The 144,179-nt window shown below is 39.9% G+C and overlaps 2 protein-coding genes, 1 non-coding gene and 1 pseudogene across 3 annotated transcripts; 1 reads left to right on the forward strand and 3 right to left on the reverse strand.

The window, feature by feature from the left end:
* Nucleotides 1–9,114: 9,114 nt before the first annotated feature.
* Nucleotides 9,115–112,908, forward strand: Nhsl1 (NHS like 1). The gene is made up of 7 exons (XM_076859686.2): nt 9,115–9,194; nt 49,866–50,018; nt 75,386–75,513; nt 94,630–94,819; nt 103,461–106,733; nt 107,274–107,409; nt 111,602–112,908. Exons 1-7 carry the CDS (start codon nt 9,179–9,181, stop codon nt 112,335–112,337), a joined length of 4,632 nt encoding a protein of 1,543 aa, XP_076715801.2. The 5' UTR covers nt 9,115–9,178; the 3' UTR covers nt 112,338–112,908.
* On the reverse strand, nt 71,444–71,546 carry LOC143402665 (small nucleolar RNA SNORD46). Its single transcript, XR_013091740.1, has one exon. It is a non-coding gene; the product is annotated as a small nucleolar RNA SNORD46 (small nucleolar RNA).
* A 9,446-nt stretch (nt 112,909–122,354) lies between the features above and the next one.
* On the reverse strand, nt 122,355–129,613 carry Hebp2 (heme binding protein 2). Its single transcript, XM_076859687.1, has 4 exons — nt 129,431–129,613; nt 128,777–128,912; nt 127,881–128,061; nt 122,355–122,956 (listed from the first exon to the last, which is right to left on the reverse strand). Exons 1-4 carry the CDS (start codon nt 129,530–129,532, stop codon nt 122,758–122,760), a joined length of 618 nt encoding a protein of 205 aa, XP_076715802.1. The 5' UTR covers nt 129,533–129,613; the 3' UTR covers nt 122,355–122,757.
* Nucleotides 129,614–136,434: 6,821 nt separating this feature from the next.
* Nucleotides 136,435–136,687, reverse strand: LOC143401811 (ATP synthase F(0) complex subunit k, mitochondrial pseudogene; annotated as a pseudogene).
* Between the last annotated feature and the right edge of the window lie 7,492 nt (nt 136,688–144,179).

The raw sequence follows: 144,179 nt of genomic DNA on the forward strand, positions 1-144,179 counted from the left end.
TTTGGTCTTCATTAATACAAATGGGAATTATAAAAAAACATGACAGAGAAATCTGAACTGAGCCTCCGGTTTTCCATGAATTTCTTAATAAACCGCTAATATCCCCATATGCAAAATTCATGTGACCTTTTAATAGTCTGTCTCAGAATGCTGTGATCCCCATTTTGCATCGTGGGCCCACAGTAGTTGCTCAATGAGTACTTTGATTTATGCATCAGAGAGCTGCAAAAATGTTTGAATGCAATTTAAATTAATTGAAAGCAGAAATTAAAATCTCTGTGACTCAAGAAATGAAGCTCAGAGAAAAATAACAACTTCTAAAATCATTGTCATCCTTTCTCACATTGCCCCAAAACTGGAGAATTGATCCAAGGTGCTCACTCCTAATAGGAAAAGCTTTTGGTGCCCGACAAAATTACTCTATTTTGGTTATAAAATCTCAGAGGCTACAGCAATTTCAGAGATGTCTTTCTTTTCTGATGAAATGAATATTCAAAAAATTCCAGTTTTTTTTATATATATAATTAGAGAAATCAACTTAAATAATTATTTAGAGAGATCTTATTGAAGCAATGACCATATATTTTCCTCTGTCAGTGCGATTGAGAGCATTTTAGTAGATATTTGTGTATAGTCTCTAAATTGATGTGCAAAGGAATCCCAATAGAGTCACCTTAGTACAAGGCCAAAATGTTAGGGCTGGAAGAAGCCTCAGAGAAAACCTGGCCAGATCCCTCATTGGACAGATCAGAAGTGAGGATCTGGACAGATGAGGTAGGCTGCTCAGACCTCAGGACCAGGGGCGCCCACTAAGGCTCTGTCCTTACATTCCTCCCTCCCCTCCTACGTGGCATTGAAAGTATGTTCTTTTCTATTAGTTTCTTTAATTTTGACATTCCTGACTGCTCTATGAAGGTCAAGTGACAGATTCCTTGGCTGACCTGACAGCAGATTTCAGAAGCATTTGCTTACTTTGAATCACACCAAGGGTTTCCTAAGCAGATGCATAGGAGACGGGCGACTTACTAATAACTGACATTGGAAGCCAGAATTCATTCTGCTTTCAAATAATGAAAGGAACCAGGAGAAGGAGCTGCTGGGCCCCAGGCTGCACTTTTTTTTTTTTTTTTTTAATGAATTGAATGAAGTCCCTAGAGATAGTCTAAGACTTAATAGAGCTGTCAGAAGCACACCTGCCTCAAAAGAAGAAATAAATGCATCTTTAAACTTCAAAATCAGTATTTTGTTTTTGACTTATGACCCCCCCCCCCCCACACACACACCCAGTGGCTTCTAGATTTATTGTAGTTAATAGCTGACTTTGCAGAGATACACTGGATAAAAATAGAACACAAGTAAATCTCAGCCATTACCATAAGCACATTTTTAGGTTACTTTTATTGGAATTTAAGTTCACTGCCAGTAGGTTAGAGAGAGAGGAAAGAGGTAAAACAGAAATTAAAAGGGCAAGGGCTCAGATCATGCTTAGCATAATCAAAGAGCAGGATCAGGAGGAACTGTGTTTGTGGCAGATGTGGTTCTCTGTGGACCTTGTGACTCTGTGATTATCATGCGCTGCGGCATGCACTCCACCCCCTGAAATTGGTCTACCAATTTAAAGAATGATTTTCTTGCTTATTTTTAAACTCCTAAGGACAGGGGAAAAGACTGGAAGGACCTAACTGCTGTGGTTTCCTCAGACCAGTATCATCATAAATCCTATGGGTCCTGAAATAACTTCCCTATGTCTGAAGTTTCAAGCTGCCTGACTGCTCAGGAGATTTGGCAGTTGAAAGGGAAATGATTAGCTCTTCCTTGACGTGTTGGCATCACAGTTAAAGTGGGTCAAACGTCGGTGAACGTGGTGATTTCAGTAATAAACCACCTCTTCACAGAAATTCTATAGTTCTTTTCAGAGCTTTTAGTTTTTCAAATATAAGTTGGCTTCAAAACAAGATATTTTAAATTTATAAGTCTTAAGTAATTTAAATGTTAGAGTACTCAGTTATCTATGCAGACATCATCAGGAGTCTGGACATTCTAATTGGGACAGTGTATCTTCCTATTCATATATTAATGTATCTTTCTTTTTACCTTTTTGCTTGATGATTAAAAATAGTTATATTCCAGAGCTTGAGGGTCCTCCTGCTCGACTGGTACATGAACTTGAATAATTCTGATCTGGAGAATGATTTCTCTTAAGGATGATTTAGGATGGATGGTGATTTTATGAGCGGAAGAGTTGCACCTGTTTCTGCAGTTCAAGGTTAGTTTCCTCAGGTTATTCAGATGCATAGGAGAAAATGATACAAATTACCTCTTTTTTTTAGTTTTGTTTGTTTGTTTGTTTGTTTGTTGGTGGAGAGTGCTGCCTTTGATCTGTGTTTATGGGAGTCAGTCCTTCAAGGAGCACACGAAAGCATGAAAGTGCTGTTGAGGTTATTTTAATGTTCTTTAACGTAGATCCTCCAAAATAGACATGTATATATTAGGCACAGTGGCAATTGCAAAGCTTGTAAGAATGATACCTAGACCAATGATTTTGTTTTTTCTCTCCTCTAATGCTTTTCATTATAAGTTCACTAAGAAAGGGGACTTGAGGTCATGATTATGACATCTTTTGGTATCCTCCCTCCAGCTGGACATACCAACATCAATATTCTTGTAATAGATATTTCCAGAAAAATTTTTTCTTTCTTTTCCACTTCCATCATCCTTCAAATATTTAATTCAGGCAGAATGAGCAAAACTGTTTTCTGAGCTTACTCTAGTCAGCTTGCCTGGTGAGAGAATGCCATCTGTGTTTATATTTAAAAAATGAGACCTCCTTAGACTTTTAATCTTTAAAGAAATGATTTATAAAACTCCCACCATGGAGTTTAGCTATTAATGATCAGCGACTTGTTTATTTGTGTTTTTATTTATTTATTTGCAATAGTGGGAATTGAACCCAGGGATATTTTACCACTGAGCTACATCTCCAGTACCCTACCCACCCATCCTCCACATTAAACAAGATTTTTTTTGAGACAGGTTCTTAGCTAAAGTTGCCCAGGCTGATCTCAAATTTGCTATCCTCCTGCCTCACCCTCCTAAGTAACTGGGATTACCAGTGTTCACCACTGTACCTAGCCTTATTTTTATTCTTTATTAATTATTTTAAAATTGTACAAATTTATGAAGTACATTGTGATAATTTGAAACATGAAAATACTGTCAGTGACTTACTGGGTTTTAGTATAGATTTATGTGTGTGTATGGAAAATAGTGATTTTAATTTATATAATATGTTAACTACTAATAATCAATATGCTATTATAATCAATAGGTTTTGGGATGCAATAGTGAAATAATAATAATAATTGTATGTGTTTATGCTACAGACATTAATCCGGTATATGTTCCAGGTACCCCTCAAAGCATCAACAGTGAAGTGTAATAAGAAAGCCCTGTGCTGAGGGACTCTCAATCTGGGTGGGCAGCTGTGTCACTGTGACCGCCATGTGGATAGAGCACTGTGCAATGTCATGCAAGGTTGAGATTGATTATACTGCTCTAGAGGGGCCTGGTCCCTGGAGACTTTGGAGGAATAATGTGGGGGTGGGAGGACTGCATTTCAGACAGAGGGAATCAGAGCCTGATCCAAGACAGCAGGGCCTGAGACCATGTGGAATATGGCACAGGTCCTGCCACAGGGGCTGCTAGGTGCAAAATTTGGTATTTATATTTTTCTTGTGTCTTTTACACAGGCAACTTCCCCCCAATGGAGGGAAGGTGCAATCAGAGTTATGCAAAAGATGTAGTAGGTGTGAAAATGGATCAGGAGGTCAGATTTAGAAAGGAAAGAAAACAAATGGCTACCGAGGTAGCAACTTTCCAGCCTGAAGAAACATCTCATCTTAAAGCACTAGGTGTGGAAGCTGCTCAGGGCTGGGTGAAGGGTACAAGTGGCAAAAACTCTTTGTGCCTCTGCTGCCTGTGAGTGTTCCCTGCTTCTGCCTGAAGGTGATGGAGGTGGTGGGTGGGGGATTGCAGACCAGGTAGCCTGCTCCAGGTAAGAGTGCTCAGAAGATGCTGAAAGATCACCTCAACTGGGAAGCCAGCTCAACTTGGAAATTCATAGTCACTTTCCCTGGGAAGATGGAACCAGAAAACCCCAATGGTTATTTAAGGAAAAACAAGAAAAAAGTAAAAGTAAAGAAAACAAATCAAAACAAAACAAAAACTAATTTTGGGGTGTTCGGAGAGCTAGGATTCCATGAATGAAATTAGACAAAAATTTCACAGAAAGGAATCAAATGAGGATTACTTTGTTGGTCGTGGTGTCAAGAAATCCAGACTTGGTTGTGAAGGGAAAAAAAAAAAGTCAAAATTACTTTAAGAGCCTGTTCAGGAGGGCAGAACTCTCAGGACTCAGGGAGGAAATGCAGTGACATGAGTGAGTCCACCTGAGGCCAGATACCATAGAAGAATCTCAGTGAAGTATTTACTGGTCTCCTTGGAGCTCCATAGTTGGCTTGTGTCCAGCACAATATAACCCAGGTTCCAGGTATTTGCTGAGAGAAAGGAGAGAGCAAAGAGTATGTATGTTGCCCTTGGGTTTAAATAGGTCAGGCCTGACTCCAAAGTGCAGAAAAATCAAAGAGGACCCAGCTTTAGGTCATTTTAGGAGGAGGAAGTAAAACAAAGAACTGATTTCCAGACTTTTCTGCCTAAAACTGGCCAGAATGGGGAGAGAAGTGAGGCAGCTAGATTTAAACTTACCTGAGGGGCCAGAGGTGTAGCTCAGTGGTAGAGTATGTGCTTAGCATGCATGAGGCCCTGGGTTCATTTCCTAGCACCAGTAAATAAATAAACTAACCAACCAGCCTGGGCAAAAGTAGTTAACCAATTTAAAGTTACAGTGTGCAATTCTTTCCCTTCTTTTTCTTGGGCCTGTGATGGTAGTTATAAATATTAGAAAAACAAACTGAGTCCTCTTTTCTCTGAGAAATTCAGAGTTTGGATACAGCCAGAGGTATTGTCGAACAGTAGAGGACTGGAAATAACTAAAAGTTGGGAAAGATAATATTAGTTTAAAAGGTCAGAAGTTCTCCAGAGTGGATCCATTCTCAGAGAACTGGCTAAACTTGGTCATTTTCTTTTTTTCCCTTCTTGGTACTAGGGATTGAACTCAGGGGTGTTTTGCATCTACATCTCCAGTCTTTTTTATTTTTAATTTTGAGACAGTGTCTTGCTATCAGTGGTTTTGCAGCATCTTCAGTCTCTGGCCATACAGAGGAAAATGAAGGCACTGGTGACTGGAAACATGACTCTTAGCCTCAAAGCCTTCTTGTGCTTCAAAAACCTGCCTAGAGATACAGGCCTACTTTCCTTGATGTGTACAAACCTGTGGATGGGCATGGAGAAGACTTTTCTCTTTTTGTCTGGCTTTTTCGGTAAGAGGAAGAGCAAAGATACTTGGGGAGAAGATAGGGTTTGCCTATTTTTTTCTTAAATAATTTTGTTTTATGTTTTGCCAGAATCAATGTAGAATTTTGAGCTGATTTACACTAATTTACTAATTCCATGTGTATGCAAATTAATTCCTAATTTATCCTCATCTCTATTGTTTTACAGAAATCAAAATAAATAAAATTCTAGTACACTAGTGAAATAGCACTGGCGTGGTTTAGGAGACATAATTCTCTGGAAATTTTTGGCTGTGTGCATGGGTGACACTCCCTCTTGTAGAGATAATAATGTTAAACTTTAACATGATGCTGGATGTTGTAATCTCACAAGGGGGGAAAAGTGGTTGCCGCCCTCGGATCTTGGTTGGCAAAGGCAAGACCTTTGTCCTGTGCAATGAGCTATAAATTCTGTGCCTATCCATCATCCCTGTCCTGCTCCCTCTATGCCAATGTCCATGTATTTATTTTCTAATCTCAATAGCAATGACAGTGATGGATAAAATCTTAATGGATAGTTCTTTTTTCCCCAGAATTTGAACACGGCGACATTTCATGTTTTGTTTCTCAGATGTATTCACAGTTGTTCACTGGACAAAGATGAGGGATTTTTAAACATGCTAGTCTTCAGTGTGACACTAATAAAACCCATTCTATTTCTGTTGGTTGAGGTGAATACTATTAAACTTTACAGTTGGTGATACCTATAATTTTACTAATTTAATGGAAAATGGTGTTTGTGTTGCTTAGAAGTGCTACATTATAGGAAGTTTGTTTCCTCTCAAATAAAAAAATTTAGAACAGAAAGTACAGGGTTATGGAAAAAATATTTTAAACCATGTAAACATAAATTGAATGTAATTTAAAAAGAAAAAAGTTATTCCCCTTGTCTCATAATTCTTGTCTTGCTAAACGTAAATGCCTGGTTTCTAGGGCTATTGTAACAAATGACCCAAAGCATGGTGCCTTAAAACAAGAGATGTTTATCTCTCGGCCCAGTCTCATTCCTCCCATGGTCTAGAGGAGACACTTGGTTGCCTGCCCAGCTTGCAGTGGCTCCATGTGTTCCTTGCCTGTGGCAGCATCAGTGCAGTCTCTGCCCATTTTCCCAGGATCTGTCTGTGTTTCTGTGTGTCCTTTGCCCTCTTATTAGGAAACTAGATTTAGGGCCTACCCTAATTAGTATCATCTCATCTTGACCCTTACCTTAATTATATCTGCAAAAACCTGTTTCCAAATAAGGTCACATTCTGAGGGTAGACATGAATTTTGGGTGAACACTGTTCAGTTCACTACATTAAATTATAGATGCTTTAACCTGGTTAACAAGAGGAACTTAATGAGATGGTAATAAGCAAGAAGTCATCATTGACCATTATTAGTTTTGTGCTTTCTTCCTTTGTATCACATTGAATTATGATGATTATTCCACTCATCTTTTTCTTTTCCTTCTGGTGCTGGGGATAGAACCCAGGACCTCATGCATGCTAGGCAAGTTCTCTGCCACTGAGCTCTCTCACCCAGCTCTTTCACTAAACCATGAAAAGGCAGACTCTCTCTTTTTTTCCTTTTCTTTCTTGTCTTTTTTGGTACAGGTGATTGCTTAACTACTGAGCCACATCTCCAGTCTTTTTGTTTTGTAAATTTTGAGACAGGATCTCCAAGTTGCTGAGGCTGGATTGAACTTTCCATCCTCCTGCCTCCACCTCCCGAATCTCCCTGGTGTTACAGGGTGTACCACTGTGCCCAGCCAGACTCTGTCTTTTCTTGAGATCTGAGTGTAGTGTGTATATAGTGTGTTTATGTCTGTTCACACCAAAAAAAAAAAAAAAAAAAAAAAAATGGAGCAGAATGGAATCTAGGTCAGTCCTTACATTTAATTTTCACATTTACTATAATGAGTTGCTATAGAGACCAGCTAGATGTGATATGCATGTGACTAAAATCAGATTCTCTTTATTTCCCAGTCTAGTGTTCTTTCCAGCATATAGTTACTTTACTAGAAAAGGTTTAAACTATGAGTATTAATAGAGTCCTATTAAACACATACAGCCACCCCAGACTCTGTATATAAGCCTGTGTTGAAAATATTATCCCTAAGGTAGTTTCTTTTTTCTCTGTGTGCAATTAAAAAAGTTGAGCATAACTCACAAGAATATTTTCAGGAATATCTTTGCAGTTTATACATTACATGGAAGGTCACTCAAGGTAGGAGAGGACAGAGAATGGCCATGGAGAGAAGGTCACATAGTGAGATGGAAGCAGGCCAGTCAGGTACCTGGGTTTTGATCTTGATGCCCCCCTACTTAGGTGGGTAAATCACCTCATGGTGACATGAGCTGTGAAGTTCTTCCCAATTCTGTCCTAAGAGTTACTATCACAGTTGATGAATGCACATTTTAACTTGCTTTCATCCTTACTTGCTTCTAGCCAGGGACTTCTTATGTTTCCTTGTGGTCAGAGCAACTAGTGCAATGACTTCCTCATGGTGGGCAACTTATTAACCAACTGCTGTTGGTGATGCAGGATGATGGGGAGCAGAGACCCAGATAGGATAGGCTGAACCAGATGTCGAAAGCCAAAAGAGCATAGAGCATCTGTACTGTGGAAGCAAGGATGACAGCCACACCCCAGCACACAGACAGACAGGTTGGTTCTGAGTCAGTTTCCTGCATCCTGTGGAGTCCAGAGGAAGACCTGCAGCAGCAATGGGTCTTGTGAACAATGGCCACTTCCTGCAGCCAAGAGACTTTCAAGTCTGTGTGGGGAAGGACCACAGGCCCTTCTGGGTTCAGATGGCACTTTCAAACCTGGTACCCCTGAAATAATATTGGCAGACTCTCTTCTTTCACATTTAACCCATGTGAAAGAGTTTACAGTCTAGTAGCCTTGAGTGAATTTAGCTCTCCAGAGGTAGAGAGGATGGAGGGGAGATTTAATTGTCTATTATGGCTACAATAGAGTTAGAAATTCATATATTCTAACACTGATTCTTTTTCCTCATTTGTAAAAATGGCAATGCCCTAGATATGACATGCCTCACTTTTATATCCTAACCCTCTAGTTTATAAACTGTAGTAATAGCCATAATGATGAAAGCACTTATTATATAGCTCTTACTGTTTGCCTAAAACTATGTGAGTATTGCACATATATTCACTCATTTGGGTACACTCAGATAAGTTTGCAGTTTCATATTCTGATGTTTAGTATTCGCTATGTACCAGTATCTGGGTGGTTGTATATAAGAAAAAGAGAGCCAGCATGCCACAGAAAAAGAATAATGGGGTCAAAGAATAATAAGCCCTAATTAACAGCAAACAGTTGAACTGCATCGAGTGATTTCTTTTTTGTATTGTTGATCACATGAAGAGCTACATCTGCTGCAATGGAAAATGCTGAGAGATAAGCACAAACAAATGGGCTTGTCCTGGTGCTGGACTGGGTTGGACAGTATGAAGAGTGACTGCGGATGCCCAGCTCCCCTCCCATTCCAAGAGGCTCCCAGGCTGATTCCATGGTGTGAAATAACGGAGGAGAGATAGGGAGGTGTCAGCAGCCCAGCCCAGAAAGCTGGGGATTGGGCAGTGGCTTCCTGTAGTAACAGGCGCTGGCCGGCCGCCCGCTCTCTGGCGGTGACTGCGGAGGTGGGCTGCGAGACAGCTGTGCCTAGCCCTGCAGGCTCCATCGACTGCAGAGCACCAGCCCCTCCATGGAACTGCTGCAGAATGTTCTGCCTGAAAGGTGAGGGGGCTTTGGGTCCATTGGGGAAAATTGTCACAGACCATCAGAGTCTAAATCTCAGCGCTCCTCCCAGTACAAAGTTTGAGGGACTTTTTTTTTTGTAAGTATGGAAGTAAAAAAGTCATTGTTCTTTTTTGTTGTTGTTGCAAACAGGAAGAAAGACCTCCTGCTGGGGAGATGGAATTTTCTTTTAGAAAGGATATTTCTCTGTTTGAGTGTGGTGTGTGTGTGTGTTCTGTCATAGACAACAGTTGTTAAAAGTTTAGGATAACAGAGGGCTTTTACGTAAGACTGATAAATGTAGAAATAGTTTACAGCTGTAGGATGAGCCCTATTAGAGAAGTTTTCATGTCATGAGTTGTTCGTGTACAAAGTTTGAATGAGTAGAAGGGAATGAAGGAGTCCATCGCTTTAAGCTTTAATATGTGAATTCAGAAATTAAAGTAATTTTACTGTAGAATATGCTTCTTGTTCTAGCTACATATGAATTGTAGTACTTCCTGAGTACAGTAAGATGATGTATAATGAGTATGTTTAGTGATTCCCTGATGTGTATGCTCTCCTTTTAGGGGATTATTTTTTCTTCCAACTTTATTTTTTTTTTAACTTTTGTCACAATGTGTTTAATTTAGGCATGTGAGAGTGGTTTTCTATGAGATCGTTGAAGTGAGGGACTTAGGATGAATTTCCCAGGAACTTAAGTAGATTATTTTGCTCATATCTTTCAGTGTATGTCATTGTGTTGAAGGGAAGCTCTTGACCGAGTTGCAATTTTTGGAGATAAAGTGGTCTTGGCATATTTGCACTGTCGATTGCTCCTTTGTTCTCAAAGTTTGTTAATGAGGAATCGACATGGATTCTGTTGTCTTAGCCTTTATGGTTTTAACCCTAATTTGATATCTTAATACTCTCCTGAGTCATTAATGTTATACTTTGAGCTGGGGATATTTATTTACAGAGTAGGTACAAGTTGATAAAATCAAGGGTTAAGAACAAAAAGGAAATCACATTTTTTTTTCTCCCTAAACATTAAATTAATTCTTACTCTAGGGAAATGACCTTGGATATATCTGAAATTTAATTTGAGATGAAGGGAGTTATGAGCTCTCTTCAAATGTTCTCAAATTTTTTTTTAACCCCTCAACAACAATGATAAATTTTAACTATGAAGAGTTAACAGTATTATTGGATAGAAGTGAATGGTAACAGTGTAATTTCCACAGTGCAGTTGAAATCATTATGATCCAATGATAGTTCAAGGTTTTGGACTTTTAATTGAATGCAGGTGTGGAGTGGTTATTGGGTATGACTTCTGTAGCATCCACATATTTTCCCCACCCGTTCCCTTAACAGCAATTTCACTTTATGAAAGAATCTATCAATTTCGTGGACTCTTGGTTACCATAGTAACTTAGGAAATTTTGGAAAATTAAGTGCATGGCATGTGATGACAACAGAGTACTTCCATGCTGATGTGTTTTCTAACCTGGAATCTACATACTGCTCAAAGCCCACTTTTTGATCTCCCAGCAGTTAGGACAGACTGTGGATATTTTATTGTCTACCTATTGTATTACAATTATAATTTTTAGGTCATCCTTTGTACTATCTACTGAGGCAAACCCTAATAATTGAACACAGATATTAAGAGTTAACACTTGTTGATGGCTGGTGTTCTTACTTTGGAAAAGAGGATTTCAGTTGTTGGCCTGTTTCTATTGCTACCCCAGGTCCTGGGGGATATTGAGCTTGTGATTGTGTTAGCATTGGCCTTAAAGGAAACAGGTTGCCCTTCTTTTGGCTTAAATCATGTTCCTGCATGTTTCTTGTGGTTCGGAAACAAAACATTCTAATCAAGATAGCTTCTTACATTGATTCAGGTTTTCCTTTTCTTCATGAGACAATTTTTTCTCAAGTCAGCATTTTGCCAGTTTGGTGCTTAGTGAAGTGTCTTTATAGATGACACTGGACATGGTGGCGCACACCTGGAATCCCAGCAGCTTGGGAGTCTGGGGCAGAAGGACTGAAATTTCAAAGCTAGCCCAGCAATTTAGCGAAGCTCTAAGCAACTTATTTATACCCTGTCTCCAAAAAAAATGGTAGGTGGGGGTGGCGCTGGGGATGTGGCTTAGTGGTTGGGTGCCCTGGGGTTCAATCCCTCATTCATTAAAAAAAAGAAGAAGAAGAAGAGGGAGGAAGTCATCTTTGTCTTTACTGTTGCTCTAATATCTGCTACAGCTGCAGTCACTCTTTGCTGTTGCCATTGAAGTATCTCAGAAACATTTTCTCCATCCAAACGTATTTTGTTGGAGCAACATCTGAGCCCCCCGTCCCTGGGAAGATGTTCTCTAAAGTTCTGCCAAGGTCCCTATGGTTAACAGAGGCATGGTGTACTGTCCCTTCAAAGTATAACCAATGATCCATTGTGGTCTGAGAAAAGGGTTTTTGGCTAATCAAGTAATCTGATTAATAACAAACTACCATGTGTATATAGTTAATACATATCCTCAGATTATTCAGGCATTAATATACAATGTTTTTACCACAAAAAATACATGGAACATAATTATTTCTAAGATGGTTCAGAATGTAAGTTTCATTTTTGTTTCTTTTTCTTGTTTTTCTTTTCTTGGTGAGGGCAGAAGTCTCACTATGTCACTGAAGCTGAATTTGAACTTGTAGACCCAAGTGATCCATTCACCTCCTGAATAGCTGAGACTCCAGACAGCTGTTGCCAGAGCCAGCTGAATATAAATTCCTTAATTATAGTACATCATCTTCGTCTTTATAAATATTACCTTTGCAGTGCTTTTCTAACTATGGTAAAGACATTTTAAAAAATTTCTAATCCATCACAGACTTATACTTCATAAAACTTAAAATCATGTGCTTGAGTGATATCACCACAATGTCATAAAGCTTAGAGAGACCTTATATATTAATCTCATTTTCCACTAATTTTCTTGTAGAATGGTAGCCCAGATTACTGGTTCTGGTTAGTAGACAAATCTGTAGTAATTTTCTAGAGCTGTCATAACAGCTGTCATTAGTATGTCAAATCCATACTAAGTGAGTTGCTGATGATGGAAATTTCTTTCCTCACAATTCTAGAGGCTAGAAGTCTGAAATCAAGGTGTGGGCTCTAGGGGAGTCTTTACCTGGCTCTTCCAGTTTCTGGTGGCTCCAGGTATTCCAAGGCTTGGGGCAACATCACACCAATCTCTACCTCTGTCTTCACATGACCTTCTTTCTTGTGTTTCACTATGTCCCTGGGTCTGTGAGTCAAATGGCTTTTTTATAAGTATACTGGTTATTGAATTTAGGGCCCACCCTAATCCAGTGTCTCACCTCACTTTGCCTGATTATATTTACAAAGACCTATTTCCATGTACGGTCCTATTCTGAAGTGCCAGGTGGACATGGATTCTGGGGGGACACCTTACATACAACTCAGTATGCACAAAGTAACATGGACCAAGGGTCATTTTATAGGAGGTATGTCTAGTGGGGAACTGAAAGAATGACCTTCCACCATGCTGCTTTATAATATATTTGGAACCAATAGCAATACAAGCTTAAGACAAGTTTGTATGGAGATGGGTTGAAATCTACCCCTTATGACCCATCATGCAAAAGAAAATGTTGCCTCTTATTTCCTTTAAATGATCCAGTTTCCTTCATGAACTCTTATCCTGCTGAGAGGGAGGAAAACAAAAACAAAATTGAACTCAGCTCACTGCAGTCAACTCAGTATGAGCCAAAACTTTCAATGGTTGCATTAGACAACTCAGGCTGTTGGATGACTCAGGCTTTCAGAATTCTCCTGCTTATTCTCCTTCTGAGTTTTAAAAAATAAGGTAGTATTTTTAAAAATGATGCTCCTATTAATATGGAAAGGATTAATACATACATATTTTTGTGCTCTATGTTTTATGAGCTTCATGGACCTTAAGTTGAATTTAATATTGACTTTTCCCTGCCCTGCTTCTGCATTTTCTCTGGGTTTCCCCCCGCCCCCTTTTTTCTTTTTTGATGCTGGGGTTGCACCCAGAGCCCCCACAGATGCTAGGCAAGTGCTCTACCACTGAACCACATCTTCAACCCTTCATTTTAAAACTGGTTTGGTGTTTTAAAGGTTCTTTCCCTTTCTCAGCTTCAGTGTGTCTTCTAAGATCTAGAAATATAGTTTCATGGAGCAGGAACGTGTTGAATTCTGTGGAGTTGGGTGTGTCGCAGCTGCCTGCGTGCTTTGCATGATAGGGTCCTGTCTATACCCTTTTCTGCTTCACAAGTTACAGATTTAGGAAAGCCTTTGGGTTGTCTAATAATAGCAAAGAGTTATGTTGGAGATTACAGCTAGGAACAATCTCAGGCATGTGCTTCTGCTCCCACAAGGGCAGTTCATGGTGGACACTCTGCCCCCCTTCCTCGGTGTGCACCATGCAGACAGTGCAGGCCTCTTTCCAGTTGTCTCGTGTATGTTGTGTATGTAAAAGAATTCCTTAGATTCTTTTCTTGGCAGCATTTGGGAAATAATGTCAGGAATCAGAAACAGATTTGTTATTTCTGTGCTGAAACAAGTGTATTTTTCAAGTGAGCTAGAAAGCCACATTTGTTCTGGAGGGTCCCTGGCTCCTTCTTAAAGCTGCTAATAACCTGTCAAGTAAGCACTGAGCAAAGCATGTGCTATTTTACTCTTTGATTCTGAACCTCATTTTGAAGCAGACTTTTAAAAACCAAAATGCAAAGGGACCCTGTGAATATCACATCTATGTGACTCTGGATATTTTATTATCATACATTCAGAATTTGAGTTTTTTTTTTTAATAAATTAGCATATTTTGGAACCATCATTCCGCAAGTTCTATTCTTGCAACCTGTACTCATTTAAAAATTGCATGTAATTATTAGCCAGTGATCTATAACTACCAACAGGAATTCACATTTGCTCAATCTGCAATTTAAAGTAGTGCTTTTAGTAAACACTGATGATAACTTGCATTTCTCAAACTGGAGGGGAGAGACATTGAAATGTAATAACCCAAGCAAAGCTAGCCCTTTCTTTAGTCTTTCTTTTGAAAACTTTACCATACTTTCTAGCTCCCATTCTTTCACAAATAGTAAAATTCTGGTATTAAAATATGAATGTTGAAGTAGAAAACAAATCAGCATGCTGAATAGATCATGTAATAATTATAAACTAGGAGATGCTGTTCTTAAGGGCTGAAAGAGCAAAGAGTATTTGACACACGTTTTTCTGTCTAGTGCATTAAACTTGGGACTCCCTGTTTCTGGGGCTGCTCTGAGTAACTTGGTGGAACTGAATCAGATGACTTGGATTAGTGAAGGCACTGGCCCCGTTTTTGATCCTCTGGTCCCATTCTTATTTTTCTTTCCTCTGTTTGCTGATTTTCATGCCTGTCTTTGTTAGTTTTTTCTTCCCCCCTCTTAGCTGTCTTCCTCAGTGATTGCTGTTTGGAAAGTTGTATTGTACCCGAGCCATATTGAATTCCCTCAGGACGAAGATGTGATAATAGCCCAATGCATTAGTAAAGGTGATAGTTAATAGGCTGAGGCACACGGATCAGTATAAAGGCACTTTAAATTACCACTCAGGACATCATGTTGCCACCAACATCCAGGCACAAAACAATACAGGACATAGAATTCTCTATTTTAAACATCAGAAGAAAATACTGCTGAAAACCATCAAAGGATGTTTTTTTTTTTTTTGCATGATTAAACAGCTTGGTAAGATGTGGTATGGGGAGGTGGTGCTGGTAGAGAATGGCTATTCTTAAATTAGAAAATAAATTACTTTATAAAATCACACCTAGCAATTAAATTTAAAATCAAGAGGTTTTAATTCGGCAGGCAGTATGGCAACAGTCTCTGGTATAATGCCACCAGTGTTCATCTTTTGTCTGGTGATTATGTGACATTTATCAGTTTTTGTTAACTTAGGTTGGATTTAGCTAGGGGGGCAGAGTGTCCACCATGAACTGCCCACCACCACCTCCAGGTACCATTCAATTGTGGTCAATCTTGAGAGCCATTGAACAACAGGCCATGCTGACTTGACTGTGTTTTAATTTAGGGAGAATGCAGAAGAGAAGCACTTGTTCCCACTTTTTCTTTGGAATGCCTTTTTATAACAAATAGATATAAATAGCATAAAAGCGAGCTTTAGGAACCATGAGTTGAAACATGATTTACATGAATTTATATTTACACGGATAACAGTTTTCAAAAGGTTGGATTATGTATTACATGTTTGTTCTCAGGAAATTTTGCAAGACAGCATTTGAAAACAAGACAGGCTCTCCTTTGATGACCGCAGGAGGTCATTTATGTTCTTTATTGCTTTGTTTCACTGAGTGAAGGGCACATACTTCATTGCTACTGAAGCCTTCAGAATAAAAGTTGTCACAAATGCTGTGCCTTCCTGAGGGAACAGATGTTGGGGACACAAATGATGGAAGGGTAAACTGGGATTTGGTGAGCGGTCATTCTGGGTAGGGAAGGCGGAGGATTCAGAGAATCCCACCCAGTGAGCCAGGCGGGTGCCCAGGAGATTCCTGTGAAGATAGAAGACCGAATAGCAAACTGGGCTCTACCTGTTGACAGGGCTGACTTTTCTATCATCCTGTCATTCTCAGAAAATGGAAAAGGAACCTTAGAAAATGCCTAAAAAATTAGCTTGATAAGAAGGCATGACAGAAGAAAAAGAAGTGTGTGGAGCCGTGCAAGGTGGTGTGCATGCCTGTAATCCCAGTGGCTGGGGAGGCTGAGGCAGGAGGATCGCAAGTTCAAAGCCAGCCTCAGCAATTTAGCGAGGCCCTAAGCAACTCTGTGAGACCTTGTCTCTAAATAAAACATAAAAAAGGTCTGGGGATGTGGTTTAATGGTTAAGTGTTCCTAGGTTCAATCAGTACCTGGTACCAAAAAAAAAAAAAAGTATGTAGAGGCACCTGGTACCCAGGGGAGGGGTGCAGGTACTCACTCTCCTTCCTAAGCCAGCTCTTACAAATTTGCAGTTCTGCTTCATCCAGACCCTTTCCTAATTTTAACAGGACTGAGAAAGCTCTGGTCCAGTATTTTATACTCCCCCTCAGCCAATATTATCCTGAAGGCTAATTTATATTTTTAAATTTATCCAGAATTTGCTGATATTTCTAAATGCTCCTGAAATTAATCAGATCTGACCAAAATATATTAATGAGATTTTGAGTGTACATGTTAACTCACAGGATCTTGATGGGCACTTACTTTGTGGCGGGCACAACCCTACCACCAGGAGAGCCTCCATCTCATTCCTGATGTTCTGAAGTTCTCTCCCTGGCCCTAGTCTCTTTGCTTCCCAAGACTTCTGGTGGCTTTCCTGTCCACTCTAAAGGTGTTGCTTGTACCAGCTTTGGGGGTTCTTCTTCCTTCAAGATTGACTTTGGGAAGAAAGCAAAGGCAGAGACTTTTTTTTTTTTTTTTTTTTTTTTTTTTTTTTTGGTACTGGGGATTGAACCCAGGGGCACTGGACCACTGAGGCACATCTCTGGCCCTTTTTATTTTGAGACAGGGTCTTGCTAAATTGCTGAGGCTGCTCTTGAACTTGTAATCCTCCTGCCTCAGCCTCCCCAGTCACTGAGATTACAGGTGTGTGCCACCATGCCTGAATGCCAGAGACTTTATAAGGATTTTTCTGCTAATCGTGACCTAAATATCAAAAATAGTTAACTTAGGTGAGTGAGGAAGATTCACAAATTCCAGCTCTATCCATAAACCAAATAAGCTCATCCTTTGAATAAAGATACTCTTAACTATGAGAATAGAATCTACCTAACAAAATTCTGAAGTTTCAGTAATTTACATAAGATGCTAGGTATTTTCTCAGAAGCATATAATAATGTTATTTAAATTTGACCTAGTGTTTTAAAAAAAGTTGCTGATTAGGTTACTTGGACTTTTGAAAGACTGGTTTGTGCCATAAGTTGCAATTATGGTATTTCTACATAGTGAGAAAGGCAGATGTATTTCTCATCACAGCATAGTTACATCAACCTTTGAAAAGTTTTCTGAACTTGGAGTTGTAGAAATACATCCAGATGAATACAAGGTATTGTAAGTCTGATATAATGGCAAATGGGCATTGTAGCAACAAATATTTTCAAAGGTGCGTGAACCAGAAAGAGTGTCCCAACACTGTTCTGACTGCCTCAATGGAAGTGTTTGCTGCCACTGTGATCAAGGTAAAACCTTTACATTTTAGAAATGTTTCCTGGCAGAATAAATATTTGATAAAAATTTAAAGCAACATTTGGATTGCTCAGTTGGTGGTTTTTATAAAAGTACTTCATTTTTATAAAATATTTCCTGAGCTAAAAGAGAAAAATATATAGGTGAACAGTTTCATCTGTACATAAGTGAAGTGTCTTCTTCTTCTTCTTCTTTTTTTTTTTTTGTATTGGTGAATGAACCCAGGGGCACTCTACCACTGAGCTACGTCTCTGGCCTTTTAAAAAGTTTTTAAAAATTTTGAGCCAGCGTCTTGTTAAGTTGCCCAGGCTTTTCTTGAACGTGGGATCCTCTTTCCTCAGCCTCCCAAATAACTGGGATTGCTGGTGTGAGCCACCATGCCTGCCTCAGTTTGATTATTTGTCGTTATTGTCAGAGTTGGATCTGCAACTCCTACAGAGACTGCTGCTTTTCAGCCACCTACTAGAGAACATCTCATGCTGCACATCCAATGCCTTTTCTGCTTCCCACAGAATGTTCTGTTGACAGGACAAATATTATAAATGGTTATCTGTGCATTTTCACTTATGATAACCAATTTGGCTGAAAATGAGTCTGTCTTAGTTGTTCCCTGGCCCTCACTCACCTTCATGAAACTGCAAAATGGATCCATTGTTGGTGTGTTATCTGCAAAACATGGTGTCTGTGAGCTGGGAGCAGACTGGAGCTCTTAAAATAGATGGGACTCCTTTGGCACATGACATCAGGAAGGGTTCTTCCAGACAGCTCTTTTGGACTGGGTTTGATGAGGTTTCCCTTCATTTTCTCTTTCCCTCTTTTCACCTTTGGAAAGTGAGCATCCAGCCCTGTGCCTGAAGAGCAACTGACTTTCTGTACTTCGGGTTTGACACTGACCTCTAGCAACTCAGTGTGATGTCTAAAATTGGGTCAAACTCTGGATGCCCTGTAGAGAAACGAGAAACACACTGCCTACCAGAGCAGAGTTGTCCTCACTGCATGAGAATCTAACTTTAAGATAATTCTCCAGCCAGGGTCAAGAGTCCTTTGCTGTTTTCCTGTAAGGAAATCTAGTATTTGGTATATATTGGTAACTCCAAATTTTTTATCCCTGACCTAGACCCCTCCCCTAAACTTGAAATATATTCAGCTGACCACTCCACATTGTAGCCTGGATATTGACATGAACACATCAAGACTTGTGATCAACCTCCCCACCACACCCAAACACTTCTCTTCCATTGTAACTTTCCTCATTGCAGCAGTAAACCCATCTTGCCATTTGTTTAGGCCCCAAACCTTGAAGTCATGTTTGGCTCCCTTTTCTGATTACGCTACATTCAATTGTCAGAAAGTCCTGTTCATGCAGTCTTTAAAATTTTTCCTGTAATCTCACTGCCTCTTATCTTTTTCACTGCTGCCTGCCTGGCCTGAGTCTCACCTGAGTCTATGATAATCGTTTCCTTGACACCCATTTTCAACCTAGTGGCCAGAGTAAATCTCTTAAGACAAGTGAGATCGTGCCGCTCTGTTGCTTAAAACCTCATTTCTCTCAGAGTAAAAGCTCATGTTGGCAATTTCTCTTAGAAAGTATCAATCATAGACCTGAACTAAAGCACAAGTGCTTTTCTAAGCTACAGAACTTGCATCTGATCCTTTAGTCTGGCAGAGAATGAACAGTTTTCCTTGCTACAACACAGTCCCCGTGAGCTGAGTTCTTGTTTGGTGTTGGTAGAAGGTATCCTCTTTATCAAGATTCCATGTTTTTTCACGGTGTGAGCGAAGATCATTCCACCCATCTCATTAAAAGTAGCAATCTGTGTACTAAATGCAGTTATGGAGATTTACCTTTGGGCTTTATTTTAGTACATTTGATAGAGTGTCTTTTGGAATTTTGAAAAATGGATTCCTATGGCTTTATTGATAGAGATCGAGTTAGAACTAGACAGGGCGCCAGTCCAAGCTAGAGAGCTAATCTCAGTGTCTCAAAAGCAAGTTCAATTTTATCTGTGTCTGTTGTGCTGAGGTTGGTGTGAGACAGCATACCAAAAAGTCCTCTGATGAGAAGTGTAGGGTATCACCCTTTTAAAGCACCCTGGTTTTTCCTTTCATTGCATTATTTAAGCTCAATGAGCATGATTTGCATGTTCTTCGGAACACAAACCACTTGTTGAGTGATAGGGATGTACTAGGGTGTTTTGGCTTCCTACTAGATTCTAAGGCCCTTGAGGGATCCTAATAGGTAATTTGTCAATTAAATGAGTGACACATTAGTGTAGTTTGGGTGAAAAGGGCTTTTTATGAAAACAAATTTTTTTTTTGTTTGTTTGTTTTGCACAGCTTGAGATAGAAAATGGATTTTACTACTTTCAGTGATACTGAAACATGCAAGCAATAAGTAAAGCACAGCAAGGAAGATTTTAACTTTCTGACTCTTATTTTCTAGAGCAACCCAATAGAAAGAGCTAGTGGAACATTTTAATCACTAATGGCTTATAAGAAGGGAACTGGCCATAAGGAGAAAAGAATGTATTTCTAGAAATTGAAACATTCAGAACAAATGAATTTGGGCTCTGCGGTGATTGGGAGGAGGCGGCATGGCCCAGGTACCTTCATGGTCCTTGAGGTGGGAGGTCATCCTCTGGAAAATGACCAGTTTCCTGCTGGCTTCTCTCAAGTACAGCTCTGAGGTGCTCCCACTTCTCCAGTGAAGGTTTGAGGATTTTCCCACTCAGGGGAGACACGCCCTTTGTCCATGCCCTATCCTTCCCCCCTGGGTTTTCAGTATTTGAAAAAATACTCCAATTTATAGTCTCATCAGTGGGCAATCTACCAAAAGAAAAAAACAAATACTTTTTAGAACCATGGAAGAATACTTTTCTCTTAGAACTATTTAGTATGTGATTTTTTTTTCATATAATATATATTTGACTAGTCATTGTACTTTTATTTCATTTGGTTTTCCTACCCCTGTTCTAAATTTTTAGATCTGCTGGATTGTTTTGTAGAGTTCTACTGGACCACTCTCTTTTTTCATTAGAACATTTGTTCTCCATTTTCTCTATAATATGTTTACAGTCTGGTAAGTGTCCTCCTAGAAGTGCTTTGGTAACGTCTGTGGGGTGACTACGTGCTTTACTGCATTAGGGGCTTTTTTCCTTGCCCTTTATCTTTGAATTGTTAGTAAATATTAAAAGTTGTAGGAACTTCTGACCTCCCTTAGCTTCTCCTTTCAGCTGCTGTCTTCTAAAGAAGACCCAACATTTCAATGCCCATCAGAAATCTTAGTAAATGACACACTCAGGATGAGCCTGAACGCATCTAAGATGTTTTTAACTGTGAGTAAAACTTTTGCATGTGAAGTAGAAGACCCTTCAGCTAGGAATAGGGTGTTTCAGACACTGGAGTCGTCAGTTACTGACTCTGAGGAAGCCACTCAGAGCCACTTCTACCATCTAATAAGTGGAAGTGACTGCCCTGCATATTGGAAGGGGTGATCTTGTGGGGGATCAAGCATAATACAGTGCCTAGAATGATGGGAAAACTGGGAATCCGCTTTGTCTTCTCTAATACTTACTATCAATTCCACCTCGTTAACTTGTTACGTCCATCATCCTATATGTAGGACATGTCATAATGGGTGTGTTCCAGAACAAATCTCTCTTCTCCTTTCCTGTGTCACCACTGACATAGGGGAGTGACTGGTAGCAGCTGGTATCATTATTAGCAGAGACTCCTATCTTTTGAGTCTTGGTTAATTGTCTAGGCTCCCTTCTCTAAAATCTATCCAGAATGGGACTAGCAGACCACTGTGTATTTCTCCGCTGGTTAAAAATTACTCAGTCCCCAGCCACCACCATCCCCTTGCCCTCAGGATACAGCATAATTTCCTTAACATGACATAGAGGGGCTCTTCATGAGAGCTGCAACCCTATTTCCTCTTCAGCCTCTGTTTTCTCTAACTGGTTTTTTCCACTCCTTTCCCCTATTTTTGTTCACCTTCATTTGAACATTTCAGGACTCTGCCTGGAAGGACTCAATGTCATGACTCACATGAATATTGGATGAATCAATCCATTAATTGAAAATCTTTAAAAGTAGGAAGGAAAGTTCTGTTGTATCGTCTGGTAGGTATTAGAAGCAAAATAGAACATGATAACATGATATAACTCTCCCTTGTAGAGAGTTATAAAGGACTTACACCAGGAATGCCACTGATCAGCTATTCTCTGTAAATAATTAATAGGGAATTGAAATGCATACAGAATTTCAAGTAAGATTATTTATTTAGGAAAGAGAAATATCCATTCTAAGACATCCTGTAACAATTAGGGGTTTACCTGTAAAACGGTCATTGGGATACATGCAACACCACAATGTTCTATGAGAAAATTGACATAGATCTTGTCAATGAAAGCCAGGTGCTCAAGTTCAGGTCTGTAACATTTATTACTTGGAATGATGGTGCAACCTGAAAATATGAGCTCATTAAAGAAAAGTACAGATGAATAATTTAACAATTCATTTATAACAGTTCAGGCTGTGGTAACAAAGTTTCATAGAATGGGTAGTTTTTAAACAATAAAAAGTTTACTCTACATTTCTGGAGGCTGGAAGTCTGAAATCAGGGTGCCAGTTTGGGTTCAGTGAGGTTCCTCGTTTGGAATGTGAACTACCACCTGCTATCTGTATTGTCTCACAAAAAAAGAGAAGGAAAGAACTCTCTGGAGTCCCATTTATAAACACACAAGTCCCATTTATAAAGGCTCCACCCTCATGAATTCCAAAAACCTTACATCCTAATATGATCCCATTCAAGGCTAGGATTTCAACCCGTGAATTTAGAGGGAGACACTAACATTCAGTTCATTGCGACCCATAATTGATTATTAAAATAAAATGGTCTATTTGAGTCTTCCGGAATGGAGAAATCTAAATAATGAGAAATTCCTTCCCCACTGTACTAACTACAGTGGGCAGAAATTGGGGCCACCACATCCTTTGTCCTGGGTGCCACACCTGTAGGTTAAGAAGAGACTTTGCAGATGTAATCAAGGTTCTCATGACCTTCAAAGGGGTGATGAGTCAGGATTAACAAGGTGTGGGTCTCATGTTGTCATAGGAGCCTTTATAACAGGGCTGTCTCCCAGCTGATGGCAGAAGGGGATGTCCAGAGATTTTGAGCTGGGAGGGAGTCAGCAGCTGGTGATGGAGAAGGGCATTAGGGAGCCAGTCCTACAAAGCACCCGAATTGTGCCGACGGCCTGAATCAAACTGGAATCGGATTCTACCTCACAGAGTCCAGGTCAAAGTGTAGGATAGCCCACACCTTGATTTAGGCCTTGTGGGCCCCTGTGCTAAGGTCCTAGCTAAGCCCACCGGACCATCAACCTACAGAACTGCAAGATAATAAGTGGGTATTATTTTACAGTGTTAAATTCATGGTTATTTGCTACAATAGCATTTGACATGGCTCTCATAAAGGCAAAATTAATTGAGAATGAGCTTTTAGAAAGAATGTTGCTAACTAATATACCAATAAAACAAAAAAAAAGTGGGGTTGAGGGATGGTAATAAATTGGTTTGGGAAACTTTATATTAAAAAGGCTTGACTTCATTAGAAATAGAAGTTAAAGTTTTAATATTGAATTATACATCTATATAGGGCCTTTATTTCTGGCTGATCCAAGATCTTTCTCTGAACTCTGGATATTATAGTAGATCCAAGGTGTGCTCCTGAGTGTCTCAGACTTCTAAGGGTTTCAGTGGAAAAATCAACTAAAAGGATCTTACGCTATTATATGTTGACTTTGCACAGAAAAAGTTAACAATAATAAATCAAAGGATTGAAGATTGTTTTTGGTAGTAGAATATCAAAGGCTCATTCTCAATTTTTCCAAGTGTTTTGTTGAAGCAGGACATTTGAGATGTTTACTTCTTCTTCACAATGTTTTTCTAATGTTTCCATATGAGAGCCAGGCTCTTTAGTCAAAGGCCTCCTCAAACTCAAATACTTGAAACATACTAATCTTTTGTTAATCAAAAGAGAGGATTTGATTTTGACTTCACTTTAAAAATTCTGAATCCCTTTGGTTGATACCCCACCTCACCCTATCCCAAACCCTCAGAAGTCTGAAACATATTCATGAGCACACCTTGGGCTGACTATGATGTCCAGAGTTCAGAAAATTTTTTGTTGTTGTTGTTTGGTGGCGGGGATTGAATTCAGGGATTGAGCTACATACCCAACCCTTTTTTATATTTTATTTAGAGACAGGGTCATGCTGACTTGCTTAAGGGCAGTGCTAAGTTGCTAAGGCTGGCTTTGAACTCACGATCCTCCTGCCTTGGTCTCCAGAGCCACTGGGATTTCAGTTTGTGCCACTGTGCCTGGCTCAGAGATAGATCTTGATCAGCCAGAAATAAAGACCCCATACAGGTGTACGAAAGGGCATTCAGTTTAAGTGTTGGTCATACAATTCAACATTAAAAGGCATTCATTTTAGTTGTCATGTGCAGGACAGGCAAAGACTTAAGTCTGGTCTTTGTCAGTGTGGTGAATTTGCCCATATTAAATATCAAAACAGTTGACTTAGTATCAAAAGTATTAAATCACTCACCTTTGGAAACTTTGTTCACCTTAAGTGACTCCTACCTGCATTTGCCTACCAAACAAATCATGAATTATATATCTTAAATACCAGCTCATGATCACAGATAATTCTGTGAATGACTAGTCAAAAAGGAGAATTTAAAAGACTGCTGACTTGTTGGGCCGTCACAGCCTAGAGATTACAAAAACTTGCAAGTATTTTTTTGCTTGCTTTGATTATTTTATATATTTAATAAATTTGAGAGATAATCTTTACTTTGGAAATAAATGTTAAGCGTTTCTTTTCTTTTAAGCTGGAGATTGAACCCAGGGCCTTGTACACGATAAGCATGTGGTCCACCCCATCCCAGCCCCCTGCCCTAAATGAGAGTTTTAGTTGATGTGGTACACATTAATTTCACCAATTAGAAGTGATTTACATTTTTGTGCTTTTTAAAGCCCATCTTCTTCTATATCTCAGCGTGTTTATTTTTTTCTCAAGAAAACATTTATTTAGTATGAGAGCACACCTGCTGCACAGGGTTTTCGGAGGTCCTTGACCCTGAGTTGGCACAGTTGGTAACACAGATCTGCTTCCTTTATTTTCTCCTAAAACCCATCTCATACCTTCCTTTCAAATGGAAACTTGGCTCTTTCTCTCTATTCTACCATCCTTCTTTACTTCTCTATTAATCACTACAACTGTTCTCTATGAGGAATGTATTTTAAAAAGTAGTACAAGACATAAAATCTCAGTGTTTTAGGCTTATCATGTAATCATCTGGAATTACTCATACGGACTTACAGTTATGGCATACTTGCCTTCTCTACATAGTCATCCCTTCTGAGTCCTATATGTGTAACTTACCAGTTTCTAGTAGATTATAAAACAGATTGGAATTTGGCCCATGTGCTATAGAGGAGGCACGTAGGAGGCAATGAGCGAGTAAGGAGTGAGGCCTGGCGTCCAGTTCACAGGCTCTTGTCTGAAGCTTTCTAATCACTAATGACTTTGGCTTAGCCAGGGAAATACATGACAGTGAGGCAAGTCACTTAACTTCCCCAGTTGCAGTTCTTTCATCTATAAAACAGGGCATTCTGTAACTCCTAAGAGCTTTATGAACTTTAAATGGGATAATGCATGCAAAGCTTGCCTGGAGCTTGGCAAGACCCAATACTGTTAACTACTACTTTTCTTGCTGTCATATGTGTGTGTTAAATGCTATGTGGCCTCTGAAAATCAGACTGGTGTTTGTCACAGTGCAGTGCCAAAGAGGATCTTTTCACTTGGGGTTTTCATTTGCCTAAGTGGATTGGTAAAGGTCATAGTGTATACCCACTTCTTTCTACTGTTCATATGTAAATGCTTCCAGCAAATGCCTGGACACTGGTAATCCTGCCACTCTCTGACTTGCCATTTATCTTGAGCTATAAATTCAGCTGCTATTCACAGATGCAAATGAGGGGATTTGTTTTCTTGGTGCTGCAAGCCTTAGAAGTCTTATTACTCTTTTGTCACTTCAGATTAAAAAAGAAAAGAAATTTTCCCTCCCCAGTTCCCAACTTTTTCTTCCCCTCTGTCAGATTCCCAGGCTGCTATTCTGAACACACTCAGAACTATCATTTAAATGTCTTACAAATTTTGGTGTTTAATAGTCATTTTGCCCCCCCCCCCCCCCCCCGTATTTAATCTCAGTTTCCAATGTATGTAACCACAAAGGAAATCCTTATCCGTACAGAATCCAGCGCAGCCTCACAGTGCTGGTCTTCACCTCCTATGTCAACAGGTTAAGGAGGAGGAGGCTGGAGAGCCAGGACAGGGATTTGTCTGCTGCTTATACAGCTGGCTGGATTTGCTTTCTTGTTTAAACACTGCAAAGCAAAGACAAAGAAAGCTAATGTGAGACACATGATAGGGTGTAGTCCCCTTTGCAAGCGTATCTTCAAGTATAAAGAAGCAGGATAGATGCTGGTGGAATTTCAAAAACTACCAAGAATGGCAAACATTTTGTCAATACTATCAAGATGGATTTTGTTCATCATAAGATCATATGTCAGTTTATTTTAAAATCCATTAGTATTGCAGTTAAAAATGGAAGGAAAGGGGGCTACTTAAATACAAAAGCAGACACTTCAGAAAATGATGTGACCTAGAGAAAGTTAAATTTCAAAAAAAATTTTCAACTATATGCAGAGGAAAATTAGTAAACTTATGTGGTTTTATTTTCAAGCAAAATGGATAAAAAAATAAACTTTCAAATTGAGGGAATATAAAGGAACAGTTATTGAAAAAATTCTTATAGTAAAAATAGAAAAACATGGAATTTTCCCCTATATTTTTAACTGTTCTGGATGAAAGAAAGGGCAAGGAAATGATGAAACAGAAAGAAGAAAAGTAGGGGTGTATAAATGCGCTGTCAGCATAATAATTTGAACTTGAGAGCACATTTAAAATTTTATTTTTATTCTAATCATTTTGGCCAGATATTTTCAAATCACTTTTCCTCTAAAAACTTTCTTATCAGATCCCCAAATATTTTACACTTAATTGGTTTTAAAACTTCCCTCTATTCCCTGGTGTATCAGCCTAGCTAATCTTCCTTTCTATTTTTTTTTTTTTTTTTTGTGTGTGTGTGTGTGTGTGTGTGTGTGGCAGAGTACACCTCTGGTTTTATGTATTCTTGCTTTGAGTATGTTGCATATCGAAGGTATAGAACAGAATAGCTATTTCTGACAGGCCAGAAGCATTCTCCATTTTATCTATATCACACAATATGGTGCTCAAAATAGGAACTTAGAGCTCAGTTAGTGGAAACCTGTCATTGCAGAGGTGAAAAGCCATGGCCCAGAGGCATTAAGATTCCAGGTCTCACAAAGCTAGGTGAGGTCTAGAAATTTCCATCTTAGCTAAAGATTGTTCTCTTTCTACCAAAGTTAATAGCCAGCCCAATTTATTTTCCACAAGCCCTTTCCATGCCCATCTGACTAGATTCCTCCTTAGTTTCTGTTACATGACAAGCAGGACTTCCATCCTTCAGATGTCTTTTTAGTGTTTTTTGTTTGTTTTTCTTTTTGCTTTTTCTTTTAAATTAATTTTTGATATTGAAGAATGATCCTCTGATGATTTTTACATTCTCCTTCAATATTTTAAAATTCTGTTTTCATGTGTGTGCCTATTTACTAGGAATCAAAACTTTACATTATACTACTAGTGTTTGTTTCCTCTTTGGAAAACTATGTGGCAGCATTTCTTAAAGCTGAATATGAGCATACTCTGTGAGCTAGCAAATTCTCCTTCTTGGCATGTGTCCATCATAGGGTATCCCTATGTTCACCAAAGTATGTGCATGGGAATGTTCATAGATGAATTATTTCCCAGTACTCAAAGTTAGCAAAACACAAATTTACACTAATAATACAATGGATAAGTAATTCTCTTACCACACATCTAAACATCATCCTGCTCCATGCGGCCACGTAGATGAATGTCACAAACCCAGAAGAGTATGAGTCAGTCAGTCACAAAAAGTTCAAAACCAGGCCAGGCTCATCTGTGATGACTCTGTCAGGGTAGTGGTTATGTTCCAGGTCGGGACTGCAAGAGCCTGAGCAGAGTGTCCTGGGCTGGTATTGACCTTTGTCTTGATGTGTGCATTGGCATTCACTTTGTAGCAATTCGTGGAGCTGTAGACATAATCTGACTAATTTTCTGTACCCAATAAAAAGTTTACTTAAAATCCAGGCTTCATTTCAGCTTTCACTGCTCCTGCTTTGTATAAGTGAGGTACTCAAGGTGAGTGCTCATTCTGCCCTGCAACCTCCAGGGTCTCAGACCTGGTTTGAATTCTCATCCTCTTGGCAAATTTAGAAACTTTGAACATTACTTGGTATCCTACTTAGTCTCCATTTCCTCAACTCAAAAAAATGAGAGTAATAACAGCTCACACATCGCAGAGCTGTGATGTGAGTTAAATGAAATGATGCACATTTATTTTGTTTCCCTGAAGGACTATTCAGATCTTTTAAAATATGAAGCAATCTTGCCATTTGGCTGCAGGACTGATCTACAGCATAGACCCATAAGGTTTGGGCTTTCCCATTCTTAAATCCTCAGAGGAGGTTTCACACCCTATGTTACTCATTTGCTCTAAATTTCGAATTCTTGGTGATTTTATATCAGTAAAACCCATCATTTAAAATTTCCCCCTTCAATTCCTGGAGCCATGGGAGGAATGGAGGAACTTTAGATAGGGCAAAGGGGAGAGAGGGGAAGGGAGGAAGCAAGAGGGTAGGAATGATGGTGGAATGAGTCAGACATCATTACCCTAAGTACATGTATGAATACTTTGTGAAAATACTTTGTGTACAATCAGTGATTGAGAAATTGTGCTCTACATGTGTGATATGAAATGAATTGCATTCTGCCATTGTGTATAACAAATTACAATAAATAAATAATTTAATTTAAAAAATCCTAAAATTTTCCCTTCAGTTTGCCCCCCCTACGCGCGCGCACACACACACACACACACACACACACACACACAGAGAGAGAGAGAGAGAGAGAGAGAGAGAGAAAGTGTTAATTTTTTCTCCATTAATAAAGAAAATGCTGGGAAAGCTACAAACTTTGTGGGCCTGATACACTAATTGCTTTGGCAGGTACTTTCTACCCTAATGAGTGATCCAAACTCAACCAGTTAGTGAGACAACAGAGACTGCAGGATGTTGTAAAAGGATCATGATAAGATGGAGGGGAAGGAATGGGGACTTTTTTTATTGATATTAATCAAGACTCAATAATTCAGAAAACAATTCTCAGTTTCTCTGCCTAAAGATTACCATCTTTCATTAACCCTGATTTTGGAATCCTTTTTGTTATATGAATCTAAAAAGGGTTTTCAGTGGCCTATGGGCTCAGAAACAAATTAAGAAAGCTTGAAGGGAAACAAACCAAAGTTCTTTGAACCAGGAAGTTATAATGAAATTCCTTTTGAAATGACTTTCATTTCCTGCGTATCCATCAGTACCCTCCATTTTTCTGTCTGTAGAGAGCTAGTATGCATCCCATCTCCTCACTTTCTCACCTCCTCTTTACTTTTCAGTGTACCAGAGGCTGGGTTTGGGGGTTTCTACTGCATGTGTGATTCTCTTCTAAGATACTAGCAGCTTCCACAAGGCCAGACACAGGGCTCCCTTTCCTGAGTCCTGCCCCAGCCTGTCTTGAGTGCATGTTGTGCCCATGTGAGAATTATCAAAGACACGTCCAGTTTGAGGGCAGCGGATGCTGAGCATTGCACCCAGGGCCTTGCACATGCTAGGCAAGTGTTCTACTATTGAGCCATCTTGCAAGCCTGATTCCCCTTGCCTTTCTGTCCCACATCTAGTCTTTTCTAATGTGCCTCCAAAATAAATCTTCAGTCCACCCATTTGTCTCATTTTCATCACTTGTCCAAGTCACTATTGTTTCTCCTCTAGTTTATGACAGTAGCTTCCTACTCTACTTGCTGGTATACAGTCTATTCTCTATTCAGTGTACAAAGAGATCCGGTTGAAGCCTGTGTATTGTTGCAAAAAGTAGAGGTCAAGGTGGAAATGGCCAACTGTTCATTCAGCCTGTTTTGGACATGACAGACAATATACAAATTGGGGAAAACTTTTCCAGTATTATCATCCTCGTTTTTACCAGCAGGAAGAGATTAAGTAAATTGAGCAAGGCTACATATAGGTGCAGAGCTGGAATTAAACTAAGGAGCCTTCTCCAGCACTCAATGTTGGTAGAGCAATGCCTAATTTTGAAATTTTATTGGTTAATTCTTAAGATTTTTGTTTATTTATGTGGCATGGTTTTATATGACAAGATTCTGCAGGTTTATATTTTATTTATTTTCTTCTTTTAAAACAAGTTATTATGCTTTGTTATTATTTTCGTTATGCTTTGTTGTTAACCTTAATACAACATAATTGGATTTGGGACTATAATTAATTGTATACCAAGTGTCAAAAATTTTAGAAAAAAAATCTTTAGGTATTCCTCTTGTTCTAGAGGGGATTTAGGACCCCAGGAAAAATTAAATGTGACAACTTTGAGATGTAGTAGGGTAGAGTTTGATTGACTGACTGGTTTTCCTCCTCATTAATTTTTTTGGGGGGGTAAGTAGGGTACTGAGGAATGAATCCAGGGGTGCTTTACTGCTAAGCTACATTCCCAGTCATTTTTTGTTTTTTTATTTTGAGACAGGGTTTCACTAACTTGCTGAAGATACCACTGATGCTGAGATTGGTCTCAAACTTGTGATCCTCCTGCCTCCCCTCCCCTCCACCAGTCTCTGGGATTAAAGGCATGTGCCACTGAACCCAGCTCCCTACTAACTTTTTAAGTGATGAAGTACTGCAGTAATATAAATATGAAGCAGATAATTGCCACCAACTATATGAATACTAAAATAGAGGGTATAAAAATACTACCAGTACAGGTATTCTGGATCTTTCTCCAGCTATCCTGCTAGAGAGGCTCCTCACTGGGTGTGGAGAAGTGTCTTTTGAAGTGCAAGAAGAAACTAGTACTAGACAACCCTACCTTGTGCTTGTTTGCAAAGGTTGTTTACTAGATTTTCCTGGTTCCCCTGCTGATCTTCGGATGAGTCTATGTATCATGGACAATTGAAGCGGCATCTTGTGTAAATGTCATTCTAGCCTTGCAAAATTAAATTATTCATGGTTGCAATGGCAGCAAATTACTTTCTTTGCCAAGATCGTATTTCTCTAATTAAAAAAAAAAACCTGGAAAGGAATATTAATATTTAATGCTTTTATTATAAGAAGAAATTAATATTTAGAATTAAGAAATTAATATTTTGAATTATGAAATACATAAAATTTTCTTTAGTTTTTTGATAATACTCCTTTTAGGGCCTAACTTTACTGAAGGGAAAATTGGGGAGTAGATTAAGGTTGTTTTTTTTGTTTTTTTTTTTTTGAAGATTCACTTTCCATTAAATTGCTACTAAATTATGTTTTGAAAAAATACTGTTGAAGGTGTTAACTACATACATGGTAAAACATTTTAACCTTATTTGGAAAAGAGTTGTTTATGCAGATTTGTTTCTGGTACCCAGAAAAATTATATTCTCTCTAGATGCTTAGCTATAGAGTATTTTGTTTTTCAGTGGCATTTTTAGGATATGTGAGGTTTAAAGTTACTGAGTCATTGCTTAGATTGTTGATTCTTTTCTACATGAGTGGGGAATTAACTTTTCTAGTTTTGTTTTTCCAACTTTAATTATATGGGGTGGCTGTAAACATGAGTTTACAGAACTTGCCATTTTTGTTATGAAGTGATGTAACAATCCATGAAGTGATCTGGTTTTCTGGAAATCATTCCTGTGAATATTCTATGGTTCTATTGCCATTGTTTTTCTTACATAATGTGAATTGGAGCGTGTCTTTTAAAAAGAATCTGCTGTAATGTTTTTTTTTTAGTTCTCTAGAAAGGGAGTCCTTGGAAAGAGACCAATCAGCACTGTGGAGTTGATATAGTCAGCAGACAGTGGTAGGCACTACTTGGTGAATTCTGCAGGCCATTGATACAATCTGAGTAAAAGATTTCTCTGACTTTCTCAGCTTCTGATTCAGTAATTTCTGATGTAAATAACTCTATTTCAGAATCTGAATCAAAGTTGAGGTAAGAAAATGCAAGTCCGGATTGACTTTGGAGCTTATTAGTAATTACTCTTCATGAAGAACTTGGTCTGCAGCAGGCTCCATAATTGTATCACTCAACACTAATCCCGTCCTATCTGGCTTGACTTCCTCTCCTACCTAGACTAACCTGTCAGTTCCCCAAACTCCCTTGCAACCAGAATGTCGGTTTGTGACCTAAGCTCTGCTAACAGACTCATTCTTTGAATTTAGATGCCACCCTGAGGAATGTTGAGCAGTAGCTGAGGGAGTTATTTGGATTTATTTGCAAACCCTACAGCACTAGGTTTCTTCTCTTCCTGAAAGGTCTCCCGGAGACCCATGGCATCCTGTCATGTGCATGGTCTATAATGGCCAGTAGGTGGCAGCAGTGGCAGCATTTGTAACAGTTCTGGCTGGGTGGCAAGTAAACTTTTAACCTCTGGCCCTCATGGAGATTGTGCAAGCTCTTTAATATCCTTTAACGAATCTTTTAAAAAATATTAATATTACTAGAGTGGATTTTGTTGTTTGCCTCTAAGTACTCTGGCATTTGCCTTCATGTCTATTTCAAAAAGGCACTGCCTGCCTGAGTTCAGTATTCTGATGTTCTTTCCTAAAATACTGGTAGTGTTTAGATTTTTTATGTTCTCCATCAGAATTTATGTAGTACTTGAGAGTCATATATAGTTAAGGTGGGGATAAATCAGCATTTTACAAATGGATACAGAGAAAACCTTTTGTGCTCTTGTTATTTTTCATTTATGGGTTTTGATTGTGAGTGTATAGTTTCAGCAAAACCCTCCTAAAAATATCACATAAAGCAGGAACAAAATAATCATTCAAAATTTCCCAACAATATGAAATGGAAAGAGACACTGGTGAGGCCAGAGTTGATGGGAGTCACTGACTGCTGGTGTCCTGTCTGAAACAGAGAAAGCATTCAGAGAGGAAGGGAACATTATGATACAAGTGGAGATTGTGCCTGCCGAAGGTAGTGGGTGGGAGGGTCACTAGTGTGGTGGGCAGATGTTTTACCTCCGTTCCTTTTCCATCAACATTCATTTATCTTGGTGTTACACAATTGGTCTGTTTTTTCCATTCGCTTTTCCATAGCTCTAACATTTTTCTACGACATAGATCCCTATCTCGCACAGAAACTGTGATGTTCAACTGCTGCCAACTGAATGAAGTTTAACATCTCTGGCTTGATAGGCAAAGCTCTGCACTGCTGATTTAACTTTAATAGCCTTGTCTCTGATGGCCATCCCCACACGCCCTGCTTTACCACCCCATCAGGCCAGCAGATTGATTCAGGCAGGTTCAGATGCAGACAATAGTGTAAGCAGAAGGGTGTAAATAGGCTATAACAGGTCGATGGAAAAGCTGGGAGAGCAGGCCAAGCCAGACTCCCAGGAATGGCTCCCTGAGAACTGATTGGCCAAGGGAGTCATTATCTTGGCTGCAGTCAAACCCAGTACTCAGCATTCGACTCCAAGACTCCAGTGCCTCAGCTGTGTATGTTACCAGCTAAATGAGTGCTCCATGCCCTGTCTCTCACCTCCTTGAAAGTAGAGACTAGAAACAGACTTCAGTTATCTCAACAGTCAGTCTTATCAGCAGAAAAATCTGGAGCAGGAGGAGTATGGAAGTGAGGACTCAAGTCCTCAGCCAGCTCCACCCTGTGAGCCTCCTTTGCAAATGCTAAGCCAGGGACTGAGGCCCAGGTAGGTGCAAGAGAGTCTGGGAATGGCAGTGTGCTCTACAGGCAGCTGCCACCATCCTTGTACCTGGGATATTCCCAGCACTCCGATGGATGACTCGCTTTCTTCTTTATGCCTTTGCTTCTGCTCTTTTTGTCTACTCAGAATGTCTTTCATACCCTAGCAAATTCTATTAACCCATCAGGGTCTAGTTCACAGGTCACTTGTCATATCATGTGTTCCTTGACAGTCTTTCCTCCTATCCTCTATTCAAGGGAAGCACTCTCCAATTTGAAATGTGCCTTAATACCATTCCATTGTGTCCATCTTCTTCCATCCAGTAAAATGCCTCACAGATAGAGTAGATGGCTCCTTAGATTCCTCATTTGTTCGTTATGTTATTTGATCAACAAACTTTACTGACATTTCCAAAGGCTGTGTAGGCCCAGTTCCAGTCTTCCAGAAACACAGGTTGTAATAGAGGAGTCAGATGGACACAGATATGGAGTAGATAGACCACAAAGGAGTGGACAGCCCACACTCCTGGGAAGAAGGCCTGGAGATGGAAAAGTTAGGAAAGGCTTCATAGCCAAGGGTTGTCTTCATCTTGTTATCTGCAGAGCCTAGGGACCTAGCGGGTGGTACTTGGCTTGGTGAGTCTTTAATGTATGAAACAAGGCTGCAAACAAATGAAATGCATCCTTCAAGAGACTTTGCAGTTCCAAGCTCTACCAATCTGAGAGGGCATGGGTACTTTTTTTTTTTTTAATACTATAAGAATGAATCCTCTGGAGTCGATTATTTTGTTTCAACTGTTTATTTTCTTGCTGCAATTTATTCACTTAATGAAATCATGTTAATTACAAGCCTAGTGTGTAGTAGACCTGGTTTAGTGCCCTGGACTCTGCAGATTCAGCAAGCTGGCCTTTGGGGTATGGTCCAGATCCTGTGTCTACTGAGAGATTTAGTCACTGAACAAATCACTACACAAAATAAATGTAGCTCTATGAAAAAAAAAGTACAAATTTCCATGAACGAGTACCACAGGAGGTCTGAGCAGAGTCGGAGATCAGGAGAGATTTGCTGTCCTGAAGAAATGGCAAATTCATCTGATCAAAGAACTGGAGAGAGAGTTGGTGAAAAGTCTTAAGTCCTCTGCTTCCTCTCTCCGTAGCAACAGGAAACATCTTACCATTAACTCTCACTTCCCCCCTTTCCCTCCAGCCCTGTAATCATTTGATTGCCAATATACCTGTTATTTAAGAAAATAAACTCCAGTTTCAGCACAGGGGAAAGCTTTTCAAAAAGTTACCTACATCAGTTTTGCCTCTCACCAAAGGTTGCACAAGTTGGCACTTCAAAACACTGGGGCATGGGTTTGGCCCTCATCCTCCAGGAGTTTACAGAAATATCCACAGGGGAACTGCCCTGGGGTGGAGTGCACAGCATATGAAAATAAAGTTCTTAAAAAATGTTTCCATTTAAGAATGGGTAATTGATGCTACAGCATGAATAGATTGAGGGCAAGCACATTTCCTTAGGAAAGCTGGAGGGACACACATTTGTGGTGGAGAATGGAGGCCACGTTAGAAAAAACCCATCCAGACAGCCTGCTCAGGGGAATTCTCAAGTCCTCCTTTGATCGCTGTGGGAATCTTCTGAAACCTCTCTCTCGTCATTTGCATAGACCTGAGAAGAATTTGCAGGCAACTGCTGAAAGCAATCTTCTGCCCCAAGACTTCCTAATGATCCCCTTTGCCTCTGTGATGTTTTCAGGACATTCTACACGTTTGAGTTCTCTCTGAATGAAGCATTCACATTGCCATTCAACATGTCTAGTTTGGGGTGCATTCTAAGTCAGATTATACAAGAAGCTATTTGTGACATTCAGCAGCTGCAAAAAGAAGAGGCCGTGTTTTTTGCAGGGAGGGGCTGGGGTGGGTGCTGTTAGACACAATTTAAGTAAAGCTCGAAAAGTTCAGAATATAGAATTATCCTGTCAGTGGGGAGTTGTGATTGTATTGACAAAGAGGAAGAGGGAAGCTACTGAGCGAGGAAGTGAATTTATTCTGTTTCCATATGGGGCATCCTGACGGAGTGAACTCTGCAGAGATGCTTGGAGATTTATTCTGATAATGAATATAATATATTGTCTGGAGTCTGTGGCTGATTCCTCTATCCAGTGGGGTGCAATTGGTGAGTATTTCTTCTCAGAAAGCAGCTAGAATAATTAAATTCCAATCAGATTACAGATGATTGTGCATAGACATCAAGTAAGTATGGGAAAGTGCGGGTATTTTAAATCACCTTCAATAGCTAAATGGATGCTTGATTAAATATGGTTTGCAAATGAGAATTGATCATGGTAACCTTGTATAAATTTTTGTTTGTTTGTTTTTTGTTTTGTTGGCATCAAACCCAGGACTTTGTACATGATAGGCAAGAGCTCTTCCACTGAGTTATATCCTTGCAGCCCCCAAAATTGTTTTATCATGTAACGATTTATATGGATGGCTACATATAAAGAAATAAGTGTTTCAGATAAGCTGATAAAACCGGATGTATCTGACTCTTCTGGGAGCTGTTATACAGTATCAGAAAGGTTTGGAAGAACTGCTTGGCATTATAAGATCCTCTTTTATTTTCTCCCCAAGTACCTCACTTTTATTTTTATTCTGGTTCAAGGAAATACTGATTGCTTGTGTCTTCAGTGTTGGTCAAATCGTTAGATTTTTTTACACCACTCCCATCCTTTTTCATTATCATTTCACAAAACAGAGGCCCAAATTATAAAATATCTACACCTGTCTTTCCAATTCCAAGCTTCATATTTTTGGCTATAAGTTAAAAATATTGCTAGGTGCATGAGGAATACTGCTGATCTTAATCTTTCATAATATTACTTTATTTGCTAAGATGAAAAAAAAATCAATTTTTTTCCCCTGCTTTCCATTTTGTGCCTGTGTGATGCTGGTGGGGCGGGTCCAGGCATGTCATTTTCCTAAAGTCAGAGGCATTATTGCAGTATTAGCATTATTAGCATTATTGTTTTGATTGCCATTTGATTTTCCTCAGATTCTATGAAGATCTAATTATATGCCCCTGCAATCAACACGCCTCCTTTCCCTTCCAGCTGTGCCCTAATTGTGTCGCCATCTAGTAACAGGGAACACCAGCAAGTGTGGAGATCCTTCCATGCTGTCGGTTCAGAAATCTATGTTGTGAAATAGTTGCTTTGGAAATATTAGGTTCCTGGGACAATAATTGGCGTTTTTATTCTTGTCCACTGCTCTCATTTGTTATTTACATATTAAAAATAGTCTTTCTGAGTTGCAAAGAAGAGTCAGCAAAATAATATGAAGAACTGAATTTAGAGGAAGACTTTCTTACCTAGAAAATCTTTGTCAGGCTGATGTTGATGAAAGTTCTGTATTGTCCAGATGAATTCCAAATATCTATCACTTTATATCAGCCTGATTGCCTTTGCCCCGCCGCCTCAGCTCCAGAGTCATTGCAAAGCCTTCATAATTCTCAGGCTTCATAAGGAATTAAGGCTTTGCTGTCTGAAGAATTCTACTGCTGTTATTTACTAATTTCAAAATATATTTTTAAAAAGTTTTTTAAACCCAGAGCTAATCAGATAAACATAAAAAATTGGCTAGATTTACCCTTCATCCTTACTAGAACACCAAACATAGTTGGATATTTTTAATTATAAATACTGTTTTCAGTTCATCAGCAAAGCAAAATAGTCTATTGTAATTTATTTCATTATCATTTTTATATGTGAACCAGCTGTCCTCTTAACAGAAGCAGTTGATCACACCAGCTTATTAATTGCAGCATTCATCTTAACCAAATATAAAGCAATATAAAAAATTATAAGAAATAAAGAGAACATCAAGAACTATTGAAATCTTCAGAACCAAAGTTCACAAAGATTGTTCCTTTGCTTACTAAATAATTAGCTCTAGTTATTTTGTGCTCTAAATCATTAATACTTACTGATCTTTAATTGCGAAGAAATTAGTCAAGGACAAAACCGATATTCTTTGGTTCATTTTAAATTGATTTTTTTTTCCTATTCTTGGACAGTGTGATTTCAGAATTATCTTCTCTCCAAGTGAAATTTCTCTCCTTTAGGATTCTGTTATTGAAAAGTTTTATTTTTTGGTTTTAAATTGATGTGGACCTCTTTTATTTCTTGGTCCTTGTTATGAAATGTAGCTGCTCCCTATTGATTCAGAAAATGTTTCTTATAGGTCAGGGGTGCTACCGTCATCAGAACTTGGTTGCAGATACTAGGTAGTTTATGAATATTTACAAATCTTTCTGGAGAAGCTGAAATGGACACAAAGATCATAGAATCTGAGCTGCACCCAGTGGAAGATGAGGATATTGTTTTGAGACATGAGTATGAATGAGAATGTGTGAAACTACAGGCCTTTTTTTTTTTTTTTTTCTTTTGGTGGTGGGGGTAGTACTGGGGATTGAACTCAGGGGCACTTAACCACTTAGCCACATCCCCAGCCCTATTTTACATTTTATTTAGAGACAGGGTCTCCTTGAGTTGCTTAGTGCCCCGCTGAGGCTGAGGCTGAGGCTGGCTTTGAAGTTGCTGTTCTCCCATCTCAGCCACCTGTGCCACTGGGATTATAGGTGTGTGCCACCTTGCCCAGTTTAGAGGACTTTTTTATAAGACTTGTGACAGCTTTAGATATCATTTTCCTGTACCAGTACTCCATTGAGTGTCATGGTGTCTCCCGTAGGTGACAACTCTGTTTTATTTTATCAATTTCCATGTTAGTATTTATTAGGAAGTTCTTACTCCCAATTTTTTTCTACGTAGAAAATTCTCCTCAAGTATAGATTCTTTGTAAGTTTGTACCACTGTCAATCAAGCAGGCCTTAAATATTATCCAGTTTTTAAAATATGAGAGAGCTCTGAGCACTTTAACTAATCACGTGACTCTTTTAAACTACTCTCTAAGATCATCACATTATATTTTGTCTTTTCATTCCACAGTGAAATTTTGCCCCCACCCAAAGGTTCTGGAAGAAAAGTTGCATCAATTTTTTCCTTTCAAATTTTAAAATTAATTTCCCTTGTTACTTTTACTTTCAGAATATATAATTATGTTAGATTTAAATAGCAAAGAAGACATAGTGCAATTGAAAATTATTCTCTTATCTAAGCTGTACCAGACCCTTACTAATATGTAGTCTGAAAGTAAGAAGAGTGAACTTTCTAAGTGAAATAATTGGTCTGTAGTTCTATTCACATACATTATTTCTCTCCTGGAATGAGGCAAGTGTAGGCTTTGTAGAATGAATTAGGTGAATCAGAACTACTTGGGTGGATGGATCAGAGCTATACAACCTCATGAAGAATGATTGATTCAAGTATAAGAGGCGTGTAGTTAATGAAATTATTCATTCTTTCTGCGAGAGAGACACAGTTCACTTTTGAGGAAGTTATCCTTGAAATGAAATGACATATTTAAAAATAGTTACTAAGACTTATTTAAGGAATGCTTCTTAAAGAAGGTTAATATTTGAAATATTACTTGAAAAATGAACAGAGGCATGCCAAACAAGTGAGTCAGAAATCTAGCATGCAGGTTTATGGATAGCATGTGGAAGGACATTGAGGCGGAAATGGGTATGGACCCCACTAACTTGGCAGCAGCAGGTCGACCAGTATATTGACAACTGGACCATTAGTTCAGATGCTGAGTAGCTCTGAGATTTACTTCAGGATACTTATTTGTAATACAGAGGGAGTACATTGGACGTTGCTTAGGGATCTCTTCAACTTGAACACTCTAGGAGCCCATGAAAGCTCCCTTTTTATGATTTCCCAATGCTATTTGTTGTTGGTCACTATTAATTCCAACCTCAAGGCCCATCTCCTACCCAAATCTCTCAATTTCCCCACCCCATTTATATCATGGCAGGACAGTCTCTAGATGATCCCACCCCTGCCAGAGGGAGACTTTGTACCCTTCCATCCCTGCAGGCTAGGTTGAACTTTGTAATGTTGTGTCAGCAGGGCTCTTTGTGATTTGGATTTTTTTTATTCTCACTCTCTCTCTCTCTCTCTCTCTCTCTCTCTCTCTCTCTCTCTCTCTCTCTTGCAGCATGTTTTCTGTCTGCCTCGCCTTTCATTTGTTCAACATTTGTCACGTGAATATTGTGGCTTGGCTAAACTAGCCACAGTGATAGCAGACGTTTTGAAATGGACCGAGCAGATGGTAGCAGTGGTATTGGATTAAATTATTAACTAGGATCCCAGCAGAAGCCTTTAGCTTCAAATACATGCAGAGTGAAGGGTGTTTTTTAGCGTCAAAATTAAATGGCAGAATGGATGCCAGATTAAATTTCTTCTGAAGAATTGATACATTATCATCTCTGAAGGCTTCCCTTTCTGCTTCTAACCATCCCCCACCCCACAGTGAGGAAGAGAGAGAGTTCCACTTGTCTTTTTCAATATGTTGTATGATTCATCATAAAAATTAATTCAGAAGCAGAAGAAAGAACAGGTCATTGTATCAATGAAGTTTTGAAAATTGATAATTTTAAATGTACTTTTGTGGACTAACATGATTTGTGGGACAATTAAAATAATTATTTATGAATATCTGTCATCTGGCACAAGTTTTCATTCTGTGACATATTTTAAAAATAAAGAGTTACTAAGACTATTTCAAGGAATGCTTCTTAAAGAAGGTTAATATTTGAACTATTACTTGAAAAATGAATACCTCTACAACATTACCTTTAAAAATACTCTCTGTGTGTGTGTATGTGAAGTAAATGCAGTTTCTATAATCTCTACCACGTGTACATTTCATTTTATAACCCAGAATGCTTATATCATGTGATGTTTTCAAATGCTCCCAATGAGCTTGAAAAGCCCAAGAATGAATGAATGTGTGTCTAAGGATTTACAAATTGTATTTCAAGTATGTTAAGCATGCATAAAGATAACAAGTAAATCTACTTTAGCCATGAACAGTCTTCTATTTTAGACATTAAACTTGATTTTGAAAAATAGTCTAAAACAACAAGAAGTAAAGGCACCATTTACAAATAAGGATGGGCTAAGGAATTTTCTATTTAAGAGCTTTAGCTCTTAAAGCTCCTCTGAGCAGTGCTTAAAATCATCATTTAGTACCCAACCTTGACCAGAACTTTGTCATATCTGATTTTTCTTTCCCTTCCTTCTGCTTCCAACTTAGACAAACCTTGTAATCTTTGTTGATTACATATTTCATTCTCAATTTATTTCCGAGTCCTCTATTCTATTTCATGGTCTCTATTTTTATGCCAATATCATGGTGTTTTTGTTACTGTTACTCTGAAGTAGATCTTGAGGGCAGGTATTGTGATGCCTCTGTTTTATCCTTTATTTAATGGGGATGGAACCCAAGGCCTTGTGCATGGGAGGCAAGTGTTCTACCACTGAATTACACCCCAGCCCTTTTTATTATTTATTTTTAGACAGGATCTTGCTTAGGGGCTTGCTAAGTTGCTGAGGCTGAGCTCAAAATTGTGATCTTCTTCCTGCCTCAGCCTCCTAAATTGCTGAGATTACAGGCATGTCCCCCTAGGCCCAGCTATGTGGAGCAGTTTAAGAAGCATTGATATTAGTTCTTTAAAAGTCAACTTGAATCTATCTAGTCCGGGGCTTTTCTTTGCTGGGAGACTTTGTTACTGCTTCAGTCTCATCACTTGCTAATGATCCATTTATGTTTTTTATTTCCTCTTGGTTTAATTTTGGTAACTTATATATGTCTGGAATTTGAGTTTAGATTTTCCAACTTATTGTCATATAGTTTTTGAAAGTATTCATTAATAATCTGTGGATTTTAATAATAGTAGTCCCTTTTTTCATCTCTAATTTTATTTATTTGGATCTTTTCTTTTAAAAAAATATTTTTTAGTTGTAGGTGGACACAATGCCTTTATTTTTATTTACTTATTTTTATGTGATGCTGGGGATCGAACCTAGTGCCTTACCTGTGCACTCTACCACTGAGCCATAACCCCAGCCCTGGATGGTCATTTTCTTTTGATTAGTTAACTAATGGCTTGTCAGTTTTGTTTATCTTATCAAAGAACCAGTGTGTTTCTTTGATACTTTATATTAATTTCTATTTCTTTTAGTTCTGCTTTGATCTGTATTATTTCTTTCTTTCAGTAAATTTTGAGTTCCGTTTGTTTTTGTTTTTTTCAAAGACCTTGAGCTGCATCATTAGGTTATTTACTTGTAATCTATATGTTTTTCATGTAGTTATTTGTAGCTATAAACTTCCTTATTCATATGCTTTGCTGTATCCCACAGGTTCTGGTATGCTGTGTTTCTGTTTTCATTTGATTCTAGGAATTTTTTAATTTCGACGTTTATTTTTTTCAATTACCCTCAGAAACATATTATTCAATCTTCATGTGCTTGTATAATTTTTATAGTTTCTCTTGTTATTGATTTCTATTCATTCCATTGGGATCTGATAAAATGCAAGAAATTATTTCATTTCTCTTGTGTTTGTTAAGACTTGCTTTATGACTTAATATATATGATCTATTTTTGGAAAAAGGTCCATGTGATGACAGAAAGAATGTATATTCTGCAAATATCTGTTCAGTTTATTTTATCTTTAGTATAATTTAATTCTGCTGTTTCTTTGTTGATTTCTTTTTCTTTTTGGTCTGGATGATCTATCTCTTGGTAAGTGGGATATTAAAGTTACCCTCCATTATTATGCGGGGGTCTATCTCTCTGTTTATGTCTAGTAGCATTTTTTTTTTTTTAATTTTGTGCTCTGACATCTGTGCTATTTATTTACAATCACAGAGTGTCAATATGTAGTTTCCTTCCTTTCCTCTTGGCTGATGTTACCTTGAAGCCTGTTTTGTCAGGTTTGAATATAGCTACTCCTGCTTGCTTTAGGATTCCATTTGCTTGAAATATTCTTTCCTCTTTGTTATGGTTTAAATATTAGGTGTCCTCCAAAAGCTCATGTGTGAGGCAATGTAAGAAAGTTTATAGTTGAAATGACTGGGTTATGAGAGAATTAAACCCCTGGTAGGAATTAACTGAGTGGTAACTGAAGGCAGGTAGGGTATGTTTGGAGGAGGTGGGTCTCTGGGGGAGTAGCTTTGGGATATATATTTTGTATCCAGAAAGTGGAGTCTCTCTGCTTCCTGACATCATGTCCTGGTCCACTTTCCTCTGCCACACTCTTCTGTCATGATTCTCTGTCTCACCTTGAGCCCTGAGGAATGGAGTCAGCCATCTATAGACTGAGATCTCTAAAACTGAGAACTCCCCAAATGAATTTTTCCTTCTCTAAAAATGATATTGTCAGGTCTTATGGTCACACTGGTGAAAAAGGTGACTAAAACATCATTCTTTCATTTTCACTCTGTTGTATTCCTTTGCCAATGAGAAGAGTTTTCTTTCAGACAGCCTATTGTTGTGTCTTCTTACTTTAATCCAGTCAGCCAGTCTGTGTCTGTTACAGCTCAAAAAGCAGCCTTAGAAAATACATGTTCCATTGCAACTTTATTATTAGATAATGAAATTTGGATTTTATGTAATTTTCATGTCATAAAATTCATTATTATTTTAATTTTTTTTTGACCAATCAAAAACAAACTGGCTGGATTTCGCCCCAGGGCCATTATTTGCTAACTTCTGCCTTATACTAACAAAATCATTCACATTTCAAGGGAAATAAATAAAAAGCATAAAACAGAAGTTTAAGGACTAGATCTTTGAATGTTGAGTTTTCCAGTTCTAGAAAGAACATCATCTGTAGGGAAGGAATTAGCATGTTATTATGTCAGTGAGTAAGGTTTTGAAAGCTGTGTTGTTAGCAGTATATGATTGAAAAAGTAGGTGGAAAAATGAAGAGAGAAAGATCATGGATACTAACCAGAAGACCACTGATAACTGCTGAGAACTATTTTTAAAAGAACAATTAGAATTTAACTTCTAGGAGGTAGGAGAGATGATATGTGTATACAAACTGGAAGCATCAGGTTTGGAGCAATCATTCAAGGATCTAGCAATTGAACTCTGAGACAGTAGAGAAGCCATTTCAATGTTCAGAAAGCTGATTCCCCTCCACCAAAGCCTAACTCAAGGTTGTTTGAGATTTTACTTACCACTTTAACAAGTATATCTATACCAAATCCAGATACTGTTCCAAAGATGTTGTAATAATAACAACATATTAAGTTCTCATAATAACTTTATGATATAAATACTATTATTACTTCCATTTTATAGCTGAGCAAACCAAGGCATGAAGAGGTTCCTTCTGTAGGAGTAGCTAGTATCTTGGGTGGAACAGTTACAGAGTTTGGTTGTTTGCTATTATGCTATGCTGTCAAGTTTCCAAGGTCTAGGATATTAGAACTTTTTTTGTTTACTTTTTGTTTCTGATTTTTTTTTTTTTTTTTTTGGAGGGGTGGGGGGCTTCTACTTCTGCTACATGTCTGGCTAAAGCTTATTAGAAAGTATCATGAAATTACATTTTTTCCTATTAAATATGTAAACCGAGCAATTAATAAGTACTAGACACTAAGGCATGCAAATTATATGGTAAAGACATTTTCCTGTTCTTATGTCTATACACAGGATATAAAGCAAGAGATGACTGTATTACTGAGAAAAACTTTATAATTAGTAAGCTCTCCCCAAATACAACTTAATACATAATAGTACTAGTGAATATAATTAGTTATTTTGTTTATTACCTGAACACCTGGAGTTACAGGGGCAGGTTGGAATGATGTGTGAAGGATGCGGTGCCCTAGGGTGCTGGAATGGAAGCTTGCTTCCTGCCCCCAAGTTTACCACTGATTGGTGTGTAAACACATAGTGGCATTATCTTTTCACAACCATGGCCACTTACCATTAGGCTTAATCTTGAGCAAGAAAGTAAATTGTTCCACTCAGTGCATGACTCTTATTACAGTTCATTTTCTAAGGGGGAAAGAGCACTTCCCTAAGTAGTCCTGGGGGATTTAAAATGGGTCTCCCAGCCTGATAAATATCCTGCCTCTTTGAAATGAGAGCCAGTGGGACTCATTGTAGAGTTTTGTTTTATTGCCATTACCTCCTTCAAATTTTTATTCGAATCTTACCATTTCAGTAATATTTAATTAAGCAACACCAGACCACCTCTCAGTCTTTTATCCTGCTCAACTTTCTCTTCTGATCATTGCACCTTCTAATCTACCATGCAATTATAGTTCCATGTCAAATAATGTAAGCTCCATGAAGGCAGGAATCCTGCCTATTTTGTTCAGGTATGTATCCCAACTGAATGAAATCATGGCACTTAGTAGGAGCACAAAATTTATCATTTTAATGAGTGGATTTATTTCATATGTCATTATTGTATACATGAAAACCTGCAGGATTGAGATTCATGGTTCATTTTTAATAGGAACAGTTTCTGTTTTCAATTGGAAGAATGCATGGTGACACTTAACCTCAAAACTTTGCAGATGGTAAATAGAAGCATTTCTGCTCAGAACTCTACCTGTCTCTAATGCAGGTGAGCACAGTGAGGTCACTCTTGCTGATACATTTGTTTTCTAAAGGGGAACTTTGCTCACTAATTTAAGGAACTATATAATCTGATTTACAGTCTTAGTTGTTACTCAGTTGCCATCTGGCAATTTAATTACCTTTAATTAAAGCTACGTAAAGGATAAAGAACAAAAGTTGGAACTCTGTGATGACTATGTATGGTAATATAATAAGTGTATTTCCTATGTTTGGTTTGCTTTTATTGTTAAAAAAAGTAAGGTTAAGGGCATAAAAAGATTCAAAGTGGCATCTTTCCAAAGCTTTCCCCGGAGGAAACCCCTTATATAAATTTTATTCTTTGACTAAGAGCCTTTGTTATAAACTAAATGTTTTGAATTAGTGGATTATTACATTTTTCCATTCAGTTACAAGTCTGGCCGAAAGCTATAAAATAAGTGAGCTAAATTGTTTCAAAACTGTTTTGCTGGGGTACGTGAGGAGGATTTTTTCCATTGTTTCTTATTTCATAATCAATATTGTTCTCCTTTTTGTTGCTATCCCTTTCCTCTTGGAATATTTCTCAACCGCCTACCTATCCCCCAATTCCGATTCCTCCCCCTGTTTTTTCCCTAGTTCTCTGTGATTGACAGCAAATGAGCAGAAGAACCAGAATTCAATATATTCAGATTAAAGAGTAACCCAAACCACCAAGCTTGTTTTCGACTACTATCAAGAGGAGGAGTGGTTATAGAACTGTGAAAACTAGGTGCTTAGGTGATAATTGTACTTAAAGAAGAGCTGGAAATTTTTAAGGTACTTCATCTAATTTCTCCCTTGGAGTTAGAAGGTTATAAGCCCCACCCTCCACCCTCTTAGAGTTGTTTCAACTAGCTGCAAATAAGATTGCACTTTGGAAAGGCTATACTGATTCTCAGTCCCTGGCCAAGAAGGGTGAGAAGAAGGGGCATCTTCATTTGCATAAAAATGCAACCAAGCTATCTTTTGTAGCTCCTTGGTGATTCTAAAGTTTTTCTGCTTCTGAATGTTCCTTTGGTAAGAGGGACAGAGCCTAGGGGCGTGGTCAGGAAACAATAGTTTGGTTCTTTTATTTCCCTGTATCTGTTTAAATCCTATACACCCAGAATTAACTGGAGAGTCAAAGAATCATCCTCGTGGAATTGCTCCTGGAGAAAGATCTGGGTTGTTCGTAGTGGCCTAGTAAAATTGGGGACATGATTTGTTTCATCTTGACTTCCGTAGAGGAAAATCTGTAGTGTTTTTGTGGACTCCAGGGAGGAGAAACTTCTGATGTGTGGAGAGGAAATGGAATGAATGAGCACCGAGGCAGAAAGCCTGATGTGGCTATCATGCAAATAAGATCCGTGATTGGCTTTCTCTTTCCCAGCCTGTTGTCACTGGCTGCTCCCAGCCTTAAAGATTAGGTTTCACTGGGAGTTTTTCAGGTTCAAGGACTATTAATGGTTTGTAACTGCTTAACAATAAACTCAACCTCAGAGTTACAACACCCCGGGCAGTTGGATGAGAGACCTTGGAGGAAGAAAGTTAGAATCTAGAGCAAAAGAGTGCAGCTTGCCACCTGCCTGCCGGACTGAGCTTTTAATGTGACTTAAATTTCTAAACCTTATGTAGGCGCTTGGAAATGGTGGTGTTCATTAATGCAAAGATTAAGTCTTTCATTAAACTTTTTAAGAAGAAAAGTAAGTAATTCCTTTTCTCCACTATCTATTGTGTGTGTGCTTTTGTGTTTTGTGTGCTCCTTCGTCCTTTTGAGTGACAGGAATCAGAATGGGAAACAGTGTAACTAGTATAAGTTACTCCATACCAAGTTGTTCAAAGAGCTCAGACTGTTGTAACTCTAGGATTGCGTTTATGATTGGAATTTTAAGTGACTCCATTTCTTTTGTACTTCTCAAAAGCATTCCTTTAAAAAAGGGAAAAATCTTTGTATTTACTTTGTTTTCTTTGGTATTCGGTGTCTGATTTTTGATTCTGTGGCTGGATGAGCAGCTGATGTAAGGGATCCTCTGTGTAATGTGTCACATACTTTTGGTGGGAATGATCCTCTAAAGCTCCCTGTCACTCTCTGTTATGTATTTACAAGCTCAAGAGCAAACTGTCTAGACTGATGAGTGATTGTGTAAAGTACAGAGCTTTTGTCCTTGCTTTTTGTTTAAATTTTGTTAAGCCAGGTGCCTTTTGAAAATGTAAATTTTACAACCACACAATCTTGTTTTTACCTGGTTATGGGTTTATTTCAATTTAATATAGTTTTTGGAAACTAGATAAATGTACAGTAAGAGAAGCTCTGGAGAAAGCAACAAAGAACAGCACACTGGGCACATTTTATGTGTGTCTTGCCCCAAGGCTGTCTTTGGAAGGACTGATAACAATCTGCTCTGGCAAGAGGGAGGTGCACCAGCCAAGAGACAACTGCTCTTTCAGAGGAACCAGTTGGTAGCTGTGCATTAGGGCTGATGGTGTGATTACACGGACTCAGATGCCATTATTTGGATTTGATTTATAATTGGCAAAATTTCCATGTCTTCCAGCTATGAAGTATTGCAGTTAAACCTTTAAAAAAAATAAGTGGACATTAGCACAAAACATTGTAATGGACTCTGGATATAATTTGGGGGATCTACAACCAGTTTGGCATTAGACTTTCTGTAATGTACATGAGAATGAAGTCAGGTCTTTGTGGGTTTTGGGTATTAAGACTGATGGCAATATGGACCATGCAAAACATTGTTCAATCAGATTTCATGAAATATTTACTAATTTATATACCATTTTCATCAACTGTATAAGCAAAAAGCAGACAGGAATATTGTTTTAACTTGATGTCTAGTTCTCAATGTTAATCGCCTACTTTGCAATTTATGAAGAAAGTAGAATCCTATAAAAGAAGAATCATGGCTGGGCGTGGTGGCACACACCAGTAATCCCAGAAGCTCAGGTGGCAGAGGCAGGAGGATCTCGAGTTCAAAGCTAGCCTCAGCAATTTAGCAAGGCTATAAGCAACTCAGAGAGACCCTGTCTCTAATAAAATACAAAATAGAACTGAGGATGTGGCTCAGTGGTCGAGTGCCTCTGAGTCATTCCCCAGTACCCCCCAAAAAGAAAGAAAGAATGAATCATTCTTTCCAGACTCACCTGATTTTATTATTTAAATAGTAGTAGCTATAGGAAAGATGGTGTATGGGGTCCCACCTGAACTGTGGCTGAAGTTTCCTGGGTCTGAGGAAGGCACGATTCCTTCTTGGTGGTGACACTGAAGTTAAGGGCTCCTTCAGAATGACATTCATTGTTCCAGTGGCAACCACTCTTTACATGAGTTGTTTTGTGAAGTAAGAGCTTTACATAATTAGTTCACTTGAGCTTTATTATAGTCCATAATAATTGTGCTTATTTATATATTATGTTTATATTATTATATGTTATATTAAGTTTATATATTATGATTAAGGGAAAATTTTATATGTTCAAATAGATGTAATAGTCCATGCATGCCTTTTCACTTTACTGTGAGAATCTGTTTCTTGATCTAGTTTCTGGTACATGTTATGTAGTAGAAAAGGGCATTTGCAGTGGGAACCACAGGCGAGAGTCTCAGAGTCAGGGAAGACTTGTTTCTGACTCATAAGTTCAGTGTCTGCTGGCTTTCCAGGAGTTCGACCTATCACCACCAGCAAATGCTGCAGTACAGGGGCTTTCTCTATTTTTTTTCCTCTATTTTCTCCTGTGCCTGAGTCATGTGGTGGATATACAGAACGTATTTAACATCAAGTTAAAACAATATGCCTGTCTGCTAATAAATTTGTGTGCTGTTAGCTTCATTTAGGGCTTTTCTTGTACTCCAGCTTAGGTTATATTGAAACAAGGAAGTCCCAAGCCCTAGGGGAATTAAAGGAAACTTATTTTAGAGATTTATCCTGGTCTCTGGATACCTGTTATTTTCTCCTCTAGTGTTTTGGACTTTTGTGTGTTGGGAATATTAAATTGAATTGTGTTGGAAAAAATCAACTGCGCGGTAATTTTTTTAAATTTTTAATATGAAAGCATTCCATGAAAGCAAGAAATAACAGGAAAAATTTATAGCACAAATGGATTTCCATGTCTATTAGATATGCTACTTAAATGTACTAAATTGAATGTTTATGCAAATCTTTAAGAGAATTGAGTTTATAACAGTGATGTTTTAAAATAATGCTATGGATGGGAAAGATTTGGTCTTAACCTCCTGGTATGAAATTTGTTTCTGTCAGGACAATCTAATTTAATGATGCAGTAGCATTATACAATTGAATAACTCATGTTTGTTGTGGTGGAGTTAAGTAGGAAATTGAGATCTCTGACAATGTTGTCATTCGTTTTGGTCTAACATGGAGTAAAAAGGAGGACCTGAATTGCTAGGGAGCAATCAACTGTGCACATAATTATTCTATGAAAGCATTGTGTGCAGGATGGGCGGTGTCAGTCTTTTCTTTACCAGCAGAGCACAGGGACAAGACTTCTGCAGTCTCCATCTCAGTCACATTTTGCTCTGTTTCTCCTTGCTGTTCCTTAGCTATGTAGTAGAAACCAAAACCACCTGCTCTCCCTTCCCCCTCTCTTTTTCTGGTTCCAGGGATGGAACCTAGGGGTGCTTAACCACTGAGCCACACTCCAGCCCTGTAGAGATAGGGTCACTAAGTTGCTTAGGGCCTCCCTAAGTTGCTGAGGCTGGCCTTGAACTTGAAATCCTCTTGCCTCAGCCTCCCAAGCCACTGGTATTACAGGCATGTGCCACCATGCCTGGCAAAAGCTTATCTTAGTGTAACAAATTTGGGACCAATGAAGCTTAACTTAACACCTGACTTTTTCTGTCTTTCTTTCTGTAGCGGTTTCCAACCTAGATGAGGAGAGTCGATGGACAGTCCACTACACTGCTCCATGGCACCAGCAGGAGAATGTGTTCCTTCCCACCACAAGACCCCCTTGTGTTGAGGACCTACACCGCCAAGCCAAGCTCAACCTCAAATCAGTATTGAGGGGTAAGATGGCATTTTTCTGTAAGCTTGTTATTCTTGAATTACTGTTAGAATTGAGAGTATGAATTTAATTGCTATTTATCTGTAAAAGAAGATCTGTTTACACTGAATGTGTAATAATATGCCTTATCTTCATGAATACAACCCAATACATGCCAAAAATATGTTCTGGTACCTGGAGAAACTTGCCTGTTTATAGATATTGCAAATATATCTTCAAAGAACCCACTCCTGCTTAAAAAAAAAAGAAAAAGAAAAGAAAAGAAACTGTTTATCATGTTTAAACTACCAGCACTAATCTAATCCAATTAAACCCCTACTGACTTGGGAAATTTTGCCACTGCCTTTAAAAAACCATTAACAAATTTTAGCAAATATGTGTTTAAGCGGTACATTTTAATGGTTTGTTTTGTTTAGTTCAAGTTAGTTAGAAAGGATCTTTCCATAGACTTTAAGCAGGGCTAATCCTTTGATTTATTGGAACCTGGGTGATACCAACTGGGCTTCTCTAACTAAGCTCAGTCTCTGATTCTAGGCCTTAGAGCAAAAGCAGATGGGCAAGATACACTGTGGTCAGGAGATGAGGAAAGTGCATACTTATAGCTGGTATAAAACTCACTTTTACTTTAACTTATTGTTGATGTTGAAAAGTGTTGCTATGTTGTCAGGAGGGAATTCCAGAGATGAGGAAGGGAGGTAGTTCTTCAAAGAGGAAAGGAACTTCTTATAAACTTGAGAGACTCTATAAAATAACAGGCCAAAGTTCTTATCCTACTGGGTTCTCCTACAGGTTTGTTCTACCATGCAATATTTGGGACATAAGTATAAAAAAGAAGTATTCATTTGTCTGAAATTTAATGAAAATTTAATTAAACAAGGCATCTTGAATTCTATCCAAGGTGAAAGACTTACATCTGGGGAGAAACTTTGTTATTGTTTCAGGGAAAATGTAGCACAAGGACTACTCTAGAATATTTACTTATATACCAGTCATTTATTTTAACATGCACACACATTTTATTTATCAATTTAAAAAAAAAAAAGAAAGAAAATTTGAACAAAAATGAAGTGCAAAGGTTATCAGTTTGGTATATCAGTCATTTACTAAATGATATATTTTTTTTCTTTTTGTGGTACTGGGGATTGAATGTAGTACTGGGAGGCTTTAATACCAAGCTACATATGTAGCCTTTTTGATTTTCTATTTGAATTGCTCAGACTGGCCTTGAATTTGTGATCCTGATCCTCTTGCCTCAGCCTCTAAGTTGCTGGGATTACAGGCATGCACCACTGCACCCAGCAAATTATTCATTCTTTAATAACTACCACTATAATTACTAGCTAATATTTATTAAACAATTATAATGCCAGGTATTGTTCTATGCTCATTGCATGTATTATCCCACTTAATCCTCTCATTAATCCTACTACTTTTTTTTACTACACCCAGATGAAACAGAGACACAAAGATTAGAAACTTCCCCAAGTCCTTGAAGTTAGCTGTAGAACCAGGATTTAAACTTAGGACAGTCTGAGGCTATAGAAGTCATTCATATTTATTGCTAATACACTAAACCACCTTTAACAACTCTGGGTTAGAAATCTGTTTTTCTGGCAGAAATGCAGAATGTAAAGTTGCAATTCCAGCTCTCAAGGACTGTATATTTGTATCTACAGTGCAAATCATGATGTGAAAAACACAGGACATGTGCCAAATTTTGCTAAACGGAAATTGAAGAAAACAGATAATATCTGCTTGGATAAAGGTGAAACAGTTATCAAGAGTCACCATGGATTTGGTGTTCTGAGCAGAACTAAACAAACATTTTGGACCACACCTGTTTTTCTTCCATTAGTATTTTATGACAGCTTGTCTCACGTATCTTCCAATAGTAGCTTGCAGCCTACAGTTTTAGCATTGGTCGATGCAGAAGTGAGGGCATTATTGGCATCCCCTTTTCATTTAAGCCGAGTAATCTGTGTGTTGAGCTTACATGAAAACAGTGGCATCAGTTTAGCCCATTTGTATGACCTTGGGGTGGTACATAGAACTTCATTGCCTTCATGGTATCAATTGCCTTATGTACCTAAATCTAACCAAAATTTGTTCAAGATCCCTTCAGTTCCCAACTATTTATCCTTTATAAATATCAGCAAGAAACTTCTCCATTTATAGCTCACCTTCCCCCACCAAATAATTAATAAGAATGTTAAATGGCACTGTTCCCAGGACAAACCCCCGAGGCAATGCCTTGTTCATAATTCTCTGCCCAGATCCTGAGCGGCAGAGCACTGCATGGACTGACTTGTAGAAAACGCATGCGTGAAGGTATGTGTGAGTTTGAATATTCAGACTCAACTGCTTTTTGATCACTCTCCAGGAAATTGTGCTTCACTGCTTGGTTCATGCATTTTCAATTTCCAGATCAAGATTCTTTTTTTTCCCCCTTAGAAGATTAAACATCTGTATACAGAAATTTTTCTGCTTTAGTGTTCTTTTAAGTGTGTTTCCATGTGAAATATCACTACTGGTTTTACCTAAATTTGAATTTTATTTAAATTTTTTTTTAGTTGTAGATGACACAATACCTTTATTTTATTTTATTTTTTATGTATTGCTGAGAATAGAACCCAGGGCCTCCCTCACACATGAGAGACAAGCACTCTACCACTGAGCCAAAACCCTAGCCCTTGAATTTTCTTTTGAAAAGATAAATGCTCATGTAATTGTTTTAGTGCCCTAAAAGTGTTCATCAAAGAGATATTCTATTAATTAAATAACTTTAGAAGATTCTTGGAACTCAATTTCTTCTCTCTCTCTCTCTCTCTCTCTCTCTCTCTCAGGGATGAAATTCAATAGCACTCTACCTCTGAGCTACATCCCCAGCCCTTTTTATTTTATTTTATTTTATTTTTTTTTGAGACATGGTCTCACTAAGTTGTCCTGCTGGGCTTGAACTCAAGATTCTCCTACCTCAACCTCCTGAGTTGCTTTTTGGAATTCAACTTTTAAAGTCTGAATTGGAACCTCCTTGGAGGTTAAATAATTTTACCAACAGTAATTGGGACAGATGAAATGAGAAAGAACCTCTGAGTTCTTTTGTTCTTCATTATTTATTTTTAAATATGTTCAATCACATGTGCAGAACTCCATGGACCACTTCCCCAATATTATCCTAACAACCTGAAATAAACACAAGAAGAGTGCAGAGTGTCTGTTGCCTCGTTACCAGTGAAGGGGAAAAAAACCCCGAAACCAAAAAACAGTTCCTGAATATTCTTGAATATGTGTAATGTTAAAGCTTGATGTTATATAGGTTATCAGTCTAAGTTAAATCAACCTCAGTGTTCTTTACTTAAAAATATAGAAAGGTAGCTAAGTATGCCCTGTGCATAATCTATTTATTCATCACTGTTATCTTTCCCATAATTTTTTTTAGGGGGTTGGGGAATACCTAGGATTGCACTCAGAGACATTTAACCAACTGAGTCATGCATCCCTATTCTGTTTTTATTTTTTATTTTGAGACAAGGTCATACTAAGTTGTTTAGGGCCTCGCTAAGTTGCTGAGGTTGGCTTTGAACTTGTAAACCTCCTGCCTCAGCCTCCAGAGCCACTGTGATTACAGGCATGAGCCACCATGTCCAGCCCTTGCCCATAATTTTAAGGAAGGAATAGCATTCTTTAATGTTGAACAGCTGGGGACTTTTTCATTAAATGTTTGTTATGTAAATTATTCTGTCAGTTTTTATGAGAAACCAGGCTCTAATCTTAAGGACCACAAAATGCATAGGGAAACGGTACAGTGAGTATTAATTAATAACTAAATGTAAGCATACACTTCTCTTTTTTTTTTTTTAAGTAAGATATACTTCTTAAAGTAATATGGAAATACATAGCAGTCATAGTAGTCAATTGAGTGAAGAAGGCACAGATTTGCTGGAAAATGTTTTTTGAAAAAACTAATACCTGTAGGCAGATAATAGACACAACAATTTAATTGGTATTTAAGTATCAATTTTGTGCTATATAAGGAGTTTTAAAATGGACTGATAAAGTTTCTCAGCTTTAAAGGGCTGAGCCTGCTATCTTGCATAAACAGCAGTGATATAAGGAGGTATGCCTGAAACATGGGGATAGAGGGAGAACTGGAAAAGCACTGGGAGACCCTACTCCCCTCCTTATTCACCCACCCACATACGCAGAGATGATGGTCTTCACAGATGTGTAATATGGCATGAGATGTTCTCTCCTTCACCATCCTCCAAATGTAACAGTGATCTTTTGTGTTTGTTGTTGAACAGTTTCTGGAGAACTTGATAAAATTTGATGGTCATGCTCTTAGATCCAGTGTCTTGGCTTTGTTGATTTGTTAGAGATTTTAGGTAATGATTTACTTCTAATGAAGAATTAGAATTTAAGTGTGGGGAGGAGTGTTGATTAAAAACAGTATTTTGCTATTTGGTTCAACAAGACATCTGGCTCTTAATGAAGAGTTTATTTCTGGACATGGATCCTATCATCCATGAAGAATTAATTCGGCATCTTAATAAATTTCCTGAGGAAATCTATCCTATTATCTCCATAATTGAACTCTTCCTGAACTTTCTTGGAGATACTAATGATGATAAATAATCTTTTCTATCTAGGTGTTTATCTATACAGCTTTTAGCTTTACTGAGATAACCCCAATTAAGTGGAAAAGAGGAATCAAGAACTAGGTATGGGCTCAATGAAAGATTTGGTGATTGTTTCTTTATAGCTTCTGGGCCTCATTTGACAATTCTAAGCATAGTAAAGGCTGAGATAAAGACATCATTTTTAAGTCTCCATCCTCAAAAAGCCCAACTTGAGAGAGAAAGAGAGAGAAACAATTTCTCACAGTGTGCTTAACAGACAGTTTAGGCACTGTGTCTCTATACACTCCTGCCTGAATCCGTTCACAGAACATCTGTTGTTGGTAGCAGAAATGTTCTCTTCTCACAGCTCTTTCCTGAAGAAACACATTTTAGCAGGTCAACATGCTCTGGGGCTCTAGAATTAGAAGTGAAAATGTGGGGAGGAGTGTGAATTTGGACTGTGTTCATTTAAAGTCAGGGGGTTATGTTTATCATATCCAGAAGGAAAGGAATTGAAGATTTACAGTGTGAAAAGCGATTGCTTATACCAATGATTCAAGCCGCTGTGTGTGCACACGTGCCAACCAGTTCAATGTTAAAGAACCAAAGACCTTTCTTACAATCCTGGCCTGGGTTTCCAGTTCAACCAAGTTTCTGACAGTTCCTGACACCTTCCTTGAGGGGGTGACTGCATTGACTTTGCATTGTTACAAAGGTGTCTCTTTTCATTGACCAGGACAAATAAGTTCTCCTTGGGAGAGCTGGTGGGCTTCTCTCTGGATTTGGTGAGGAGTTGTGGGTGTCTTTCTGCCTTGTCCACATGGCCCCTGAGATATCAAAGTCTTTCGCTAGATTCTCACTCCAGAGGTCCTGTGGTACTTTTCAAGGGCTGTCCAACAGCTGCCTTTACAGATAAGGCTTGTGGACATTGGTTGAGAGCTCTCTCTCTCCTAGAATGATGCCTCTGCCCACCACCTCCGATGGGTTTGAGGTGAACATCTGTCCATCTGCGCCCATCACTTGGAATTCTTCATCTTTTTATTTTCTATTACTTAAAAAAAAGCATGACATTACATAGATAAGTACATAAAACATATACAACTTGACAAATAATTGTAACACAGACTTCTATATAACTCTTTCCTAGATTAAAAAAAAAAAAAACAACATGATCCAAACACTAGGACCTTCCTGTTCTTGTTTCTAATAGGAAAAGTCCAATTTAACAAAAAAGTGCTTGGATCATGTCAAGATTCCAATTCTGCTTCTTTCGCAGACTTAGTGTATATTATTTCAGTCTTAGTTAATTTTCAGATTTTTTCTTCAACAATAGTACTTTATTTTTTATCTATATCTATAAAGATCATAATATTTATATTCATGGGAATAAAACGAGTTTTCATATGTAAAGTATCCCCTTATTTTTTCACATGAAAAGATAGGTGCATCTTAATTTAAGTATGATGACATACAGATGTAGTTGTTAGACCTCAGCTCTCTTTCCCAAATGTCCATCATAATTGAGTTGGTATTTTCCCATTATTCACTGTGGGGAGGAGGGAGAAAGAAACAGAACAGGAATAACCAGAGAAGTCTGTGACCGTAGCAGATTTGACACTCAGTTCCCCACATGAGCAAGATGCCTCCTTCCCTGCTCCCAGCAGCCTCTCAAAGACACCTAGAATGTGGGAGCTTGAAGGAACCTGTCAGTCCTCTGCTCAGTCTCCCTTTGCATTCTGTTCACAGGCAAACCAGGGCCCAATGAAGGTGAGTGCTCCTGATGTGTGTACCTGGCTGGCCCACTGTCATCTCAGACCTCAGGGCCCTTGTCTCTTTAGTGCCTCTTCTGCTGCCCTCAAGTTTCTGAACATTCACTTGAGACAGAGCTCACCCTGGGTATTTAATGGTCCAAGGCAGATCTGGTTTCTTTAGCTGGTTCATTTAGGAAATTTAGATTAGCTCACTGTTGCCTAGAGGTAGTAGCCTCAAAGTTGCTCCTGAAATCTTCTCTTCACTCATCCCTGATTTCATTAACATTCAGATTAGTCTAAAAGAAATAAGGAAAGGAAACATTTGTGATGTCCTGTGTGATTGTTTCATCTTAATGGCATTTGGTGCTTATTTGTAGGGTATTAATGGGCCATTAGTACCTCAATGGACTTTAAAACAATAAAAGAGGCACAGGTTACAAGGGAAAGAAAGATAAAAAGCATTGGAGATAATATACCAATGATCTACCCTGAGTTTGCACTTTACCTAGTTTATTACTTCCTGGAGAGGACTTCAATAGGATTCATATATAAAAGGAGAGAGTGATATATGACTTGCTAAAGAAACATTATGTGAATTTTTTTACAATCGAGACACATTAAATTACTTACACTCATTTGTTTATTGTTTTAAATCATTTTGTATTTGAAACAAAAGTAGGCATAGCATTGGAGATAGGAGAGTGGAAATTATTTCGAAAAGCTAACAACAGAGGTAGGAAATATAATAGTCTCATTTTATTAAACCACAGCAGCCTTATATTCTGTTGTCATTAAGTATTCAGAAGCTGGGGCAGGAGACCAGAATTTGGAATGCATTGTTGTTCATAGACAGCTGTGGGACATTGAGGATCACGTCTCATCTTCACACTTGGCTTCCTTCTCTGGAAAACAATTTACGAACTCCTTGTTCCCTTCTAAGCTCTAAAATTCTGATTGGTCTCTTGATGTTTTACTGTTTAAGGGTGACGTATATCAAGTTTATTGACACAAAGATATAATTGACTGCCAAGCATAAGTCCTGATAGTCTGAGTTGTCTAAAATCAAGTTTGTGTTGACATAAAAATTTTCTGAGCATGTATTGCAAGTGAGTCATTGGGCTGAATATTGCACTGGAGTCAAAGACAATGATTTTGAAGCTTTCCTCCAGCAGCACAGAGCTAGCAGAGAGATAAGATGTATGTATGAATAGCTTATGTACAAGATTGATGAGGGTGATATTATTGAGCCTCACCCCACCCCTGGGTGTTGTCTTGAAAACATAAACTTAATCATGCTTCTCCTTAGTTTAATTTTTTTTTTTTCTAGCTCCCCTTCACCAGCAGGTTAAAACCTAAGATCTTTAGTATCTGAGAACCTTCATGAACTGGCCTCTGCTTTGTCTTGCCTTCTCTGTGGAATCCCCCTTTGTCTCCACCCAGTTCCTTGCCTTGTGCCTTCACATGTAAGAATGATGTCCTTCAACTGGAATGCTGGCTTGCTTTGTCCTTTTCTCGCCACAGTATGTCCCAGACTATTCCCTCTCCCTTCGGAACCACTGTCTTTCCGACCTGGTCAACTCCAACTCATGCTCTGCAGGTTATCCTATGGGTGGGTGCCTGAGTCCCTGCAAAGCTCCTGGGCTCCCCTCACAGCCCTACTAAACGCAGCCCCACAGAACCTCATGCCCTCCATTAAACAGCCTGTGGTCCTCCACGCATTGCATTTCCAGACTTATCTCCCTGCGTGACAGCAAGGCCCTTGGGAGCAGGACCTTGCCTTTTCACTTGTGTGGCCCCAGCGCAGTCCAGTGTCTGGGAATGTAAATACTGTTGGTGTTGGTGGAGGTCTTGAAAACATTTGGAAAAGCCATCCAGAACTCAGGAGAAAGATGAGTCAAAGTAAGGAGCAGCCAGTGGGAATGTGGGAGGGACAGAGTGAGGATGGGGAGAGCACAAGGCAGAGCAGTGAGGACTGAGCCCGGAGGCCTTTATCCTAGGGGCTGGGAAGGAGATGTTGGTAAGAGAGCAGTTGGGGAAGAAGAAAGTCATCTGGGACAAAGCAGTCATCCTGACGCTTAAGGATGGGAAGAGTCAGTAAAAGAGGTTGTTGAATTTGTCCTCAGGTGGCCAGCCATTGGTGACCTTTGAAAGGGTGGTTGAAAGGCAGTTCACTAACTTGGGGGCAATGTAGAGGATCAGAGATTGAGACTCCTGTTGTCTTAGGGAATTTGGAGAAATGTGGCCTCCACTCTATTGTTAGTTCTTTGGTAAAAAGCATGACTTCATTTGGTGTGGTTCTGGAGCAGGACTTGTGAATTTAATGAGTCTGACTTTTCAAAGATGAATGATAATATAATGGAAGGTTTTATTTTTTATATGTTTGGTATTTATTAGACTTGGAATTTTTGTCCCTAGGGAGGGTTGCCCAAGCCAGTGAAACAAGAGATTAAATCCCCTGCTGAAATAAAGAGACGAGCAATGACTAAAATACGAGATTAACAGAATGGAAATTATAAACAAAAGGGCTATTTAACTTCTGTTGTATTTGATGGTTTACCAAAACTTCTCCAAGTTTTGAAAGAAGTGCTCTCCTCCTGTGTAGTTAAGCCATAGAGGGAAGTCAGGTGCAGGAGCAACAGGAAAATGAACAATCATTGCTTTCTTAGATAGGTAAAGAGACTTTTTTTTTTAATGGTAACCAACACACAAAAGATAGAATAGCAAAGACAGTCATCCAAATGAGCCAGGTCTTAACAAAGCACTGTGGATTGTTTAAACAAAGGCTTTTTGTTTTGTTTTTGTGTCTATAGCCAGTCTGCTGTCTCAGCAATTCTATTTTAACTCCTGATAAAGTAACTTGAGTGGCCTCTGCATTTCACTCAATGCAGCATAAAAATGCTACACTGAAGGTCCTGTGGATAAAGAGTTGTTATCACCCTCCATACAGCTGAGGTCTCTGGTGTTGGCATAGAATCCACAGGCTATTTGATATTGAGTGACCTTGGTAATCTCCTCCACTGCCTGTGATAGGGCTTTTTAATTCTAATGTGAAATGAGATCGCCTCCAATTTGGCTGTGCTGTGGTGGCGCTCAGCTGGAACTTGCAAACTGTTAGCACACTCACATTAATCATGGGTCCCAGAAAGCTTCCACCTTCATTTAAGTCAGATTTAGTTCTCCAAGTCTTCTTGCATTAATTTGGATGTGTGAAGAGAAGAAATGCTAAAAACGAGCTTTCTGCCATGATTCATGATATTTTAATAGTAAATTTTCCATGGCATGCAATGAAAACCAAAGCTAATAGTTGATCCAGTGGCTTAAGTATTAATATTTAATCCTCAAGACTTTTTGGAGATTTTCTGCCTCTTTAATAGGAATTAGCCATAGAAGAAAATGTTAATCAAAATGGCCTTAAAAAAAAAAAACAACCTTTTACATAAATGAGATTGTCTTTGGTATTTAATATCAGGACATGGGGAAAAAACTCTTCTTGCCAGTATTGTTAATACATTAGTCAGCAAATTCATTTCCAATTTGACTGTTGAGCTAATGACCACAATGAGCAGTGTTTTTCTCTCTGTGACTCTCCACTTTCCCTATCCTAATCCCTTTATTCTACTGAATATGCTGTGTTGAAGGACATGAGAAGTCACTTAGAATTATGTTAAAATAATTATTAGGCAGTATCCTCATTTTTATTCCTCCCCTAGCAAGGAAACCCACCCATTTCAAACATAGCATTCGGTCACCATCTCTTCTCTTTCACCTTACTCCTTCCCAAAAATTGTGTGGGAAATAGAAATATAGCTTTTCTGTGACATCTGTTCTGCCTGACCAGAAAGCTTCTGGAGTTGCCTGTGATGTGGTTAGCTTTTTAATTCTGGATGTGGTCTATTTCCCTGAACTTCTACCGAGTCTGAATTTCCTTGGATAGATAATCCTGATTGAGCCTTGGAATGTCATCTTCGGTTTCTCATTGATTCTACCTACTCTTTCTTCATCTTTTCATTTCTTGAATATATGAGTTGTCTGTATGTGGGGGTCCCTTTAATGTGAGACCATTTCACTCTGCATTGATGCTGGTCCCAGCCACACCCCCCCAAAGTGTATTTAACACTGATAACTTGGACTACCAGCTCTAGATAGTTAGGTCATATACCTACGTTAATTAAGGTGGAAAGTGTGGCCAAGGATAAAAGACACTACGTGAGCACTGGACCCAGCACCTCTCTTGGTGGTCATGGTACCCTTTTAGGTACACTGCCAAATGGATTCAGTGACCATTTATTTAATGAACTCACTGAGCACCTATGTCAGATCACATAAAGCTTGGAAACCAGTAGGAGGACTTTGCTTTTACTTTCAGGGCATGGGAAGCCATTGGATGGATTGGAACTTGATAGTCACATAATCTGACTCATAGTTGTTAAAAGGATGAATTAGGCCCTATGTTACGAGTTTAGAATAAGGGGAACAGGGTTGTGGAAGCAGGAGGCTGGGTCAAGGTTGCTGCAGTGATCAGGTGACCTCATGGGAGTGGCCTGAATCCAGAAGCTTCCCTGCAGTTGGAGCTGAAGTGGGATGTTACAATGAGTTAGAGCCCTCCAGACTTAAGGCACTTCTAACAGTTAGAGCTTTTTCCTGAAACAAAACAGTTTAGGGACTAAAATAGATCCTAGACAGTATTCCCCCTCCCCCACTGACCTGCACCACATCATCTAAATTCTTTTTCCTGTCTTTCCTGTTAAATTATTGTCTTCGCAAGTGGGGATCACTAGGGACATAATCAAAGAAGCAGAGTACTCTTTTTCCATTTGGACCTTTTATCATTTCTTGCATGAACTAGGAAATCTCAAAATTGTATCCCCCTCTTCAGGGGCCCATCTATCACCTCCTCTGAGTGGGGAAGACTTCTCTCACCTTCACCTCCATCCAAATGGGCAGCACACTGACCACTTTTAATTTTGTTTTGACTTTTTTGTGGGTGTCTTACTCTGAACTGGTTTTCCCCTAGTGTCTCACAGGCCAGGAGCCTCAGCATTGCCCAGGAGCTTGTTAGAAATGCAAGTCCTGGAGCTCTGGTCCAGACCTGCTGAGCAAGGAGATATGGGAGTGGGCTGGTAATGCCCTCAAGGAGCCCGCCTGGGGATTCTCAGGTACCTTGCTCTGGAGAACCACTGCTCTGCAGGTTGTCCTGTGGACTTGTTTAATTAGGCAGCTGAATTGTGAGCACGCTGAGGGTTGGAACAAAACCCACGGGCCCTGATAGCCTGTCACAAGCTGGGATTCAAGCATTCAACTCTTCAGTGTCAGAGTCTGAGCCCCTGCCTGCTGCTCTTGTCTGTGTTGTTAGTAGGATGAGGACTTGAGAAACAGGGCTTCCATGTCCTTGCCTTGTCCTTCTGTGTTTTCTCCAAGTTAGCACTGCCTTCTTCATGTCGGAGAAGAGTATTCAGAAATTTAGAAAGAAATGTCTGCTCAAAGCACTTGCCAGGAGAATTCCAGAACGTGTAGGTCAGAACAAAAACACAGTTGTCACCAATGTGACTGCCTTTTTCCAGCTTTCTGCTGGATTAACAGTGGATGACATTCATTCCCATTCTTCAGGCAAAGTGAGACTCATTCCCTTCAGACTTCCTTCTTCCTTGACTTTGGGTCATAGTTGGCATATTACCAATATGCCTTCTTTCTTTCTTCACCTGCTGTTAAAAACATTATGCTCTAGCACCTGAGACATTTTGTCTTTAAAAGTTATTTACTTTTTTATTAATATATATATATATTTTTTTTTTTTACTTGGACATGATATTTATTTATTTATTTATTTGGTACTGAGGATCAAACCCAGTGCCTCATACATGCTAGGCTAGGGCTCTACCACTGAGCCACAACCCCAGCCCTAAAAGTTATTTACTTTTAGACCTTTTAGAGAGGCTTGGGCTTCACTATTTTTGCTTTGTCCTTTTATGTTTTATGTTGCTTTGGATACTGAGGGTCATTGAAGTGATAATTGGTGAAGAACTGGTCTTGTGGGCTCAAATATGTATTTACTGCAAGAGAGATTTGAGTGTAATAGTTGATATGTAATAACATACTTTCATGCATTGTGAGGAGTCCTGTGTAATTGCATAACAACTTTAAAAGCAGGGAAGGGAGAAAGAAGGCACAATTTTTCTAATAATAACCAAAAAGGCATATTTATTTGAAATCTTATTGTTTAAAATTGCTGTCAAATTATCTAGGAAAATGTCCATGGAAAAGATCTGCATTAAGTGTCTTTGAGATTTAACACAACTTTTCAACTCCCTCAATATGCTACAAATAACTGAGTAACTTGAAAATGTTGCATATCTCTAGTGTCTTAATTATGCTCAAATTTGTTGATTCTTGAAGACAATTTAAATAAATTGAAGTTAAATTACTTTGAAGAATGATGGAAAATCCAAAAATATTTTTAGAAAATTCATTGAGTCTTAAGGGCAAGGCAGAATCTTAAGAAAATATTCAGTAAGGTTGCTTTCTCTTTTTCAGTATAGTCAAACCCAATAAATTAATGACATGGGAGGTAAATCCCTTCTATTTTTAAATATACCTGAGTTTGATTTTCATTAAGAAAGTGAGTTCTGTACTGTTTCCAAAGCATAATATTTAAGTGCAGTCAGTTTTTCCTATGTGCTTACTTGGAAGCTCAAACTAGATTCTTTAGCTATATAATACCTGCTACAGTTGCTAGACTAGAATTGATTTTCTTCTAAACATGAATGCTTGTAGTCTGATGTATTCTATGCCCTTCTGGACTGAGATAAAGATATATGCAGCACTGGCCTTTCACCCATTGTTCTTAATCTGATGGAAAATAACTGAGATGGAAGTTTAGAAGCTTCCATCTACTAGAAACTTTATACCTATGTTTCATAACCCATAAGACCAATAAAATATCTGCTTTCCTTCAATTCCCACATAATTATTTTAAACACAAATCACATCATGATGGCAAAGGGCTTTCTGTTTAGAAAAGTGTCCATAACATTGACTTTAAAAATCAGTGATCTGAAAAAAAGATTTTTAAACCCTGGTTCATTGTAGGACATTCTCACTGAAGCAGCACATCATGACCATTATTTTTATAATTAACTTTGGAACTGGAGTCCTCCCAATGCTTAATGACCTTGAATTATATAGCAGGAGGATTAGGAAAGATTTCATACTGTTAAGAACAAATCACATTCATATTTTAAAATATGGTAAGTCTAGAATACTGGGCTATAGAGAAATACCAAAACTGTGCTTTTGACCTGAATGTTTCCAAACTTTTCTGCCTTTCATGACCTGAAAAAGGATAGTCTATTTACCTAGTCTTTCTGTTTTTAATGCAGCAGTGTTTGTTTCAAATTCTTCTTTCATCATTCCTACTATTCTTTCTCACACTTTCTAACAAGTCAGCAAGCTCCTTACATTTTTCTTTTAGTATACACTCATCTTATTGTATTGTTTCCTTGATGAATTTTTTTTTTTTAAATTCCCATCTTATTCCCACTATGAATTCATTTTTGTTTCTCTTCTCCCTCTCCCTCTTAGATAAACAAGTCATACTTACTAACCATCCATTTAAGAACTTTTCCCTTCCTCAGATTATATTTCAAAATCTTTATAATAAGCCCAAGAACATTTCAATGTATAATATACTGGTCAATGAAATATATATGAAAAATCAATATGATAATTTATACAACTCAGTGTTAAAATAGTCACAAGTATTTACTAGCCGCAGTACTGACTTATTTTCATTCAGTAACTCTTATTGTGGATTATTTGGGATTTATATATTTGCATAGTTTTGAGCTGAATCCCAGCATCTTGGGGCAGGTAGAAATAGAGAGTGTTGAATCCAAGTATATTCATGTGACTTTGCTCAGCCACCAGAGGTACTCTTCCACCTCCTGTTAAAAGTCAGAGTTCTCACAGTATCCCAGGAGGCCCTACACTGTCTGCCACACCCCCACCCCACCCCTCACCTTCTCTCCTATTATTTCTCCTTCACTCAGTTCATTTCACTCTTCCTCTAGCTCTTTCCCAGGAAGATAGTTCCTTCCTTCCTTATTCAAATGTCACCACTCCTTGAGGCTCTGTCTGCCTTGATACCACCAACTCCACCACTCCCTCATCTTTTTCACCTTCTTTCCCTCTTACTATGTAGGGTTTTTTTAACATGCTAATCAGCTCCCTGACTTTTTGGTTATCTATACCCTCATTAGAGCAGAAGGTCTGAGCAGACAGGAATCTTTGTTTTGTTCACTGTGGAATCTCCTCTTCCTATGACAGTACTTGGCAGGTGATAGATGCTTGACAACTATTTGTGGAATTAATAGGTAAATGTCGGGGAGACTTTGAGATTTGGGAGAGAGAATCGTCTTAGAGGGTAATGATTTCTTAGAACTGTGATTCTACCTCTTTGGCAATAGCTATACCTTTTTATTCCTTTTCTCTTACCTAAAATATCAGCAGAACCTCTGCATTATGTGGGGCACCATAGAGGAGGTAAGGAAGAATGACTCATGGCTTTTTCCTTCAAAGAGCTTATATCTATCTTAGAAAAGGAAGAAAGATGTATATGGAATGAAAATAATGGAGACAACAGTGTTCTGGTGATAGAAGCAAAATATCACAGGAAATCAGTCTTTAGAGCTATGATGTCATCACTGTGATACTAAAGAATTCAGCAGGAAAGACTGGAGAATGAGGGAGGGCCTGTGGAAGAGAGGATTTGACTTCAACCTCAATGGGCTGGTAGCATTTTGCTCAAGCTGTCTTGAAGTAATGCACTGAGTTTTGTTGTCTACAAGCATGGTGGCTGCCATCACAGGCCAGGAGATGCTGGGCCATCGTTGTCTGTAAGAGTGTTTAGAAAGCAGTAGTGATAATATACATTGTATGCTAATATGTGTAAATAATATAAATTGAAGAATCTATAAAATAATTTCCAGAATGAGGGATCAAGGAAAATCCCCAAGCCCACTCCTATGAGATATGTAGGGTTTTCACCTACAGACTTGCTTTCCCTTTGAGGGAGATACAAGAATCCTCTTAATTTCAGATTACTTTTTTGGCGGGGGATGAGGTGCTTGATCTAGAACCCAGGGCTTCTTGCATGCTAGGCAGGAAATCTACTATTGAACTACACCCCCATCCCTCAAATATTCTTTAGGATGAACATTGGTTTGGGTAATTTCATTTTGGGCTTGTAACTTTTTGTTGTTGTTGTTATTGTGGAAGAAGATGTAGGTGCAGAAAAATGTTATATTGAAATTGGCTTAAAATCTTTCTAGGAAAGAGTTTAAGGGTGCTAAAACCCTAAGTGGATTTATTGGCATGCTAGATGAAGGCTAGTGTTATTTTAAGCATTGTTAAGTGTGGCTGTCTTAGTTCATTTTGTGCTGACATAATAGAGTACCACAGTGTGGGTAATTCGCAGGAGGTGGGGGTAACCAGGGATTAAGCCCAGGGGTGCTTAACCATTGAGCCACATCACCAGCTCCATCCCCTTTTTAAAAATTTTTTTTTAGACAGGGTTTCACTAAGTTGCTTAGGGCCTTGCTAAGTTGCTAAGTCTTGCTTTGAACTTGCGATCCTTCTGCTTCAGCCTCCTGTGCTGTAGATTAGAGGCCTGAGCCACTGTGCCCAGAAGTGTGGGTAATTTAAAATGAACAGAAATCTATTGACTCATGGTTATGGAGGCTAAGAAATCCAAAATCAAGGGCTTGGCATCTGGCAAGGACCTTCTTGTTGCATCATCATATGATGGAAGGACCGAGCGAGGGCAAAAGGAGGAGAACCCTGTCCTGCAATAATCGTGTTAATTCATTAGGAGGGTGGAGCCTTTGTGACCTGAATACCTCTTAAAGGGCCCATTTCCCAACACCATCACAGTGGCTGCTAAAATTCAACATGAGTTTTGGAGGAGGGAAACATTTAAACCATAACAGTAGTACAAAGAGAAATGGAAGATGGTAGTTTCCCACCGTAAGCAAAATAATTATCTTTATGTGCCACTCTCAGGCAGAACTATCTATGGGGCCAGAAGGCCTGAATTCTAATGTTAGTTCCACCATATACAAGTTTTTTTTTTGTTGTTGTTGTTGTTTGTTTCTCAAAGTCTTCATACGTAACATGTGGATAATTATAATTCCTATCTCTTGGGGCAATACAAAGAGTAAATGATGAGCTATATATAAAGCACCTACAACAGTGAGCCCTCAATCAAAGTTAGTCTTACTAGAATGTGGTAGATACTGTTATACTTGATGAGATTTATTATCACACTGTCCTTTTCCCCTGACAAAAGATAATTTTGCTTGGAACCTTAGAGATGAATTCCTGAGACCAACAGTAAATGTTTCTTGCCCAGAGTTACATAGCTGTTGAATACTCAGATGGGCATCGCTCATACCCAATTCTTCTCCCCGTCCCCATATTTCAGGAGCATCTGTTTTGTTGTAACATTTGTGAGAAGCAGACATTTATTAGGAAACATCTCTGCTATCCCAGAAACATGGGAGAAAGGACAGAGAGGAGCAGGGCAGGGGAAGTGTCACAGGAAAAACAGTCTGATGTCCCTCCCAGGGAGTAGAGGGGCCCACCTATTTCCAGGGAGCTCCAGATGCCCTTGTGACTGAAGTCCATGTTGCACAACTTCCTCCCACAACTGTTTGAGCCCACGCCTGACCCATAGCCAGGCCATGATGTCAGCATCCACAGAACTCAGGGTCCTCTGGGGGTTGTTTTTGTCTGTCTCAGCTATCTGCTTTCACTGGAGCCACGTTTCTGATTCCAGGGTGTATCTGCCTTCTGTTCATTGGAGCCACTTTCTTTCTAAATCTTGGGCTTGTCTTTCAGGCCAGCAGACCGTAACATGGCATAGAGCAACATGTTGTGGAATACAGGTGGCCGCCCTCCTAGCCACCTGCTTCTCACCCTGCTGCAGTTACACCATGGGGCTGCCCCCTGGTGAGAGTTTTCTTCTGACAGTGTACCCTGGGAGAACTTGCTGCTCTCTCCCACTCTTTGCAGCTCAGGAAGGGGCTGGGCTGGAGGGCCTCAGGAACATGCCAGGAGGCTATGCTAGGAGTGTAGGTGTCCTCACCTGCAGGCTGCAGAGAGGAACGGCAGGTAGGCTTGCTCTTCTTCCACCCTCTGCCTTCGCTGCTTATTCTCTTCATGTAGCTGATGCTCAGTGGGCAAGAAGGGGAAGGCATAAAGGGCATGCACAGGCACTCATCCTTGGTGGAAGGAGGAGTGAAGATGAAAAGGTCTGTGGGGCATTGGCAAGGTCCAATCTCTGGATGCACAGGCTTAACCTGAAATGTACAGCTTGCCTCTGGGTTATCTGATGCTGGAGCATAAATATGTAGCCATCGCCTCATGGAATTTTCTGTTTACCAAGATAGGTATCATGTGGGTCACAACCCATGCCACACATGATCGTCATTATTGTGGGGTTCAAGTGGTTGGGAGTGGCTCACTAGAATGAGTCGGTCAATGTTCCTCACCCTGGCTCAGCCACCATGCACCATGATTGACTCTACCACAGACCTCTGGGTGGTGGGATCCACATTCAATAATTGACCGATGACACTTTGCACTCCAGCAGAAATGTGAGCAGGAATGTTGCACTTGGAAGGAGGATCTGCTTTTTCAGCAGCAAAAAAGTGGTTCCATTAAATGGGAGACACTGTGAGGCTCCAGATGTCCATGATGGAGGCATCATGTCCTTCCCACCAGTATAGTTCTTGGGCACAGTACCAGAGATTGCTGCCGATCATGTCCAGCTTCTGCCAAGCTCTGAACCTGTTGCCTGGGTAACAGTTGCAGAGTTTGATGTTTCCTTTGGCCTCCACCAGGATCCTCTCTGTCTTCATCTCTGTGCACAATGCCCTTCTTGAGGCAGTAGCACCTGGTGCACATGATCTGTGTGTACACTCTCTGGGCCTCCTCCTTCTGCACATCGTTGGCCTTCAGTCCTCCACCTGCATGTTCCATCACCACACAGATGTTTTCAATAATATGAAATTACTTAGTTACCTTTGGGTGTTCTACAGTCTTCATTATATCTCACTCATCTATAAAGAATGGGGAAGCTCTGCTCTACCTTTGGCAGGACTTTCACGGTCACTTCTATTCTGGTGAGGAGATGGTGGGCCTGTTTCACTTGGGCAAAGCTGTCCTGGCCAGTGCTCCCCAGAACCTATAATGGTTTGCAAGGGTCTTCTCTTAGGAGGAGTTGGCCAGAGTCCCAGCCACATGGTCCCATCCTTACTATTCTTCCTAAACAAAGATTCTAGAATGAAGAGGAAGAGGAAAAAGAAGCAGCAATCACCGCAATAGAGGAGGAAGGAGAAGGAGAAGAAAAAGAAAAAGGTGGGGGAACCCCTAAAATAGCCAAACCTAAAACCAAAATTAAAAAATCAAACAACCCAACTATCTTTGATTCTGACAGATCACCAACCGAGAGCTGCCTGTGCTTCAAAACCAACAAACAGCCACAGCCAGGGGCTTACTATATAGGTAGTGTTTAAAATTTCCCTATGCTGGCTCCTTGTGAGGTTCAGGGCCAGTGGTGGCCCAAGTTGTCGCTGGGTGTAACTCACACTGGTCGTCTTACTTTTTGTCCTCCAGGATCTTTCCACTTCAATATTAAGACTAAGAAAGGACTTCAGAAGGACTCTGTGGACTTTGCAGCCTGATATTTACTAGTTTAGAAAGTAAAACGTATAGGAGGCTTCAGTGGCCTGTTCATTTCAAGTCTGAAAATCTATAATAACTTTTGGCTTTTAAAAACCTCATCATATCTATACTCAAAGGTTACTCAATTCTCTTTTCTTTCAACTTGGAATGGTTGGTGGCAAAAAGATAGTAGCAATTCATTCACATCGTGATGATACTGTAACAAAATTCTCTGTTCCCTGAGATACCATAGGAATATTATTGACCCCCGTGGGGCCGAGAGGAACAGAGCTTTTGTCACAATTTCTCCCATAAAGTTCTCATCAGACTTCTCATCAGAAACCAGAAACCCAGAAGGCAGTGGGATTGATATATTCAAAACCTTTAGACCCAGAATCCTATAGCCACAAAAAGTGTCTTTCCCATAGAAAATGGAGAAAATGGAGGTGTCCCCAGATGTCTCAGTCCCTTTGTGCTATTGTAACAAATTGCCTTAGACTGAGTAATTTATTAATAACAGAAATTGATTTCTTGAAGTTCTAGAGTCTGGCAAGTCCAAGGTCAAGGCACCAGGAGACTCAGTGTGTGGAGAGGGCTGACTTTCTCCTTCTATTGTGGTACCTAGGTGCTGGGTTTGCACATGGTAGAGGGGAAGAGGTTTGAACTGACTCCCTCAGCTCCCCTGCCTCTTTTGGGGAGATAGGGGGGTACTGGGGATTGAACTCACGGGCACTCAACCACTGAGCTACATCTCTGGCCCCATTTTGTATTTTATTTAGAGACAGGGTCTCACTGAGTTGTTTAGCACCTCACCGTTGCTGAGATTGGCTTTGAATTCATCATCCTCCTGTCTCAGCCTCCCAAGCTCCTGGTATTATTGTCATGTGCCACCACACCCAGCTCCTCTGCCTTTTTTTTTGCAATTGAACCCTGGGCCTCACACATGTCAGACAAGCGTTCTACCAGGGTCTCGCTAAGCTGGCAAGATTCTCCTACTTCAATGTCCCAAGTAGCTAGGATTTCAGGCGTACACCACTGCACTCAGCTTATTAAATGTACTTTTGTGAGTGTACAGTGCTGGGGATCAAACCAGGGCCTTGTGCATGCTTTTTTTAAAAGATATACCTCCCATTTATGAGGTTGAAGTCTCCTGGCCTAGTCACATCCAGAACACCCCACATCTCTCAGTACTGTGGCATTGGGGTGGAAATTGCAGCAGAAATTTGGAAGAACACGCATGCATATTCAAAACACAGCACCAGATAGAGAAAAACCAAGGGAGTTGGACACCCCTAGATAGTCCCTGCACAAGGGAAGTCCTTCAGGTTGAACTGAAGGACAAGAGGAACTCAGAACCTAATGAAGACAGATCTCTGGTAAAGGCATATTTGTAACAATTACAAAGGCTAATGGTACTTTTGTTTTCCACATGATTTAAGAGTCTGCTGCCCTCCACGCTGCTGTGTGCTGGGGCTCTGAAGCGATGCCAAGTACAACAGCTTCACACAGTGTGGGGGTGTAGACTGGGCTGTGGTGGGCAGGGCAGTGGGTTCTAGATGGTCTTTTCCTGGCACCAGGGGGAGGAAGACAGCTGTAGAGTTGGGAGGACAGCAGGGATTTGAGAGGTCAGAGTAGCCTTGGGTCACTCCTGCACTGCAACCCCTTGGATCAGAGCTGCGGAGGGGAAGCCTGCACCCTTCTGGGTCAGTTTACATGTCTGTTCAACTCCCTGCCCATCAACTCTAGGCTGTCAGGCCCCAGTTGGCCACTGGTCTGTCTGTACCTAGGCATCAGAGGCCACGGATTGAGAAGGCATCCGAGTCAGGGTTTTGCATGCCCAATTCTTGTTGAAGTTGCTTTCCCAGGTGGAGCAAGGTTCTATCTAAGAAACAAATAATTCCTGTCCCCCTTTTCTGTGAAGATCTTCATGAATTTCTTCCATATCCTAGTGTATTCTTAGCTTGATACTATGTTAATATTCTAGTGCCACCATCACAGAAGACTATAAAACTTGTGGCTTGAAACAGCAGAAACTTATTGTCTTATAGACCCAGAGACTTAAAGTCCCAAATCGAGGTGGTGACAGAGCCATGCTTCCTCAAACTTCTGGAGGAGGATCTTTGTGGCCTCTTGTAGCTTCTTCTGGTGGTCCCAGGCATTTGCTGGCTTGTGTAACTCTAATCTCTGCCTCTCTCTTCAGGTGGCTGTTTCTTTCTGTATTCACAATCCTCTAGTATCTCTGTTTTGCCTTCTTACAAGAACATCAGTCATATTCAGGCCCATTAGAATGACCTCATTTTAATCCAGTGATACCAGGAAGGATTCTATTTATTTCCAAGTCTGTCAGTTTAACTATGACCAGACCTTGCATTGGCATTGGCACACAGGTGACCAAGATGTCCGCAACCAAGCTTAAGGATGCTTTTTCATCACTCTAGCAGTGGGTGTTTTTTGTCTACATTTTGGAGGGCTGTGTGCAAAGTTTTGGCTCCTTGGGGGTCTAACACAGTGCCTCAACAGGCAGCGCACTTGGAAGTATTTGGTGAATGAACCTCACTCCAGCTTCCCAGAAAGGGTAACATCCTAGTCTTACAGAGGTGGCCTGTAAGTTTCTAGGAGATTAAAATGCTGACCCCTAGGTCTCATGCATAATTAGTAGTGCCAAGTCTGTCTGGATTCCAAGAAGCTATTTGACTACTTCTTGACTTAGAGCCTCTCTTGATAATTAACCTCCTGTTACAAACACATAAAGGATGTTTTTTTTCATCGTCTTTGCAAATTTGTCACAGTCTTATTCAAAAAGGATTGGAAATCAACAATAAGTGTTGAGAGAAGAGGTAACAAAAATACAGAAAATGAGTCATTAGAGCTATTCTGCAATTTTCTAATTTTCCTCCTTGGGCAAGATGTAGGATTGCAATTCCTGTCCCTACTGAAGTTAGGTATAGCCATGTAGCTTGTTTCAGCTAACAAAATGGAAGCAGATAAAACCCTTGTAACTTCTGGGGAGAAGTTCCAGAGGTGTCTGGGTTGGAAGCATCATGGCACTATCGTGTGTTCACATGTGTACAAGTGGAGGGTGAACTCCGTCTGCCTTGTCTTTAGGTGATTGTGGGGAGCAAAACCCCTGCCAGCTCTGTCTGGACAAGAGAAATGTGCAAGAAATTTTTAGTTATGTAAAGCCACTGAGGTTTTGGAACTATTTCTAACTGTGGCATATTTAGCTCATTGTGACTGATTAAGTACACTTAGGAATAATAACATAGAGAAAATTCAGTAAGGATTTCCCCCAGAGAAACTTATTAACTTATTTTGAAAACAGTTCTTTAAAGCTTCTTGCAGTCATTAGCATTTCTAAATTAAATTCACAAGATGGTTAGATGACCATCTAGTTCTGTGACCTTACTTTTTTCTTCTATATTTAAAACTTTGGTCTACAAAGAAATGCTTGTCCTTTTCCTTATGTTAAAGAATGTTGGATTTGTGTATATGTGTGTGTGTGTGTGTGTGTGTGTGTGTGTTTCATGAAAGAAACTAAGGGAAAATTTATGTTTGGGAAATTAGAGACCTCAACAAACAGTGATATTCTTATCTGAGCAGCATTGTAAGAACAAAAACAGTTTTCCTCTGAATTTCTGTTGCTAGAGTGTGTGTTAAATATAGCTCTTCTATTACCTTTAGGACCTTCTTTCTAGCTATAGTCACTGGCCCAACCTGGCTTTAAATTGGGGTCTGTCTTACAGTTACTCCCTCAGCATTGTGTTTGTAAAGCCTTTGATCAATCATGGTGACTTGCTCTTATGTCTCATTCTAGAGACTATAAACTCATTTTTTAATGAACAAAGCCAGGGTATTACAAACTAAGACCTGTTGCAACTTGACAAGAGGAAATTTTCCTCGATTTCTATCCCCTTGACCCCCCGAGTTGGAATATGTGACAATGGAATCTGACCAGTTAACTAGATTTTACAGATTTGATGAGAGTAAGAAAATTAGTCATTTGCCTTAAACTTGCACTGCCTAGTTTCATATTTCATCTGTTGTAGTACCATTTATTATACTGCTGTTTAAACATTTGTATGATGTGAACTTCATGATAGAAAAAAGATATATTGTTTTAAGCTGGGTACAAAAGAGAGACACACTGGAAGTACAGTACTAATAATTGCCAGCCTTTCAGACTTTTAATGTGTGGAAAACTTTGCAGTGTTTTGGTCTTTTAAGATTGAACATGTGTCAATTCACTTTGACTGTTTTCAGTTTTATTGCCAAGAATGTCAAAACTAATATCACCCTTACACAAATGGTCTAGCCCAGCAGTCTCTTTATTTCCTGGGAGAGGAAATATTTATTTCAAACACAATCCTATGTGGTATCTAATACATAGCACAATTTTTTCTAATGTTGGAAGGACATTAAATTTTATAATTAAACTTCTTATAGGGTTAATTACTGAGGGGGAAAAAAAGAATTTGAACAACAAAAGGACTTAGAAAGCCTTGGCCTCCACTTTGTATTTCATTTGTCAAGTACTTGAAAACCTTGAATTATATAGATAAGTAACTGCAAGTGGTAACAATTTATATTCAGTTTATATTAATTTTATTTTGCAAGGTTCTCAGAGACTTCAGTTTTATAAGTATACCAGGAATACCTAACTTTTAGGAACAAAGGAAAAATTGATTTAGCAACACAAGTTAATGAATTAATTCCCTGTATTATGTTAAAATTTGGTATGTAAAACTGTTAAACTTTGTCTGGGGTTGAGGCTCAGTGGTAGAGCCCTTGCCTCACATGTAGGAGGCACTGGGTTCGATTCTCAGCACCACATAAAAATATGTAAACAAAGTAAAGTTATTGAGTCCATCACAACCAAAAATATATTTTAAAAAACGATTAAGTTTATTTATCTTGCTTAAATTAAACATTTAAAGAAAATTATATTAAATACTTAACAGAATTCCAGAACTCTATGAAACACCATTAGAAAACTACTAGCTTTTTTTGGTAACATATCCAAAGAACTAGAGTGTAGATTCTGACTGTGTTTCTTTTAGAGAAATTGATTGATGTTGGAGAAGATGTGAAAATATTTCCCTTTATAAAAGGGTAGACTAATCTGAGTGAATCCTCATTAAAAATACTGTTTTCTGAAATGCTTTTAAAGTTTCATTTTAATCAATATTACAAATATAACTGCCAGCCCAGACCACTAACTGTTTAACCCCTAAGTAACAGAGGTGGTGTTATTTAGCTGACTTATGGTGACCTGTGCATTTTCTGTTAGTTTGGTATTGTCATAGATCCTCATGGCTATTTTCATAGGAATTTTTAAAATCTGCTTTGCAGTTCTGAATTAGAAACTTTCTCTCTCCACTCCCCACTGTGAGAAAGATAACAGAGGAAAATGAAAAATTTTTGTTCCCTGGTTAAAAAAAAAAAAAAAGGCCTATATTTTTATCTCTCCACTGAAGTGGCTGCCTGTCTCCTCTTTGAGACAGAATCATGGATTCTGTGTTACACAGGAGCTCTGAAGAGGTCTAATTTAGTTTTGTGCCTTTAGGGACATGGTTTTGTGAAGCTGGGTAAAGAGAAAACTTTTCCAAAACCAAACACAATTTCTTCTCCTCTAAAAAACTGGATATTTAAAGGAACCCTGGGGCAAATCCTTTGGCCAGGCAAAGGCTCCTTTAATGTGCCTGGGTAATAGGGAAGCTCCTGGTGCTTTAAAAGCCATTAAAACCTTCTAAGCCACTAGCCCACTGATGAGAAAAGTCTCGTGTAGTGGTTTTCATTGAATACAACCCATGGCCCTAGCCTCCTGCCATCCAGAGCACATGCAGGCATCCCTCTGTGGACTAGACGATGTTACAGGCTGGCAGCCAGCTTCCACACAGCATTTGCTGATTGGTATTGAAATTAAATTCAGGATGGGTGTGGAAGCATATGGCTAGAATACCAGTGACTCCTAGGCTGAGACAGGAAAATTGCAAGTTTGAGGCCAGATCTTGTCTCAAGATTTAAAAAATACAGGAAGTTAGGCTGGGAATGTACCTGTCCCTTCCCTCCCCAACCTGGAAAAAAAAAAAGCATGTATGTAGGTGCTTAATCATTCTTAATTTCTTGTCATCATTATTTTCATTGTTATCATTATTATTATTATTATTATTATTAAATTATATTATGCCCTACAAAAATATTATCGGAAAAGGTAGATACAAAGAAGTCAACAAAATATTATTTTTAATGCCCTCCCTTGACTCTCTGTTCCCTCTGCAGAATGTGATAAACTGAGGCGGGATGGCTACCGAAGTTCTCAGTACTACTCTCAGGGACCCACTTTTGCAGCCAATTCTAGCCCACTCTGCGAAGATTATCAAGATGAGGATGCAGAAACAGATCCAAAGGTAAGGCTGCTAAGTTCAACATGGCATCCTGGATTGACTCCAGGACAGAGTGGGAAATCAGACAAAATTAGAATCAAGTCTATATTTTAGTTAATAGTATTGCAGCAAGTTAATTTTTCGGTTTTGACAAAAGTACCATGATTACAAAAAAACAGTAATCTAAGGGAGAACCGGTGAAGGGTACATAATCTTCATAGTTTCTCTGTCAATACACAGTTATTACAATAAAGAAAGAAGTTAGGATCAAAGCGATTCATTAAAGCAACAGAAAATCAGTATATTTGTGCCTTTTGAATATTCTGTATTGGTTAGGAGGAAAAAATGAAGATTTTCTTTCTTTTTCATATTACCAAGTACTAGTTATATTACAAAGAAGAACTCTGTTATTAATGATAGCCCGAGGCAGGTTATTAATGAAGTGAAGGAGTTCGACTTAGCTCATCATTTGGGAAGCTCAGGGACCTGGCACCAGCATTGACTTAGCTCTGGTGAGGCCCTGTGTCCCATTATGGTGGCAAGCAATCACCAGTCAAAAGGAAGCTGGAGAGAGGCTGGACGGGGCCATCTTGGGCTATTTACACAGCGCCTCTCTGGACTAATCCGTGTCCCACAAGAAACACCTTGATCTCTTTTGAGAGCACTCCTTCAGTGACCTGAGCATCTCAGAACAGTTGCTACCTCTCAGAGATTTCACTTTCCAACAATGCTACACTGAGGTCCAAGCTCCCAACACGTGGATCCTAGGGGGACAAACTACATCCAAACCATAGCCAATTGAGTATATAGCAAAAGCTACTATTTCACCACTGTCAAGGTTTTGAACATTCGTGAAATATATGCACTACTTTTACTTGATGTTATTGCACTGGCCAGTTTACTTAATGATTCTGTTTTACATTTGAGTTCCTTGTTCTCATACCTTTCTTAGGATGTGTTCAAATTACTTAAGAGATGTATATTTTCTCAGTACTAAATGCACATGAAATGGAATTTATGGACATTTTTATTTATATAATTTTATTTTCATTATATTGAATATTATAGATGAATACATATTGAAATAAGCTAAACAAAATAAGATTTGATAGGTTTGGTTTTGAAACCTTTTTTGGTACCGGGATTAACTCAAGTGCACTCGACCACTGAGGCACATTCCCAGCCCTATTTAGAGACAGGGTTTCACTGAGTTGCTTGGCACCTGAGGCTAACTTTGAACTCGTGATTCTCCTGCCTCAGCCTGCCAAGCAGCTGGGATTTTAGGCCTGCACCATGAAACCACATTCAACTAATGTAAATATTTTCAGTGGAGTTAGGTCAATATAGAAACACTGTATTGGTTGGAGAACATTCTTCAAGAGCATTCTTCGGGGGTTTTTGTTGTTGTTGTTGTTGTTGTTGTTAAATAGGCAACTTCTGAGGACAAAGTACCATCAGAGTTGATCAAAAAATGGGATATTACTACCCAAAGTTTTTGGTTTTCATATGGATATGGAACCCAGATTAATTTTTTAGAGTTGCATTTTTAAAATTAATATTATTTTTAACTGAGAATTCATAACTGCATGCATAAATGTGGTACAATGCAATCTTTTGATATAGGTATACAGCGTGGAATGATTGAACAAGCTAGTTAGCATATTCATCACTTCCCTTAGCTATCACTTTTCTAGTAAAGCATTTGGAATTTACTCTCTAGTTATTTTGAAACGTTCATTTTATTGACTGTGGTCACCTGGCTATGCAATAGATCTCAAAACTTATTTCTCCTCTGTACCTAAAACTTTGTACCCTTAGATCACTAGCTTTCCATTTCCTCCTTACTAACCCAGGTTTTTTGTTTTGTTTTGTTTTGTTTTGTACCAAGGATTGAACCCAGGGGCACTTTACCACTGGGCTACATAACCAGCCCTTTTTATTTTTTATTTTCAGACAAGGACTTGCTAAATTACTTAAGGCCTCACTAAGTTGCTAAAGCTGGCCTCAAACTTTGGATCCTGGTGCCTCAGTATGTACCACCATGCCTAATTACAGGCATGCACCACTGCACCTGGCCCCACACAGATTTTATCACAAAATATTTTTCCTATCTGTTTAAAGTATTTTCACATATTATCTTAGTCCTTTTGCTAAAATGTACAAAGATGGTCGTTTACTTTGGTGGGACAAGCAGCCATTTCAAAATTGATCTGATCTTTAATTTTTAAAATTTATTTTTCACTTCTTGGCAAGAGTAAGGAAAATGAAAACCAGAAGGTGAATTGTATAGTGAAATTTATGTTTTTCCAGATAGACCTAGCCTTATGCTGCTGCTCAGAGGGGGAGGAAACGTTTATGGTGGAGGCCCATTGAGTCAGAGGTCATGTCTGGGTGCAGATGGTCGCACAAATTGTGAGCATTTAAGAGTATGGGCTCCCCTAGTGGCAAACTTGCATTAGTATGGCAACATCCTAAGACCTTCTGCCAAAAAAAAGTTAGAAACTTAGTTGCTAAATTCATACATAGCTACTTCCTCAACCTGGTGCTTATCCTGATGGAAATTTAGCTTTTGTGGGAAACTTCTACTTCTGTGGGCCTTTGCTGTGGACTCCTAACTTCAAGCAGTCCTCCTCCAGATGCATGGATGGAATGTGGATGAGCCAACACTCCAGAGAAAACAAAGTTCCCATCATGTTGAAAATGAGTTGCTAGATAATGATAACATGTAAAGGAATATATGACGCGGCACATTCCAGCAAACACACGTGCCTTAGTGCAATTTGGTAGCACAGGCATCATTAGACCAGGAACCAGAAAGTGAGACCCTCAACAGATCTCCTTGGGCCCACTGTTCTTCTTTTGGTGAACTGAAGTCAGAGCAGTGGTAGAGTGTCCTGGCGTGTGTGGGAGGAGGGTTGTGTTCTGGGCTCCCTGCAGGGGGCCCCTGAGTCACAGGCTGGTGTGCAGCTTCTGCACTCTCCTCCTATATTTGGGCTTTCATGAAAGCACAGAGCCACTTTCAAACCTAAGCTTCAATTTCTGTTAGTTTTGTGATTTTCAAAACTCAGGCTAATACTTATTCTTGGTTCAAAGAATTTTGAAATCGTTGGAATATATTGCTAGTGATATTTAAGGGGAACTTTTTTTTTCTTTTCTTGAGTACATAGAACCAAACTGAAGCATTTAGATTTTTTTTTTTTAAAGATTAGGTTTAAATAAATGCTTTCTGTTAAAAAAATTTGCTTTAGAATCAAATAAATATCAATTTAACATGTGTTACCATATATTAACTTATATTAACTTCTTGTACTAACTACTTCAATTTCTTTATGCCATGGGGCATCAAAAACCCACTTGCTGGCTGGGGTTGTGGCTCAGTGGTAGAGAGCTCGCCAGCACGCACTAGGCTCTGGGTTCCACCCTCAGCACCACATAAAAATAAAGGTATTGTGTCCAACTACAACTGAAACAAAATATTAAAAAAAAAAAAAACAACTTGCCATCCCACTATTACATACCCATTTTGATGCTCTTAGAGGACCTTCTCCATCTTTTTTTTTTTCCTCTTCATTATTGGGTTAATTAAAATGTTCTCTACCAGAGAATATGCCTTTTTTCCCTTAACCGTATGAAATTACCAAGCCTTAGTGCTGCTTTCGGTGACAAAGCCCTTGTTTTAGTCAGCTTTTTCACTATTGTGACTAAAAGATCTGACCAGAACATCTGTAGAGGAGGAAGATTTATTTGAGGGCTCACTGTTTCAGATGTCTTACTCCATAGAAGGCCAGCTCCATTCCTCAAGACTTGAGGTTAGGCAGAACATCATGGCAGGAGTATGTGACAGAGGGAAGCAGCTCCCATGGTGATCAGGAAGCAGAGAGAGAAGCTCTACTTGCCAGATGCAAATGTATACCCAAAAGCCATGTTCCCAATTCTCACTCCTCCAGCCACACACTATTACTTCAATTACCACTCAGTTAATCCCTATCAGAGGATTAATTCTCTGGTTAGTTAAGGCTATAACCCAATCATTTCTCCTTCAAATTTTCTTGCATTGTCTCACACAGGAGTTTTTTTGGGGGGGATACCACATCTAAACCATAACAGGCCTTGAAACTGGTCTGGAAATGAAACACTGGAACTCTTGTGCTTTACTGCCACTTCAACAGGCTTTTCTTCTTAACTTGGAGGGTTTCACCCTGAGAGTCCCTTTATCTTACTTTGTACATGATTGGCTATTTAGCTGGTTCATACATTCAGTAGTCGTTTATTGAGGAATTACTCCTAACCAAGTATTTACCTTGTATCAGAAGTCTTTATTAATCTTCGTGATCCCAACCACCATTCACTAGGTCACATGATGCACCGATACCTCTAGGTTGTATAACCATCAGTGGGACATTCTTCATCCTCCTCAATGAAAGAGTTTCTTAAGAAGTAGAATTAGAATTCATTTGAAAACAAGAATTTATTGAGCACCTCTTGGCTAGGGACTAATCCAGGTATTGGAGATTAACAGTGAACTGAACAGCAGAGATCCCTGTCCTTGATGGAGCTTTGATGGCATGGAGAGGCACTGAGTATATAGAAGCGATTTAGTTGTATTGGAAAGTGACATGTGCTCTGTAGTAAAATAAATCAGATGGAGAAGAGGTGCGACTTTAAATTTAAAAAAAGAGCATTACTCAACCCAAAGAGGTGATTGAGTTTAAAAAAATGAGCCATCCTGAAATCTTGGAGAAGAACCTTTCAGGAAGAGGAAATAGCCAGTGCACTGAAGGCTCTCTGCCCTGTATTGTGAAATGCAAAGATTAAGAAGTTATCTGTGCTTTTTTTTCAAGGAACTTACAGCCCACAGGGATAGAGGGAACAAGTAGGATAAATGTTTTTATGTATAACACGCACAATAAGTGTTTGGCATTCAGTAATAGGTGAAAGGGAAATGTTTTCTGACTTTAGGCTATTGTAATAGCCAAGAGATAAGTGAGGACTTAGATCCCAAGAGTGAATGGCATGGAAGGAGTAAGTTGGTGGCTTGCTAGCAAGTGGGAGATCAATTTCAAATTTCAACTCTGCTGCTTGCTGTGTTTCCATGGTTGTATCACAAATAGTTCAAGGCATTAGTTTTTGTCTAAAAAGTTCAAAGTAAAATAAGATTGTTCCCTGAACAGACCATTCATTTACTCAGTAAATATTTATGTAGCACTTCCAGCATGCCAGGCTTATTCTAGATCCAAAGGACCCATCAAGTGAACAAAACATAGTCCCTGCCATCAAAGAGATAGCAGTGGTGAACAAACCATATCATACAATAAAGGCAAGGCGATGATAAATGAATGAAACAATGGTCAGGAAACAATGGTCAGTGACAGGGCTGCCATTTTAGATTGAGGGGTCCAAGGGGGACTTTCTGATAGTATTGTTAGAACAAAGCATGCGGTGAAGTATGAGACACCCCACGGGAATACCTAGGAAGAAAAGAGTTAAATAAGTACAAAGACCTGGAGACTGCATGCAACGTGGTTATCCTGCAAGAGAACAGCCAGAGACCTGAGCAGCCAGACAGTGAGCAAGCACAATAGAGGTAATGAAGACTGTAGGGGAGAGAACCGAGAGGCAGACCATGTAGCACCTAATTGGCTACGGTAAAGACTTTGGGTATATTGGTTCTGGGTGGGATGAGAAGTCATTGGAACAGTTGAGCAGAGATGTGACACAATCTGATTTGCTATTTAATGCAATTTGGCTACTATATGAAGATTGGACGTTAAGGAGTTGAAGATAGCAAAACGACAAAACAATAGGCTGTTGCAGGCATCCAGGCAAGAGAAAGCCCTGGGTGGCTGGGACCAGGTGGTCGTGGGAGAGATTCTAGGTTTTTCTTGAAAGTACATCCTACAGGATTTGATGAAGTTATGAGAAAAAGTCATGGATGACTCCATCTACTTTTTCCAGCTTGATTCCTCTAGAATCTTATTTTGAAAATTATTTGACTCCTCCACCTACAAGAAATTCCAATCTACTGATCTTACCCTTTCAATACCCTCAGTCTTCCTTCCTCAATTTCTGTCATGTCACCCAATATCATATTCACATTCAAGCCCCCTGAAGGCCTTCTGCCACTTGCCTGGCAAAATCCCCTCCCAGTTGGACCCTGGTTTCTTCCTAATCTGTGCTACAGCCTGATTAGCTAAACAAGGCTGAAGAAAAGAAAGCGCCAAGTTATGTTAGCTAATCTTGATATTAATGAATAGCCCAAAACCTAGAGTGCTGCCCAGCACCTCTAGTACGCCAACTCAGTTCATTCTTCTACTCTCTCTCAAATTTTATTTCACACCTTCACAAATCTCCAAACACTGTTTACTGCTTCTCTCTCAGATACACTCCTTGACACTTACTGCATCAGAAAAACACAGGCAATCCAGAAAGCATGTCATTTCACAGCCAAACCAATCACACTGCTTGCTTGCATGTGTTCCCGTATGTACTCACCCTTTCCTGCAAGGGCAGTGGCTGAACAGAACTCGCTTCTTTTCTTCTCTGTTATATCCCAAGTGCCCAGATCACTGCCTGGCATACAGTAGGCACTCAGTATTTTTCCAATGAAATAAATAAGGTTAACCTCTCAGGGACTTCAGACTTGTCGTTTTCCTCTCTTAAATCGGCCTGATCAATTTTCTCTCGAGATGGCATCATTACCATCATTATACAAACATGCTGTACTTTCTTTTATCTTGAAGAAATCCTTTTTTGACCTTTCATTCCCCTCCAATTTCTACCACATTTTTCATTTCCTCTTTATAATAAAATGTCTCCAAAGAACTGTCTAGACTTGCTGACTCTGCTGCTTTTCCTTACAATCTCTTTTGAAGCCCCTCCAAACAAACTTTTTTATCCTCAATACAGTACTGAAGTTATTCTTAGGTCCACCAGTCACCTCCATGTTGCCAAATCATGGTTAGGTCTCAGGACCCACCTCTCAGCTCCCTTTGACAGCATGTATTCTTCTATTCTTCTAAAGATACTGTCCCCTGCCCCTCTTTTTTTTTTTTTTTTTTTGATACCAAGAATTGTACTCAGGGCCACTCGAACACTGAGCCACATCCTCAGCCCTATTTTATATTTTATTTAGAGACAGGATCTCACTGAGTTGCTTAGTGCCTCGCTTTTGCTGAGGCTGGCTTTGAACTCGTAATCCTCTTGTGTCAGCCTCCTGAGCTGCTGATATAACAGGAGTGAGCCACTGTACCTGGCCTCTTCTAAGGACACTTTCTTCTCTTGGCATCTATGGCATCCTCACACTCCTGGTTTTCCACCTCCCAACTAGGCATGGTCTCTCAATCCCTTATTAGATGTTCTTTTTCTTCCAAATATCTAAATGTTGGTTTTTAACTCTGGGCTCAAATCATGTACTCTGCTCCTTAGTAACAGATTCACTGAGTTCAGCGGTTTTAAATTCCACACATTGAAGTCTTCTAAATGTCTATCTCTTATCCAGACACATGTATATTCCTGTTTATTCTCCATCTCTACTTAAGTATCCTGCAGGTGTCTCAAACTTGTCCAACTCCAGATACACAATTCTCATATCATGCTTGCAAACAAACCAGAAACCCCACTCATCATAGTTTTCTCCACCTCAGTAAACCACACCATCCTACCTGTTGCTGAAGGACAAAACATTGGCCACCTTCTTGATTCTTTTCTTTGTCTCATACCTTCAGCAAACTCTAGAATTCCCACTTTTCTGAGTCATCTTCAAACCTTAATTCAAGCATTCTGCAAATGCTTAGGTCAAGGGTATGTCTAAGAGAACAGCTGACTGAGGCAAGTTGGGAGTGAGGTTGGGAGGGATCAGAGGATGTTGCAAGTGGAGAACCTCTGTGGACACCAAGTTCACCAGCAGTGATAACAGGAGTAGTAGACAAAGGTGACTACAGGACAATCACAGAGGGGCAACGGTAAATCAAGGAGTCTGATATGTGACATGGCTATTAGGACATCATTAGCACACATCTTAGCACAGAATTTTGTGATTCAGAGCAAACCTTGTATATGTCATCCTTTAAAATTTGAAGGAGATGTTATAATTTACATTATGTATCAAATCTGACCCAAGAGGAGAAAGAACATTTTATAAGACCAATCATTAGGGCCAGGGTTGTGGCTCAGTGGTAGAGCACTTACCTAGCATGCATGAGGTACTGGGTTCTGTTCTCAGCACCACATATAAATAAATAAAATAAAGGCCCACTGACAACTAAAAAATATTTTTTAAAAACACTGATCATTAAAAAATTATAAAAAAATTTGTATCTATTTTTTTAAAAAGGGCAAAATTGTTTTACAGGGTTGTGGGTGGGCAGTGGTCTTACCAAAGATTTTTTAAAAGTAGGTAAGTTCAGTGCTTAAAACTGTTCCAGAGGCAAGGGAGAGAAGAAGAAGGAGAAAGACAGTTCTCTTTTTAAAAAAATTTTAACTTGTTCTTTTTGGTTATACATGACAGTAGATTGTGTTTTTATATATCATACATATATGGAGCATAACTTCTTATTCTTGTGGTTGTACATGATGTGGAGTTCCACTGGCCTTGTATTCATATATGAACATAGGAAAGTCCATTTGAGAGACAGTTCTTTTTTTTTAAATATTTTATTTACATTTTAGTTTTCGGCAGACACAACGTCTTTGTATGTGGTGCTGAGGATCGAACCCGGGCCGCACCCATGCCAGAAGAGCGTGCTACCGCTTGAGCCACATCCCCAGCCCAAGAGAGACAGTTCTTTTTAATAAATTTGCTAAACAATGAAGCCAAAACCTGAGAGAGACTGCAGAAAATTAACTGCTTGGTCTCATCCATGAATATTGGAATTATAAATCATAAATAAAACATTAAGAAATATAATCTAGCATCTCACTAAAGAAAGATACTACTAGTTCAACCTGAGTTTATTATAATAGTAATGCAAGGATGTTCTGTATTAGGAAATGTTGTCATCTGTTTATCATATTAATAGGTCTGAGGAGAAACTCATATAATTAAAACTTTAGATATTGACGAAGTATCTGGTATTATTTATCAGCCATTCTTTTTTGGGGGGAGGAGTGCTGGCAAGTGAACTCAGGGCACTCTACTACTGAGCCACATCCCCACATCTCTATTTTATTTAGAGACAGGGTCTCACTGAGTTGCTTACTACCTTGCTTTTGCTGAGGCTGGCTTTGAACTGAAGATCCTCCTGCCTCAGCCTCCTGAGCTGCTGGGATTACAGGCATGCACCACCATGCCTGGCTTAACAGCCATTCTTCATTTTTTAAAAATCCAATAATATAGGAACAAGTGGATATTTTCATAACTTAAAGTTTATCTGCCTTGTCCCCAAACCCAACAAAATTTGAAATGGGTCATGTTCATTCAAATGAGATATAAGACAAGGACAGTCACTGTCATTACTGCTTAACACTGTGAAACTTGACAGCATGACTTGAAAAGCTACAGAGTCAGAACTACAAAAATGAGAAAGAGTCAGTTTATATTTCCATTCTTATACATTGTAGGTTTGTAAGTTTGGTAAATCCAGGAAAACAAAAGCCTGAAACTCCAAAAAAAAAAAAAAATGATAATAATAGAATTCAATGATATACTAAGGTATAAAATTAATTCATAGAAAAGAAAAACTCATATTACAAAGTCACAATAGAAGACATACTAGAAAAATGTATTTAAAATTGCTATGACAGACAAAAGAATGGAGTAAATTTATTAAAAAATATGAGATTTATATGAAAAAAACTTTACTATGGAAGAAAACAAATTTCAAATAATGAAAAGGCACACATGTGCTGAGATCAGGTTAATTTATCAAATTAACACAATACCAATAAAAAGGCACTTATTGTTTGTTCCATTTTATTTTGGTTTGGGGTTACTTTGAGGGGAGGAAGAGGACCAGAGAGGCTGATATGAAAGTTCGTAGCTAGAACAGCTGGAGAGCAGAAGACCAGGATAGGAAAGCTGCCTTAGCCACGGGTGAAAGCCAGCAGTCCTCCAGTGCAGACAGAACAGAAGAGCACGTCTAGAAACAGACCTGGTGGTCGGGGCATTTAGTGTGCCTTCGGGCTGGTATTTGAAGTCAGGTTGGGATCCCATAAATACAAAAGGGTCTCCAAAGCAGCATTGTATGGGTCTTTTCACATTAAGCCCTAAACCCCAACTGGGATGCAAATTCTTAAGGTCACTCTAACAGTTGAGATCATTTTAAATAGAGTGTATAGAAATCATTTGGAAGAGAAAATTCTATTCTTTCTATTTCCTAGATAGGCCTTGGGGTAGGGGTATGGTGAGAACAATGGTCTGTAGGGAGGACACTTAAGTTAACAAGTGCTGAATCTAGAAATGACTAGATGTCACAAGAGGTGTGTCTGTGATGAGAAATATCATGCACTTGACAGATTGTGAGGACTCTCCAACTAGGAGAGTTGCTAATAGGGCAAAGGTTAAGGACATGCGCATTAGAAAAGAGACCTGGGGGACTACCTCTCTAGTTTTTTACCCTGGTTGATTGTTCTAGAATAATTGTCCTAATTATCTTAATGCAGAACCCCTCCCAACTGGGACTATACAATCTGTATATGGTATAAAGAAAGGTATTTTGCTAATAACATCCACTTGTTTCCTTGATATTAATGTAATTTAGCAAGAAAAAAATTGCTTAAACTGTATTAATTAAAAATAAATAAATAGATAGATAATAAATGGAGGGAAGACCAATGGAATAGAGGGAAGGGACCAGGAAAGGAAGGAGAGGAGAGAAGGGAACAGTACTGGGGTTGAAGTATACATGAATATGTCAAAATGAACCTCACTATTATGTACATCTATAATGCACTAAAATTTTTTAATTGTTCAAATTATTCCCAATCATCTATTTATGTGTGTCATCTAAATAGTAAACATTTAGTTTGATAAAATGCTGTTGGTAAAGGAATTTAGAAATCCCAGAAAATGACTTTTAATTCACCTGTGAAATGAAAGAGTAAGTCATTGTGTTTTTTGTTCTTGTCTTGACGTCTTTACCCCCACTTGGGGTTTCAGCATATACCAGGTCCTTCCAAAGAGGTGTTTCAGGTATTTGAAGGGAGTCCGTTTATAGGTGCCAAAGTGCTTGCTGTGAGATGATAGGGTATTTCTCCAGCAGCCCTTGTGGGGGCTGACAGTTGATGGTGTGCTTACCGATTCTGGGAAACAGTCACAGAGGCCCCATTGTCTTAGGGAAAGGATGTCAGTCATGAGTTACTCAACCTTTGTGAAAAATTCACCCCTGAAGAGATGAATTAGACTGGAATTTTGGCAAATAAATGGTTGGCTTTGATGGTAGTGACAGAAACTGAATTTTTTTCTTTTCTATTTCCTGTTATTCTTTGAACTGGCACCTCAGGGTCTGTTTTAGGCTTCGTTGAAGGAAATAATTTTATCTGAAGGCAGAATTTGAAGAAGAGGGCAGTAGCCTTGCTGCTGTAACTATAAGCAAGGAAGGTTTATGTTGCTGAGAGCACAGGTTGGGGACAGCTTCCCAACTGTTGGAGCTGCTGGTGGCTTTGTTCCCCATGGGAGCTTCAGGTTCCTCACCTGTGAAGAGACAGAAACCACATGTTGTGGTTGACTCAGGACAGCCCGGGTTTGCAGCTGCCATCCTGTGTAATTATTAATAGCATCCTCTTTCCCTCTCAAAGGTGTTGGGTCTTGATAATAAATTACATGGCCACCTCTCCTACCTTGGCAGGGAATTAAGAGGTTGAAGTGAGTTAATGTTTGTAAAACCCGTAGCCCGCTGCCTGGCACATGGTCTGTGCTCAAATGACGATGATCAGTTATTAAACCACTTGACTTTTCAAATCAGACATCAATACACAATGTCTGTTTTGATGAAAATTTGGCCATTCTCCCAATCATCCTGCCTTTTATTCCACCCACAAAGGGTTTCCTGCCTAAAGCAATGAATTTGAGAGATTTCAGCAGCTACTAAAAACTCTCTGATTGTTATGGCTTCACAGGTCATCTATTAGAACTCTATCCAGTGGTCAGACTGTTACTAACTTTCTAATAGTAGCAGAACACTTTAGAACATTTTCAAAGCTTTTCACAAATCACATCTCCTGTTGCACAAGAATCCCCTATGAGATAGCTATGGTAGTGGTTGTTACTATTGTTTTAATGAACTGAACAGTGAGGCTGAGAAATATGAAATCACTTTTGCAAAATCACATTGGTGGTAGCGGCAGGGAGGGAGGGTATGCATGTGGGGCCTCTTGGATTTGTGTTTCTTTCCATTGCACCATGTTAATTAAATCAAAGGCAAGATTAATGAACTACTCAAGTGCTTCTCATTTATTATGCTTGGTTTTGTCATGTCTCATTCCATCTTTGATCTAGCTGGCATTTCTTCATTTTTTATCTATGACTTCCCCCCACCAAAAAAAAAAAAAAATAGGTGGGTGCTGCTGAGTCTCAGGATACAGACATAGTCCTGGCCTGGGTAGTTTATAGTCTAGAAATGCTGGTTCTAAAATCATCATTTGTTACTGAGTCTGTGTGAATAGTTTCAGGACACAGGTATCAATGCTGGCTGTTGTACTCACCGCTCTACAATTTATGGCACCTTATTACTCTGTACCATTGCAGGCGAGGATGAGAAAATTGGGGTTTGTCACTCCCGAGCCTTTGTGCACAAACACCAAGGAGGGTATCTCCAGTGACTTCATGTGATTTCTCTTGGACATGTGCCAGTATGCTGTAAACAGACTCTCTTCATATCTGCCTTCTCTTCTGGCTGGGAGATCTTTTGAGCTCTGTGCTTCTAATATTGAGCTGAGCACCTGGCACTTGGGAAGACTCAGGTGCCAGAGAGTATGCTCAGTGCCCAGCTGCCGCGCAGGGGAGCTTTGATTATGCCCATAACATGGATGAGGAAATGGCATGTTGGAGATTAGATCCCTTGCTTAAGATCGTATGGTTTTTATAATATTAAAAGAAGTCTTCTCTTTTACAACAGCTTTATTATGATGTAATTTACATAAGTAAGCTATATATATATATATATAAAGTGTACAACTTAATAAAATTTTGACATGAGACTGTCACCACAATCAAGGTAGTGAACCATCCATCACCCCCAAAGCAAAAAGAGGATTCAAATCCAGATCTATGACTCCAGAGCCCATGGTTTCCATCCTGTTATGGATATATAGGGGAATAGAGCCCTTTTCTCCAGCCCTCTCCTCCTGATGGTCTAACGGGAAATTTGGATTGTTGAGAAAACACGAAGGAAAAGAGTGGATAAACATACACCCAGTGAAGTGAATGAATTATTGACTCACACAACTACATGAATGCATCTTAGAAACCTAATGGTACATCAAAAACACCTAAGAGAGAATGCTACTAATTTTTTAAATCTAAAAACAAATGTCTATCATTGAGACATTCATACACTCAAACACACATATGTAACAAGTGGTAAAGTCATGAACACAAAATTTGAGCTAGTGGTCACCTCTAGAGAATCGAAGACACAGGATCTGGGAGGGGCATGCAGGTTAACACAGGTATTAGCAATATTTCAGGCTGTGGGTTGGATAGTGAGTTCTTGAATATTTATTATGATATATATGTGTGTCTATTATACATATAATTTGCCTAAGTTTCTATATTGTATGAACAATCATATTCCAATTAAGTATTTTCGTTATTGTGAGGAAAAGTCACTAATATGGGTTAGTTCAAAATCTAAAATGTTTATATTCAATATGCACCAAGAGAGTTTAGAGCTCTTGACAAAGCATCTAGGTTTGTAGTCAGGGGGAAGAAGGATTAGTTGAAATTCTTTGATAATGTGCATGTGGAAGACCCCTATTGACCATCCTGGAGTTGCTGGCTGTGCTGTGTCTGTCCTGCTATGTGGATCCCATTTCTGCCACCCACACTAATTCTGTTGTTATTGACAGTAAGGGAAATAATGAACACAGGAAGAACAGAATTAAGTTAGGGTCTCATGCCTAAATATACTGAGAGTAGAAACCAAAAAACATTGTAGAAGTTTTGGCAACTTACGAAACTCTCTAGGATCTTGAAAATCAAGAGTCAACACAAGAGAGATTTAATACTGGAGAGAAAAACAACAAAGACTAGATGTCTTCCAAAAGGAACTGGAATATAGTTTGGCGTCTTAAATAATGTGCAATATAATTTCTTCTGTTCTTCATCTATTTTCATGTAATAACTGCTAAATAAATGCTAGTTTTAGCTCTGATTAAGTTTCAATTTTCTAATTTTTAAAAGCAGAGCAATTTTTTTTTTTTTAAACAGGCTGATCTGTGCTTCACAATTAAGCCTACTTTTGTGTCACTTGGTTGTTCTGCCAAAGAAGCCACATTTCAGGCCCCACTGGCCATCTGGTGGGAGCTTGTCTGATTTCCAGGCAGAACCTCGTGGTCTCTGAAATACAGGTCTTGTGGCATCAAAAAGCCAGAAGAGTACTGCTGGTGTTGCCAGTGTAGCCCTTTGTAAATTTGACACAAGGAATTGTGGTTTCTTGGTTCCATTTGTGACTGTGTATTCCTTCCAGGACCAGGGTATGGCACATTGATAAGCATTATTGACCCATTGGTAGATCTAAAAACTGCATTTAAATTCGGAAAGCAAGGCATGTCAAACTTAATATATTTTTAAAAAGAATAAGAAAAAAATGGAGTCACCCTGTGTCGAGGGATTCATTAACATGAAGCACATGAACACTGCTTGGGTCATTCTGTTCTCTACGCCAGGAGATGGAGTTGCTCAAAATATGCAGCTGGTAGATGGGGTCGGGAGAATGACACTACTGCTGTTTACTCCATCTGCTCTGCCACACTGCTGCCCTTTATAGAATTTTTTTTTTTTTTAAAGTTCTGTTCCTATTTGGAGCTGTAAAAGGAGGTTTTCTTTATAGACCAGATGACCTGGTCATTTATTTTAAATATGGCCAGGTAGTTGTTGGACACTGTCTCACAGCAGAGATTTGGGGGCCAGATCTGAGTTCTAATCTTAGCTTCCCACTTGTGAACTTTCCACACGTGAAGTGACCTTTCCTTCTCTGAGCTCCTGCTTCTTTCTTGATCAGACAAGGCCAATAACTACAATACAGGACAGGGCTTAGAGCAGGTACTGAATTTTCAAAGCTAAAATTCTGAAGCACTTTTCTATGAAATTCTGATTTAAAGCCTCATGAAACTAAGAGTCTCTTGGGAGATACAAATTGGATAAATAAAATAAATGTGTGCTAATGATATGTATTGAAGAGAAAAAAAATAGGGAAGGGGAACATAAGATATTGGGAAGAAACTGAAATTGAATACACAAGTCCCCCTCAACAAGAACGGGCTTTTGAGTAAACACCTGAAGAAAAAGAAGTAGCATGCTACTTGGGTAGATATCTAAGGGGAGAACATTTCAGGTTAGTGTGTGGTGGGGGGCAAGTGAAAGGCCCTGAGGCAGGAATGTACATGGGATATACAAGGAACAACAAGGAGGGTGGTGGGGGTGGAGTAGGAGGCAGAGTAGGAGATGTGGTCAGAGAGATAACAGTGGGTCAGTTGGTAGATCAGGTATGGTCTCGTAGATCATAGAAAAGACTTTGGAGGGTTTGAACAGAGGAGCAAAATGATCTTACATCTGACTTACATTGCTCAAAGACCCTAAGTGCTATGTTGAGACTAGATGGTTGGAAGGGAAGGAATGAGAGAGGGTGGTCAACACAGCAGAGTATGGAGACCAGATAAGAGGCCAGTATTCCAGAGCACTCCCACGTTGTACTAGTCATCTTTCCATCACTATAACAAATATATGATATGATCTATCAATCATATATATCACATGTCTTATAAAAGAAAGTGGTTTTTTGTTGTTGTTGTTGTTTTTTTGTTTGGTTTTTTTTAGCTCATAGTTTTGGAGGTTTTAGTTCATGGCTGGTTGGCCCCATTCCTTTTGGGCCTGTGTTGATGCAGAAGCCAGTGGTAGGTAAAGCCACTCAATTCATAGGCAGTGAGCGAAAAAGAAAGAAAACAGGAAGGGGCTGGAATGCCCTTTGAGGACACCTGCCTCCCAGTGACCTAAAACCCCGCACAAGACCCTTCCTCCTAATCGTCCCGCCAGCTCCCCATCGCACGAGGCTGGAGAGCGAGCCTCCAGCGTGTGAGCCTTTGGAGGCCATTCAGGATGCGAACCATAGCGGTGTCCATCTTATTGGGGTTAGTGTGTTATATTCTGCCATTGAGACATAGCAGGTTTCCCCTGTGCCCCTCTCACATGCATAAACTGCAGGAGGAATGGGAGCAGTATCGTTCTGACAGCCACCCACCCTGGCTTCATCCTGGGCAACCGCATTTGAGTCCTGCTTCTCTGATAAGTTTTCTTCGCAAGAGAAGGGAGTACTTTGTAAAATGGATTCTCTCTCTGTCAGTTGTCATAGTGAAGCAATCCCTGTGATTGTCCCCTGGCAACCAATACTACAGGAAATCACTGTTTCATTGTGAAAGTTATCAATTCTGACACATTATCAGCCAACAGAAAGGAAAGTAGGTTAGTAGGGCTGCTGAGCACCAAACAGCAGTGTTCCCGCCTCTCCTGGGTGAATGGCGTCACTTGGAAAAGGAGCCCTTGGTGCAGGACGTAGCTACTCTGTTCACCAGCCTGGAGCTTTTCTTTTCCTTCTAGAATTTTTTGGTTGGGACTTGCTTCCTACTGTCTTCAGAATTTATGCTATTTTTCAAGGTTGCCTTTAAAGTCATTTCTATGTACATTTATTAGAAAATTAGAGACTGACTAGATTGAAAATTCTTACTAGATTGAGAGTCAACCTCAGAGATGTGACTTTTATAAACTGCCATAAAATTCTCAAATAAAATAATCTTAATGTGTGTGTGTGTGTGTGTGCGCACGCGCGCATTTTACAGGTAGAGAATATGTATTATTAGTAGAACTTAACAAGAGTCAGAACTATAAAAAGGCTGAAGTTATTGATTTCTATCAGAGGGCTTAACTGGTGCCTCAAAATTCTCTTTGATTATCTTACAAGTTGTGTGAGTTATGACCATTTTATCCAGAATCTGATCAGGCATGCATGGATAGGGTGCAATTTAATGTCATAAAAAGACATCAGTGGCTGGACACAGTGGCACACACCTATAATTCCAGTGGCTCAGGAGACTGAGGCAGGAGGATGGGGAGTTCAAAGCCAGCCTCAGCAAAAGTGAGGCACTATGCAATTCAGTGAGATCCTGTCTCTAAACAAAATACAAAATATGGCTAGGGATATAATTCGGTGGTCGAGTGCCCCTGAGTTCAATCCCCGGTACCAAAAAAAAAAAAAGACATCAGAGACATATGCACAGTTTATAAATTGAGTATATTTGTCACTTTAATTACATAATTTCACAATTTCCCTAGGTGGAAAAAAAACTATTTTATGTGCTTTATATATTAAAAATATCAAGCAAAAAATAGACTGAGCTATCAGATGTTTTTATTTCCACAGTGCTTTATCATTGTTAGTCTCTCTGTTCTAGAAGGGGTACTTGTCAATGTCTGGATTTTGCTTTTCTAAAGTCATTTATATGACCACCACCCTTGTGTCCATTATATTTCATAGTGATAACACTTCAACCTTCATCAGCTCATTGAAGTCCTCAGAATATTCTCTGTGGATGAAGAAGATAAATAGCGTCACCCCAGTTTACAGCAAAGGAAACAGTTTTGGAACAGGATTTTTTGGATTCTTGGTCTAGGGCCCTACCTCTGTAATATTTGTCAAATTTGCGGTGCTCTATTAGTAGTAAAGTAAATACAGATATTTTGCATCAAGATAAATTCAGAAACAATAGGTAGTGATGACAGTTGTGTTTGAGATTTCTGATTGATGCATTTTTGCATATTTCTTTCCTATGTCTTCTTAGAAAGCTACATTAAATCCAGAAGACATCAAAATGTGCCTTTTAAAGGTCAATAAATCTTCACAAACCTGAATCACAAAAGAAAACAGCATATTCCTCTTATAGAAAGTTCAAGTACAGGCCGAACACAGCTGTGGTGTTAGAAGGCTGAGAGCAACTACCCTCATCTGGAGTGGGTGGCTGGGAGTGGTGTAGACTGATCTGTGTGCTGGTTACATTGAAGTTCCCTTTGGGAAGCTTCTCTGGCTTTTTATTCTTTAGTAAAATTGTATTTAAATACCGTATTTTCATAAGTGGTAGTTCAGTTTGAGTGTCTTAGACTTGAAGAACAGTTCGTATACATTTATTGTATATCATAAACGTCCATTTCCCCACAAAAGTCAATTACCTTTTTTGTTGTTTCTAAGCTCTTTGCATTTATTCTGAGTTCATCTTGTCACAGAATCAGCTGCCCACGAGCCACGTCAAAGTCCTTCATAAAATGCTTGCCAACACAACTCTCTTGCTTACACTTTCTAAGGTGCTGTGGGAAGAAGGACTCTTGAGTGAGGATGTTAATCTGTATCAAAACAGACACTGCTAGAAATGCTTTTGTGGAATTCTGATAAGGCTCAGAAGGAAGGCTTTCGTCAGCTTCTTCTAATTCAACAATTTCACACTGATTTTTTCCCCCAGAAAAAAAAAAATGGTTTCAGAAGAGCTCACAGAGTTGAACTACAATAGCTCTATCATTTTTAAAAATGTTCTTTGAGGTCAGAGCGTAAAGGAAATAAGATTGAGGCTAGAAATTACTCTGAGCAAATCTAAATTTTCATGCAAATGGACACTAATGGCTGCAGCCCTGATGTTCTCTGGGCTTCTGAGCTTTCTGTCCACAGCAAAAACAGGGGAAACTGGAAGAACATAAAGGATTTTGTGGATCAGCAATACCCTCTGCAGTCCTCACAATTTACAGGCCAGGGCCAGGGTGAATCATATACATTATGGGTCTTGTTCAAGAGGATGCAGTTTTCTTGCAAATCATTGCTTCTGTGAAATGTGCTCAGTTCTTTGGCTTTCTTTAAATCAGTCTAATTTTTCAAAATAAAACATATTATTAAAAAAAAACATTCCTGCCAGCTTTTTACACATTGTGATTTCTTGTTTTCTCTGCAGTGTTCTCTTTCTTCATCAGAAGAAAGACTTATTGGCATCAGAAGACCTAAAACGCCAACCTCAGGTGACTTCTCTGACCTTAACACTCAGACCAACTGGACCAAGTCACTGCCACTGCCAACACCAGAAGAGAAGATGCGCCAGCAAGCCCAAACGGTCCAGGCTGACGTGGTGCCCATTAACATAACTGGTACGCCTTGCCGGATAGACAGATTGAGAAAGTCCTTGAGAGAATGTCTGTGGATTTCTGTTGGTTATATGCTTCTTAGCATTTCACTTTTACACCGAAGGGAATAGCTGTGGTCTGACTTCAGCTCTTCATCAGATGAAGGGAATACTAAAACTACATATGTGCGTGCATGCAAAATATCTGTTGTCTGTTAGATCAGATGATTTTGTCACCAGAGGTTGGTGTCAAAGAAGTCGATGGTTCAACCTTTCATCTAAAGCATGGCTTTTTAAATTGTTTGGCTTTTTATGAAGATTTTGGTTACATAGGAACATCTTCTCAGTGTGTTCCTGGTTGAGAAAGAAAATAGATATTTCCTCCTACTCCCTTCTGAAGGGTTACTTTAAGTAATATTTATAGAAGTGAAGAAATAATTATTTTGTAATGTTTCTGGTAGATTTTCTTATTACCTTCTTGTTTCCTTAAGTAAAAAAGGGCAAAAATTCTTGAAATAAAAATATCAAATGAATCAGTAACTATAACATATTCTAAAAGATTTCAATGTGGTGATAAAATTATATTCTAATTTTTATAATTTGAATTACACAATCTTCAAGTAAAAATGTATTGCTACTGAATAAACAGTTTTTATAGTATGTTACATTAACTTAGGATGTGAATATTAATTACTAAATCAGAAACTATGAAATATTATACTGAGCCATTAATCATTTCTGATAATTAAGGTGATAAATAATGAAGGACATCAAACTTAAAGATGATCCTTTACAAATTCTCTGTAGCTACAGGAGGAATTGGCCAGTGGTTTTGGGAAGATATAAAATCCAAAAGAGGAATGGTAAGAGTTAATAGGAATGGAGCATGCTTAACTTACACAGGCCCTGGGTATAATTCCTAGCACCAACCCCAACCCGAAGTGTGTTCTGTAGAAATAGATGAGCAGCAGTCCTAGCAGGAGTCATTGGTAATCAGTCCACACAAAGCATGGCCTGTGTAGGCCCTAAAACAATTCAGTGGAAAAATAGATAATTTTTCATTAAAAAGGAGTCTGAAAGCCATAACTCTTTGATATTTTCTGAGGCTACTCCTTTTAGGAAGCCTTTTGCCATGGCTTGGTGAGCTTATAGGGACTGATAACGTTTTGATAATTTTTGAAGCTTTAAAAAAAAACCATTGCAGAATATTCCAAAATTACATTCAAAACTCTTATTTTGAATTCCATGGAAATTTAATTAAAAAGGGCATGAATGATTTTTGATTCCATATCCATTTTTCACACTTGTACCTTAAAGAAACAGCATGTCTTACTCTATTTTCAGTGTAAACAGCATTGTTGATCTTCATGATGTGTTTCTCCTTCACCTAGCTCATACCTTTCAAAGATTATTTTTATAAGTAGTTTTGTTGCAGAATGAAATAACAATGGATAGTGTTCACTGCTTGATGAAATACAGGGACACATATTTTCTATTAGAAAAAGAATGACATTATTTGATTGATTAAATGCAGCAGAAATGCAATTATAGATGATTAAATGTCTCAAATAATATTATGAGCTAAGAAGACTGTTCAATGAAATATGATAATTCTTAATAGAATTAGGATGAAATGCATTATCTTGAGATTAGGGGGTTTTAAAATAGAGTAACTAGCATTCCAGGAATAAAGAATTTTTTGCAATGAAATAAATTGTCACAATAGAAGATGGTGTCCCATCTTTGAGTTTTAATTCTCTCCTGCTTGATGACTAAATGTACATGAATTACATTGCATTTAAAAGAAGACCTTTAAGTGCCACCTAGGAAAGGTGAATGATAGTTTTTAAAAAAAGAGCAATATAAGTTATGTCAAAATATAATTTGTTTTTAACTGAGTTATGGACATTTACAGAAATGATAAAATTAAATATAATAATTATATACTTACTGATCTAGTTTCTGGATCTGTGTGTTCACATATACACCTATATTTCTGAAAGGACTTGTTTCTGGTCTAAAAAGCAATACAATTTCAAAATTTCACTTTGGTTGAACTGATACAGTTTATACAGTTCCCTACTGTGCAAATTATATATTTCTAAAGTCCTAGAAGATTTCTGAGGTAAATATGAAGCTTCTGGAAAGGAATCATGTGCTCATTAATTTGAGTGAGGATTGATCTCTAGTCTGATTTTCAGTAAGACTCAGCAGGAAAAAAAAATGGCATAAACAACATAAATATATTGTTTCAAATCCAGAGCTAAGCCCACCAGACCTGGAGGTATAGAACATCAGCACAGTAGAATGCTGGCTTGAAATGTGATTTAATCCCTTTTAGTTTTTATCCTATGGGGACCTGACCTGTTCTAAAAATTGAAGAGAAAAAAATATTTAAGATTAAAAAGAATATATATATATATGTATATGTATGTGTGTGTGTATACACACACACACATACATACATACATACTGGCAAGTAATTTAAAATAACAAATATATATATTCATTCCATAATCTGCCATGTGGAATAACAACTCTTCTACATGGAAGATAAATAGAGTGAGTGAATATACTTAAATGATTTACAAACTGCCTTGGTTCCTAATGCTGCCTAAGTTTATTTCTAAATACTAACCATGAATAATCAAATGCCATTTTTCAATGAAAGGGAGTGATTCAATTCAATAGATGTTTATTGAATAACTACTTTGTGCCAGGCATTAGGTCATAGGGGCTGGTAAAGTATGACTCATGGTCTCTACTCTCAAGAAATGTGTATTCCAGCAGGTGAGATCATCTTTTTAGGTCACCATTCAAGGTGGAGAGTAAATGCCTTTAATGGTGTATGTTGTAGATGAATATCCTCATATGGTTTCTTCATTTCCTTGAAGCCTGGGTGGTTTTACCTTTTGTTTTTGTCTTAGAAGTAAAACCGGAGACTAACTGCAACTTTCTGTTAATGTTTTGTCCATTCTTAATGTCTGGGTACAAGGGATTTCTTCTTCTGCCGCAGAGAACTAATGAACCACTGAAGTCATGACTGGCTCCTTTTAAGCCTCATTTGTGCTATTGCATATAAATGACCCATTTATCACAACGGTGGTACCTTCTGGTGTTTCAGGCTCTTCTCTCAATCATTTCTGTTTTTCTCCATTCAGAACAAAGTTGCAAGAATTTGCAAGTTTGCCAGCGTTTGTTTAAGTCTGTTGAAATATGTTTTGATCGTTAAGATCTTTTATTCTGTTTTGATTGCATAGTGCACAATTTATTACTATCCAGACAGAAGTTATGTTGTCCACAGCATACCATTACGAATGTGTTTCAGTATTGCTAAAAAGAGTGACTCTTTTTTATACTTGTGCCTAAGAATGATAAAAATATGTGATTGTGTGTAAATATGTATTTTTTAAAAATCTCCTTTTGAGGAGAATAACCATGTAAAAAGGTCAGTGCTATAAACTGGCAAGTAGTTTAAAATAGACCAATCAGTAACTGAACTTTTACAAATTTTATTACTTGATGGTTTCCTGTGGTGTGTTAATTACACCAGCTTATACAGAAAGGAGTCCTGTGGATATGGCATTCCAGGTTTGATTGTCTAAGTTAAGGTTAACCTTCAACAGTGATCATGAACCAGAGAAGCAGTTCAGCTTTGACAACAGCAGTGCTACTGGGTCTCAGTACTTTATCATTATAAGGCTTTTCACTTTTCATTACAGTTGTATCTCACACCGGAGCATTCCTGCAGCCTCTCCAAATTATCAGCCTCCTTGATTCAAGAAAAAGCTCTGACTCTTGATTTTTTGTGTCATCACAAAAGATGAGACATTATATTGGTCTCTGCTGGATGACCAGATGAATAAAGCATACTTATTGCCATTACCACATACATGCTGATGTAGAGAGTGATGTTGGTAGCCAGGCACAGTGGCCCATGCCTGTAATCCCAATGGCTCAGGAGACTAAGGCAGGAGGATTGTGAGTTCAAAGCTAGCCTCAGCAACAGCACGATGCTAAGCAACTCAGTGAGACCCTGTCTCTAAATAAAATATAAAAATGGGCTGGGGATATGGCTCAGTGGTTGAGTGCCCCTGAGTTCAAACCCCAGTACCCTGCCCCCCATAAAAAAAAAAAAGAGTGATGTGGGTGGCCAGAGGAATCCAAAATATTCATTTTTTTAAAAATGACACAGAATCACTCTTTCATTGTGTTCTAACGAACTCATATTTGCTACTCTGGCTCATTTGAAGATGAGATCAACGTGTGTCCTTTGGAAGGACATACACCCAGAAATTGGAAAACAGCCTTATGATGATAATGTGCTTCCCCTCCTTTTTCGCCCTTCAGCATTCATCATCGTATGACTGGCTAACATCATTATTAATCCCTTCTTATCATTTTACAACCAGCTTCTGGAAAGAAAGTGCATGGTGTCAGCTTGCTTGAAAATAACATTGCTTTGCTTGTTCTACTGCTCTGCATTAGGGGAGAATTTCGATCGCCAGGCCAGCCTTCGGCGGTCTCTAATTTACACAGACACTCTGGTAAGACGACCGAAGAAAGTCAAAAGGAGAAAGACTATTACAGGAGTCCCAGACAACATTCAGAAGGAGCTAGGTATGGCTCGTAGAACTGCATTCCGTTGCCCTCCTCGCTGCTCGGCGTTACTCAGCTAACCTGGTGTGGTGCTGGTTAAATCCGTATGTTCTAATGGCCACATTCTTCCCTCATGAGGCACCAGGTGCAAATCTTACATCCCATGCAGATGATTTACTGCATTTTGGGGACAAGATAGCAAGGAAGAGCTTTTGTGTAAACGTAAGTGGGATGATAGAAATTGAGTTTGCCGTCATCTCTAGGCATCTTGAACACTGATTATTTCCATATTTACACTGATTTTTGATTTAGATCTTAAGTTCTTATGAACCAAAACCTCATTCTTGGACTTTACCTTACGAGGGTGGATTTCAGTACTTTCACTTACGTGCTGGTGGCATTTTTTTCATGAGAGGCAGCAATATGAGATAGTCGTAAATGTCATTATGACAGAAAATAGTCGTTGGGTGTCAGATACCTTTGTTATTATCAGTGGAACTCATAGCTCTTTTATTCCGTATTTTGCAACCTGTGATCAAACCAATGGGGGCTGGTGGAAAAAGTCATTTCATTCACTGTTGGCTTACCTGATGTCCTTGTGCTTGTCTTTTTATGCCCTTTGGATAATCCTTTCATTCTCTTCTCTGTAATAGATTCCTCTCCCTGTCCTTTAACAAGGCCCTGCAGGAACGTCCGCAGGGGCAGTTTAGCTTAGCTCCTAGGTCAGGAACAGGACTCCAGCACTAGACTTCTTCAGTTGGAATTTTGACTCTGCCACTAGTTCTCTGGGTGAGATTACATCACCCCTTGGAGTCTACTTCCTCATCCCACAAATGGGGTAGTGATATGACTGGGTCTACTTTATGGGGTTAGTTGAGGACTAAGTGAAATTCTCCATGTGATGCACTTGGTTCCTGGGATTACTATTAATGCAGTAGCTACTGTTGTCATTATGGAGAACATGATGTTACCTATCTTGAAATTTGCCTCTGACTCTTTCTCCAACCTGTGGGTTATGACCTTATATTATTTACTTTGATTTACTATTAAAGGTTATACTCTGGAAACTCAGAATCATGGTTTCTGAAATTGCTTACTAATCTTTTGGTCAAAATGAGTGTATCTGAACAATAGTGATATTTCTGTTGCAGTACTTTGAGGTCACATTTGGCTTCCAGTGCCACAAACGTTTTCCCCCATCACCCCTGCTTAATGCCTGGGAGTGGGGAGAGCACACTCCTCTTTACCTGGCATTTTCTCTTTTACTGCCATTGACTGCAATACCTATGCTGCACCTTCTAGAGTATAGCAACATTAAGACAAGAATAGCAATGTTTTGCCTCTGCTGTAGGTAGCTCCTGAGGCGCACTTGGTGTGCAGGAGCTTGTCCTGTTCCATAACAGAAGGGTTTGGTAGAAACGAAGGCAGGGCTGTGGCTGCGCCCATGGAATTTGAGAAGTCTGTCTTTGGTTCGTGCAGCTTGCTGCTCCTGTGCTACCTGAGTCCTCCAGGCACCTTCTCCAAACTTATGCCTCAATGTCACCTGTGCTTTCTCCTTCTCAACACTTAGCTGTGGATTATTCTTTCAGACTCTTTTTTCTTGAGACAGCTAACACATTTGAGATCTGTACTGGTATGCTCAGCAGGTGTTTAATAGGCTAATTCCTCATCATACTCAGGTAATGTACTTTAGCTGGTCTTTTTAGGAGATGTGCCTTAACCCAAAGGAGTGACTTTAAGGACAAACAGTTAAGACTTTTGTAAGATAACAAGGTTGATGTTTTGAGGTAAGCTGCATTTTAAGTGGATTTCCATTTGGGATAAGTAAGTGCTGGATGACTTTGTGTAAAAAGTGGAAGAATAAGATGTACATACACATAAGTACCTATGATGTATGTACCGTATATGACATGTGATATGAAGCCTGGAACCTAACAGTTACAAACTTTCACCACTTTGAACTCACAGTGTGAGTCGGTAACTCAGTTACCGCTTGGATCTTACTACAGTGACCTGTCCAGCTAGGGAAATCTTAGCTTCTGTAATTTTAATATTTCTTAAATTGATGATTGGGTCCCTGAAACCTATGTTCATTTCTCTTCTGCATGTGACAAGGAACCACCACTAATGGTGGAGGAAAGAAAATAGCTTTCCCCGCATCATTTGTGTTGTGACTGTTGCCAGACATGAGGCAGACCATTGCACAGCCAATGGCATGGCCTGAATGACAGTTGGAGCCACTGAGACAACTGTATCTAAGCTAGAGCTAGTTTTTTTTTTTTAAATAGACAATTAGTGACTCTAATTTCTAATAGGTAGATTAATTGAAGGACTGATAGATGGAATGAGGGAAAGTAACATTTGAAAAGAGTTTAATTAAGCAAAAATATTGGTTTATATTTTTGTCCCATCTTTTTGAGACCTCTAGTTTACCTTGCCATGTCTCCCAGCGTTCTGGACTTATGAGAACTGTGGTTTGCAAGACTGTACTACTTACCTAATGATTATCAGAAACAGATACTTTACAGTTTTTTTTAAATTGGTCTTCATCTAGATAGAAAACACCAGAAAGTATGGTTAGATAAATTAGACAAAAAAACGAAATGATTCTCTAAAGGAAAAGCATTCAATTGGGAAATATACCTTATTCTCCACACTGCCCAGGTAACAGGGATTGGATCAAATAATAATAATAATAATAAAAATAATAATAATATAAATAACCATACAAGGATGCTTCCTTGAATTACAGTGATTTATTTGCTTAGAAATATGCAGTTTTTACTTCAGAATCCATAAATACTGGACTCTGAATACTAGCCAGCATATAGCACTTTAAAAATCCAAGTATGATCTTGAATATTTACTTCCAAGTTTTATCTGAGGATTAATTTGTTGCCTTTCATTTAAATGAATCAGACAAAATTTTGAATTTTTTCCTGACTCTTAAAACTACACAGAAATCAATCTGAATATTGTGCTACAAGGTTTGATTTTCTAGAATCAGAGAGGATCATTTTGTTCGTATATAATTATGTTTGGCTATGTCCCCACATATATTTCTTACTGAATGAAGACAAACAACATAGAACCATGGTTTTGCTACTATTTTTAAAGATTTAATTTGTTCTAAGAATTGATTTCATTTTCGCAGTACACTTCGAGTAAGTTCTTGGCTTCACAATTTTTTTTTTTTTTTTTTAAGCTCTGTTCTTTTCTGGGTGGCTTGACATCTGTGTATCTACACTGAACAATTTTTCATGTCCGCTTCCTTCTCTTTCTGCATGATTATTTCCTTCTATTTAACATACTACTCTCTGGTTGTAAGACTCCAAGAAATGAATAATCCTAATTTGAGGAAATGCTCACTGGATCAGTTCCTGCTGCTCTCTCTGCACCAAAACACAACAGATTGCTGTTAACTTTGAATGTCACCAACAGACAGATGATAATGGCTTAAGATGGATAATGAAATGTTTGAAACACAGATGGGCCTGTACATCAATTTTCGTTTTCTTAGGATTTCCTCCTGACATAAAGAATCAGATGTAATTAACACAATTTTATACCAATATCCCTCATAAATGGTATGTCTGTGGCCCTATTGTTCCACTAGTACACTCATCTGTTTGGGGGAAAGAGGGTCATGACTAGATGGTTCTGGGTCACTGCTGGGCCATCCCCTGGTGGGGGAAAGGGTGCATTGAAGTCTTTACTGAAAGATGGTTATTTGAAAAGTACAGACTCCTCAGAGCACTCAGCAAGCAGCCTTGGTCTCAAAGGGAGTGTCTGAGAATTCCACATGCAGCTCTCGAACTCTAAGGGGAGGACTTGAAGTACAAGTTAAAGAGAAAATAAATAAATAAAGGGTTTTTATTCTAGAAGATATCTGGAACTATTTAAATTCATTTAGATCCCTACAGGAGGGGAAAAAAAAAACAAACTAAATTGGGGTAGGGGGGGAAACCTTTTCTAATTACAACAGAGTCAGAAGGGGCTGAGGGTACAGGTGACAACCTGTAGATTCCTATTTTCAGGTAACGAGCCTCTTTCTGCTTTCTCTCCAGCATTGGGCGCTGGCCAAGATGATGTTGGTGGCCACTCAGTGTACACCCCAGACCACTACTCCACGCTAGGAAGGCTTGATAGCTGCCGGTCTGCTGGGCCGCGCTCAGATACCAGGGACTCCAGCTGTCAGACTGAGGACATGAAAGTTGTACCTCCTTCCATGAGAAGAATCAGGGCGTATAAGGGGCTTGGCATTGCTGCCCAGATGAGCCACTTCTCAGGCTCCTCGGGCAACATGTCTGTGCTGAGTGACTCGGCGGGTATTGTGGGCCCTTCCCGTCTCAACAATGATGCTGACTTCCACAGTCTTCCACGATCCGCAGCCAGAGCGAACCCTCACTCCCTGGAGGCAAGACTGGGTGCCCTGGGCCCTACAGAAGACATGGAGGGCACTTTCCGCTACCAGAGGGCTCACTCACAAGGAGATGAAAACTTAGGACATTTAGGAGGTGCCTCCAGGACAGGGCCACTTTTGAGGCCCAAATCCCAGGAGCTGAGGCACTTTGAGAGTGAAAACATAACCAGCCCAGCATGTGTGGTTTCTCCTCATGCAACCTACTCTACCAGCATCATCCCAAATGCCACGCTCTTGTCCTCTTCCGAGGTCATTGTTATTCACACTGCTCAGAATGCAGGGCAGCTGGACAGTAAAATGACCGGCTCATCCTCATACTCCAAGATGAAATCCAGAGACCACCTCGTCTCCAGACACGCTGTGAGAGAGGATCATCAGGTCCCTAGTCACCACTGGGGTGAGGGACATTCTTCCATGGCCTTAGATAATCATTCTCCTGGTGCTACCACACTGTTGTCCCTCTGTGATTCAGAGGTTTCACTAAATGCCCCAGCAGATAGGGAGAATGGGTCCCGAGCCATGCCCTATAATTATAGAAACAGCCTGAGCTTTCCGGGTCACCCCCAGGATGTGGATGGGAAGAGTGAATCTAGTTATTCAGGGGAGAGAGGGCATGGCTGCTCAGAGCCTTGGGAATATAAAACCTCTGACCACGGGCGGGCATCTCCACTGAAGCCACATTTGGCCACTCCTGGTTACTCCACCCCCACAAGTAACATGAGTAGCTGCAGTTTAGACCAAACATCCATCAAAGAGGATGCCAGGTCCTTGTATTCAGAAGATCACGATGGCTACGCCACATCCATACACGGTGACCCTGGACGTGGGTCTGGGAATCTGTGCAGTAGCAGCAATGGCTTTGGGAATCCCAGGCACAGCGTGGTCAATGTTTTCGATGGAAAGTCTCAGAAAAGCCAAGGGGACCGGCCACATTACCATGATAAAACATTTTCCAGAAACATCTCTTTGAAGAAAGCAAAGAAACCTCCCCTGCCACCCTCCCGAACGGACTCTCTCCGCAGGATCCCGAAGAAGACCCAGTCTAATGGGCAGGTGCTCAACGAGAGCCTCATTGCCACACTTCAGCATTCGCTGCAGCTGAGCCTCCCAGGCAAGGGCGGCAGCTCACCCTCACAGAGCCCCTGCAGTGACTTTGAGGAGCCCTGGCTGCCTCGTTCCCGGAGCCAGAGCACAGTCAGTGCTGGCAGCAGCATGACCTCCGCCACCAACCCCAACGTCTACTCCCTGTGCGGGGTCACACCCTCACAGAGCGACACAAGCAGTGTCAAGTCAGAGTACACAGACCCTTGGGGCTACTACATCGACTACACAGGCATGCAAGAAGACCCGGGGAACCCAGCAGGGGGCTCTTCAGCCAGCAGCGGGGCACCAACTGGAAACGGGCCAGTCCGCCATGTCCAAGAGGGGTCCAGGGCCCCAGTGCCCCAAGTGCCTGGTGGTCCAGTCAAACCAAAGATCACATCACCGGAGAAGTCACAGAGAGTCACTTCTCCGTCCAGTGGGTATTCCAGCCAGTCGAATACACCCACAGCACTCACCCCTGTGCCTGTGTTTTTAAAATCAGCGTCACCAGCCAATGGGAAGGTGAAGGCCAAGCCCAAGGTACCAGAAAGGAAATCCTCGCTGATTTCTTCTGTGTCCATGTCCTCGTCATCCACTTCTCTCTCCTCTAATACTTCTACTGAAGGAAGTGGTACTGTGAAGAAGTCAGACTCAGCAGGGTCCTCGGCCCTTGCTCCTCCTCCTCCTCCTCCTCCTCCTCCTCCTCCTCCTCTTCCAGCTCCATATCCTGCTGACAAGTCCCCTGTTCTTCCTCCCCCTCCTCCTTCAGCAGATTGCTCCCAGGGCTCTCCTCTGCCTCACTCTCCTCTGTTCCCCCCTCCACCCCCAGAAGCTCTCACCCCCTTCGGCTGCCCCCCTGACGGGTGCCTCCCCCCTCCCCCCTTCCCTCAAGACTCTTTGGCTTCCTTGCCTCCACCTTTCTTACCCAGCTCAGGCCCCCCACCTGCTCCACCGCTTGACCCCAAATTCATGAAAGACACCAAGCCTTCTTTCAAAAGTTCTGGCCAGCTGGGGTCCTCCCAGGAATCCTTGAGGCGGCCTTCAAACAAGGAGGAGAACAGCAGACCACCGCTGCCCCTGATCACCACGGAAGCACTACAGATGGTGCAGTTGAGGCCCGTGAGAAAGAACTCGGGCACTGAGGTAGCTCTGTTGTCTGAACCAGTGGCTCAGGAACAACGAGCTCCGACTGCTCCACAGTATCACTTAAAGCCATCTGCTTTCCTGAAATCCCGAAATAGCATAAATGAAATGGAGAGTGAAAGCCAGCCTGCCTCTGTGACAAGCTTGCTTCCAACGCCTGCCAAGAACCCAAGTCAGGGTGACCATGACAGCGCAGCGGAGCATGGCAGCCCTCTGAGCCTTAGGCATGGGGCTCCAAGTCCTGGGCTGGGCACTGAGGAAGCAGAGGTTCTGCCTGGCCCCAGCACTGCCCCTCTCCCAGACTCTTCACCCAGCAGGAAGCCACCTCCCATCTCCAAGAAACCCAAACTGTTCCTGGTGGTGCCACCTCCACAGAGAGATTTCGCTGCAGAACCCTCGGAGAATAGGAGGGAAGTCTTCCGAAACTCCATCCGGGCAGAGGAGGTTTCTGTGCACAGCAGAGAGGCAAAAGAGAGTTCTGCAGCCCCAGCCGGTTCTCATGCTACGGACCCCAGCAGCTCAGTTCTGGAGGGAGGAGCTGCAGGATCCTTGTATCCCAGCAGAGTGGAAGCCAATGTCCCCATGGTACAGCCTGATGCCTTACCAGCCCCCACGCAGGAAGAGCCAGCCGTGAACAGTGTGGATGGTGGGGGCAATGCGGAGAGCTGCCTCTCTGAACAGGAGGGAGAAGGTAAGTCTGGCTTCCCTTGCTGTGCACCTCTGATCATCTATCTGCAGCTGAGCCAAATAGGGCTACTGAATGCTCTCATGTGGAACCCGGGTAGACCAGATAAGATTTATGGTAAAGCAGTGGGTGGGCTTCTTAAACATTAAATTACCAACTTTTCATTTTATGAAATATTTTTAAAACTCAGGTCTAATGCACGAGCTTGTAGAATGATATAAAATAGGGAGGTGGGGGTGGTCTGCAGCAGGCTAGGTATGAAATAGCACTGAGTAATCTCCCTTCTGAAGAGCTGCAAAGAAATGTTCTAACAAATTTAAGAGCAATTCAGTACAAGTTCTGTAACAGAAAAGAATGAGTTCTGGCTGTCAGGCTGGTGTCATTTCCCCCATCTTTGTAAAATCACAAACTATAGAGCCTGCTGCATTCCCTGTGGTTCTTAGATTGTCAGGAGTGGCAGGGAAGCAGCATATTTCAGAGCCTGGCGAAGGACTGAAATTCTAGTCACTGTGCATCTTGTGTCGCCTGCGTGTGTGCTTCTCTCAGCTGGGGCACTGGAGACCAATGCTGCCAGCTCCTCCTCAGAAGCCTGCGACTTCCTCCTTAAGGGGGATGGGAGTGACGAGGTGATGACCCCCACCAGACCCAGGACCACAGAAGACCTTTTCGCAGCTATTCACAGGTATCACAACTCCTTCCTTAATTCTCTTTATAATTCCTTCTTTCCAAATGGTTTCTCTACTTTGTTTTCTTGACGCTTCTCCCACCATCCAGTCTCAGCTCATTGACTTTATTATTGATTTTTTAGTACGTTTCTTTCTGTGCCTTTATTTCCTCTGACTCCAATTTCTGTTTTACTCTGTTCACTGATTCTGACAATGATATTGGGAACAGAGTCTTAATATGATGATTTCTGGTAGACACTGCTCTGTGACAAGAGACAATGTGTCAGTCATATGACAGTGTATTTACAAGAATCAGATTAGAGCAGCTGGTGATCCAGGTCAGGTGAGAAACGCTGTGGCATTGAACTTAGGAGGCACAGACGAGCTCTACAGAGCTCCCTTCGTAAGGGTGTTTAGTTTATTATTATGTTTTTCCATTTTACAGAAAAACCATAATTTTATGGTATAGTTTCTTTGGTCCTTAAATGTTTCAATAAGAGTACATCTCTTTTTAAGCAGGAGCAAAGGAATTAAATTTGCTTGTTACCATATGCCACTAGTGCCATCTACTGGCATTGGAAATTGTTCAGTTAAAAAAGTATAGGTTCATTTTTTCAAAATAAACTGCCTAAACTATTAGTTTTTCATATGCGGTCACCTTAAGAATAAATGCGATTGAGCACTAACATTTCATTTGCTGCATCATTTTTCCGGTTATAGCTGAGTGGTCCCATAATAATGTCATTATAAAAATTGATAAGATTATCCATGTGCAAGTATTTTAGGCCATAATGATACATAAAGCTTTTGCTTCCTTCTAGACTTCTTTATCAGAGACTCTCAGATTTTTTGGGTAACCATTATGAATGCCCTTATACTGCCAAGACCTCTTTTTTCCCCTGATCCAAGGTCCTTTTTTTCCTCCTGAAATAAAGCATGCATAAAATCCTTTGATTCTGTACATAAACAACCATGTCAGCACTGTCCTTGAATTCTTGGAATTTAGCTGAAAAAAAAAAAAAAAAACCTGTTACCTGACATGCAAAGAATGGTGCTGTCCTTACCTGGAACTCCTTATTCAAATAGAAACATGTCACCTGGGAGAAGCCAAGCTGGCAAATTGAGGAATATGTGAAGAATTATGTTCTTTGCCTCCCAGCCTAAATATTGGTGTAATAGACTCTAAAGACTGCCCCCTCCAACGTTTTCCAAATGGCTTCTTGATCTCATTAGAAATGAAAAAGTAGCTAGTTATCCAACTACTTCTCAAAACAGGGAAATGAAAAATGTCGCATCTTTTTAAGCCAAATTTAGTGGCATTTCTAGAAGTTTACACAGATGTTTCTAACTTTAACCATGCTAGACACATAATAAGCACTCAATAAATATTTTCTGAATTAAACGAGACCAATTGGAATTTAACTGTCAGGAAATTCTTCCAAGACTCAAAGTCTTTCATTTAGTATGGAATGTATTGAGTTGCTAAATATATAGTAATATATATTTATAATAGCAAGCCCCAAGGATGTGTGTTGCCTGGTTGCTCTGTGTACTAAATACTTAGTCTCAAGGAAACCCAACTGTTGTGGAGCCAAATGACTGCATGCTTTTCCTAAAAATATGCCAAAGGTCTCTTCTACATTTTATTTTGGCAACCTTCAGAAGGAACTGAAAATTTTGTGGTTTCTCTTACTAGACAGTTACATCTACTACAGATGTAGAAATTGGCCAGTCTGTATCATTCTCTGTACACATGAGAGAAGTAAAGTCCAAGTAGCCTTAGGAATGAATTAGGAAAAGAAAGCAAGGACACACATGGATTTCTGTGATAGTATTAATACTGTGTTAGCAGATGTTATCTGAAGTCTGTGATATTTAGGGCTTTTTTTTTTCATGTCCTTCAGCACCTAAATTCATAATTTAAAATAAAGGCTATCTAAATTGAAACACAGCTTTCAAATGTTATAATGCAAATTAATTCATTTCAGATTTAAAGCCAGATGGAAAGTGTAGAATGCTAGTTGAGGTGTGAAGTTTTTATATTTATTGAAGTAATTAGCTTTTAAGACAGTGTTAACTGTTTGAGTACTTCTTACAGACATCTTTAAAATTCATACCTACCTAGGTATACATAAGTATGTGTATATACGCAAATAATCCATTTGTTCAAATTGAATTCTGATTTTAAGGGGCAGCTGCTCTTGAGGACCAACAAAGCTTTTCTAAAATCCCATCTTCTTTTTAAATTCTAAATCTACACTTAACGGCCATATCTTTTATCAAGCATAGTTGTAGCTTATTTTATGTACCTCAGGACACCTTCACCATCTGAAAGCCAGACAAGAAATTACACCACAGACCAATACCTAAAGGACTGAGATGAGCAAAGCTGCTTCAGGGGACAAGCAGTGTTGGTTGTGGGGCCATGTGTTATAAGTGGAACGAAACTCCTTCAAGTCCCAGCTGTCCCAAGCAGCTGTGAGCTTTCACCCTCTAGACCTCAGCTACCTTCTCTACAACCCAGAGTGGTTGGACTATCTAAATTCTTCTCTTCTTCTACAATTCTGAGATGTGCTTATTTCTGTGCTGTCATGGGTCATTCACTTAGACCAGGCCACTGTTCTTGTTGATTGCTGAGCAGGACCATTGAACCAAGGTACCACAGGCACTCGTGTTCCATCAGTTCTGGCCACCCTCATACCTTTGTCTTGGATCTTTATCACTTCCTGTCCTCCACTTTGGTAGCTTCTTTTCAGCCCAAAGTGGGAGACAACCCTTGGAACACCAAGGTGTCCTGGGTAGCCAACAGGGGCCCAACCTTCCTTCTGCCTTACTACATAGGCCCTATACAAAATAAGGCCAGACAGGTGGCAGGAAAGAAGAACTCATTTTCCTATTGGCACTCAGCTTTGTTAAGCACATCCTCCCGGTCTGACACTGATGGCTGTTATAGCATTGATCTTTATTAAGAAAAAATGAGCTATACACTATTATTTCCTCTTTTTAGGTAGCTAACAAAATAGGAAATATAACTTGCCCAAGGTCACACAACGAGAAAATCTATAGAGTTGGGATTTAACCTTGGCTGTGTGACCCCAGAGGTTCTTTACCTCATCTCATCCAGCAAACATCCCCATAAGTACAGGGACTGAGGTGCAGCAGGAATGGGTATCTTGCCCCAGCTTACAAGCTAGAAGGTTGGTAGTGTTCTGATTCACCTCTTAATCTGTGTGTGCCATTACCATACTCTCAAACTTTACTTGCTTCCTGAGCTAGAATTTAGTAGCAGGAGAAAAGAAATACCCATGTCTTTATTTTATTAACTGTGTCAAGATTCCTTATAGCAAGTTTACCCACAGTTAGCTGAAGAGACGTCACACACTGAGTAACTATCTGTGAAGAACCATCAAGGGGCATTTGGCCCATCTGCCACATTCTCTGTTTCCCAGCACTACTGTGCACATTGAATGGAAGATTTTTAGAGACCCAAAGCAAGACCTTCACACAGAAAACCTTATACTTCCTTTGATCAGCCTCTCCTCTTGCACACATTGCCCCATCCCTCTTATTTTCTATCTGATCAGTGTGAGGTTTTCTAAAGTCATGAAAGTCTGTGGCACAGTTGGCTTTTTTGTTTTCTGGAAAACTAGATTTCTAGAGGTTGACACATAGTCCTGTAAGAGCAGAGGGAAATGAATTTTATGTCAAACTCTAGAATGACAGAAAGTGTCATATTTTTACCCCCTAGAGTTCTTCTAAAATGTGGGGCATGTCTTAGTTTAGAGGATATTATGGGGACCACTCATCTGTTAGGCCTGTTCAGGCACAAGCACCCACCAAGACAAGCAGGAGTAGAGAGCAGGGTAAGCTGAAGTTTACTTGGGATCAGCTCTGTCTAAGGGCGTTGGCTGAAAAGTGGCAATTACTGAAAATTGGAAATGGACCTATGCTGTTAGGTAATTGGATACCTGAGGTCTGTTTCCCACGAGAGTGGAGAGTGGCCACAGTTGATGATCATCATGGGCCATTATGGACTCATAGGAATGCAGCAAACTTTTTTTTTCCCCAGGGTGTTGAAGTTTCCCATAGTTAAAATACTTTTTTTTTTTTTTTAAAGCGAATCTTAAGTAACTGAAGGTGTGCTGAGAGCGTCAGGGTGACTGTGGCAGAGAGTACTGAGAAATGACCTTTATCTCAATGTTATCTCAGATCCAAAAGGAAAGTCCTTGGCCGTAAAGATTCGGAGGACGACCACTCCCGAAACCATTCTCCCTCCCCGCCAGTGACACCCACGGGCGCTACCCCGAGCCTGGCCTCTCCGAAGCAAGTGGGGTCCATTCAGAGAAGCGTGCGGAAGAGCAGCACCAGCAGCGACAACTTCAAAGCTCTGCTGCTGAAAAAGGGGAGTCGCTCCGACACCAGCGCCCGCATGTCGGCGGCAGAGATGCTCAAGAACACAGACCCACGGTTCCAGAGGTCCAGGTCCGAGCCTGCGCCAGACACCCCCGAGAGCCCATCAAGCTGCTCCCCCAGCAAGAACAGAAGGGCCCAGGAGGAGTGGGCCAAGAACGAAGGCTTGATGCCACGGAGTCTGTCCTTTTCCGGGCCCAGGTACGGCCGCAGCCGCACGCCCCCCTCTGCGGCCAGCAGCAGGTACGGGGTGCGGAACCGCATCCAGAGCAGCCCCATGACCGTCATCTCTGAGGGCGAAGGGGAGCCCGTGGAGCCTGCGGAAAACAGGGCTCACCAGGCTCTGGACAGCACGAAGGGATGTTCCCTGGACGGACTGGCTGGCGAAGAGATGGACGAGGGCAGCCTGCTGTGCGATGAGGGGCCTGTCACGTCCGTGCAACCGCGGGCTCCTGGGCGCACCAATGGGGTAGCCAGGACAGAGGACAGGGATCCCCCAGAGCAGTGTGGGGGCACTGGTAGGGAGGAGAGTTAGGACCAGATTGGGCCGCTCCTGGGTGATGGGGGAGAGAGCCATGCACCGCTCTAGGGAGCCTGAGGGGCCCTTCCCTGGCTTGCCGCTTCCCACTCAGCGTCGGTGCTGTGGGCCCCAAAGCTGCGGGTCCCTTAGGATTCACTGGCCACTTGCTGTTGTGGCTTCAAAGCAAGTAGAAGCTTAAACTTCTGAAAGTGCTTCCTGGGGAAGATTTGGGTTTTTTCCCCAAAAAATGCTGGGTGTGTGTGTGTGTGTGTGCATTTTGAACACTTTTTAACAAATACACACTCACACACAATACTGTACAGAAATGAAAGTAAGTCAGAGTTAATAGGTAGAGTAATGGAGTCTTCTGGACTAGGTGGTAACTGCTTTCAAAGTATTATGCTTATGGAAATGAGTGAGTTCCCTACGAAGGGAGAAGTCATTACTTCTAAGAAAGAGGAGGTAGTTGGTTGGTTCTTAATGCAGAACACATGGATATTTATGCTCACCAAGGGGAGGCAGGGCTAGCCAGGAGCTGGTAAAGGCTAAGCAACTAACTGGTTCAGGTACTTTTCTCTGGGGGGGGGGGGGGGAGAAGGCTTTGGAAAGTGGCAATGCTGAAACTTGGTGCCTGCTGCTGTGCAGCCACATACACACGACTTTTAGAGCCTGAGGTTTAGAAGCTGGGCAGTTTTTAAGTGAATTCCCTCCTTGAGTAGCAGCTGCGTCCTTCTTGGAGAACTGAAGTGATAGTGGAGACTTAGAGGGAGGGAGAGAGGAGAAGTGAGGGCAGAGGAGAGGAGTAAGTGATACACTGATGGAATCTATTTCCTGCTTATTAAAGTTATTTTTCAGAATTAAAGTTGAAAACTTGCACTACAGAACTGTGGGTGAAGCTGTTCCTTTTTCAAGAATTTTGTAACCAGAGTTTAAACTTCCATTTGGCCATTTCTATCACTTGAAATGTCAACATTTGTTAACTTTTGGATATATCCTTTTGGTTACACCAAAGAAAAAAAATTGCTATTTTTTTTTCCTTGAATGCCTGCAGCATTATGTCCTAATTTAGAAAAGTTTACCAAAATTTATTATATATTATCTTACTTTGAAGAAAATGCTGGATAGCTCTTGTTAGTCAAATAAATTGATAAAAATTGGTAGAGTTTGGCTATTAATTAGCCCTGGGAAATGAGTTTTTAGATTAAAAAGATTTTTTTGCATCATTTGGTTTGTGTGTTTTTATATTTGTTTATAAATAATTGAGTTGCTAACTACCTTCTAATTTTCTCCAATTAGAATTTCAACACTTTTAGATATGGGAGAAAGGTGTGTGAAGTATTTATTTTAATGTAATGTTCTTGCGACTCTCCTTCCCTCCCAACTTCCACATACTTAAAATGCAACATACAACAGTTTTGCCTTCTTATATAGGACGACAATACTGAGATTTTTGTTCTAAATCCAGTGCAGCTGTCAATTTCTTTTTCTTTTTTCTTTTTTGGTATGAAAATCTCATCAAAAAGTTGGACTGCACAGATCAAATCATTCTAAGGTTTACAAAATCAAACCTTTGATACCCATCTTACACATGTCTTTGGGGCAAAAACAAACCTAATGAATTAAAGGCTCCTTTTCTTCTCCGAGGAAATAACACTTTCCTTTCACACAACCAGATATGGCATTTAGGCCTGAGTAAAATGGGATTTTTATCCTTTTGGGTAATTGTCTACTACATGGGGCACATGGATCTTTTCTTGTAAATTTTAGAAAAGAAGTGTTGGCTTTTGAATATGAAGTCTTCCCATAGCTCCCTGAAAAGGATTAGAATGTACGTGGACAAAAAAATCTTGAGCTTAATATATAAATCATTTATTTGAAGGCAAAGTAAGCAACATCAAAACTAATTATAAAACCATTTAAAATCCCCATTTTACAAGATACATATTAGGTTTTGAATTTGTTTTGAATAAAAATCATTGTAAAGTCAATATTTGAAACTTACTCCTTTTTGTTTATATGTGTATTTTTTGAATAAAAAGATAGGGCATCTTCTATAGAAAGGTTGAGGTCTTTCCTGGGTACCCACAGAATGTCCGTGAAGACCAGACGGTGGCTGTGGAAGATGGGGACTCAACAAAAAAGGAAATAGAAATTTGCAGAACTGAATGCTGCCAACTGAAAGGGTAAATAGAAAGGCAACTCATAATGTCCCATGGACTTTTGAATAAAATATGAATAATGAATTGACTGGTCGTTTGAATATGATGCAACATGTGCAGAGAAAAGAGAACTTCTTACTGGCGTGGAGGATATATAGGTAACCAAGAATCTAGACTCGTCCTTGAAACATCCTGTGTCCTCAGGATGTTTTGCTACTTTATTCTTCTGTGGGGCTTATGTTAGTGAACTGAATCATACTCAGAAGCATGAGGGTAAACTAGAAAGCCCTGCTTAGATGAGGTAGTCAATAGAAGCCCCAGAACTAAATTGCTTCCACTTTAATTTTTTCTGAGAGTTGGAAATAAATGGGCATTCAATCTGTCAGTTGTTAACAGTTTCAACTTTGGTCTAATTTCTGCCCTGCTATTTCTGCAGAATCTTGATTGGAATCTGTTATTTCTCATGTGGGAATGAGAGTATACAGTTGGCCCTCCATAGCTACAGATTCTGCATCCATGCCAATAGAGTGAATCCATATGTATTCTCTCTCCTTCCCCAGATTGAATGACCACATGCACTACCAAGTATTCTGGCTTTTTGAAGAAAGATTGCAAAAGTTTTTGTTTTGTTTTGCAGTTGTCTTTCAATGTCACTCTTGAAAGAGGGTCACTTTCAGCTTGCAACAACGCAGTAAGCTAATTCATGGATAAACCAAGCCCAAGCTTTTTCCTTTGGTGAACTATATGGGCCCTCCAAATAACCACAGGAAGGGAGGGAAAAAGATGCAACCATGGGGACATGGTGGTTGGGCTACCTGCTCCAATGTCTTGCAGATGTCCTCTGGCCCTGCTTGTGACCATTCCTGTATGGTTTTCTGCCTTATAATGGACTGAAGCTAGTCCTATTAACTTTATGAGTTGGTGGTTCTGATAGGACTTAGATAAGATGGGTAGCACGGACACCAGCGTCATTTGGTATCTCACGTTTTCATCTTTGTGAGCACTCAGTTCTCTCCTGTGGTTAGCACGCCCTTGCTTCTGGAACCCAGGAATCTGCACTGTGATTCTACCATTGGGTCTTGTCATATATTCCACGCTCATTTTTTTTTTCACCAATGACACCTTAGTACCATAGGGACTACCATATCACATGATCCAACCTGGTAATTCCTTTACATCTGTCACTTCGAGGTTCACTTCTAATTATGAATCATATTTTTCTGTTATCCTGGGTTTACTGATTTTTTAAATGGATGTTGAGTATTCTGAATATTATTTTGTTTGTTGATAGATTTTGTTTTATTCCTTTAAATAGTATTGGGCTTTATTCTGATGGACTGCTAAATTTCTTGGAATTAAATTGATCCTTTCAAAGTCTGCTTTTGAGCTTTGCTAGAGGAAGTCCAGAGAAGCTTTTGATCTAGGGACAATTTAAGGGACTATTCTTTTCCCTAAAAGATTCTACTTGACGTCGCACACATTTTGAATTATTTCTCCTCTTGTCACTGGAAACATAAACTATTCCAGTTTCACGCATGATCTGTGAATTATTTGTTCAACTACTTTGCAATCAATCATTTATTTCTTGGTTTGGGTAATTTCTCCTTTTACTTTCATTCAGCCAAATACTCAAAGGGACCCACTGCAGATCTACAGAGTATGCTTGTTCCTCTTCTCATTTACTGTGCTGCACAAATCCTGCCCACTTGGTCTCCTATAACCCTATTCTCTGTTTCCTCGACTCAGGAGACCACTGGTCTGTGTTTGGCTTCAAGCTCCTCAGCTGCTGCCTAGAAACTGCCTTCAAGCTGTTATTAGCTTGAGTAATCATTCAACTCACTTCCGTCCCCAACTTCTTCTCTGAGTCCATACTCCCATGCTGTGACCTTTCAATGTCAGTAAAACATTGTTATGTGTATTTTCTATAGGTTTTTGGTTGTTTAAGATGGAAGGTAAATTGCGTTCCTATTTCACTATCATGGCCAGAAGCAGATGTTCCCATGAGGGGGTCTTTAAGAACATTGCTGAAGGCTGCACTCATCTTGATTTACTGCCCTGATCAAGGCAGAGGAGACTTAGAGGCTTATGCTCTTTCCCCACCAGGTCAGAGAACCAATGTGGTTATTCTACCTGCCAACTATACTCTTAGAGATTAGGGAAATAATACCAATGGTAAGTCTATAGATTCAAGGGTCCTGATGTAAGCCAAACTTAGACTAGCACTGCGTCTATTTTCCAACTTCCATGTGTTCCTAGTTTTATGGGAAATGAGGAACCATAATAAAACTTTGGGTTTCTGGGTTTCAAAATTTATTTATTTTGTTAGTTATGTATTTATTAGCTTAGGTACAGGGTATTAAACTCGAATACTTAACTATTGAGTCACATCCTCAGCCCTCGGTTTGTTTTTTTGTTTTTTTGAGTAGGGCCTCACTAAGTTGCTTAGGGCCTTGGTAAGTTGCTGAGGCTGGTTTCAAACATGCAGTCCTCCTGCCTCAGCCTCCCAAGTTGCTTGGATTACAGGTGTGTGCCACTGCACCTGGCTTAAATGCTAATTTAACCCCCATATACCCAGGTATTCCTCTTTCCCCAGTGTGCAGCCACCTAAGTAAATGGTCATATGTCCCTTTAGAGGAAGGCTAGAGTAATCTTAACTGTGTACACTCACAGAAATGGTGGAGATGTTGTAGAAACCTTTCTGCTGGGGCCCAGTCATCTCTTCCATCATGAGTTTTGGAAAACTGGCTCAGCTCTGGAAACTGGGCAAGGATTCCTGGTGTTTGTTTTTTTATTTTATCTTATTTTTTCCTGTGTTCTCTCTCAGCCCCTACTCATTCACCTTGCCCTCTTTTGATTATATATAAAGCATTTACCCTGTTGATTTTCTGTTTGGTTGCTAAGAATACCATGTCCTATTAAGCATCTCCATAAGATTTTACAAGTCAGGACCCCTGTATGTATCTGCCATTTTGAGCTTGGTGTTCAACATGATAATGGTGTTGCCCTGGCTTCTGTGGTTAGCATTGCCCCCTGGGCTCTTCTGAGTCTCTGCATCATCCACATTGACTCAGCAAACCAAGTCCCATCACAGCATTTCCAGCCAATATGGACTGTATAGGAGAGTTACCACTGAGCTCCTGAGAAGTACTCATGACCTTCTCCTGGTCACCCCCAATAGCCTTGGTAAGTAACGGGTCATTGTGACCTTCCCCAGAGAAACATTCCTCTGGTGGGCCATTTTGCCTCACATATCCATCCCAGCATGCCTTCTTCTCTAGGATCTTTCACTCCTTCCTGTTATCTGACCAGCAAATTCAGGCACTTCAACACTTCTCTCACTTTTCTAGGCTTCTGTGAGCCAGCCCAGAGCAGTGAGTTCACACTGTCTTCTGGTGTTTTTCTCATGGTGTATCCTTGCAGTTGTTCCCAGCTCAAGAAATTCTCCCTTATCTAGTGTTGTAAACCCCGCATCTTTAGTCAAGCACCCCCAGAATCTAGTCCCAAGGCTACTCCTGTGCCCTTCCCAGTGCAGTCCATTTCTTCCCTCACCAGAGCAACACAGCCCCAACAGGTTAGTTGTGACTTAGCTCTGATTTTAAGCCTAGCAGTCATGACAAGGGATGGGGACAGCTCCGTAGGACACCTGTTGCCTTATGGTGGAAAGAACCCAGTCTTTCCTTATGGTAGGGTAGCAGAAGGGGGCGGGAGTAGTTCTAGCTCAGTGAGGAAGGGTGGGTCTCTTCTGCATGCTCAGCATGTTGAGAAACATTCTGACTCTTGGGAGTCAAAATTGTTGGGGGCATCCCCCAAATTGTCCCCATGATGGGATTCAGGTCCCGAGGTTTGACTCTGACCTCGATGTCACAGATTAGGCTTGGTTGGACATTGGTAGTGAGCTAGTTTTATCACCAAAGTCTGTGCTTGACCTTCAGAATTTTCTGTTTAGTTGCTGTAAGAGATGAGGACTTGACCACAAAGAGACGGGCTCTTAGTTGTTTTTAAGTTGTATCCATGCTTCCCCCCATATTTGAGACAACAGATTTACCCACCAGTCATGGCACTCCCTTTCACCACTCCATCTAGAATTTTACTAACTAGACAGCTTCTTCATGCCTGGGGCTCTCTGTGCTCACCTTCACTAGGGATGGAGGCTCATAACCAGTCAGTCTCAAAACGTTGTCTTCCGGTATATGTGATTGAACCACAGATACCAATTGAGCCAATCTGAGACTGAGATGAAGTATAAAGATGTATATTGAAATTGCACCTCTGAAAGGACAAGGAATTGTTGGATGGAGCACTTGAGCTTTTTGTTGAATTGCAATACAGATTGACATAATCTCTACCACTCTGCCAGGAAGCTCTAGAGCAAACTATTTATTAGAGGAGCCCTGACTTGGACAGAAACAACTACGTCTGTACCTCCACCTTGGTTGGTCACTGGCTGGAAGTTGGTAGAAAATGGTATGCTGTTGACTCCTCCTGTTTCTCCCAGTGATAGGCTAGGTGCTCCCCTGGAGATACTGTGTCCTTATCTTGAAATCTGAGGTGACCCTGAAGAACATAAAAGCTGAAAGCTGGGGCTGGGGTTGTGGCTCAGTGGTAGAGTGCTTGCCTAGCAAGTGTGAGGCACTGGGTTCAATCCTCAGCACCACATAAAAATAAATAAATAAAGATATTGTGTGTTGTGTTCATCTGTAACTTCAAAAAACAAAACAAAACAAAAAAGCTGAAGGCTGTATCTGAACCACAGCCCTCACCGCTGGGCAGCTAGTATTTTTTTTTTTTAAACCACTCAAGAAAACACAATTTATTTAGCTGGAATATATAGCAAGCAGTTTTCTTGAAGGTAAATCCTGACCAGCTCACTCCATTGCTCCAAATCCCAGAAAAGAAATGACCGTTCTTTGGTCACAATAACAAATAAGTACCAGGAATAGTCAGTGACAGCGTGACATCAGTAACCTCACTTCTAAACCAGGCTTCGGAATCCTGCTAATCAGCAGACGCCTCGCTCTGGTAACCGCACCTCCATAATGACAGCTCAATCAATCCCTGGATGCTTTTGAAAGTCTGTTAATCCCTGGACTCTCTGTTTCCTAAAACGCTGTGTATAGTCAGCAGCTTTCTTTATCCAGAGAGATGGTGCCCAACAAGCACAGATGTCCTGCTCAGCAACCTGTCTGTGGAGCTTTTTGTCATGGACACTGCATCCCGCCTCTTGAATGCTGACCCCTCTACCCAATATTGCTCCCACCTCTGCACCGAGCTTCCATCTTTCACCTCTCCAGGGTCTCTTCAGAGAGGCCTTTCCTGACCATCCATGTAACATCTACCACACCCTACCGAGCCCCACGGCAGCATCCCACTGCCCTAGTTCACTTCTTTCTTTTTCTTTTTGGTACAGCAGATTGACCCAGGGGCACTAACCACTACACCACACCCTCAGGCCTTTTTTGTACCTTTTTTGTGCTGCTGGGGATTGAACCCATGGCCTTGTGCACGCGAGGCAAGCATTCTACCAACTGAGCTATATCCCCAGCCCTCTTTTTTGTACTTTTATGTAGAGACAGAGTCTTGCTGAGTTGCTTAGGGCCTCGCTCAGTTGCTGAGACTGGCTTTGAACTCACGATCCTCATGCCTCAGTCTCCTGAGTCACCTAGGATTATAGGCATGCACCACCACAACCAGCCCCAGTTCACTTCTTGATGGCAAGTGCCACAACTTCAGATCATCTTCTTTGTATGGAACTATCCCATCCTCTCGAACACAAGGTCCACGAGAACAGGCCACTTCTGTCGTGTGCACAGTTGTCTCCTCAGTAGGAAGCTGAGCTAAAGCGAAGAGTGAAAGGTGGTCGCTGGAGCTGGGAAACAAGAAGTCACTGACAAAGGATGGGGTGGCATGTTTGCTCAGTACTATATCCCAGCCCCTCATGGGGTGCCCATAATACAGGCTCCATAAAAACCTAAAGAATGAGTAAATGTCATTTCAGGGAAATGTTTAAGGGGAACAGCCAGAATTTCAGGAAGACAAGTAATGCCTAGGAAAGAGTGGATAAATGCAATGAGTTTCAAGGAAGCCATTACTTGAATCTGTGCCTATTTTGAGCAGAGTGATGGGAGCATTTGGGAGAGAGGCACTGCAGAGGAGAGGGGAGAGCTCATTGGTAAGGCAAAAATTAGATCAACAGCACAAATGGAAGGCTGAGCCTTAGAAAAGTGTCTAGACATATATTTCCCATAGGTAAGGTAAGGAAAAAGATGCAAAAGAAATGTTAACATAAGGGCTATTTCATGACCAGCCACATGATTAAAATAACAATTCATTGCTGTGAGAAATACTTTCTAGGCTGATTAATTTATGGCTGAAAAAAAAAAAGTCTTAGTTTTAAGGAAGAAGAGGGGGAAAATGGGATACTTTGAACTCAACTGGTATAAAATCAAGTTTTTCTTGAACATGTTTTAGATTACAACTGAATCTTGGTTATCAGAAATATGCTTCTCTCATTTAAGTGAAATTTACTGCATGTGTGACACATGTTTTGTATAGGACTATAGGTTGAACTTTAGAAATATTTGCCTCATAACAGTAGAGGTTAGTACTGTGGACATTCATCAGTAGGAGAGCTAACAGACATCTTCTAGTAAGTGATGGTAAATGTGCTATAAAAGAATCTTAATTTCTTTTTGGCAAGCATAAATGTGCAAGGAATCAATAAATTTAATATGCATCTCAAGGAAATATATTCAGAAAATAATTGCCTAGAATTTTAAAATTTATATCCATAATAATTTCCAAGCCAGAAATCTAGCTTGGTTTTTTTTTCTATCAAATATTACAATCTCAAAGGTATCGCTGAGATCATAATCACATGAATTATTTCTATGCAGGAAGAACACTACCGCACAGTCTGCCTGTGGGGCTTAGAAGGCAACAGCATGGAGTTAGAAGCCAGACTGCCTGGGCTCTCATCAGCCTCTGCCCTTACAGGGTAGTCTACAGCAAGTTACCTAACAGCTCTGTGTCTCAGTTCCTCATCTGATCAAATGGGGATGATCAGATAGGTGCTACACTAAGGATAGCACATCTAGAAGGCAATGTATAAACACTGGCTATGGAAATAATAACTATAAGGGTGTTGGTCTACTGCATCTGGATTAGGGAGACTAATTTTAAAAGATAATGTTAGGGTTGAAAGGGACCTCAGGCATCACCAGCCCCATTCAACCCTCTGGATACTCACATCTCCCATGTAAGCAATTGTCTCCTGAGAAGTGACTGTGTGTCCTGTGCTTAAGCAGGCAATGACAGAAGCAGTACCACTCGTGGGCAGCTGTGATTGTTGGAAGATACTGAGCTCCAGCCTACTTTTCTCCCCCACTCCTAAAGCCACCATCCCCAGGAGCCCACAGCAGAGCTACAGCCCTTTCCACAACTGGCTTCCAGGGACCAAATGTGACTTTATCTTCCCTAGGACAAGCGTTTTCCAGCACCATTAGACAAGGACCTCTATCTGCATTTTACAAATCATTTTGTAACTGTGGAAATATGACATGAAACAATCTAAGAACTCAAGTGAATTCTTAAATTATATGTCTGTGTTTATTTCTTTAATAAGTATTTATTTATTTGGCAATGCTAAGGATTGAACCCAGGGCCTCATGGTTGCAAGGTGAGCTCTCTAACACTGAGCTACATATCCAGCACAAAACATGCCTTTATGGGATGTCATACAAGACAGGAAGTCCCTAGCTTCATAAACGTATTCTCTGTCACTGATTATAATCCACACTTTTGGGTAAGAGCTTTCTTGTGCAGGGGGCACTGGGCAGACGGGGACGATGGCTCAACAGAGACTGTAACAATGGCAGCCGCAAAAGACAATTTATTTTTGTGTCCAACTGACTCTCGCCGGGCCTCCAGGCCTGCTGGCCTCATAGCTCCACACAGGATAAATCTTGAATGTCTTTGCTGATATTATCTGGAAGGAAGAACATCCATGGACTCAAATCCAAGCAGAAGAAGGCAACATAATTGTGATATTGTGAACAAGACAGAAGTCTGTGACCCATTTACATTTACAGACTTTGTCCCCTGTTATCTGAATATCTAAACAAAGCTTCAAGCATTAAGAAGGCACATTGGAAATAAGCTCAATTCATAGTGGTACTCTCAAGTTAGAAGATACCGCACATAGCTTTATTTCTAGGAGGGGTTGAGGTCTGCAGTTAGAGCAAAGGCGTGCCCCAGGCAATGGACTTCCTTTCACTTTCTCATTCAAGTTCTTTGGAGGGTTCACTCTTCTGTATCAACCACACTTCATTGTTTCTGTTGAGCAATTTGAAAGGACTGTTGTAGCCCGCAGTATAGAAAACCTTTTCGTCAAAAACTTTCCCTTCTTCCCTCAAAATGCTTGCTAATGTCAAAAGCTGTTCTTGATTCTTCTGGGCGCTAGAGAATCCATCGAAAGACCTACAAAGGAGAAAATAAATAAACATGAGTGATTTCCTTACTGATACTAGAAGAGCAGGAGCTGGTACCCTAACACTGGATACAGTGCAGCTTCTAACCACTATGCTGACCCTTCTGGTCCCACAGCTCCCAGTCCCATGTGACCTCGAACCCACTGAGGAGAACCAGGAGGACACCTAGGTCCCATTGGCTGACAGGCAGATTTGGAACTTACAAGATCTCATATTCTCAAACCTGTGCTCCTCAAACTTCGCTGGGCATAAGAATTATTCTGCGATCTATTAGAAATACATTCAGGAGATCTGCGGAAGGGCTTTAGAATGTATGTCTAACAATTTCCCAGATATGTGCTGATGCTCCTGGATACAGAACCACACTGAAATCCCTTTAGATACCACCCTCTTTTTGTTTCTTTCCCTTTTTTAAAATTTCTTTCTTTCTTTCTCTCCCTTCCTCCTTCCCTTCCTCCCTCCCTCCCTTCCTTCCTTCCTTTCTCTTTTCTCTTACTCTTTTCCTTTCCTCCCTTCTCTCCCCTCTACCCCAGGGTCTTACGATGTTATCCCGGCTGTTCTCAAATTCTAGGACTCAAATGATTCTCCTGCCTCAGACTTCCAAGTAGCTGGGACAAGAGGCACATGCCACTATGCCCAGATCAGAATGTCAGTTTTCCATTGAACAATTTCCCTGCTTTTCTCCTTTGGGCAAAAAGTAGGGACTGGGTTACAGAAGAATATAATTAGTTTAGATCTCTACACATTTATACTCTAATGAAGAGACCAACATTTATTTGGGCGGCTCTATGTACCCCAAGTAGAGGTAACAGTGGCAGAATCAAAGTTCTACAGGAGCACTGAAGATATGATTAAATTCAGGGTAAGGGATCTCATCTAAGTTAGTCCAGAAATGGAGGATGAATAAAGAAAGGGAAGGGATAAATGAGGGATATAAAGAGTACAACACATTTTTATAGTGAGGCATAAAATAAAATCTGAAAGGTGAGTTGAAGCCAGAAGGAAGAACCTTAGTCTAAGGCCTTTTGAGGTTATTAAAAAGGATGTTGAGCAGACAATAACCTGGTCAGATCGGGGTAAGGATACAAGCAGAGAGATGGAACATAGATTGGAGGGGAAGAGCTAGGAGACTGTTCTAAAAACAGGGAAGAAAAGATTTAAATAAAATGAGGAAAAGAGTAAAAATTGAAATATAAATTTTAAAGTATGTAAACAAAAACATTCTGAGATTATATCATGACCTGGCTGAGCTGCTCGCTTATGAGTACAATGAATTTGACTTTGAAGGTTAAGAATAAGAAATGCTGACAAAACTATTTCTAATTTTTTTTTTTTGGTATAAGTTTCATAATCAATGGGCCAATGAAAAAAATCAGCCCTAACCTGAATCATACAAGATTCAGGACCCAAAGAACACAAACTATGTTGATTTTATTCAACGATTTCTTGCCTATGCCTGAAATCATTCCTTTTAAATCCACATTGAATAAATGTAAGCATCTCTGTATTCATGTGAAGACAAAGTGAGCTGCGGCAGGAGAGCTGATTCAATTCTGCTTTGTACACAGAATACAATTCTGAGCCTTGTGTTAAGTAACATTTTGGATCCAATATTATTTATTTTTTTTAATGAACAGTCAACACTATGTTCAGCCTACAGGAAATTTGTTTTCATATTCCACTTTTTCCTTAAATAGGAATCTTGAAGACACTAATTAGAAGTCGTCTTGTGTTTTCTGAACACTTGTTCTACAAGGATCTATCTGCTGCTTTATTCTGTACACATACCTGTGTACCCCCAGCCCCAAACACCAATCCTGCTAGGAGCTGGAGCATATGGACATGGGGACAAGTTGTCATACTCTTAAGGAGTTTATAAGTAAGTCATTATAACTGAGAAGAATAACAATAGGAGGAAGGGCATTCACAGGGTGAATTCCAGGTTCAGCTCAATGGGCCAAAGGACACAGCCCTTTGTGGAAATAGGCACTGCAGGCCAGAGAAGGTTTGGGGATTAGGGAATGCTTATTTTTAGAGCTGCTTGGTTTGATCCCTCAACTTCCATCTCCAAATAGAAATGTAACAGGTAGGGAAGCCAGAACTGGAGACAGTCACTAGATTTGAGAGTCCTTAGACACAGGGAATTGAAGTAATGTGAGAGGATCACCCGCAGCAAGTGTGCCATGAAGATCAACAATGGGCATCAGAAGTGACTCAGAGATGGGGGACCAAGGAGGAGCCCACTGAGGCAAAGAAACAGGAAAGGAATGGTTAGAGAGCACATTCTTAAAGGATAAACAAATATTCAGGAAACAGCCTGGTCAATACATGGACGCTGTGGGGGTCACAGGGAAGAGGACATAATCATGTGACAAATGTATTGCTGAGGATGGCAAGAGCAGTTTCCAAGGAGACAGTGGGAGCTGCATCAGACTGTGATGGTTCTGATGAAGCCCCAGATGGAAATAAGGAACATGTTTTTGGAACCTGAAAGAGAACTGAACCTTGCTATAATGTAGCAAAGAGCTCAGCTGAACTCTGTACATATCCTAATGTTATATGGGAGAGCTTAGAAGCGATTAAATAGGATCGTTGGGTGAAAGTTTTTCTGAGCAAATGAAGATGTGGCTTGGTCTCTATTGAATTCCTACGGCACAATACCAGAAAGGAGAAACAATTTAAAGACAGAATTTTCTTTTTCCTTTGGTACTGGAGATTGAACCCAGGGGCACTTAATCACACGGAGCCACATCCCCAGATCTTCTTTGTATTTTATTAAAGACAGGGTCTCACTGAGTTGCTTAGGGCCTCACTAAGTTACTGATGCTGGCTTTGAACTCTTGATCCTCCTACTTCAGCCTCTCAAGCTGCTGGGATTACAGACATAAACCACTGTGCCCAGTACCTAAATTTTCAGATAATTGTTAGCCTATCCATATTGAAAGAAATGAAAAAGCTTGCACAGGAGAGAAGAATAAAGCCAAGCAACGCTTTGAAAAGGAAATTATTTTGGCACTGTCATCCATACTGAAGACAGGACATATTCTCTAAGAATGGCTCCAAAGGCATTTCAGAGGTTGAGCAGGGGAGTTTCCTCTCCCATCCCAGGCTCAGAATATCAACACATGGGAGAAGACCCATTTCAAAGGAGGGGCTTCCGACCCTTTAGGACCTTGGAGCTCAACGCCTAGCACCACCTCAAGGTTCTACTCCCTGCTTTCCAGAGTGACACTCCTTGACCACTCCAGGTTCAGCTCAATGGGCCAAGGTGATAGATCTTAGCAGCATCCAAACAGTGCCATCTCTGCTAATGTATGGAGTACACAGGCCAAGGGAGTATGACCACCTCCACTTAGATCCTGAAGGATGGAACTACCCAGAGCCTCAGGTACATGAACCAGACAGAGGGCCACAGCAAGCATGGGGCCACCACAGAGAGTCACCTATAGGGCAATTCCTAATGGAATTGTAGGAGCAGGGCACACCAGATTGGTAGAGCTACTATTGTGCAATTCCAGCCTGGAAGAGCTGCAGGTAGCTGACCACAACCCATGAGAGTGGCATCGGGGGTAGGGCCACCCAAAGTTATGGTGTAGGGCTACTTGAAGCGCTGGGAGCACACTCCTGTCCAGCAAAGCTTCAGAGGCATGACCTCCACTCCCGGAGGCCTGGAGGGCAGAGTCTTGAGTCAAAAGAAGATTAATCCTGCACCTTAAGATTTGGGTCTCTGTTGAGACCTTTTATTCATTTCTTCTTCCTTATTTTCCTCTTTTGGAATGTGAGTGTCTATCTTATGACTGTCCCACTGCTGTATTTTGGAAGCAGAGAACATTTGATTTCACAGGCTCACAAATGGAGAGAATTTGCCTCAGGATGAATCATACTTGAGTCTCACCCAGATTTGATTTAAAGGATATTTAGATTAGTCTTTTGAGTTGATGTTGAAATGAGTTAAGACTCTGGGCATTACTGGGATGGAATTAATACTATTTTTTTTTTTTTTTTTTTTTTTTGTACCAGGGTATTTAACAAGTGAGCAACACTGACAGCCCTTTAATTTTTTTTAATGTTTTGAGACAGGGTCTTGCTGACTTGCTTAGGGCCTCATTAACTTTCTGAAGCTGGCTTTGAACTTTTGATCCTCCTGATTCAGCCTCCTGAGCTGCTGGGATTACAGGCATGTGCCACCACACCCAGCTGAAATCAACGCATTTTGTATGTGAGGAGGACATGAACTTTGTGTGACCAGATGTGGAAAGCTGTGGCCTGAATGTTTGTGTCCAAAATTCACATGTTGAAATTTTAACCACCAATGTGATGGCATTAGGCGGCAGGGCCTTTGGAAGATGATTAATTCATGAGGATAGAGCCTCATGAATGGGATTAGTGCCCTTATAATAGGGTCTTAAAGGAGTTTATTTACTCCTTCTACCATGTGAGAATGAAGCAAGAGGTCCCATGTATGAACCAACAAATAATCCCTCCCTAGTCACTGGAACTAGCAGTGCCACAAACTTGAACTTCCCAGCCTCCAGAGCTGGGAAATTTCTGTTTCTTATAAGTTACCCAGTATATGATATTTTGTCATAGCATCCCTAATTACTAAGATAGGTATCATGTACTGTTTTCTAAGGTATTTTTGTTCAGGTTTACCTGGATTGCAGGTAAGAGCAGCCTTATGTTTGGGGTGATATCGTTTATACTGTGTTTTATATGTGGAAGTCTGCAGTAGACTTCTCATTAAATGAATTGATATATCTTGCAACAGACTTTATTAATATTTAAAACGGGGCTAGTTGGAAAACTTCATGAAGCACGTTAGGCCTGTTTTTATGAAAGAGTGAAAAGCTTGTTGGAATTGCACAGGAGCTAAACAGCAAATGTGTGCAAGTAAAACTAGCACTACCACTTACCGCACAAACACAGTCATTTCAGCTCTGTCTTCAATGAAGACATCTGACTCTGAAGGCCGCGGTGGATCAGATTGCTGTTCCGAGGGGATGTATAGGGAGATGGTAATGGTAGATTCACTAAAAGGACCGGAGCCAGGCTCTACGAAGCTAGTCACTGGAGCTGTCATCTTTATTTTCATCTCTGTGCCATAAAAATGAAAATTAAATCTACTGGGCATGTGACTGCTTTTAAAATTTAACCTATTCTTTATCTGAGTTTCTTAATTTACTTTATAATTCTGATATAAATATTTACCTTCAAGATAATTTGCCTCTTTTTAAAAAAGGCCAAAAGTCTCAATTATTCAGGGTTCACATTAAACCTTTCTATACTATTGATAATTTTGGTTAATAAATTCTGTACTTTCAGAGATAAAAGGGGAATGTGAAGATAACATGGTCTAGTTAATCCTGTTTTCTTTACAGTTCAGAAAATGAGGTCCGATAAGCTGAGAGACCTGCCTAAAAATATACACATTTATTTTGGCCAGAGATAAAAGTTATGGCTTGAGACTTGAGCCTCTTAATCCACCATCTTCCTGGCCCCTGGTATATTTTTCTATATCAGTCACCAAATTATCCTGAAGCATTAGCCCTGGGAAAGGACTTCTCACTAGTTATGCAGAGCCACAGACAGCTCACCCAAAAAGACAAGGAGAAAGGTTGAAAAGTACTACCCAGAGGTACCCTCCTCTAACCCATGCAAAGGTACTCCAGGAGCATCCTTGTGTGAAAAGATCAAGTCTTTGATGATGAGGGTATTTCTATTATAAAGGATATTTCTGTAAAAAGCTAAAACTCTTACTTAGCCCCAGGTCTCAATCATCACATGCACACTAAGTTACAATTGCTCTTACCTTTCTCGTTTTTGCCTTGAATGTAGCTGTTCAGTTTTGTGAAGCCAGTCTGGATGGCTGAATCCCAGTCCTTAGATTCAACACTAGTGCTGACCCACTTGGCTGGCCCATAGTGTCGGGTCTCATAACTTCCGGCCTGAAGGGAAGAGGAAACTTCCAAAGCAATTCCAAGACAGTAGGACATGAGATGCCACAATTCAGGTATCTTGGTCTTTAGTCTTCCTGGAGCCGTCTTGCCTAGGTGTTGCTGGGCCCTAAGGTTCTGGCTCTTTAGTGCCAGGCCTAGCCTCACCCGGAGGTGTCCCTCTTTTGTATTAGGGTTGGTGACAGCCCCAGCTCCACAGGCCCCAAACCTCAATTCAAGTTCAAAGAAACAGGCATCCATGAGCCTGAGGGTCCCACAGACGGCTTTGGGTCCTAACCAGTTGCCCCCTACTCCCCAGGCCCCAGACAAGAAGTGAATGTGTGGCCTGCACCCAGGGACACAGCTAAATGACTGAAGTTTTCCTGTTTTAGGAACAGGGTCGCAAGTTGGGACTAGGACCATCTGTAGAAAGGGTATTTTTTACTTAACCCCACGGGACCTTCAGGTCTCACTGCAAACCAACCCGAGGCAACCCTACTGGCCGGGATTCCCTCCCCAAAGGCACCCACCTGCGAGCCCGCGTCCTCCGGGGCCTTCCAGTCCGGCGTCTCCACCGCCTGCTCCTCCGCGACCTCGGCTGTCCCCAGGTCTGGCTCGAGAACCTCGGCCATGGGCGGCGCCGATACTGGGAGAGAGCGGTCCAGCTGCTCCCCAGGGCCCCTGTCCCCGTGCTGCAGACGCGCGGCCTCCTGCCCGCAATGCGGAAGCGGGAGCCCGCTGGACACGCTCTGGTCTGGGCCGCGAGGGGGCGCCGCGATCGCCAGGGGTCCCCGGTGTAGACCCGGACAGCTCGGGTCCGGGCCACGCCCCCTGCCCGGTTCTGTGCCCAGTGGGCAGGGAGCCGAGCCCGGAGACTGGACGGCAGGGCCCGCTTCTCCCGGCTTCCTCTGGAGGCCCCTGCGGTCACCGCCCTTGTTTTGGAGAGAGGCGGCACAAGGAGGTGTGCGCTGTGAGCAGCCGAGGGTGGAGGACCGAGCTGCTGCTGGCGCGCCTTCTGTGTGACCGGTCGGGTCACTTCCCACGTCGCCCGCCCGCGTTGGCGGCCGCCTGACTCTGGGTTCCACTGCGCCGCCCGCGCACGGAGAAAGGGACCTAGAACTTCTGCAGACTCTTGACCTCGCTGCCCCGCCCGCAGTCCTGCCGACGAGCGCCCCACCCTTGGGCTGGATCCCGCGGCCCAGCCAGGAGCGAGCGGCCCTACTCCCACCTAGAGGACCACTTAGGTTCCAAACAGCTTCAGGACCCCTCGTGGGAGGAAATGGGTGGGGATCCAGCGACTCTGGGTGAATCTTGAACTGTCCGGGTCCCTTGCCCTTTCTAAGAAAGGACCCCAAACCCTCTGGGCCATCTCGCCAGGATCAGGGATTTGGGAGGGCAGACTCTAGTTTTTTGAGAAATTTTGGTTAGAAGTCTTATTTTTTTCCATGAGATTTATTGAGTTAATTCACATGTTATACAATTCACATCTTTAAAGTGTATTGTTTAATGGTTTTTAGTATTATTCGCAAGGCTATGCAACGATCACAGTGTTAGCACATTTTCATCAACCCCCTTGGCGACAGCCTGTACCTTTAGCCACCTTCTAATTCCCCAGGCCCCAGCCCCAGGCAACTATTAATTTGCTCGGTCTAATAGGACATTTTGTATCAATGGAATCATAGCAATATGTGGTCTTTGTGACTAACTTTCTTCACCTAAAATGTTATCAAGTTTCATCCATGTTGTAGCATGCATCAACTCGTTTTTTTTTTTATGATTGAATAATATGACACTGTATAAACATTTTGTTTATTCTTTAGTTGGTATCATTCGGGTTATTTTAAGCTTTTGGCTATTATGAATAATGCTGCTATAAACGTTTCTGTAGAGGTTTCTCTGTGGACATGTTTCCATTTCTCTTCGGTGCACACCCAGGATTTGAATTGCTGAGTCAAATGGTAACTTTGTATTTAACTCTTTTGGACACTGCCAGACTGGTTTTTTCATCATTTTACATTCTCACCAGTAGGGTATGAGCGTTGTTTCCTCAGATCCTCTCTAACACTTATTATTATTTTGGTTTTTTGATTATAATCATTCTATAGGTGTGCCTATTGCTTTAATTTTTTTTCTTTTTTTTTAATTTTTGAGATATAATTTACCTTACAAGATGGGCTAGGTGGTCCATATCTATAATCCCAGGCACATCACTGGGAGGATGAAGCAGAAGGGTGAAAAGTTCCAGGCCAGTTTCAGCAACTTAGCAAAATCCTGTCTCAAAATAAAATAAAAAGACCTGGAGATGTAGCTCAAAGGTAGAGCATCCCTGGGTTTAATCCCCAGGACCACCACCACTAATAATAATCTGTATGACATAAAATTCACTATTTAAAAATAGGCAATTCAGTTTTCAGCAGACTCACTATGTTGTACAATCATCACCACTATCAGGCAGCCAAAATTCCTGTGTGGAGGGTATTTTACTCAGGTATGTAACCAGTTCCTCCTTACCCATCATGCCCCTGCAATGAATCTAGAATATTCATTAAAACAAAAAAATCCCATATAGCTGGGCAGTTGCTCTCCATCTCTCCTCCCATCCCTGCCCCAAACTCCAGCATCCACCAGTCTACTTTCTGTCTCTATAGTTCTGACATTTCATATAAATGGAATCATATAATATATAATATTTTGTGACGAACTTCTTAGTGAAAAAAAGTAGTGTTTTCAAGGTTGACACATACTATACCTGTACCACTACTTTAGTTCTTCTTAGTGTTGGAAAATGTCCCATTACTGGACCGTGTTGGGGGGGGGGGGGGAGGGGTACTGGGGTTGAACCCAGGACCTCACACTTGCTAGGCAAGTTCTGTACCACAAAGCTACAGCCCTAGTCTTGGAAGGGTGCTATTAAAACAATTGATGTCCTTCCCTCTTTCCCTTGCCCTTCCCTGCCCAAACAACTGTCTAGTGGCCTAGGAACACATGATACTTTCTAGTGGTTATATCAAATCTATCATTATGCAGAGCCAAGCTTAAATTATTTAGGGAAGCCTCAATAATGAATTTTGACTTATTTTAAAAATAGTCTATTTTAATTATGTAACAGATGGGATCCATTGCTTAGGTGACTTTGCAATGTTGAGAAATTGAGAATGTAATTATACTTTATTGCAGGATTTTTTAAGAGAAAAAGGAAGAAGTTTATAATTATTGGTTAAGAAGTTTGATTTTCTTTTAATCTGAAGCCTATCTTTTATAGTTATTTATATCTTTTTTCAGGCAAGAACATTGTATTTGTAGAAAAACAGGCTAATTTTGGAGCATTTTTAAAAATAGATGTGGGATATACAATTAATGAAGATAACAGCAAATATCTGATTAAATATCTAAAGGTGGTAATTAGTCACCTAAAAAGAACAGAAGAAGGAAAGAAAGGAATTTATTTCAAATTAATGGGGTTTTGTTAGAATAAATTAAACAAAATACAGAAGGTTCAAGTTTCATATCCCTATTTCAAACAATTGAGTTAGGTTTCTTGTGGCTAGATTATGATTAAATTGTTCTGTTAGCTCATACATAACTCATGTTTATGTGACACTATGAAGCTGATATTATACTTACGCTTTACAAAAACTTTAGAGACGAGTTCTATTTTCAAAGTTCACCAAGTGGAGGCTGAGGGTGGGGAGTTGCCCAATTACCTAAATACTTCTTTTTTACTTTTTTTTTTTTTTTCAGTAATTCACATGGACAATTAATAGACAACATTTTAGGAGTAGATATTAAATGGCTGTGTTAAGGGCTGGGATTGTAGCTCAGTGACAGAGCACTAGCCTAGCACGTGTGAGGTACTGGGTTTGATCCTCAGCACCACATAAAAATAAACAAATAAAGTCATGCTATCCATCTACAACTTCAAAAAGTTTTTAAAAAATGGCTGTGTTAGTCAGAAAAGACCAAGTTATACTATGGAACCAACCTGAAATCTCATTGGCTATAAGCAACAGCTCCTGCAAAAAAAATCCTTTTTGTCCTTTATCCTTTAAGTCTTCAGAGTCCTCAGAGGGTCTGATGGATTCTACAGGACAGCCCTTTTCAGGTGATGCAGCATGGCACTTTATGACAATGGAGTCCCTGTGCTCGCTGCAGCTGGAAAAAGAGCACCCAGGTATCTTTCAGCAGCCATTACCAATGCTCCTTATTCCACACTGCAAGCACCGAATCAATGAATCCAGAAATGTTGCTTTTAAGGGAGATACAGACTTAAGAGTCTTGTGAACCTCTGGTCGTGATATTTTTATCAACTAATATAGACAAAATTTATGTGTGTTTCTGTACAAAGATGTCTTATTTAACATATGTTGTTGATTCACTGCCATTGAACCCATATCCAACGTTGTAACTCGTGCCTGAATGAAGCTTATCTAACACACATTTTCACATAGGCTCATAGGTTATGAGCTTTCTTGCACTTTAGGAACACTGGACGACACTTTGGCACTGCACCTGGGGATGATGTTAAGCAGTAAGATCATCAACAAAAAGCACAAGAATGAGAAAAATGTGGCACTAATTTGACTGTGAAAATGGACATTGTCTAGAGTATGAGAGCCAAATAAGGAGACAGGCCTCTGCATCTTGTGTGACTTTACCTGGAAATCTACGCACTGGCCAACACAAATGTTTTGTTGCTATGTGTGTGTCTTCGAGTGACAGAAAGTTCTGTGAGTATTGATTGTGGAGCTACAAATAGATTTAGCAAGTACCCAAGTTTGCAGATACAGAATCTGCGAATAATGAGGATCAACTATAAAATGCTTCTTGCAATAAGTTCTGTAAGTTGCTCCCATCCATATTTTATTGGCCAAGGCAAATCCCCTAGCCCTGAATAGCCTCAAGGGAGTATGGAAGTTCTCAAAGGAGAATTCAAAATACTTGAGAAAGCAGTTTATAATATCATTAGTCACTCATTGATTCTTTTTTCCATACTTGTGGCAGATTTTATTTCCCAAAGATGACTGCAATGTTATTTCCCATCCAGTGCATTGTTCTTAAAGCAGGACTTTGACATATCTCCTGCTGACAGGTGGAGGTCTGTGTTCTCTTTCTTTATAACTGGCTCAAGATGATGGTGGAAGTAATATTGGGTGACTTCTTTCTGAGGCTACATTATTAAAGGCTTTCACCAGGTCTCTTTGGAATCCAAGAGCCTGCTAAAGGGAAGCCATGTAGCTCCATGGAAGACACGTGTGGGTTCCTGGCTGAGGTCCCCAAGCACAGTTGGCATTAGCCATCACACCTGTGAGTGAGCACCTGTTCAAATGACTCCAGCCTCCTGCCATTGAGTCACCTCCAGACTTCCTGAGTCTTCTTAGCTGAGGCTCAGAGATCATGAGCAGATACAAGCTGTCTCTGCAGTACCCATGCAATCTGTGAAGGTAAGATAGATAATCATTTTTTTTTATGACACAAAGTTTAGGGTGATTTGTTTTTTTAGAAATAGTAACTCAAAGAATATTTACTCTGGCAAGGACTGTGCTAGGTGTTGGGGGATGACTTTAGCAATTAATAAAATTTGGTCCTGAATTAGAACAAAAAATATATTAAAAAATTAAAAAATTTGATCCTGTCTTACTGTCAAGTCATCTTTTATTCTGGGGCCATTCTTGCACCCACATTATAATTACCTATTTTATGGTTTCAGTTGTTTCAAATATGATAACTGTAGATTGGGTAGCAACCTGCTATTCTAACATGAAATATAATAGTTTCTTTTGGTTGGCTTCTCCTTTAGTTTTGATGAGAACTATAATTCTCATCTATTATTTAGATCCAAAACAACCCAGGAAGCCCCTTTTACACTGAGCACTTTGCTCAGTGCCTGATAGATCCATAATTGCTTGATAAATGTTGAATGAATGCCCATCATAGAATTTACCAGACACGTGGATAGTGATTGAGTGTTTTTAGGAGCACCTGTGAACAAACCACCTTTCTAATGTGCCACGGAAAATGAAGAGACATTTACGGAATTGTGGAGAGGTAGATAAAAAAAGCTAAAGTCTAAAACTGGAAATGCCTTTAAAAATTAAAGCATCAATTTTAATCAGAATGAAACTTGATACAACTTCTGAGACTGTGGTAGGTGTTTATGTAAAAAGAAGACATTCATATTGATTTTAAAGGCCTCACACTTTGGAGTAAAAGTAGATAACCAAATATATCACAGTCAGACAGTGCACATTTGCAAAAGCACTTTAAAAAGAAAACAAAACCTTTGATGCATCTAAAGGAACATGTTTCTAATATATCATTTGATTAAAGATCATCTAAAATCTTAGAGCAGCAAAGGTGTTCTCTTAAACTCTTTACCCAGGGTTCTCATTGTTGCTGTTGAGTTATTTTTGCTACTTCTTAATTAGGACAAATTAAAGAATTGACTTGTGTTCCCATACTCTGGACCATTATTTCTATAAGACAATAAATTGATTTGTTCTGCATATTTCTGCCTGCTGTGTTTGCTGGGAGAAAAAAAAAGTATCTGTTGAGAATAAACAGACTTCAATAAACAAGAAAAATCATGTAAAAAAGATAATTGGCAGAAATAGGGCTTGATTCCCTGATGACTGTTTTAGAACAGAGTTGTTACAGCTGTGCCATGTCCCACTTCCTGGAAGATGAGCACCAGTCTTGAAGATACTTGTGAACCAGCCCATTCTCAGCCTGCATTATGGTCTCCCCAGGTAATTCAATGCCTGAATTTGTTTGGATTTACATGAACAGAATGAGATCCAGGCACGAAAGAGATAACCAGTGATTAAAATTGACTCCAAGATGGAGAAAACGTTTGGCCGTAATGCCTTGGACCTTTCCTCTTCTGGGTGAGTGCTTCTCAAGCTATCTTCAATGAAAGACCATTTAATAACTCTAAAACTTTTCCTAGTTCCTCATAAACCAACTAGTGATTCTAGTTACACACAAAGCTATTTGCAGCTCATGCTATGTGCTTCTTCATCCACAAGTTTTATAGCAATTTAATTGGTGTAGACCCAAAAGCAGCAATATGTGTCTTCTGATCACAAGCATGGATTTTGTAAAAAGGTTAAGCTGCTATAAATGTCTCTAAACATTGTCCATTGCTCTAATTATCTTATCTTAGACTGGTAACAAATAGTGAGGAATTTGTGAGTCAGTACTGGCTCATGGACCATGCCTTGAAAAACACTGATCTAGATGACTGTTCCTGTCCAGTTGGATTAAGGGTCTCCAAGTATTATGTCTTTCATGACCTTTGGGATCGACTCTCTAGATACCTGGCTTGTATTTACACTTAAGAAAGATGATTTAATTAACATATAGTACATATTATTTTTTAATATTTACATTCTCTACTCATCAATTAATATGCACATAAATTCATATTTAAATGCATTATATAAATAGTTTGGTTGTGATGCTTATTTATTTAAGAGTCAGGAAGATGAGCTTTGCCCCCCTTCAGGTTCATAATTTATTTTTTAAATTGACTGTCTCATGGTAAGTTGACATTAGCTTCTCCAGGTATGAGAACTTGAGGGATGAGTATAGACAGATGGGAATCCATTTTTGTTGCTTTCATAGCTGAAGTTTCTTTAGACTATCCCTTGAAGGATAGAGCAATCAAAGCAATGCCTCTGTATGTGGCCAGTACACAATTCATTCATTCTACTTGTGTAAGTGAAAGTGTTGAAATATTTTTTAATACCAGTGAACTGGAATTGGACATCAGTTTCTGGACCTGCCATGATTTCAATCTTGCCATAGCCACAAATTCCCCAGCCTATGTCTTTCACAGCCAGACCTCCACTAGGTCAGAAGAAGGAGGTTCATTCTTGACTTAAATTTATGTTTAAGAATCTGGGTTTTCCTCGGAGTTCTGTTACTTTCTGGTTCTGTGGTCTTGGGTACATGATTCAGCCTCACGGAATCTGTTTCATTTTTGCAAATGGGTGGTATTCCCTTCCTGTGATTTTGAAGATCCTGAAAGGTAATGCCCAGTTATCTCTTAGCCCAGTACTTTGCATATTTATACTGATAAATTGTAGCATGGTTGTTTGTTTGTTCACAGTTCTGGGGATGGAGCCCAGGGGCTCACACATGTTAGGCAATGCTCTACCCCTGAGCTACATTCCAGCCCCAGTACAGTCCTTTTGGAATAAGAAGTCAGGGCAATATCATTAAGATCTCACATCAGTTTACTGAACTTGCCTTGTCCCCTGGCCATTGAACACACAAGTGTCATATTCCTTGTACATTCTGCCAATCGAAGAAAACTTACCTCTTATTCACTTTTTGTTATGGTGACATGATCAAAATGGGAGGAAGGGAGGGAGCAAAGATGTGGTGAGAACGATTGGGCAAGTGCAGGGGAGAGAAATGCATTCTTATTTCCTCTGAAAGCAATTCCTTGCCTGAAGTTTGCCTGTATTAGATCAGAATAGTCTCCCTCCCAGGGCTACATCATGCCTGTTGTGGGTCCACTTTGTGTTGGTGGCTCCCTCCCTCCATTCTAAAATTATAAAATGTGCAGATTATACTTTGTGACTGTGTTGGTATAAAGATGAATGTAATTTTTAGCCTGAAAAGTTCATTTTTTTCCTTCTAATTTTAAAAGAAATTAAAACATTTTCATGGTTCCAGAAAAGTAAGTAGAGCTCCGGTGTGTGGTATCTGATATGCCTTATGGACCCCATCCCACCACAAGCAATTTAGATGTCCTGGTTTCCCAGTGAGAGAGCAAAGACGTGTGATGATAAATACAGAGAGGAAGTAACACTCTGTGTGCCCTTAGGGCAGACGTGTGTTTTAATATTAAATCCTCCCAACAACCCTCTGAGGCAAGTCCTATTAATATGACAAAGGAATAAATAAATAATGAATAGTTTAGGACCAAGGAGGTTCAGTGCTTGTAATCAGACTATTTAATTTTTTCTCACCTTGCTCAGAATTCAGTTGAAGGAGATACTAATATTGGTCCTTCAAAACTTCCAGGAACTTTGAAGAATTAGAGAACAAGGGGATCTTTTTTAACGGTGTACTGCAGAGTCTGTAATGCTGGTGAGGACACTGGAGGGCTCGACTGGTTTTTGATACTTATGACGCCTGAGTCTAATATTGAAGGAGTGAAAAATACTGTATATGAGTTATCTAGAAATAATTTGAGAAGAAATTTAGCTCTTGGGCCTGGGATTGTAGCTCAGTGGTAGAGCACTTGCCTAGTATGTGTGAGGCCCTGGGTTCGATCCTCAGCACCACATAAAATAAATAAAATAAAGCCTGTGTGCATCTACAACTAAAAAATATTTTTTAAAAAAGAAATTTAGCTCTTGATACACATAATATTTAAAGGTATATGTAGTATTGCTTTTTAAAAACAATATCTTAGTGCATTATATGTATAATGAATGTATTCCATGTGTGTCTATACACATAGATGGGTGTGTATGCACACACACATAAAATGAATACATGACTTATTGCTATAGAAATGATTAGAAAGTAATTTCTTTTAAAATAACCTATTATCCACACCCCTGCCTTTTTAAAGATTTTGTTTTTTAGAACTGTTTTAAGCTCAGAGCAAAATTGAGTGGCAGGTATAGAGTCTCCATATACCACCTGTGTCCACACATCTGGCACCCTGTCCCCAGTAGCAGCTCACACCACAGTGGCCCCTTTGTTACAACAGATGAACCTGTGTCAACACATCACCATCGCCCAGAGTATATTGTGTATATTGTGACCTTAGTGTTCACTGGGTGTTACATACTTTATGGGTTTAGACAAATTGTATTAGTGACATGTATCCACTTAATAGTTTCACTGCCCTAAAAACCTTTGTATTCAGCATATTCATCCTCCCTTTCCCCCAAACTTTGGCAACTGCTGATCTTTTTATTATCTCCATAGTTTCACCTTTTCTAGAATGTCAGATAGTTGAAATCATACAGTATGGTTTGGGATTGTTTTTTTTCTTCTTCTTGATATTACACATTTAAATTTCTTTTATGACTTGACATGGCTTGGTTGCCCTTTTGTGTTTCATGCTGAACAATGCATTTTATTATCTGGATGTATTACAGTTTATCCATTCACCTATCTTGATTGCTTCTAAGTTTTGGCAATTATGAATAAAATATGTGTATGCAGGACGTAAGTTTCAACTACGTGAATTTTTTCTTAAGAAGTGTATATTCAGGTTTTCTCCCTCACCCCCCCCCCCCTTTTTTTGGTACTGGGCATTGAATCCAGGGGTGTTTTACCACTGAGCCACATCCCTAGTACCGTTTGTTTTTGAGACAGAGTCTAAGTTGCTGAGTCTCAGTCTTCCAGAGTCACTGAGATTATGGGTGCGCATACTGCACTGAGACCTTTTGCCCAGTTTTGAATTGGGTCGGGTTGTTCATCTTCTTATTGTAGCATTTTTTGAATATTTATTTTTTTAGTTGTGGTTGGACACAATACCTTTATTTTATTTATTTATTTATATGTAGTGCTGAGGATCGAACCCAGGGCCTCGAACATGCTAGGTAAGCTCTCTACCCCTTATTGTAGGATATTAGGAGTGCTTTGTATGCAACACTCCTTGTGTCCTTTGTAAGTATTTTCTCCCAGTCCGTGGCTTGTCTTATCATTCTTTTGGCAGCATCTTTCTCAGAGCACAAGTTATTTGAATAAAATCCAGTGTATCAATTGTTTTTTTTTTTTCATGGATTGTGCTTTTGGTGTTATATCTAAAAAGTCACACTCAAGGTCATCTGGATTTTCTATGTACCTTCGAGAAAGTTTTCTGGTTTTGCGTTATACCTTTAGATGTGATCTATTTTGGATTAATTTTTGTGAAGGATGTAAGGTCTGTATCTAGATTTATTTTATTTTAATTTTGCATGTGGAAATCTAGTAGTTCCAACACTATATGTTGAAAAGACTTTTCTCCATTGTATTGCCTCTGCTTTTTTGTAAAATATCAATGGACTCTGTTTGTGTGAGTTTATTTCTAGAATTTCTATTCTGTTCCCAAATCAGCACTCTGACTTTGCTCTTCTCCTTCGATATTGTGTTGGCTATTTGGGGTCTTTTGCATCTCCACATAAATTTTTGATATTCACAAAATAAGTTGGCGGAATTTTGATGAGATTAAGATCATGTTAGAGGGCTGGGGATGTGGCTCAAGTGGTAGCGCGCTCGCCTGGCATGCGTGCGGCCCGGGTTCAATTCTCAGCACCACGTACAAACAAAGATGTTGTGTCCGCCGATAACTAAAAATAAATATCAAAAAATTCTCTCTCTCTCTCTCTCTCTCTCCCCCCTCTCACTCTCTCTTTAAAAAAAAAAAAAAAAGATCATGTTAGAAAGTACTGACATGTAAACTCTGTTGAGTTTTCCTATTCTTGAACCTGAAACATTTCTTCATTTCTTTAGATCTTCTTTGATTTCTTTAATAGGATTTTATAGTTCAGAGCTGAGACTGCAGCTCTGTGGCAGAGTGCTTACCTAGATGGGTGAATCCCTGGGTTCATTCCCCAGCACTGCAAACAAACAAACAAATAAAAGCATGACATTGTAGCTGTTGTTATTTTAGACAGAAATGTATCTGCTAGATAAATTAAGAATAAAAAAAATAACAGATTTTATTTGGACTTCATTTTTGCTTCTCTAATCCTCTTTCTTTTTCTGAAGAACTTCTTTTAATATTTCTTGCCAGGCAGGTTGATTGACAACAAATATCCTTAAAAAATTGTGTCTGAAATGTCTTCATTTTTTCCTTCACCTTTAAAGAATAATTGTGCAGGATATAGAATTCAAGGTTGGTGGGCTTTGATTTTTTTTATCTTATCTTCAATTTTTAATTAAAAAATGTTTTTTGGTACCAGGGATTAAACCTGGGGGCACTTAACCACTGAACCACTTTTTATTTTTTTTATTTTGAGACAGGGTCTTGCTAAGTAGCTGAGGGCCTAGCTAAATTGCTGAGGCCTCAGATCCTCCTGCCTCAGTCTCCCGAGTCACTGGGATTACAGGTGTGTGCCATTGTGCCCAGCTTGATGGGCTTTTTTCCTCTTAACATTTCAAATATTTCATTCCTTCCACCTGCTTCCATAGTCCTAAGAAGTCAGATGTAACTCTTTGTTCTTCTGCAGGTAGGGCGTTTTTTCCTCTGGCTTCTTTTAAGAATTTTTATTTAATTTTGATCTTCTGCAGTCGAATATGATGTGACTTGCTCTGTCTTTGGGGTATTTATCTTATCTGATGTTCTGAGCTTCCTGGATCTGTGGTTTGGTGTCTGGCATTAATCTGGGAAAATATTTCTTCTGTTCCTTCCTCCCTTCTCCTTATAGCATCTCATTAGTGTTTATGTTAATTCATTTGTAGTTGTTCAACAGTTCTTGGATATTGTTTCTTTTTTCTTTTTTCTTTTTTTTCAATTTCTTTTTCTCTTTGCTTTTCTGTCTTAGCAGCTTCTGTTAACATCTCTCAAGTCGGCAGATACTTCATCTGTGTCTAGTTTATTAATGAGGCCATCAAAGTTATTCTTACATTTGGGTTGTAGGTTTTTGTTTTCCAGCATTTATTATACTTTTTTCTTCCAATTTTTCCCTATTAACATTACTCATCTTTTCTTGCATGATGTATACTTCCTCCTCCCCTTAAGAGCCCTGTGCATCTTAATCATACCATTAGTTGTTTTACATTTCTGCTCTGACAATCCAACATCCCTATCATTTCTGAGTCTGATTCTGAAGCTTGCTGTGGAGTTTTGCTACTTAGTATACATTATTATTTATTCATTTATTTTTTAGTGGTGGGCATGCTATACTGAGTGAAAGGAATTCTGGTATGTAGGGCTTTAGTAATATGTGATCAGATGTCAGAAAGAGTTCTCTAGTCCTAGGATGAGGTCTCCATCTTTTGGGAGTCTCTGCCTGGGCTGTGAATTTCACTAGTGCTTCTCAGGTTTCTTCTCTCTGCCAGGCAGGACAAGAGGGCTAAAGGGGGCTGGAGTTGGCTATTTTTCTTCACCTGTAGAAGGCACGAGAAAATTGAAGCTGGGAATTCCCCTCCCTCAGGTTACTGAGGTTCTAATCAAATGCCAGGTGGCTGCACTAAGGGCAGGTCTTATTAAAAGGAGTAGCAGCATCTGGTGTTTTTCAAAATGGTTACTTCTACCTGCCAGAAAGAAGCACAGGGGATTTGTCTCCATCTTCACTATGAGACCTACTAGGGCTCCTGGAGGTAAAACTCACAGATATGTGAGGGCCCCCACGATGTCCCCCCTGGAGTTTTTAACCCTCCTACATGTCCTCTCAGAGCCTCCAGCAGTTCATCAATCCCAGCTTCCTCCCCAGCGCTGGCTCCTGCACTTGACTCAGGTATGTTGTCATTCTTTGTCCACCTGACTCTCTCCACTTTCAGTGGCAGCATTTGCCCTGTGACCACGATTCTCTAATAGAACAGCTGTCGATTTTCCAGTTTGTTCAGTTTATTAGCATTCCTTCCAAGCTCTTTTGCATGCCGGAGCAGAGAACAGATGCCTTTTCCTTTGTCTAAAATGATGAAGATATTTTTTGGTCCAGTGTGGAATTTAGTGAAAATGTCTATTTCCTAGTCACTGATGGTTATATTCCTTCCCTGTCTTGATCTTTTTTGGCTAGAATTATTTCTTCCCCAAATACTCCTTAGTTGTTAACAATTTAATTCTTTGGGGACTGTCATCAACTCCACCGTCTTTCTCAGAGTGCTAATGACAGGTGCTGCCCATGTTTTGTGTTTGCTAGTTTGTCAACATTTAAACAAAGACGTGCTGTTTAAGTGATCTGTTGTTCCTGATGTCCTGCCTGCTGGTCTAACTTTGTGAGTTACAGCTGTACTTTATTCTGATGGTATCAGGAAAACAGCTTACAGAGAACATTGGTCAGTAAGTGACAACTCCGAGATGCATTTACAGATCTAGTTTTCCCTACACTTGTTAACCCACGTTGAAATTTACCTATGTTTTGTATATTTTATGGTCCATTCACATTACTTTTATAATTACTTTTTTTTTTTTTTTTTAATAATCACTGGCTGTATTCTGTTTAATTGGTCTTGGTAGATTCTGGTATTCTATGGTTCTGAAAGTTCCCCAAATGTTTCTACTGTGCAACCAAAGTTGAAACCTGTCTTTCACAAGGGCTAGCAAACTTTGTGTGTGTGTGTGTGTGTGTGTGTGTGTGTGTGTGTGTGTGAAGGGTCAGACAATAATTGTGTTGGGCTTTGAAGATAAGCAAGTGAGCACAGTGGTGTTTCAATAAACCTTCATTTCTAGATGCATTAAATTATATGAATTCAAATTTCAGCATCAGAAAATATTATTTGTATGTTTTTTTCAATTACTTAAAAATGTGAAACCATTCTTATCTTGCTGGTGTACAAAAACAGATTGGAAGTGGAATTTGGCAGGTGGGCAATAGTTTTTATGTGCTGGTTTATAGTTTATCTGCTTTCTTGCTTCAATTTGGTTCCATAAGAAAAAATGATTCCTTCCATGGTCACTGATAACATTTAAAAAAATTTTTTTTAGTTGTAGGTGGATACAATATTTTTATTTATTTATTTTTATGTGGTGCTGAGGATTGAACCCAGGACCTCATGAGTACAAGGCAAGCACTCTACCACTGAGCCACAATCTCAGCCCAGTCACTGATAACATTTAAGTCCTACCGTTGATTTCTTATGGTAAATAAATCTTATCAGGACATTTAAAAACATGTCAATGCATGTCCCTGGTAGTTGTAGATGTTGTAGTATCTGGAATGCTTTTCTCTATATGTAGCAATCCTGGCTCAAATGGCTTAAAACAGTATGAAATTTTCATTAAAATACAGACAGTTGCGTGGTTAATGCAACTGCTCTACAGTGTTATCATTGCACATGCTTTTTGTCTTTATATTGTATTATTTTCATTATCAGTTATGACTGATACTTCTCATGTTGCAAAATGACTATAGTAGCCCCAGGCATCACATGCAGACACTTAACATTCAGCAAAAAAGAAGAGGATGTTCTTCTATGTGTTTATTTTTAATAGTAAAGCAAACTTTTCTAGAAAAGTCCTCCTCCTTTGAATATCTTCCCTTAGGTTCTAAGTCCACATTGGTCCCAGTTGAAGAGTTTGAAATCATCATATTAACAATCATGCTGCACCCCTGATGTTTGGACAGACCTAGCCAGCCTTAGGCAGGGAGTTTTAGAACTCCA

The sequence above is a fragment of the Callospermophilus lateralis genome, chromosome 6 (assembly GCF_048772815.1).
Source record: "Callospermophilus lateralis isolate mCalLat2 chromosome 6, mCalLat2.hap1, whole genome shotgun sequence".
NCBI classification, from domain to species: Eukaryota; Metazoa; Chordata; class Mammalia; order Rodentia; family Sciuridae; genus Callospermophilus; species Callospermophilus lateralis.

Coding starts and splice junctions, on each gene's coding strand:
- Nhsl1 (XM_076859686.2), top strand. Junction 106,734..107,273: donor CTCTGAACAGGAGGGAGAAG/GTAAGTCTGGCT, acceptor TGCTTCTCTCAG/CTGGGGCACTGGAGACCAAT. Junction 107,410..111,601: donor CTTTTCGCAGCTATTCACAG/GTATCACAACTC, acceptor ATGTTATCTCAG/ATCCAAAAGGAAAGTCCTTG.
- Hebp2 (XM_076859687.1), bottom strand. CDS start 129,532: ATGGCCGAGGTTCTCGAGCCAGACCTGGGGACAGCCGAGGTCGCGGAG. Junction 128,913..129,430: donor CGGAGGACGCGGGCTCGCAG/GTGGGTGCCTTT, acceptor TCTTCCCTTCAG/GCCGGAAGTTATGAGACCCG. Junction 122,957..127,880: donor GAAATGACTGTGTTTGTGCG/GTAAGTGGTAGT, acceptor TCTCCTTTGTAG/GTCTTTCGATGGATTCTCTA.